Genomic DNA, 117,267 nt, shown 5'->3' with positions numbered 1-117,267 from the left:
GCCCGTAGAAAGAAAATGAAAAGAGGAAAAGTTTTCATTTCCTTGTTTAGAAAGTCAAATGGTAGAATTACCTATATGGAAGTTTGATGCAGAAGATTATGAGACTAATGCGTAGCATACACACTGTTATACCCTGTTTTTGGACCTAAAAATACTGGGCCCCAATTTCATTTCAAACTTTGTCAATTATCAAATTTCAACTGCACAGTTCAAATTGTCTCTGCCTCGCAGTATTTTCAATCACAATTTCATCTATGTTTTTCTTGCATAAAACCTTTTGAAATGTCTTTACTTGTCTTATAAGTCATTCAAAAGTGTCTCTGGATCATTACATTGCTTTTACCACAGTTTATTTCAAATTTGCAAGAAAGTCATACAGAAGGGTATTTTGGTCATTTCCTGCAGTGGGACCCATTTTCATCCTTGTGACTGTCTCTGAGTCTTTTCAGATTGTTTTTTTAACATTTCATCAGTAAACCCTGTTAAATTCATTTCAAGCTTGCGTCTGAGTCAGTGTTAAGTCAATTTCAATCTGTTTAGGTCATTTTTAGCCCTAGGGGCATTTTGGTCATTTCACACAAAATTTTGGCATAGAGAGGTTACTTTGAAGTACCTCATTTAAGCCATTGGTTCGTTTTAGTCCGTTTTGTCAGTTTTATTTTTGTTTCGCTTTACGTTTGGTCAAATTACGTTTTTTACTCAATTTTATTTTTAATTGCATTTTGGTCCCTCAATTGAGGCCCCAAAATTGCATTTTGTCCAAACAATTTTCTATTTCATTTCAGTCCTTTTTTATTATTTTTATTTTTTACATTTCAGTCCTTTTAGGGTTAATTGCAGTTTAGTCCTTAAAGTTTTTGTTTTTGCAGAAAAGCCCAAAGTTCATTTCAGGACCAAGGCCGTGCCACTTTGATACAAGTCCAGATGTCACAATTCCATTGGTTCCAATGCACACATGTCAACTATAAATACAGTGAGTCAGATTCAGAGCCATTAATTACACGCCAACTCATAAACACAAACTCAATTTTCTCTTTCTCAGCAATTGGATCAAAACAGAAAAGTTTCTCAAAATTTCTCAAGAACACCAAGAACACAAAACCCTAACCGTTTTCCAGAAATCAAAATTCATCAGAATCAACAGTTTTTTGGATCAATTCTCAGAGATTCTGTGGAATCTTCATCATTGAATTGATCATTCTCTGCAATTCCAAACGCGAGCTCGCATTGAAGCAAGCTCAAGCGTTGATCACAGAGCGTGAAAAGAAGAAGGAAAGAAGCAGAATCTGCAGAATCTGGACCGGTGAAGCAAGCAGAAGAATCAATAACACAGAAAACACAGAATCAAGTTTTTCCAAAGATTTCCTCCATTAAAGGTTTCAACCAAAACCTTAGGTAAAACTCAAAATCTCTTTCTCAGAAAATAATATCATAGTTTAACCCTGTAAAAAATCACGCAAGCAAGCATATCAAAAAAATTTCCAGAATTCAAAGAAAACCGTAACCGTAAGCACGAAACCTAGATCCATAAGGATCTAAGTTTTGAAAACAAGAACGAATACCAGAAGAGTAATCAAACGACGAAACGATGTAGATCTTTAAAGATCTAAACGTTTTTGTTCAAAAATCAAAAATCATTTCAAAACCGTATAAAGTTTTTCCAAGATCTACGTCGTTTCAAGCTATGTTTGGAAAAATAATTGCTGGATTCGTGTTTAGGGTTAAAGGACGAATCAAAAGATGCAAGAATCTTTGAAATCTGGAAAATTAGGTCACCGGAAACTGCATGAACTCGCCGGAGAAGATGAAGTTTCCGGCGGACCTTCAAGGTCTCCGCCGTAGCTTCATCCTCGCCGGCGGCGAGGTTAGAGAGAGGTGAGAGATGAGAGAAGAGAGAAGAGCTAGAGAGAGAATGAGAGCAGCAAAATGAAATAAACCGGAGCTCCTCCCCTTATATAGCCAGTGAACCGGACCGGTCCAGGACCGGTCCATTCTCCTTTGATTCCTGGCCGTTTGATCTAGGGTTTCAGAATCCTGGATCAATCGTGTGGTCCCTGTACTTTCCTGTGTTTTGGCTTTGGGCTTTGGTTTGGGCCTAGGTCTCTTGTGCGTTTCTGCCTCTTGTCTTGCTATTTGCACTGTTTTTCTTTGCTATTTGAACCAATGTTTTGATTAAAAATCTTGATAAATTTCCTAGAAAATCCATGCTTACTTCTTGATTTTTTTCTTGATGTTTTTATGGTACTTTTGCATATTGGGATTGGCAAAATTCTTGTATGATTAATCCATGGCATTTTAATTCTTTCTTGGATTATTTCTTATGATTTTTTTGCCAATTTTATCATTGATTTGTGAATATGTGATAAAGGCCTTTTGATATGTTAATGTGAGGTGCTCATGCCTACAATCCCATGTTGATTTTGCTGTTTTAGATTGATTCATGAAACCTTGATTTTATGAGCAATGTATGCATACTCTAGAAAATAATAAAATGCTAATTCTATCCCAAAATTGGTATGAAACTAAGCTTGCTTGTTTCTAATGATCCTATGATTATAGCTTGAGATAAAAAAAAAACTATTTCAAACTTGTTATAGCATGAGAATTAGAAGCTACAAATGCCTTAGGTTTCATATCAAAATTTTAGGGTTTATTATCATTTTATTACTATCTTTGTGGCATTTTATGCGTTGTTGCCTCTTGCTACTCTTTATGCTTTATTTCACTAACAAGTTTATTTCCATGTTTCATGCATCTCATTTAGCATTCCCTCCACTTTTTTTTAGCCTAGCATTTATTTTCACAAGTTTTAATTCACTTGGTGATGTAATTTGTTATCATTGGTTTGTAGCTTGGCAAAGGGGCCATAGAATGTATTTAGGCAATTTTTGTAATATGGACTATGGACACTATGGCGCACCGGCACGCACACACTCACCCTAGATGTATGCCTAGGATTGTATGTGTAGATATACGGCTAGGATTGCATGGTTAGACGAATGTTTAGGTTTTAACACTTAGAAAAATCCAACTTTTTCCCAAAATATGCAAATAACCTCATTTGAAAACTTTTTTGCAAAAAATAAAATGGGAGTCAAAACTCCTCATTTCCCTTTATTTTTCTTAAGCAAAATTTCCAATGAATCTTAAATATACATAGACTTTATTTTGAAAAAGACTAATTCCACCTCACATTTTCCAAATCTTATGCCCTTGAGGCCTCTCATCTCTATTCTTCAAAATCTCTTTTCAAACTTAAAATCAACCAACAAAAACAAAAACCGTTTTTTTGAGAACGAACTACGATCGGTTTTGATCCCGTAAAACGGTACGTAGGCAAGGGACTTTAACCCCTCCAAGCCGAAATAAAAATCAAATTCTACTTCTTCTCACCCCCATTCTTCACTAATCATACATTCCTTTTTTACAAATAAGCAATAAAACTAAAGCGTAGAAATAAACTTAGGAGAACGGTTCTTATGGAATACCATAATCGCTCCGGGTGCCTAACACCTTCCCGTAGCGAAAACGACCCCCGAATCTAGAAACTTTTTAAGGGTTTTTCTCCTTTTACCCTTCCCAAGAAAAAAGAGAGATATCAACGGTCGAAAGGTTCAAGTCCAATTAGTGGCTTGGCACCCAAAAACCATGATAACAGAAATGGCGACTTCACTGGGGATTTTTTTTCTTAGAGCGGGTCACACCTAGTTTTCTTTTTGCTTATGTTTTACTTTATTATTTATACATGTGAATATTTTGTTTATTTTCATTTGACGTGTGGGGTGAGAATATCAAAAGTCCTATACCCGGGCTGAGTGAACTTATGTTTAGGTAGAGATATAATCGACAATTCGATCCGGGGGTTGCCTCGTGTATTGGATTATGCGATCAATCTCACATAGCTGAGGCATTTTGAAGGTGATATTGTCGGCGTGTGTTGTCATGCTTAGGCACTTCACTTTCAATTGTTCGACGAAGCTATGAACCGTAGTTACCAAACCCATCCTAGCCTTTTTAGGACGTAGTGCGGTGGCTAAATTGAGTGTTGTCTCAAACTTTAGTCGTCACGCGATACTACACTCAAACTAGACCTTCTCACAAATAATCATGGAACGGGTGTCGTCCTGTACTACCATGATATATGTGAGAGAGGTTGCAGTTTGGGAACTGTGTTAGAACCTTGGTTACTATTATCCAAAGCCTTAGTTCACCGGACGCCGTGTCCATCCGTGGCCCTGTTACTTTGAATCTCAACCCACCTTGTTCTTTGTAACTAAACAACACAATCATGCATACATGCATTCATGCATAATTTTTTTTCATACATTCATCGAAGGATTGGACAAATTAAAAACTTTGTAAACATTACAGGTATGAATTTGCTTGTTTAGATATTGTTTACAAAACTCCTAATTTGTCTAAAAATCCTTCGATGTCCAAAAGCAACTTTTGCATTTGCATTTGTACATATCATGCATCATGTGCATCATTCATCAAGCCACAAGAGGTTTCCAAGTGCTCACTGCCTCCTGGTTCTTCTGCCACAGATTGAAAGGTGGCTCGTGCTCGGAAAGTTTACGAATCAGACAGAATACACCGGACTAGACTCTACAGAAAGAAGAATTCGGCAGCCATGGAAAAGGAAAATGCTCAGCTCCGTACCGAATTAGCTTCTCTGAGGGAAGAATTGGCTAAGGCCAATGATACCATGACTGCTCTGCTAGCCGCCCAGGAACAATCATCCACCGGTTCACCAACAACGACAGCAGCAACAAGCTAGACCTACCTTTCCTCTAATACCAATGCTATATGCTGAGTTGCTCCCGACTCTACTTCTCAGAGGGCACTGCACAATCAGACAGGGGAAGCCTCCACCTGATCCGTTACCTCCCAGGTTCCGGTCTGACCTCAAATGTGATTTCCATCAAGGTGCTCTGGGTCATGATGTCGAAGGATGCTATGCTTTGAAATACATTGCGAAGAAGCTCATTAACCAAGGAAAGTTGACTTTTGAGAACAACGTCCCTCATGTCCTCGACAAACCTCTTCCAAATCACGCTGCTGTGAACATGATTGAGGTATGTGAGGAAGCTCCTAGACTTGATGTCCGTAACGTCGCAACTCCTCTGGTGCCTCTACACATCAAGTTATGCCAAGCCTCTCTGTTTGACCATGATCATGCCAATTGCCAAGAATGATTCTGTAATCCTTTGGGTTGATGCGTTGTTCAAAATGACATCCAGAGCTTGATGAACAACAATCATTTGACTGTCAGCGACGTCTGTGTGATTGTGCCAGTCTTTCATGATCCGCCCGTCAAGAGCGTGCCTTCAAAAGAGAATGTTGAGCCTCTAGTGAAAAGGCTGCCCGGACCAGTACCTTATACTTCTACAAAGGCTATTCCTTACAAGTACAATGCCACATGAATCTTCTACAGTGCTGAGTTTATCAATGCAATTACTGAAGAGGCGACTGGATGTAGTCCTAGGCCTATGTTTGTTATACCAGGAGGCATTGCGAGAAATTGTGATGTCATCAACATTCATTCAATCATGCATGTTTCCGAATAATGTGTCTTGTTGCTTAAGTGTTTTGTTTTTCAAAATAACCATCCTCTCGCTCTGCCCGAAGCGAAAGTGATATTTCTGGAAGGGCGTGTTTGTTTCGGCATCGCCGTTATTAACAAAAATCGTCGTTTCTTTCACGACTTTTATTTTTTAGTGATTTTTTTCTCTTTTTTCTTGGAAATAATGGTAATACCAGAAAAAACCAAAACATCTTTATTTTTCTTATCAATTTCAAAGAACTGCATAAAAGAAAAAAAAAACCATTTTCTAAAATCATTCAACCATTCTATGCAGTTTGAACCATAATAAACCCGTTGAACACAGTAATCCTACGGTTCCTCCAAATTTTGAATTCCCTGTGTATGAAGCCGAAGATGAAGAGGATGATGATATACCATATGAGATCACTCGACTGCTTGAGCAAGAATCAGCCTATTATATGGAACGATGAATGCCAGGAAGCTTTTGATAGCATCAAGAATTACCTGCTGGAACCACCTATCCTTGTCCCTCCCGTGGAAGGAAGGCCTTTGATTTTGTATTTGTCAATGTTTGATGAATCTGTGGGATGCGTGCTTGGTCAACAAGATGAGACTGGAAAGAAAGAACATGCTATCTACTATCTAAGCAAGAAGTTCACCGATTGTGAAACTCGGTATACAATGCTTGAGAAGACTTGTTGTGCTTTGGCTTGGGCCGCTAAACGCCTGCGTCATTATTCGGTGAATCATACAACTTGGTTGATATCCAGAATGGATCCGATAAAGTATATCTTTGAGAAAGCTGCTGTTACTGGGAAGATTGCACGCTGGCAGATGCTTTTGTCTGAATATGATATTGTGTTCAAAACCCAAAAGGCAATCAAAGGTAGCATTCTTGCCGATCATCTTGCTTACCAACCTCTTGATGATTATCAACCAATTGAGTTCGATTTCCCCGATGAAGAGATCATGTATTTGAAATCAAAAGACTGCGAAGAACCGTTGATTGATGAAGGTCCAGATCCCAATAGCAAGTGGGGTTTAGTCTTTGATGGTGCTGTCAATGCTTATGGTAAAGGAATTGGGGCAGTCATTGTATCCCCACAGGGGCATCACATCCCTTTTACCGCCAGAATTCTGTTCGAATGTACAAACAATATGGCTGAGTATGAAGCATGTATCTTTAGGATCGAGGAAGCAATTGACATGAGAATCAAACACCTCGACATCTATGGAGATTCCGCGCTCGTCATCAATCAGATAAAGGGTGAATGGGAGACCCATCATGCTAAGTTGATTCCTTATCGGGATTATGCGAGACGTTTGCTGACATATTTTACAAAGGTTGAGCTGCACCATATTCCTCGTGATGAGAACCAAATGGCTGATGCTCTTGCTACTCTATCTTCCATGTTTCGAGTAAACCATTGGAATGATGTGCCAATAATCAAAGTGCAACGCCTTGAAAGACCTTCACATGTGTTTGCTATTGGGGATGTGATCGATCAGGCTGGTGAAAATGTGGTTGACTATAAACCCTGGTACTACGACATCAAACAGTTCTTGCTGAGCCGTGAGTATCCGCCGGGTGCTTCCAAACAAGATAAGAAGACCCTGAGAAGATTGGCCAGTAGATTCCTGTTAGATGGAGATATTCTGTATAAGAGAAACTATGACATGGTATTGTTAAGATGTGTTGATGAACATGAAGCAGAGCAGTTAATGCATGATGTACATGACGGTACCTTCGGGACCCATGCTACAGGGCATACTATGTCAAGGAAGTTGTTACGAGCAGGTTACTACTGGATGGGCATGGAGCATGATTGCTACCAGCACGCCAGAAAGTGCCACAAATGTCAAATCTATGCTGATAAGATTCATGTGCCTCCGCACGCTCTCAATGTTATTTCATCCCCATGGCCGTTCTCAATGTGGGGCATCGACATGATTGGAAGAATTGAACCGAAGGCTTCAAATGGTCATCGTTTCATCTTAGTGGCAATTGACTACTTCACCAAGTGGGTTGAAGCAGCATCTTATACCAATGTGACCAAGCAAGTGGTAGCTAAGTTCATCAAGAACAGCATCATATGTCGATATGGTGTTCCCAGCAAGATTATTACCGACAATGGTACCAACCTGAATAACAATGTGGTGCAAGTTCTTTGTGAAGAATTCAAAATTGAGCATCATAACTCTTCTCCTTATAGACCTCAGATGAATGGTGCAGTTGAGGCCGCCAACAAGAATATCAAGAGAATTGTCCAGAAGATGGTAACCACTTACAAGGACTGGCATGAGATGTTACCCTATGCTCTACATGGCTACCGTACTACTGTGCGCAGTTCAACCGGGGCAACCCCTTTCTCTCTTGTATATGGTATGGAAGCAGTTCTTCCTTTGGAAGTGGAGATCCCATCTCTCCGTGTGATCATGGAAGCAAAGTTATCCGAGGCTGAATGGTGCCAAAGCCGGTATGATCAGTTGAATTTGATTGAGGAAAAACGTATGGATGCCATGGCTCGTGGACATTCATATCAAGCAAGAATGAAGACTGCCTTTGACAAGAAAGTTCATCCTCGAGAATTCAAGGTAGGGGAACTTGTATTGAAAAGAAGGATAAGCCAGCAACCCGACCCAAGGGGCAAGTGGACGCCTAACTATGAAGGTCCTTATGTTGTCAAGAAGGCCTTCTCTGGTGGTGCTTTAATCCTTACACACATGGACGGTGTAGAACTTCCAAATCCAGTGAATGCCGATATAGTCAAGAAATACTTTGCCTAGAAATATGAAAAGAACAGCGTGGTAGGTCGAAAACCCGAAAGGGCGGCCTAGGCAAAAATGCGCTTCCCGGTGGATCGAAAACCCGAAAGGGCGGTCCAGGCAAAAATAAGGGACAAAAAATATATATATATGAAAAAGCTCGCTGAGATTGCACGCAACTCAGGCAAGAATGAGCGTCTCGATGAATCGAAAACCCGGAAGGGCGGTTCATGCAAAAATGAGATTGAAACAAAAGGCAAGTAACTATATCTGGCCAACCACCGTCCCCCTTGGGGCATCTGCAGCTGTTAATGACCGTCTTCATCAAAAGCTCTTATGCTTGCGAATTCAAAGTTTCTAGGAAATGTCATGATTACTGTGTTCAATGTACCACCAACCAATAAAATTACCATTTTCCAAGCTTTGTAAATCCGTGGAGTCACGCCTTCGGCTGACCACCACTCTTATACATCAATTTGAGCCTGTGCTTTTGTTTGAAACTCTGTTTTCTTTTTACTTTCAAAGCTATGTACAAAAACATTTTCTTTCTATTTTGATAATGACAATGCTTGAAACAAACATTTTGAAAATTGAAAACTTTTTGTCTATTTTGAGAAGCAAACCTGAGCAACAGGGTACATTCAAATGAAACATGCATGAGCGAGAGTATGTTGGTGTCTATTCCAATATATGTTACAAGCAGGTTCTCCTCCAGGATAGTCTGTGGTCAATGGCAAGAATGAAAAAACAGAATAAAAATGCATGAAAATGAATAGGCTCGCTAAGTTGAAAACCCGAAAGGGCGGCTTAGGCAAAAATGAGCACCCCGCTGGATTGACAACCCGAAAGGGCAGTTCAGGCAAAAATGGGGCATTGAAAATAATTTATTTCCCCGGTGGGTCGAAAACCCGAAAGGGCGATCCAGGCAAAAATGGGATGCAAAAAATGATGAATGAAAATTGAGAAAATAACATGCAAAAAAGCATTGACCACATATGCGACGTCCACGATACATCCGGCATTATTCCCAGTAGAGTCTCCCGAGATTCTATCCCCAGCAAGTTGCATAGCTACCTGCCCTCCGCCATGGTTCCGATACGTCTCCCAACGACGTCATCTCCAAAGAGGATTTCCAGGAACGTGTAATATAGCACGAGCCACTATGTGCCCAATACTCTAATGTCTTGTCTTCCCCGTGAAGTCGTGCCTACGAATTGCCAACAGTCATGCATTACAAGCATTCATACATGCATAATCATGCATATTACGTGCCCATGCATTTGATGAAACTGTTATATCATCCATGCATATTTCCAATGTCAAACATCAGTCTCAATTCAACACTCATGTCAGGTTTTCTGCCAAAACCTTGTGAGCCAATAATATCGGTCAATTTCTACCTTTCAAATCAAACCAACGTCAAGTCAATCTCAATCTATATTTTGTCAAAAACTAATCCCCTGTGAATTTGTTTCTGTTCGGTCAAGTGCCCAGCTCAATCCAAGAGCAGCTTGTACCTGTCAATATGTTTCTGTTTGGTCAAGTTACCGGTTCGCATCCAAGAACGACTTGTACCCGTTTACTTTTCAATGCTGTCGGTCGAGTTACCAGTTCGAATCCAAGAACAGCTCGTACCTGTCTATGTGTCTATGATCTTGGTCAAGTGGCTAGTTCAAGTCCAAGAGCAGCTTGTACCCGTCTATCTGTTTCTATTCGCTCAAGTGGCTAGCTCGATCCAAGAGCAGCTTGCACCTGTCTATTTGCCATGTTTTCAGTCGAGTCACCAGTTCGAATCCATAAGAACAACTCGTACTTGCCAATTTTCTCTTTTTCCCAGTCGGGTCACTAGTTCGAATCCATAAGAACAACTCGCACTTTCCAATATCCTCAAGTGAGTTACCAGTTCGAATCCATAAGAACAACTCATGTTTGTCCAGTAACCTCTATCCCCTGTGAAGTGACCAGTTCGAATCCATAAGAACAACTCACAGTTGTCTGTTTGTTTCATTCCCGGTCAAGTGGCTAGTTTGAATCCAAGAGCAGCTTGTACCTGTCCAACTTGTTTCTAGTTTCCCGTTACTCTGCTATTCACTATCTTTGTCAATGTCTACCAATCCCGCAATGGATACGACATATTTTGTTAATTCCAATCCCCATGAGGTCCTGCATTCATAATCCAAATAATGCATGGCATGCATATTATTTGAAAATGGGTAGGCGTATTTTTACGTCCAAACACAGTGCAAATGCTAATATTTAAGTATCTTCGTCCTGTCAAGCCAAAGACTCCGTCTCTTGACTCTCCAGACAAAGAAACTTAAATAGGGGCAGCTGTTATACCCTGTTTTTGGACCTAAAAATACTGGGCCCCAATTTCATTTCAAACTTTGTCAATTATCAAATTTCAACTGCACAGTTCAAATTGTCTCTGCCTCGCAGTATTTTCAATCACAATTTCATCTATGTTTTTCTTGCATAAAACCTTTTGAAATGTCTTTACTTGTCTTATAAGTCATTCAAAAGTGTCTCTGGATCATTACATTGCTTTTACCACAGTTTATTTCAAATTTGCAAGAAAGTCATACAGAAGGGTATTTTGGTCATTTCCTGCAGTGGGACCCATTTTCATCCTTGTGACTGTCTCTGAGTCTTTTCAGATTGTTTTTTTAACATTTCATCAGTAAACCCTGTTAAATTCATTTCAAGCTTGCGTCTGAGTCAGTGTTAAGTCAATTTCAATCTGTTTAGGTCATTTTTAGCCCTAGGGGCATTTTGGTCATTTCACACAAAATTTTGGCATAGAGAGGTTACTTTGAAGTACCTCATTTAAGCCATTGGTTCGTTTTAGTCCGTTTTGTCAGTTTTATTTTTTGTTTCGCTTTACGTTTGGTCAAATTACGTTTTTTACTCAATTTTATTTTTAATTGCATTTTGGTCCCTCAATTGAGGCCCCAAAATTGCATTTTGTCCAAACAATTTTCTATTTCATTTCAGTCCTTTTTTATTATTTTTATTTTTTACATTTCAGTCCTTTTAGGGTTAATTGCAGTTTAGTCCTTAAAGTTTTTGTTTTTGCAGAAAAGCCCAAAGTTCATTTCAGGACCAAGGTCGTGCCACTTTGATACAAGTCCAGATGTCACAATTCCATTGGTTCCAATGCACACATGTCAACTATAAATACAGTGAGTCAGATTCAGAGCCATTAATTACACGCCAACTCATAAACACAAACTCAATTTTCTCTTTCTCAGCAATTGGATCAAAACAGAAAAGTTTCTCAAAATTTCTCAAGAACACCAAGAACACAAAACCCTAACCGTTTTCCAGAAATCAAAATTCATCAGAATCAACAGTTTTTTGGATCAATTCTCAGAGATTCTGTGGAATCTTCATCATTGAATTGATCATTCTCTGCAATTCCAAACGCGAGCTCGCATTGAAGCAAGCTCAAGCGTTGATCACAGAGCGTGAAAAGAAGAAGGAAAGAAGCAGAATCTGCAGAATCTGGACCGGTGAAGCAAGCAGAAGAATCAATAACACAGAAAACACAGAATCAAGTTTTTCCAAAGATTTCCTCCATTAAAGGTTTCAACCAAAACCTTAGGTAAAACTCAAAATCTCTTTCTCAGAAAATAATATCATAGTTTAACCCTGTAAAAAATCACGCAAGCAAGCATATCAAAAAAATTTCCAGAATTCAAAGAAAACCGTAACCGTAAGCACGAAACCTAGATCCATAAGGATCTAAGTTTTGAAAACAAGAACGAATACCAGAAGAGTAATCAAACGACGAAACGATGTAGATCTTTAAAGATCTAAACGTTTTTGTTCAAAAATCAAAAATCATTTCAAAACCGTATAAAGTTTTTCCAAGATCTACGTCGTTTCAAGCTATGTTTGGAAAAATAATTGCTGGATTCGTGTTTAGGGTTAAAGGACGAATCAAAAGATGCAAGAATCTTTGAAATCTGGAAAATTAGGTCACCGGAAACTGCATGAACTCGCCGGAGAAGATGAAGTTTCCGGCGGACCTTCAAGGTCTCCGCCGTAGCTTCATCCTCGCCGGCGGCGAGGTTAGAGAGAGGTGAGAGATGAGAGAAGAGAGAAGAGCTAGAGAGAGAATGAGAGCAGCAAAATGAAATAAACCGGAGCTCCTCCCCTTATATAGCCAGTGAACCGGACCGGTCCAGGACCGGTCCATTCTCCTTTGATTCCTGGCCGTTTGATCTAGGGTTTCAGAATCCTGGATCAATCGTGTGGTCCCTGTACTTTCCTGTGTTTTGGCTTTGGGCTTTGGTTTGGGCCTAGGTCTCTTGTGCGTTTCTGCCTCTTGTCTTGCTATTTGCACTGTTTTTCTTTGCTATTTGAACCAATGTTTTGATTAAAAATCTTGATAAATTTCCTAGAAAATCCATGCTTACTTCTTGATTTTTTTCTTGATGTTTTTATGGTACTTTTGCATATTGGGATTGGCAAAATTCTTGTATGATTAATCCATGGCATTTTAATTCTTTCTTGGATTATTTCTTATGATTTTTTTGCCAATTTTATCATTGATTTGTGAATATGTGATAAAGGCCTTTTGATATGTTAATGTGAGGTGCTCATGCCTACAATCCCATGTTGATTTTGCTGTTTTAGATTGATTCATGAAACCTTGATTTTATGAGCAATGTATGCATACTCTAGAAAATAATAAAATGCTAATTCTATCCCAAAATTGGTATGAAACTAAGCTTGCTTGTTTCTAATGATCCTATGATTATAGCTTGAGATAAAAAAAAAACTATTTCAAACTTGTTATAGCATGAGAATTAGAAGCTACAAATGCCTTAGGTTTCATATCAAAATTTTAGGGTTTATTATCATTTTATTACTATCTTTGTGGCATTTTATGCGTTGTTGCCTCTTGCTACTCTTTATGCTTTATTTCACTAACAAGTTTATTTCCATGTTTCATGCATCTCATTTAGCATTCCCTCCACTTTTTTTTAGCCTAGCATTTATTTTCACAAGTTTTAATTCACTTGGTGATGTAATTTGTTATCATTGGTTTGTAGCTTGGCAAAGGGGCCATAGAATGTATTTAGGCAATTTTTGTAATATGGACTATGGACACTATGGCGCACCGGCACGCACACACTCACCCTAGATGTATGCCTAGGATTGTATGTGTAGATATACGGCTAGGATTGCATGGTTAGACGAATGTTTAGGTTTTAACACTTAGAAAAATCCAACTTTTTCCCAAAATATGCAAATAACCTCATTTGAAAACTTTTTTGCAAAAAATAAAATGGGAGTCAAAACTCCTCATTTCCCTTTATTTTTCTTAAGCAAAATTTCCAATGAATCTTAAATATACATAGACTTTATTTTGAAAAAGACTAATTCCACCTCACATTTTCCAAATCTTATGCCCTTGAGGCCTCTCATCTCTATTCTTCAAAATCTCTTTTCAAACTTAAAATCAACCAACAAAAACAAAAACCGTTTTTTTGAGAACGAACTACGATCGGTTTTGATCCCGTAAAACGGTACGTAGGCAAGGGACTTTAACCCCTCCAAGCCGAAATAAAAATCAAATTCTACTTCTTCTCACCCCCATTCTTCACTAATCATACATTCCTTTTTTACAAATAAGCAATAAAACTAAAGCGTAGAAATAAACTTAGGAGAACGGTTCTTATGGAATACCATAATCGCTCCGGGTGCCTAACACCTTCCCGTAGCGAAAACGACCCCCGAATCTAGAAACTTTTTAAGGGTTTTTCTCCTTTTACCCTTCCCAAGAAAAAAGAGAGATATCAACGGTCGAAAGGTTCAAGTCCAATTAGTGGCTTGGCACCCAAAAACCATGATAACACACACCAACTACCTCGATTGTTTTTTCTGCAAGACAAACAAGACTTTAGTTTTTAGATCCTCGGTGAATAGTTCCTAGGAGATTGTTTGATGATCGGACAAATCTAGTTGGTGGCCTTATCATAAGTTGTTAATTTGATGCCTGATTCACATGCATGTATTTTGATGCATAACATATTGGTTATAAATTGATCTATTTTGGTGAAGGTTGTTTATATATATATATATAGAGAAAGATAATAATAATAATAATAGATAGATGAATTGAATCAATATAATTAATTAGACGGTCAACTCGTGCGACACACGGGTCTTATGTTTTAATATATGTTAAAATAAATAAATATTTCATTAAAAACATACAAACACTAAAAACGGTAAATTAACAATTGAAAGAAAGAAACATTATCCAAAATTCCAAAATAAAAACATTAGCGAAATGTAATATCTAAAATCACTAGTTACTATAAATTCCTAAAAAACAATTATATTTTTGGAGATTCTCTAAAATATTAAAAACAAATCCCTAAAGAAAATTGAAAACGGATTAAGATAAAAAAATATGCTACTCAAAACGATCTTTTTCTTTATATATACCAATAAAAAAATTGTATTTTTTTAAAGAATATATAAGAATTTCTACTGATAATGATACAACAACAACACACCGAACTAACATAATATTTATCTAAATCGGTTGGACCATTAAACACATAAAACTAGGTTATTATAAGTTTAAATTTGTCAGACTTCAACTTTCATAAATGCTAATGAATGTTCTACTTTTTAAGAACGTTAAATAGTAACTTTTCATAAAAATTTATGAATTTAATTAATTAAAAATTAAAGTTTTTAACTTTTAAAACGAATAATTTCTAAATTTAAAATTCTTAAAAAGTGTCTTTAGAACACTCATAAGCAAAATCCTATTTTTATTTATTTTATTTTGGTAGATAGATAATGTCCATTTGGCATATTGAGGGTGACGCTCCTTTGATAGAAAAAGACAAAAAAGAGAGAAGGACGGAAGGATTTGAAAAAGAATAGAGAGAGGCAGGATTGGAACACGTGGCAAGTATCCGTTATTCGACCGTTACAAAAAATGTGTTGGGTGTTAATTAACGAATGAATGAACGAAGGAAGAAGCATTGAAGAAGAAGAAGAGCTGCATTCATCTTCATCGCTTTCTTCTATTTCAATAAAAACCTTCTCTCTCTCTCTCTCTCTCTGAGATCGATATGGCCATCGCAACAGAGACTCAACCTCAGCCTCATCAACAACACCATACGGTAATCAATCATCCATTCATTTATTTCTAGGGTTTTTCCATTTTCCCCTCTTTTATTTTTTATTTTATTTCATCATTCGATTAATTAATTAATCACCGCATTGTATTCTTCAAGCTTCGAATTATTATTATTCTTGATTTCATATGAAACGAATTTTTCCCCTTCACCTTCGTAATTGTATTTAATTTCTCAACAATTAGCTACGAATTTCAAATCTAAGGAGGTTGAAAACCTCACCAGAGACGTTGATGCTTAAAATCGTGTTCATTGTCAACAAGATCTCATCCTATTGTTTAGATTCATAGATATTTTCTGTTCATGTTGATTTTTGGACCTTGTTGCTCCGAACTGTGATTGTTTTCAACAAGATCTGATGGTATGATAATGTTCATTGTTTCGTTGCAGGCTTCTTCGGAGGTATCAGGTTCAGCTAAGGATCAAAGAAGGTGGATTCTAAATGATTTTGATATTGGAAAACCTCTTGGTAGGGGCAAATTCGGCCATGTCTATTTGGCCAGAGAAAAAACTGTGAGCTTCTTTTTTCCTTCTTCCTATTCTTCCATTTATATTATATCTTACATTCAAAATTTCGATGCAAAATTATTCAATTACATGATGTTGAATTTAAGAATCTGAAATGATTGTAATTTCATTTGTTATTATTGTTGGTTGATTTGTGCTGGTTGTTTTGCTGTTTTTCTTTACATTGTTTTTATAATTACGTGTTTATTAAAATGTGAAATGTGATTATATATGATACAGAGTAATCATATCGTTGCGTTGAAAGTACTCTTTAAGAGCCAATTGCAACAATCTCAAGTTGAGCATCAGCTTCGCAGAGAAGTTGAAATACAGAGTCATCTGCGACACCCTCACATCTTGCGCCTTTATGGATACTTTTATGATCAGGTATATACTTCTTACCTGTGCAGCTGATGCATTTAGAGTCTAGCCATGTATTGCTGCTGAAGAAGGTTAAATACACAGACTAATATTTACTTTTTCATTGCAGAAACGAGTTTACTTGATTTTAGAGTATGCACCCAAAGGTGAACTTTACAAGGAATTGCAGAAATGCAAATATTTCAGTGAAAGACGCGCAGCTACTGTAAGTACTAATTTCCCCTCCTCACATGCTTTTGTTTGTGAATCTCTAAAGTATAAGCTGATGTAACTTTTCATTGGTGATTTGTACGTATCCCAAACCTAGTAAATACCGAAATATAACATGATAACACTTCCGACACAAATAACATAGAGTGTGTATCTGATTAGTCATGTGGGTGTTCTTCTGAAACTGACAAGCTTATGGTGTTATTTTGTGGTTGAGGCAGTATGTTGCATCATTGGCTCGAGCCCTTATATATTGCCATGGAAAGCATGTCATACACAGGGACATTAAACCAGAGAACCTTCTTATTGGTGCACAGGTGATCCCCCATACTTAGACTATTGTTTCTTTTATGGTTCTTTTGCTTGTTGTTTTCAATTTGTGCTGATCATGTGAAAATCTTCTTCATTATCAGGGTGAACTTAAGATAGCGGATTTTGGGTGGTCAGTGCACACATTCAATCGCAGGCGGACCATGTGCGGCACACTGGATTACCTTCCACCTGAGATGGGTATGTTCAGTTTTGGCAAGATTTTTACGCACTTTTTATGTTAGTCTATCTATAATATGATGAGCCTAATTTTTTTGAGGTTTCAACAGTGGAGAGTGTAGAACATGATGCGAGTGTGGATATATGGAGCCTTGGTGTCCTTTGCTATGAGTTTCTTTATGGAGTTCCCCCTTTTGAGGCTAAAGAACATTCTGATACTTATAGGAGGTAAGCACCAAGCATTTGAATTATAGCTTATAGATCATCATGTATGAGTTTTTTTTGTTTGTATCAGAATGAACTAATGGAAAGTAAAAGGAAGTAACCATTGAACAAGACTATAAGATGCTATTGACTCTGCCGCGCTTAACATTGCTTCTTTATATTGTAACCAGGATAATTCAAGTGGATCTCAAGTTCCCTCCTAAACCAATCGTTTCTTCTGCTGCCAAAGACCTCATCAGCCAGGTTTTACTCTGTTCCATGCACTATGGATTTTTTTTTTTGTGAACTTCTCTAGAGAATTTTCTTTTCACGGTTTATTTTATTAAAGCATTTTTTCCTGAGTGTTTTTTTCTTCTCATCTTTTAAACTAACAGATGCTGGTCAAGGATTCCTCTGAACGACTACCATTGCACAAACTCCTAGAACACCCTTGGATTGTTCAGAATGCAGAGCCCTCCGGTATATACAGGAGCTAGTGTGCCTTGCCAACTACTTTCTTTTCTTAATGGAAATCACAAGAATAGCAGCTTCTTCAAAATAATTGACTGATGCTGAGATGATGCAAAAATTATTTGAAGATTTGTAAACTTAAAAATTTAAAACCATTTGGTTGACTGATGGTTGCTTGAAGCATCTGATAAAAGAAAAGTATTTGTGTGAGAGGAATCAATTCACCACATCCTTTTTCACATGCGATCTTATCCCCCATAGATGTCTTGTTCAGAAACAGAATAACCAATTTATTATATCCAATTTTTATGTGTATTATTATTATTATTATTATCATCATCATACATTGTAGTGTTTTGGATAATATGTGTCATTGTTCTGTATGTGTATTTACTCAGTAGTTTTTTCTCCAGCAAAACAATAATGTTAGGTTTTGATCTTTCATCACTTGGTGCGCTCTTTCAAATATTAGGTTTTTTCTTTTCTCAGTTCTTCCTATCACTGCTTTCATATATTGCATTAGTTACATTCTTTGTGACGTGTTAGATGGTAACATTTTAACAAACTTGACTAAATCTTGTAAAATATCAATATTTTAGGTGTTTCCTGAAAGAAAAAGCATCAATTGAACGTTTTAGATCATTGATATCACAAAGGATCAGTCAGATGTTTGTGTGTGCGACCGACCTCAATTGCAACTATGTTGAAGTTGCATAAACATAATAAAAGATTGATATATACAGTTAGGTATATTCGTAGTGGGTTTGTAGGAGTTTGGAAAACTAAACCAAAATGATTTTTTTTTGGGATTAAATATGTTATTAGTCCCTGCATTTTGCGTGATTTTGAAGAATAATCCTACATTTTAATAAATGTTTTTAAAATACCTACGTCCTTGCTGTCAAGTTGGGCTGAATGAAATGGGTCAATAAAACCCGACCCATGGATCCAACCCAATTCATGGTGGATTCAAACCCCTAAATTCCCAAATTTCTTTCTCCTCCTCTTCTGCGATCTCTACTTTCCTAACTTTCTTCTTCCTTCCTTCCTTTTCGATTTCTCCCCTCATATAACCTCCCCTTCCTCCTTTTTAGCTGAAGAGCGACATCAGCTATGGAATGATACTTCTGCATCTGAAAGATTTGGATCCAATGGAGTCTACGACGATGGATAGGGGCGAAAACATTGATGTAATCAACGGCGGAGGATAGGTGAGAGAGATAGAGCGTCGACGATTGCGTTGGCAGCGGCGAACTCGCCGTGAAACCAAGCGAGGATTGCGTCTGGCTGAAGAGGTGAGGTTGTGGGACCTACAACGGTAGGTCGATCGGTGGTGGTGTTTGATGTTGGGAAGAACAAAGATCTTAGGTCGAAATCTGGCTTTAGAATTGTCGTTTGTGAAGTAGTAGAAACAAAGATTTGTGTTTGCCCAGAAAAGCTGCTGGTGGAGGTGTTTGTTACGATGAAGGGACTCCATTTTCTCCTTTTTTGGTTTTAATTTTGTCTTTTGTGTTAACTAATTAAATTAACTACACTACCAAAAAATTTAATTAAATTAACTACAAATCAACACTAATAATATTATTAATTTACATTCATTTAATGTGGGACCCATTACTGCCACATATACATTTATGTGTATTTGATTATTTGCGATATCATAAAATAATTGGGACCACCATCTGCCACTTCAGCGTCTGTTAGAAAATTAATGGTAACGACTATTTATGATAATGGAAAAAAAAATATAGGGATTTTAAAAATATTTATTGAAATGTAATGACTATTCTTTAAAATCAGTCATGCAGTATTTAACTTTTTTTTTATAACAAAATTGAAATGCTCATTGTTAGCTCTAACAAATTGAAAAATTATGCATCTTTGTTCTTAATCGGATTTAGTAAATCCAAACAATAAACTTCACGTGGTTGGTTCTGTGTAAGAAATTCACTGCATCTTGTTCTAAACCCACTCCATTTCCATTCGTTTCGTGGCAGCATTCATTTGAAATTAAGTAGCATTATAAGAAGCATCACCTTCCTTCAATCTCAAATTCACAAAACGATAAAAACTAAAATAGCTCATACTCAAATTTTGCCTTGTGCCATACTTAATCAGCTGAGTAAAAGACTACTTGAGTGAAGACTGAGTTTCATGATTAGACATTTTATGAAATGGACAAATAAAAAAAACATATCGGTCATTCCTATGAAACTTCATTATATGAATTCAGTACTTTAATTAGACACACCCCAAATTTTACAAAAATAAGTCTAATCATTTCAGCAAAACTTCATCATATCACTAGAAACTCCACCAAATACAATTTTGGAATACAAGGCCTTATCTAATTTTATTTCTTGATACAACTGTCACTGTCAGCGAGGTTTCTTGATTTTTGATTATCTTTGCTCTTGTCCCCTTCCATCAACTGAGTGGGAATTTGCTCTACTTTCTTCGCTTCCTCACCGCCACCATTGCAATTGCTCCCTTCTAACAACTGAGTTGGGGATTGTCCTGCTTTCATTATTTGATGAACATCTTTGGGTTTCAAAAAGCTTGGCTGGTTTGTTGAAGAAAGCATTCTTGCCCACATTCTGTCAGTAATCACAACGTTGTTCATCTTCTCGGTGATTCTCTGGGTATCAAAATTTGAACACATATTCTCTATTGTCAGAATAATTATTATCTTAGAAAAATAAAAAAACCATAAATAAAAAATTGGATGCAAATAGGTGCCTTAAGCATTTGTTATTGTGCACAGATGTAGTGAAAACATAAAACAAACTTGATTTATACAGTAATTTTATCTTTCCATCTCAACGATAGTAGCATATCTGATATATTTATACTTTATAGACATACATTATTTACAACCACTCGATATATATCAATAACAGAAAGTTAGAGTACCAAAAAGAGAGAATCAGATTATAAAACTGTGCGAGGACATCTAGTAACTTACGTTGAATGGAATATAAGTATGTCTGCCATTCACAAGTCCAGCAGTGAATCCAGTATACCCAGCCATTGCACCATGAACTGCACTCTGAGCAAGAAGTGTGCAGTAGACACTGTCTGATGCATTGCTTGGAATTGCCCGGATCATGTAAGTTGGATCTGGCAGATAACCCAGTTAAGAAATCTAGCCATAGTAGTCTAAGATACAACGAATAGATCAAAATGGAAGAGGATGCTGTTAACAGAACTGACCTATATATTTAAGAACAATGGCCATCTTATTCTCCTTTGCAAAATGATCCTATTTCAGCAAGTTGGATGTTTATTAAAAGGGTGAGCAAGTTGTACAAATTGACTGTTCTTGATACATGGACTTTTATCAACACACAAACTTGCAGTAAATAAATATATAAAAACTGGAAAAACAATGCAACTATGATAATCTACAGGGAAGCCATGTATGTAGTATTTTTTGTGCATTGAGTGGTATGCAGAGGTATTTAGTATCTTCTGAAAGTGGAGAAGGCTTGCAATAACTGAGTTTATTTATTTATTTTTAAACTTAAAAAAAAAAACAGCTTCTTGTATAAGTTGAAATTCAAAATTCCGTTCTACATCTTTATTTTTATTGAGCTCTCCAGTTTAACATATTCATTTACAGTCATAACTTCTATGTAAGTAAAGAGCCATTTACTTATTTTTATTGGGATCCCATCAGCTAAAAAAAACTAATCCAAATAGGGGTATCAATGAATCTTCTCTAGCACTACTTAACTAGTTAACCTGTAGTTGGTGAGAGCTCCTCCTTGAGTTCTTAATTCCTTGGTGTAGCAAACAGCATTATGCTATATAATTTGTTTAGGAAGAGGATCATGTTTTAAGAATCTTCTTATATACAAGTTAATACCTTGATCTTATGAGATATCCATAAACCAACATCTTGAAGTAGCTTGTTTCCAGAAGCATCCTTCTGGTCCATGTCTTGCATGCTTTCTGTAAGCAGATCTTGTCCTGCTCCCTCAGCTATGACTATGACCATATGTCCACTTTCTTTCAGCCTTTTCGTAATAAATTCATAAAGTCCACCCTTCCCTTCAAGGTAGAAGGGTGACTCTGGAATCAAGCAACAGTCCACATCTCTACTAGCAAGTGTAGCATGCATCGCAATAAAACCTGCAGTCATAGTATCCATTATGACACTAAAAACAAAAGTTTGATTTAAGAGAATAGCATACGGTGAAATATTTTAGTCATTCCGTTTGGATGGAGGAAGTACGGTTCAATTAAACTCAGAGGCTTATAAGATATAAGATATCAACATAAATGTAAAGTATACATACCACTATAACGACCCATTAGCTTTACAACACCAATGCCATTCTCAACACTTTCAGCCTCAACATGTGCTGCGTTAATGGCACGTTGAGCCTCCTCAACTGCAGTATCAAAACCAAAGGACCTGTCGATAACCTAATGAAACAGAAGAAAAACGATATGAAGTTTCTACAAACATAGATAACCGACTCATCAGATGCAACCGTAACTCAAATGACAAGGTTAGAGTTCTGGATGAAAAGAGTAAGACATTGAGATTGAGCATACCGGGATGTCATTATCTATGGTTTTTGGAATACCAGCAATTGCTACTTTCAGACCCCGCCGTCTAACTTCCTGTATGATAACCAAAATATGCTCAGAATGCTTATTTCCCACGTTAAAAAGATGCCAAGAACGATAACAAGTCAATCAGGCAGTTAAAAATAGAAAACATATGTACGGTTTGTTTAAGTACAATCATGTGCTCCCAGCTGTTTCTTGAACATAAAGCTTGACCTAATCCCACTGTTCCTTTTCAATATTTGCATTTGCCAAAAAAATTATGTTCCTTGGTTATTTAATTCCTCCGTTCCTTGTCATATTCAAATTTCAATGTAACATTAATTATTGTTTTGTCAATATTATCCTCAGTGATTTATTGCAAAGAGCAATAGATTGAATGAAATCATAAATGATTCGGGGTATTATAAGAAAGAGATAAATAGTTTTATAAAAAGTAACAAAATTTGTTGATCATCTTGGTATATGTAAAAGTTCCTAAAATGACAATTAAAAAGAAACGGAGAGTGGATTGCCAAAAATTCACGATTATGTTCAATAACTTCAGTAGATATATAACAAGGAAACGGAAGGCAATGCAGAAAGTATGCATACTTACATATGAAAAAACCAGTTTCTAGAAGACATTGGTTAACTAACAATTTCCACTACACTATCATCATTTGCACTGTCTGGAAGGAAAGAAGAAAGAAACCAGAGAATGCGGAATGCAGAAATTATGCAAACTTACATATGAAAAAACCAGATTCCAGAAGACATTGGTTAACCAACAACTTTAGCTCAAATTTGGAAAAGGATAAGTCACAAATGTGATGCCTGTCAGTAACTTATTTAAATGTTTTATCATTTGAAACTATTTTATCAGTGCTATCTCTGTGTGTGAGGGCTTGCAATTAAAGTGAACATACGAAAGCAGATAAAATGTTGCTTACCTGAGATACAGAATTCAAAATTAATTTGGAGAACCTAATCACTTGTATTGTGAAGAAAAAGTGTCTACTCAAACACAAACAAGAAATTCAACAAATATGCATACAAATTCTATGCAAACGTGTCAATTTGTAATGAAGAAGACATATTAAAAACATTTTTTCATTGACTGAAATATGCTTATTTTCCTTACTGGAATCCAAATAAAGGAATATTCTATTATGACAACCTCTGAATCACCATACCTCATAAATCACAGCAGCTCCTCGCTGTGTTCCATCTCCTCCAATGATATAAACCTGAACCCATAACCCAAACAGTGAAAATCCATGTCATGACAATAACCTACTCAAGTTAACATTGATATAATTAATAGACTCCAAATTTATGATTCCATCATTCAGTATCATTGGAAACTTTTGTAGAATATGGTTTCACATAGTAAACTGTTAACCTGATTAATTCCCCGATCCTGGATGCTGTCAACTATCTTGCCAGTATCATGCCCCCCTCGGGATGTCCCAAGAATCGTTCCTCCACGCTTATGGATGTCATTGACCACTTTAGGAGTTAAAGTAATGGTGTTCTTCGAATAAAAACCTCTATAACCACCCTGTGTAAAATTAGATATAGCTCGGTGGTGAAACCAATGAATCAAGAAATGCAACTCAAGTAAGAAGACCGACGTGAAAAAAAGTAAAGTGGAGAGAAAAGTGACTTCACGAAAACCAAAAGTTTGTTTAGTTCACTCTTTATCTGTATGTATCTTGAAATATACAATTAAATGAAGAAAGTATAACTTCAATTACTTTTGTCCATTTGGTCACGCCTTTCACAAATGGAAAAGGATATGGTCCAGGTTTCCAAACTTGTGCAAAGAGCACGCTTCCAGTAACCAGAGAACATATAATAATGTGTACTAAGTTGGAATATTATCTGATCAATTACCCCAAGAATAATTTACAATAATGAAATAAGATATCCAGAGACAAAGATGTAAGGGACAAAGATGTACTTCACATCAATATAAGCTTACCTTCCTAGCACATTTCACAAACTGTGCAATCCAGAGCAACAAATAATGTAATGACTAATGGGTATAAATTAAAAGAGAATTTAGCCACTCACATCTATGCCAAGGACTTTGTCGACACCGTACATGTAAGAAAGACCGCACACAATTTCCCTTATGACAGTGTTGAGGCCAGGGCAGAGACCACCACATGTGACAATACAAGCAATGACATCATCTGATCTAAAATATACCTATACAACAATTTACTAGGTTGTCAGTGTATTTAATCAAAACTGAATCATCTACTCCTAATAACACGTGTACAAACAACAAGCGAAATAACCTTTTGTCGAGGTCCTGCACGTCGAAAATGAACACCTCTTGGGCCATCTTTGTGAACAACAACCTATGGAAAGGGACAGTAAAGTTTAGAATAAGAGATAAGTGCAGTGTTTTTATCTTATTTACTTTCCTCTTTCTCTGATTTCAGTAAAAACTCAACCGTAATAATAACAAACATTCAGCTTATTATTTCTATTATCGAGTGTTAATGTAAGTATCAGTTAGTAATCAATCAATCAAGGATTTAATTTATATACACCGTCAGTATAAAGTCTTCTTACACTGTGACTCAATTGTAATTTTGTAATTGTTAGATGATTAACAATATTTGACTTTAATCGTAACTACTTTTAAAGTAACAAACGTGAATGGTTGAGATTTGCTGACAGTGTAAATGTTTTACACCGATAGTGCATAGCAATTAAACTCTATAACGAATTCAAGTGTAAATTAGTTGAAGTTTGATAGATCAGGTAATGCAGAAGAATGCATAGTAAACATGATCGAGATAAAAGCAATGAAGAAAATGAACAAACAGGTCGAGTGCATAAACACAAACAGATATAGAACCTTCTGAGGAACGGTGTCATCCATATGCACGAAATACTGCCTGAAATCACAAAAAGCAGAAAATCAACATTTCAAATAACTAACACATTTGGTTCTGAAAAGTCAAATCACAAATTCAGAAAACTAAACAAAGTGATTAACTTACTTAACAACCGAGTAAGCTGGATTAGATCGAAGTGGATTAGGATATGTCTACAAATCACAAACAAAATCAGCGTAAATGAATGCGATCGCAAATGTAACTGAAAAAATTGGGAGAAAGAGAGAGAAAAATACAGGAAGATTTGGAACGTAGTCGGAGAGATGAGGAACGTCTTCGAGTATGTAACCAGCATCGCCATGGACGACCTTCATCTGTGAATTAGATTCGCTTGACGCCATTTCTTCACTCTAAAGAATCTTCACGATTTTTCTGTTACTATTTTTTCTTTGTTTTTTGGATTTTCGAATTAGCGGTGAAGTAGAAAGAATGAGAGAAAGAGAAGGAAAGAAGAAGAAAGGAAAGAGAGTGGAATGAATGATAATATTTATAGAAGAAAAAAGAAAGAAACATATGCTTATTTTTTCGGCGATCTGCTGACGTGTCAGGGTGGGTTGGACCGTTCGTGTGTGGAGATGGAGGGTGGAGATTAAAAGTTGAAATGTGGAATCTGTATGCATACTTGTTGTTTTACCAGAAGAAAGAAAACTAGTGGCGCGTTCTTACCGGGTACTGTTCTCAAGTGTTATGATGCTGCCCCCTGATTTTCAACAACATATATTTTTGTAATATTTAATTACAAATATCTACCAAACAAAAGTAAATAAAACGCATAGAATAAATTCTCTACTATGTCTCATACTCCTATTTTACTCTATTATGCTTTATTTGAGAGTTTGAAGGGAAGGGGAAGACAAATTCTAGGGTGAGAAATATATAAAAAAAATTGATGACAAAACAAGAATGGATGATTTATTGATGAAAAAATTGTTTACGGATTTATTGTAAAAGACATTGTCTTTTTTTATCCTTAAAAAAAAATTTGTTTTTATTTTTTTCAGTCGCTAAATCGAGTCTCACATAGATCTCACTCATAAATATATTAATGTGCATTATATTTTTTTACTTTGTTTTGTAAAATGACTTTAATTTTTGTACTGAAAAAATAGTTTAATTTTAACACAATGTCATTATAAAAAATTACATTGTCGATAAAATCAAATATTTTAAATGATCTGACGATTATAGATTGATTAATGTGTAAAAATATTTACTAAAAATATGTGTGAATTAAGTTTATGTTTCTAAAGGTTTGAACTTTAATCTTATATATTTGCCTTAATTTATAATATATCATTATTATTTCATATGTTTTGTATATAATTTTATCATTTCCATTCTATGATGTTATTTTTTTAATATATTTATGTTATATTTTGCATCAAACCTATTATTTTACCCATATGTATAATATTAATATTGATAAAAGAAATTACATGTTGCATTTTGGATATCCAAAAATTGATACAAATTAAATTGCATATATTTAGATCGGATCAAACTTTTTTAAAATAGTCATCCAAGCCGAACGAATCACATGCAATTTTTATTTTAAATCGAATGACTTTTTACCTCAAAATTGATAAAAATGCACCGCAAATATCCTATTTACATCTCCGATTTTCATTACACGTGAATACGTCGTGAAAGTCTCACTTGTTCTATTAGTCTCAAACCGCCGTCAGTGTTTTTTTTAAATGCGATTTCGTTTTTTTATTGGTATATGCCAGCGCTGGCTGCTACTTTTGAAGGTATCAAAACAGTACATGGTGCAGTGCAATATTTTAGTGGAAAATATTATTTAAAGAGCAGTGGAGTGGAGCATTAGGTGGAAAATTTTGAAGTATTGCTTTGCTGTTGTTGGTGGAGATTACTCAAATACAAATGCTTGCAACTTTGCTTAATATTTATTTTAGGATTTTATTTTAGAAAGAGAATAAATTTAAAAGAGAACAATAATGAAGGAGAGAGTCTAAGGAAGGAAAGAGACGTTGTATGACTTCTAATTAAATCTAAACTTATTGTGACACTTCATATAAGCTCTGTTAATAAAATGGCCAAATTAATTAAGGTTTTTAGTTTAGAGACTATTTTAACATGTTAATAATGCAAGTGAAGTAATATAATACAGTTAACAATTATCAATATCTTATACAAACCGAGGCAAGCAATAATACAAATACCATTCTCAATATATATCTTATACAAACTCAAGCAAGTGAGTGAAAGCAATGGGAATTCCATCAGAACTGAGGGACATGTGGATTGCCAATAAAAACACAAGTTTGCAGATTGCTTCTCCTGCAGAAGAGCAGAAGATGTTGAGGTCTAGTCAATGTACAGCTGGTAATTACTATTTTTTTCTTATCATATTTTCATTAATTGTGTTTGCCAATGGATCTTACAAGGATCTTAGTCAAACATACTTCAAGCCAGTTTTAATTTTCTTATTCATGAGTATGTTTCAAGCTTATGATTTGCTTCATATACACGATATACTATCAATCATGCATGTTAATCTGTTTTCCAAGATTTTCATCAATCACGTCATATATATAGTGTGGATAAAATTGGTTATTTGTTTTTAGCATAGATTACATAAATTCACTAAATCTTCTGATATGCTTGAATTTTACCATTTGACATTTTCTTAATATGCAGAAGGTGTGCGTGCTGGATTCAAGGCAGCCGGCATCGGATGCGTGACCAGTACCGGGCCTACTGTACGTAATTTTTTAGATGGACAAAACTTAGCTGCATTTTCTTAGGTGTTTTTTCATTTGCTTCTTGACTAAAAATACATTTTTTTTTTTTTGCTTTAACAAACTTCAAAAAAATTATGGATTTGAGAAAATTATGTATAGTTTAGTTAAGAACCATATGAATGTCCTTAGATCCTTAAAGGATTTATGTTCTGTTTTTTTTTCTAACTACACTTATGAACCTTATCTGTTACATATGAGCTATTTTTTAATGTTGAGCTTTACAAAATTCACAGTTGGTTGCAGTTAGGATGATTCCATGGGCAAAGGCAAACCTCAATTATACTGCTCAGGCGCTTATCATATCTGCTGGTGCGATCTCAACTTAAATTTGTGTTACAAGAGCACTTCGATCACTGATCAGTTATATGTTATCAAAGTCAGAGAGAACTTCAATAAAAAAAATGCCACCAAATTTTTAATTAATAGGAGTAAAAGTGTAGCGTTGTTGGTATTAATGTATCTTTTTTTTAGTTAACAATCTCATTCCACTGTGGAAAGGGACTCGACTAATCAAGAGTTTGATTGAAAGTTAAGTAAAATCTAACAGATTCTACTTAAAGATAAAATTCATTAATCACTTGAACCCTATTACTTGGTTTACAAGTTACAACTTATTCTTAATTACTAACTGTATTTAAAATAGAATTGATTGTCACTGTATGTTATATATGAAATTCTAATTTTGATAATATAGTGGTTTTTGGTTGTTTTACATGCAGTATCTGTTGCGTCATTCTTTGTTGCTGCTGACAAAATTATCTTGGCTTGTGCAAGAAAACAATCCCTACTGCTAGAAGAATCTCTGAAACAAGAAAGATGTTATGCAGGCAGTTGAATATCTTGGGTTTCACACCCCATTCCTATAGCACTGATAATCAATCTTAGTTTTTTTTTTCTCTTTTTATTTGGTTTTCTCAACAGAATAATGTGCAATGAGTGATAATCCCAACCTTGGTCATGGTGAGCTAATGAGCTATTACAAAAGCTTTTCTTCTTTCTGAGACAACCTCTATCCTCTCAGTGGGAGGTTTTTCGTTCTTGAATAATAGATTTTGTCTTGTATTCATTTAGTTCATATGATAAAGTGTGAAATTGTCTATCTACCCCTTGATGCTTAGTAGATTTTAAAAATCTTTATAACTTTGTTGATGGGAATAAATTTCTTTATGACAAACATGAAAACATTTATTCCCATCCTCCTTATTCATAGTAACAAGTAAGCGTGCTCGTGTCCTTATAGTATCGTAGAATGCAATTTCCGCTATAGAAACCCGTATGATTCGATTAAGTGTAATTATTTTAATTGTCCAATTATTACCTACATATCATCATATATTTATATGTCAAAATAATATAGTACAAATTAAATTGAACAAAATATTAAACCTTGTATACAAACATTAGCACATAATATAGGGTAGGACTGTCAAATAGGACAAGCAGGATTATGGAAAGATAATTCGAATACAAACATATATAAATTTAAATTTAAATTCAAAGGATAGTAAATAAGCATGCAAGATAGAAATGATTAATCATCTCCATGTCATTTGCATGGAGATGAATAAGACAGAATCCTGTTAATACATCAGCACATAAGCATAGTTATCTCGACACAAAAAAAGGACATCTACGTCGGACACCTTACAAAATACTTCCAGAGTTAATGTTTGTTTGATCTAAGGAGAGAAACAACTATATACAAATCAAAACCATATCAAAATACGACGTTGGAAGAGGTTTTAGATGTCAAAATATAATTTCTCTTTGCACATTTAACCTTTAGAAGATGACCCTACCTCCAAATTCAAACGCTGTTTGCCTTTCTGTTTGTTTAGCTCAAGAATTCTACCTTGAATCTGGTCAAGTAAATCCACATATTCTATATTGTTATCCGAAACGCACCAGACTAGCAATTTCTTGGTCTCTTGCTTTATCCTGAATTCACATTCAACTTATTTATAACTATCGTGCAGGTACATGAAAATGGAATGTATCATAAAATAGAATGGAATTTGAATAAGAAATACGAACCTTGATTTCAATGGAGTTGGTTTTCTTGCAGTTGCTCTCAGAAATCACTTTTGCCCACTGCACAAGTTCCCACAAGAGATCAACGGATGATTGATTCTTGTTGGTAATGTTACAAGCACAAATGAATCTAACAGCTTCAACATGTTGCTGATTATCGATAAGATTCTGAACAAAATCTGCAAGGTGCGAGAAAACTACGCTTCATGAGCTGAATACATCTCAAAATAAGTGGGGGGAAGAAATGAGAACATCTCACCATTTAAAATATCAACCAAAACTATTAACATAATATAAAGGGAATTCAGAAGTAACTACTACCGTGTTATCGATGGCCGAAGGTTTGCCATGGTGGGCATTCCTTTACAAATTTCCTATGGCTGTTTTCAAAAAATCTGCCACTCCATGGCAGAATGCGACCATGGCGCTGCCATCTAACAACACTGACTACTTGTAACTGCCAATTTTAATCGGACTTTTTCCGTTACAAATTTGTCTTTAAACAAAACAACAAATCATTTCCAAATTTAAAGACTAATAAAAGAGATATATATTTGAAGTCTATTTCATTTTCACAGCATTAGATAAAAATACCAATTTTCTCATAACAAAGGAGATATGACCTATTGGGGGAAGCAAAATTAAACTTTTACATCTACTGTATGAAGCCAATCTAATATCAGTTCAATTTCCTACCAGCAAATATTCACACATTTCATTACCACTTGAAGTAACATACACTTCAAAGTGAGATGAAAATAAGTATAATGGCTCAAATGTACAGAAAAACAAGAAAGGAGATACTAGTGTATGATCAAAACATTTTAAGCTAACATACCAGAAATTTTATGTGTCAAACCCATCATTCCAAACAGCTCTACTGCTATTTTGTGCTGAGCAACAAATCCAAAATACTTCAAAATTTCATCTTTATCAAAATAAGGAACCAATCCATAAATTGACAGAAGGAGCAGATAACCAAGAACCACCACGGAATTTTCAGTATTTTCACTAATGTACGCTTTCAAATTGAGGACTAGTTTCAATGCTTCTTCTTGTACATGAGGTTTGATATGTGGTGAGATTCTCATTAGTTGTTCAAGCAGAACAACGTGGCTACCATTAATAGTTACAACATTGTCTCCCTTACAATGTGGAATGATGTGGTTCTGTATTATATCCAGAACATCTTTTGATGGATCTGAGGATGCTAGAAGATTGACTAGAATGTCATTTCCATGTGACTCAAGTTCGTCAGTCTGTTCAACTCGGAGAAACTGCAAGCTTCTTCCATCAATGGCAGGATTTGGATGATCTTCTGTGAAAGATGTACAGAAAATCAACATGCCAATAGGAATTTTAAAAAATATAATATAATATGAAAGAATGTAACCTCTCTCCTAGATTGGAATGCATGGATGATAGATAAATCATTTTATTTTATACTATAAGTAACAACCAATATCATTATATCAGGTTGAAATGAAATTGTCTCATTAAACTAGATGAGGGAAAACATTTACCTGATTCAATTTCCTCTTCAAAAGATTTTATAAATGTTTCATATTGATTGTCTCTTAACTCAAGTTCCTTCAGTTGCCCTTCAAATTGATTCTCTTTTGATTTCAGCTCCTTTAGTTGCAGTTCAAAACGATTTAGTTCAAATTCCTCTTCTTTTGATTCAAACTCCCTTACGCGGCCTTCAAAGTCCTTCTCTTTTGATTTAAACTCTCTCACTTTGCCTTTAAATTCCTCCTCTTCTGATCGAAGCTCCTTCACTCGACTTTCGAAAAACTTCTGTTTTGTACCTAGCTCTTTCACTCGGCTTTCAAAATCATTCATTTTTGTACCGAGCTCCTTCACCCGGTCTTCAAAGTTCACCTCTTTTGATTCAAACTCCTTCACTCGACCTTCAAGTTGATTCTCTTTTGACTTGAGATCCTTCACTTGGCTTTCAAGATGCTTCTTTACTAATTCAAGCTCCTTCAATTTGCCTTTAAATTCGTGCTCTTTCAATTCAATTGCATTTACATGGACTTCAAGTTGTCGCTCTTTTGACGCCATCTCCTTCACCCGTCCTTCAAATTGTTTCTCTTTTGATTTGAGTTCCTTCACTTGGCTTTCAAAATGCTTCTTTTCTGATTCAACCTCCTTTACCCAACTTTTAAGTTGCTTCTCCTTTGAATTTAGCTCATTCACTTGCCTTTCAAGACGCTTCTTTTTCGATTCCAGCTCCTTTACTTGGCCTTGAAATTTCTTCTCTTTAGATTTCAACTCCACCACTCGACCTTCAAATTGCTCCTCCTTTGAAATTAGCTCCTTCTCTTGCCTTTCAAGATCCTTTTTTTCTGATTCGAACTCATTTACTCGCAAATAGCTTCTCTTTTAATCCGAGCTCCTTTAACTGGCTTTCAAAATGCTTCCTTTTTATTTCAAGTACCTTCACTTGGACTTTAAAGTCCTCCTCTTTTGATTCAAACTCCTTCACCCGACCTTCAAATGCCTCCTCTTTTGATGTAATCTCCTTCACTCGACCTTCAAATTTCTCTTGCTTCGACTCCAACTCCTTCGCTCGTACTTTAAAGTGTTTCTCGTTTGAATCAAGCTCCTTTAGCCGCCGGTCACATTGCTTCTCTTTGGAATCAAGCTCCGTAACCCGATCTTCAAATTGCTTCTTCATTGACTCAAAGTCTTTCATTTGATCATGCTGATCAGTACTCCTCTTGTCCCTCTTGTCCATTACTTTTGATAACTTACGCATTTCTACTGTAATTCTTCTATTTTACCACTAACAAATATTTTCAAAGCATCAAACTCTTCCTCTTTGGTCTTAATTTCCTTAGTAGATTTATCAACTTTTTTGCGTAAGAGTCTCGAGCTCCTCTTCCTTCCACCATCTTTATTGTTGTTAGCCTCGATTTTACGAAGTTCTATCTCATTTTTCTTGAGCTCATGCTTGTAATTTTTAATCAACTCCTCAATTAAACACACCGGTGCTTCCTTTTCTTCAAGATCTTTAACACATTTTTCAATTTTACTCTGCATTTTAGTGTAATATTGACTAATTCTTCTGACACAACCAACCTGCTTTTTCTTGTTTAGAAGCTCGTTGGAACGCTCCTTAACATCTCTCTCAAGGGATTGCAATTTTAGCTCCTCCACATTCTTCATTCTTTCGCAGTTCCTGATCAAAATTTCAACCATATCAAATTCTCTCTTTATGTGATTCATCCTCACAGAAAATGGCCTATCGACCAACCTCCTCACATACACCTTTGGCTTCTTAACCGAAGTGCGGAAGGAATTGTTGTTATCAGCAAAAGGCACTCTTAATTGGAAGTGTAGTAAGCCTCTACTGAGCAGAACAATCAGAGTTATTATTACTACATGTTCCCAAATTGAAAGTTGACAATAACTTCTTTCCTCTCACAGGTTCATCATCATAATCAGATTCAGAGTCAGATAAACAGTTTGACATGTTAGAAGCCTTAAATAACCGTTATTGAACTACAACAAAGCCTTGGCGGCAGTGTAAACTACTTCAAATCCTGAGAAGAAAAAAGAAGGTTACAATAAGAAAATCCTAGATAATCATATCATCACTCCAAAAAACAGGCGTTTCAACTTCAATCTAAGAAAAGGGAAAACGAAAACAACGTCATGCATGCAGTAGTAATAAAGAAAATTAAAAATATGTTATATGCATTGCCAAAAATAATATATTTACTAGGCTCCGTTTGGTTTGGTAAAAGAATAGCAGGTCGTTGATAACCTAGCTAACAACGAACAAGGTAGCTAATTGAATTCTTATTGTTTGATAAAATTAACGTTGAACCAGTTTGTAAATATAAAGTAACATAATTAATTAATATGTAAAAAAATCAATTAAGATAAATGAGGTAAAATTGAGAGAGAGAAAAAAACCTTTAAGCTATTTGAAGAAGCTTTTAGAAAAAGCTTATAAGCTAGTAAAAATAAGTTTTAAGCTCGGGAGAAAATGAACGTTACAAAGTCTTTTTTAGTCTTATAAGCTTATAAACTATGAACTACCAAACCTAGATTATTGTGGTTGCTAGTGACTATAGAGATCTTGCTTTCGTGGTTTTCACAAGACATGCAATTATGTTGGGGGAGTGGAATTGTGAATGATGAAAAAAAGACATGCAAAAAGACAAATGAAGACGACATATATGGCATGCATATTAATGTTGTGTGATTACTGAGGTATGTTTAGTTACTTACAGTGCGTGCATGCATGCAGATTATGTTGGGTTCTGTGTTTGTCTACCTTCAGCGTACTTAAAGAGAGAGCTAACCCAGAAGAAAAAATAGGAAGCTTGGAAGGTGAAAAGGTAAAAACTTCTTAGAATTTTCTAGCAAGCAAAAGCAAGTAAGAATGATGAAGAACCCAAACTTGAGGTTCCTATAAATCAAAATAAAACTGGCATGTGTGTCTGGGCTCCACCGAATATCTTGCACTCGAATAATTAATTCCTTAAAAAAAAACTACAAAAAGAAAAAGTTAAAAAGAAAGTGAATTCCTAGCGTTTATGAAGGAAAAAAAATCAGTTCTTTTACCGCTGAACCTAGACTTTATTCTCAACAAGTACCACCGTTTATATTTTTTTTTAAGGGGATTACACCACCGTTTATATATATGTATGACTTTAAAAAATAATTATGTTTAAGTTCAACGACACTTTGAATAAAATATTAATAGGTGGTGAGGTAAAATTGTAGAAACTCGTATAAAGTTCTTCAGAATTATACGAGTGAGTTGCTTCAACATGACATGGCTCATTAGGACCCATAAAATACTTTCGAGTGGAGTTCATCAATGGAGGTGCTCTAAAGCATTCCGTTCTAACTCACTGGGTATTGTTTTAGATTACCCACGATGCAGTAAGTAGATTTTGTACTCTATTTGGGTATGAAATCCACAAACAAAACTATGCACAAACATAGAATAAAATCATGAACATCTTTTACATGAAACTTACTTTAGTTGACGTTTCACAATTAAAATAAAATAAAATTGGACCTTAAAATGTTACTTCCTCCGTCCCAAATTGTACGACGTTTTGGGCATTTCACACATATTAAGAAATGCAATTAATATTGTGTGGAAAAAAAGATATTATGAGTTGTTTTACAAAATTGTCCTTAATAAATAACATGGGAAAGATAAATGAAATAATTGAAAGAAGAGATAGTAATAAATAGTTAAGGTTATAATAGGAAAAGTACCATTAATGTTGCATTGGTATTGTAAAGCGACATATAATTTGGGACAAATTTTTTTCCCTAAAGCGACATACAATTTAGGACGGAGGGAGTAGTACATTATTTTTGAAAGATCTGAAATCAGTTGAAAACAAATTGTCTCCACACAAACTGAAAATTTCAAGGGGGCCTTGTCAGTAAAATTAGTACCGATGCTCTAACTATTTTCTAATTTTCACCTTGAAATACAGAAAACAAAACAGAAGAGGTAGTGATTCTTGAACAAAAAATTTCATATCAGAAGTTCCTACACTTCTATGCACTAAATGTAAAAGTCTGTTCCAAAAAACTTGATCTTGAACTCCTCATTGAGATGGTGGATCATAACTTGTAAACTGGATCAATTCCAAGGAGATAGAAGCAATGTCTCATCACAACAAGTGTTGCTTCACATAACAAGAGTCTACTAGTTTCCTCAGGCGACCCAACAACCTGACAAAGGCATTCAAATTAATACACAGCAAATAGGAATAGTGAGGGCATTCAAATTGATGCAGAAAAAATTATAACTTTCGATACCTGACAACTAGAATAAAATTTCTTTGTGAAGATTTCGGCCAAATTATACAGGTATTCACACAACACGTTTGGTAATAAATTCGAGCATGACTCCACAAAAACCTGAAAGATAAAATATCTCACGTGAGTGCATATATTTTTTGGATTGTAATATATCTATATAGTCACGGACGCGCGAAACTATAGCTGCTTAATCATATAATGCATCAGTCTTTTCTTAAAGAAGATGGACCCAGATTGACAAAGTAAAACACTACAAGTATAACATGCAATGAACAAATCTCATGAAAAAATGTTTCACTTTACCTCAGTAAATTGTAGTAAATGAAGACCCAATGTACGCTCGTCTTCATGCTCCAACACCAAATTACCATTCTGTCACGAGTTGGTAAACAAGATATGAAGCATATAAAATTGTTAGCCAGCATACTATTATATATGTATAAACAAAAATGCATTACTGAATCATATTACAATCATAATAGATGAGAGCTTAATCGACTCATATCAAGTCAACCATGATCTACTCATAAAACCTAGGCACATAATAGATGAGAGCTTAATCGACTCATATCAAGTCAACCATGATCTACTCATAAAACCTAGGCACGGTATACATATATGTTTAACATTATATGAAACAAAAAGCAATTAAATTAACTTTTCCAATAATTCTAATGTCATCACAGAAATTAGAAAAGCTTACCTTTTTTAGTTCTTCTATGTCTTTACCAGATTTCCTGATAATGGAACAGATCCTAGCATGTGCATACAACAAATAAACAGCAGTATTTCCCTGTTGGAAAAAAGCATAGAAAGGTGAGACATCTATGATATTACATTAGTTGGTTTCATGGGGGACGAACAACGGGCTCAACATTTGTTAAAAGATGTTTTTTAGCAGTTCTGACAGCAATTGTAAATTCAAAAGGATCAAAATTTATAGCTTTAGACTTCATAAATATTTTCTGTGAGAGGGGAGCAGGACAGGTCTGGGGGGCATTAATAATGGCTATAAAATCTACAGGCCTTTTTATTGTAAGTTGACAACAACATATGCACCTTATCATTAAGCATCTGATCAAAGTTGAAAGTGTAATTTGTTGTTCTGTTGATCTTCAAGTCAGCATATCTGCAAACAAATCAAAAGCATGAACATGATGGGCAACAAGTTTGCAGCTCATTCAGCATTCCAAGAACAGAGGCATAAGCAGACAACAGAAATGTTGTAAAGTCAAACCAAAACCATATGTTGAGTCATTTGAGACAAAAAGCAATCCCGATAAATGGGGAACATTTAGCATGAGAGGGAAAAAAAACAAGCAACCCGTGCTTTCAATCCCAAATATAAGCTTTCTTTGAAAGAAAAAAGTATCCTTAAATATAATCTCCATTTCAAATTACTAAATACATTTATTATTATTTTTTTGAATGGAATATGTTAGTAGTTAGTTTGTTAGATTAATATCTTCTCCTTCGTCCGAGTTTGAACCCAGAACCTCCAACTCCTTTTCCCTTAGCTCAAACCAATTGAACTAAATACATCTATTATTGTTTTCAAATATATCCGTACCGTAATTAATACTGCAAATTGTCTTAGCAGACAAGAAGTCAGAGTTGAACACACTCATATACAAAGGGTATTTTAGGAACCTCTACACAAAATAGACACATTGGATAGATAGACTGCCTATTTTTTTCAATACATGTGAATTTGGCAAAAGGAGCTTATAATAAGGGAAAGAGGTAGTATCTAATTAAACTAATTGCCGGTTAGAAAATCTTGTTTAACTGTATGATAGTTAGAACACAATTTCTAAACCTCAAAGTAAAGGAAGTATATACCAGCCAGATTCGGAACATTAGAGCAGAATGAAAAGCAACACATAAACTTTTAAAATTCAGTAAACGGGAGCTAGTAAGACAATACATCTGGTTCCAATTTAACTCAATAAAGTATGTCTACAATAAAGCTAATCACATATTGCTGGAAAGCATGTTGGTCACTATGGGAAAGCATTATTGAGATAAAGAACTTACTTAACAGCTCCATATCCAATTGCCTCTGAAGTTTTTTCAATCTCTTCCTCCGTCCAATCTTTAGCATTATCTAGATGAACATAGGATTTAGAAGGTTAACTGTCTAATGCATAATATCAGTTCCATAGATCTTCAACAAACAGAAACTTCATTTCTTTGATTCTGGTTTGCATGAAGGAAGAAATAAAAATTGCAATAAGCAACTGGTACTTTACCACGTTCAAGAAGAGCAACTTTACAGCGCCTTTTAGCTTCATCAAGTAAATCAACTAATCGAACAGTCTCGCTACTGCGACTCCGAAATCGTTTTCCATCATCGCCAAGAACAAGACCAAAACCTATGTGAGTGCATATTGGATATTCATTTGGATCCTTTGGAAGCCACCCTGCACGCCTAAAGGCCTGGTAGAAAAACCAAAAGGGATGTCAGACATTTAAACTCATTGCAGTATCAGTAGCACTAATTGGGACATACCTTAAAAAGCATGTCAAAATGTTGCCACTGACCAACATCTGTAACATATATATTCCAATCAAGCTTTTCGACATTCAGACGATACCTGCAAAGTTCAAATGGTTAAGGTAACCAAAACAGTTTATCTTCCACAGTAGATCTATTTCCTGTTACATACTCAGATAAAAATACAGACAAATAGAGAAACACGTACACCAATTTTTCAACAAAAAACAGTGTATATATAGAAACAATCATAAAAGCCTCTTTCCTACCTGAGGCCAGTTACACGAAGCAAACACGACATCCTATCACAAAACCAATCTGGTAGCAAACCAATTAAATCTAAATGCTTGCTGATAATTAATGATACATATTTCCTTTGTATTTTCCCTCTTAAGTCTAACTATTGGAACACCCTTCGACCTTCACCTAACCTATCACATACTCTTCTTATTAGTACTTCTATATGTTTTCTACTGCAATGCCCAAACCACCAAAGGTCACACCAAGATAAACTAATTTTGACTAATTGATAACAGAATTTGAATATTCATGCGACTCACGTCACAAATTTCAAGAAGATATCCAAAAAAACTAAAACTAAAAACTAACCAAAGTGATGCTAGATCAGTTGAAAAGTAGTTGTAGCCACCATCTCTTTTCACAGCAATTAGTGGTATGTCTACACCCTCAACAAATATCACACGAGCTCCCTCATTGTCTTCGATCAGCCCCAATTTCTCCAGTTTCTCCAAAGTTGGAGGGATTAATCGATTGAAGAAGCTCTCTGGCTGTGGCCAAATATATAACCAATCAATACAAAGTAAAACATGTCACTATTATTCAATAAGATAAAAGGGTTTGTCTAACATGCGCAACATTGCACATGTTAAAACAACTAATAGTAGTAACTTTTTTCTTGGAAAACAACAATTATTTATTCAAAAGTTTTATATTTAATAGTAAATGTACAAGTTTCAATACAAAATTTCTATTTTAAACTTAACATGTGCAAATTTGCACATGATAGAAAAAACCCAAAATAAAAATATGTCACGACTACAACATAAATCAAAGATATTTGATCAATTTATTGCTACACTATATGCATTATCCAATTTAATGCTACACTGACCAAATTTTTTTGTTGCTACACTTGCTATATACAGGCAATCGAGCAAATAGAGAAGACATAATAATTACATCAGTCTACTTAAACTTAGAATAGAATTCAAACAGAAAAAACCAACAAGCTTATATGTGAGATAGATATTGCATAGTTCCCTAATGCAAATTCAAGCAACCAGCCAAACTTATTGTAGTCACAGAACAAGGAAAAAGACACAATATACTAGATAGAATATGTTATAATTGGCTAAAACACGTAATCAAAGCCACAACGCATTCAATAAAAGCCACACTAACAACAGACTGCATTTCAACAAAACAAAACATATATAAGGCACACATAGAATTCTAAGAGACCCAACACTAAGACATTGTTTGTTTCTAGGGAAAGTGAGTGGATAAATAATAGGATGGAAAGTTTATAGAAAAGTGGGCTTCCCTCGTTTGGTTTCTATGTCAGAGAGGAAAGAAACCATGGTTTTGGTGCTCCAACTTGCAAAAACCTTTTCGCACAAATCAGTAAGGAAATCATGGAATAGTAATACAATTTAATAGAAGGACAGACTGGTCCTTTCCTTTTAGCATTTCTTATGCTTCACGGTTACGTCTCTTTTCTAAATTAGCTGCTACTCTCACATGGCATCATGCATGCCTCTCTTATCAATTTTATATTTTAAATTTTTTTTTTCGTTTCATACTGTCATTTTTTCTTTCTTTTTTCTAAAAATGAATATTGTCACTTCTACAACAACAACCAAGTCTTATCTCACCAAGTGGGATCGTCAATATGGTGACTTCTATTTATCATATGATAATATATTGTAAAAATAAAATAACATCTTCTATTTTTATGCAGGGGTATTTATGTCATTTATTAAATGCATGTCTTTTTTTCCTCCCACTTTTCTCGGCTACCACTTATACCAAACAATTAAAAAATCATCTCACTTTGCATTCACTTTCGCTCCTTTTACATTCTTTCCTTTCACTTTCTTTTTCAAACGAAACAAAGCATAAATTAAAAGAAAAGGAAGAGATGAGAAATTCCTCATGGGAGATACAAATAAAACTAGAATCCTTACCATTTCCTCCAAACGAATTCCAAGGCGTTGATAGACCTTGTTAAATTCAGTCCTACTAACATCACAAATTTGTTTCCATGCCGTGCGATACTTGGGATCCCCTCCCTGAAATCAAAATTCAGGCAGACAAAAAATGTAAAACCAATTCCGCATGGGCAATGACCTTGCAAACAGGGGGCAGAAAGAAATAAAAAAGAAACAGAAAAACTTGAAGTAAAATTTACCTGGAGCTTGACCACTGACTGCTGTGCATTTAACTTAAAAGCAGGATCACTATCAAACCTCAATTTTGAGGCCTTATAGAATGCCTAAAAATGCACCCAACTCCAATAATTTCAGAATAAGTAAAATAATTTACCATCAAAGCTAAAAACAATGAAAACATAAAATGCTATCTATAAGACCAATAAACATTGCCACTTCAAGGTTGATTGTTCATTTATACTAATAATAACTAGTATCTATAGTCAAACATAGGCCATAACCTTTATTTCAGAGTTCACACCTTGACATCTTTGTAATTAAAAAAATAGAAACACAGTATAAAAGCAATACCTGTCAACAAAATCAATTACTTATCTTTTCAAGGCTGTTGGCTGTTTCATGGGAAAGTAGTAGCTTATATTATCTATTGAGGTATTGTGGCCTTTGTAACAAACTAATTCCTAGACTAGATATCTAAAAATGCATAGTTACTACTTGCATACAATTCAACGATAACAACCATGCAGCTGGTTAGCTAAACACAACGTCAGACCTGAACCAAAACTACCGACCAAACATATGAATAAACACCTACATATGAAAACTGGTATGAAGTTCATTTCCATATGTTATCTCACCTGTAGATCTCCAATATCAGATTCATTAACATCTTCTGGGTTTGGAAATTTCTCAAAGAGGTATGCAATCAGCATCCCGAACTGCAAAATCAATGCATGGACTTTAAGACATATGCTACAGTGCCAAAATGAGATTCTTCATAATAGAATGAATGCTCTATAACTCAAGAAAATATGTCATCAGTAAACATTGTTATTTTGGTGGCAATTGAAATAGTTCAGTGTGTAAACTATTTTCTTTGTGGGCAGGTACACAGCAGCACGACTTCGTTTAATTTGGATGAATGAGGTTCATGTTCTTAATCGCATAAGCAGTTAAAAAACCAACTTACATCAGCCATTGGTCCCAAATACAACTAGAAATTAAATGATTGTTGCAAAGGAATCGCCCAAAGACATAAGGTTCTGAACAAAGAAAATCATATCCCAAAGAAAAATGGTTACAAATGAAAAAAATAAAAATAAAAATTCCTAGCTTTGACACTGTATAGCAATTTCACCAGTCACAACACAAGAAATAGCACAAAAAATCTAACTCGGTATAAACATAGTATACTTTAGAGATTAAATCAACCTGAGTGCCCCAGTCACCGATATGATTTCTGCGGATCAAACATTCAGGCTGGCAAAATTCAAGCATTCGTGCAAGTGTGTCCCCGATAATGGTTGACCTGAGGTGACCAACATGCATTTCTTTTGCTATATTGGGTGAGGAAAAGTCAACCATAACCCTCTTGATTGGAAGTCGAGGTGCCCATGAATCAATACCATCGGTAAGCATCCTCTGTAAGCTCTGCAGGAGGAATTTTATTCTGTTAATTGCATGATCCAAACAACACACTAGGGAGACACTAGCCTAGAAATAGAAATTGAATGAATGAATGACCTGTGCTATCCAGTTCTTTGATAAGACAATATTGACAAATCCAGGACCCGCAACAGAGCAAGATTGGACCATTTGTGATGGAGGGAGATTTCTCATAATGCCTTCTCCAAGTGAACGTGGATTTATGAACTCCTGTTGCTTCCCTTTAATCTTAGCAAAAAGACTCATTGCATTATTACTGCACCAAGAATGAATGAATGAATTTAAAAAACAAATAAGTGGGTGTTTGGATAAAGAGCTTAATTAAAGAGCTTATTTGTGAATAGCTGCTTTTGAGATATACCATTGATAATCAGCAGGTTTGATACCATTTTTTGCAACACATGCGTCAATTAATGGGACAATAGCATCAGATTGAGTAGGCAGGGTTGCATTGAGAGCTTCCACAAACAATTTGGCCAATTGCTTCCTCACGCTCGCAGGAGCATCTAATTCCTATAACAGACATCGCCATTTCATTAACCGGAAATAATAAAAATAATAAGTTGAATTAATTTAGGAATCAATGATGAATGAGCTTACAATGAACATGGTGGTTATGGATGGATTGCAATCAGCTCAATCAAAACGCTGACTCCCACAATAGAGGATGAAAAAACTCAGAGAGAGGGGGTAACGTGAAAGTTTCAGACAGGGAGATAATAGACTTTTTCAGAAGAAGAAAAAAAATGGAGGGGAGGGGAGGGGAGGCTAGGCTAGGTAGGGGTTTTTCTGTGAGTGAGACTGAGAGAGAGGGGCAGTAGCTCGTTTGGGCTATGTTTGGTAAAAAAAAAAAAAAAAAACAAATAATTGATGAGTTATTATTTTATTTTTTTTACTAAGTTAGTTTATAATGAATGAATTTATAAGTTAACCGATTAAATTTATAGTATTTTGTAAAATCAACATTTTAACTGGTTTATAAACATGAAATGACCTGAAGAGCTAAATTTATTAATGTTTAATTTTTAATGAATATTGCAAGGTAAAATTGAAATAAAAATTGATAAGTTATAAACTTTAAGCTCTAAGAGATTTGAGTCAACTTATAAAAAAACATAATAAAAATAAGTTATAAGTTCATGAAAAACTAACGGTTATCAAACATGTCTTTTTTAGTCATATGAACTTATAAGATATAAGTTAAAGCTAAAAAATATGTTTTGTCAAAGAAACCCTTGAGCTTCAACTTTGTTTTTCAAGCATTGGGCATTCAACTCCATACTCTTTGACAAATATTTTCATAACAACAATTGATTTTAATAAATATTTTAAGAGCGTTCTAACAAGTCATAAATTAAATTGGTGGTTTAGTCAAATGTAATGGTAATCATATATTTGATATCATGGCGAATATGTCAGAATCTAGGTAATCTATTTTGCAAAAGCAATAAAATATAATTTATGAAAAATCACGGTGGGTTGTCGTGATTCAGACACACTCACCATGATACCAGACATATGATTCTTAGGTGCAGTAGTAAAGAGTCGTTTGATCCAAAGACTAAACAAACATATAGTTTGGTTCAATTTAGATTACTTCATCAAAATAATTTGATTCAATTAGATTATTTGTGGTTCATACGAGAATAATTCATTCTTGATGCGATGAAGTTGATTATTTCTCGATGTTGCTAACTCATATTGTGGATCTTTGGAACCTCAAAACTGCTTCAAAATATAATGGGACTCGACGATGACGCGATAAACCCACATCCCATATTCTTAAGATCTTTAACCGCTCTGACTAGCGAGGGAGAAGACACGATATCTAGGGGAGGTACGCACCAAGGACCTTGTCAACGCTCGAGAAGAGGAAACTAAACTCGAACGTGGAATACCACGATCCCACTAGCATGAGAATTAGCATGTGCCACTCGCGAGATTAGTCGAGCAAAGACTCAACATCGTAGGCCGCGTCGTTGGCTAATATGCTTATAATAAACTTTTTTTTATAACCTTTTACTTTCCACCTTTGTCTTTATTTAATGCGTTTATTAGCGTATTTTAAAACACCAAAAAACATTCCTTAAAAAACCCAAAAAACATGATATAAAAAAGCTAAACCATTTAAAAATAACCATATTCAATATGCTCTACTAAACAATTTGTAAAAAAAAATAAAAATGCTCTACTAAACAAGCTAGAGAATTCACAACCGAGGAGGTTCCGTCAATACTTATCACTCGAAATAACTGGAATCACATAAATTCAGCCTATTTGGACTAAATTAAACTTCCATAAATATCAATATTTATTATTATTTTTATCAAATAGTCTAATGATTATAATTCACTTTTTAAGATATAAAAACAGATGCATTCGAAGTTCGAACCTCAACCTCATGTATATGACAATACATTGTTCATACCAACTGAACAATGCTCACGAGACCCAACACATTGTTTTCTATCACAGAATGAAGTGAGATATTATCATTGTTGTTTTCATATATGATACCGTCTATTACATAATAATCAATATTAATAACTAGTATAACTAATAACTAATTTGTCAAAAAAACTATAACTAATAACTTAAAGGTCAAATGCATCTAAAAGTTCTTTAAGTTTTTCGTTTTTCCTAAAGTGGTCCTTTGAGTTTCAAAAGTCTCAAGCAAGTCCTTTTAATTTTTGAATCGTTTCAAACAAGTTCTAATGTAGATAACATAGTTGGTAATTGTTTCCTTGAACTCATCTTTGGTACCAAATCTGCCTCCTAACACCCACTTAAAATTAGTCATCTTTTTAGGCATGACAAATGGTGGATAATGCTCTTTTTTGCTATCATCTGAATTATCATCATCATCCTCTAAAAAGACCTGTTTGAAACGATTCAAAAACTAAAAAGACTTGTTTGAGACTTTTGAAACTTAAAAGACTTGTTTGAGACTTTTGAAACTTAAAGAACCACTTTGAAAAAAACGAAAATTTTAAAGGACCTTAAGATATATTTGACCTAACTAAAAACTAACTTATTACATATATTTATTTATCTCTCAAAATCTGTACATCTAACGTACATTTTTCTAATTCTCTCCATTGATATATATTTTTTAAACTAATCTCTTAACTTAATATTTTTTTTAAAGTTTTAGAAAAGTATTCGCGGGAAGTGATTTGAAAGAAGTTCTAGTTCTAGTTTAAAACAAGACAAAATATTATTGTATTTTTGTTTGTTTTCAATTAAAAAGTAAAAAACAGATACCAAAATAATGTAAGTGTGAGAGAGATAAAAAAAGGAAAAGGAAGAGACAGGTGTGATTGGTTGGAGTGGGATACAAAACAAAACCAGTTTGAGATTCACATTATTGTTCCCAAACGCTCCCTTGACTTTCTCCAAACCCCAATTCCCCAAAAACGCGTTTGGAACAATCAGATTCCAACGTTAATAATTCGAAAATGGTGGTTTCCGACAGCCCTAACGGTGGCTCTACACCCCCGCCGCCACAACAAGAACAAGCTAACAAAGATAGATTCACAAAACCTATCTCAATTGCTGGCCCCACCGAAGCTGATCTCAATCGTAACACCGAATTGGAGAAGGTTAGTTCATTCATTGTTTATTTCCATGCTTTCACATCGTTTCTATGTATAAAAAGTAATAAAAATTCGTTTTTTGTTGTTGTTTCATTCAGTTTTTGGTTGATTCGGGGCTTTATGAGTGCAATGAAGAAGCTGCAAGTAGAGAAGAGGTTCTTCGCCGCCTTGATCAGGTCACTTATTTCTCAGATCTTATGCTTCTTTTCAACAATTAATTAATTACTCACTAATACTAATTCATGTATCATCATCATTATTGTCGTTTTCTTGTTTTGGTAATGTAATGATTTTTCCCCAAGTACTATTAGATTTGTTTTATGTTGTAAGTTGTACACTCCCCCTGTCCCACAATCTGTCTCACAAATTTTTGGGTTTCAAAATTATACTAATTACTTTTACAGCTATAGCATCTATTTAATAATTAATACTATCTGCACCACTCTCGAATTATTATATTCTACCTTGCATAATAATCTTTTTTTAACCCGTTCAATTTTTTCTTTTTTTGCGTGAAATGATCCAATGTGACACATTGTCGGATGGGGTGGGGGTGGGTGTATCGAAGAACAATGTTAGGAATTTCGATAGATTAATGCTTGTTCAGGGTTCATTTTTTTCTTTTGTTGTGTAGTGGACTGAGGTGTTTCAATGCACTCTTCAAAATTTAATTTTTGTAGTAATAAGGTTAACCTGTATGCAGATCGTGAAAAGCTGGGTGAAGCAGCTGACTCGCCAACGAGGCTACACAGATCAGATGGTTGAGGATGCAAATGCCGTCATTTTCACTTTTGGCTCTTACCGACTAGGGGTGAGTCTGTTACCTTTTTCCTCGATCCTTCCAATGCTTGTATATTGTGAAAATTTCTGTGCATGTTGCAGTTGTTAATTTCTCTTGATTATATGGAGTCTGGAGGACTTCAACATGTGTCTGCCTCTGATTTATTGGAGAAATTGACAGTGAAATTGGTTGAATATAATGGTAGGAACTTAAATTAGGAGGATGTTCGAAATATTTGTAGAATTGTTGTTGTGAACGGCTAAGATTTGAGAATATGCTTAAACGTTTATATATGGTTAATAATAATAATACCCACCTCTCACGGGACACCTGATGTATTTTTGGTTTATCCTGGTGAGTTTATTTCCAACAACCTTTATAAACTCTACAGACCTCTCAACATTATTTAATTCACAGGGTCTGTAGAGTTTTGAAGCATGATAATATCAGTTGGTTGTTTGTAACAATAATCATGTTTCAGTCACTGTCAACAAATGACTGGTAGGCGGCGACTTCCAATGAATATTACTTCCAATTTTATCATAAAATGTCTTGAACTTCCGTACTGCATGAAAGTAAACAACTTCCCCCCCCTCCATTCTGGTTTGTGCATTCTTGCAGTAAACGAGTCATAATAATATTCCTGTTCTATGAATTGCATAAAATGTTGTTCTGTTCTAAGAAAATAAAAGTAGACAGTAAATGAGTTATAATATTCCTGTTTTATGAAAATACCATTTTGTTTGTTTTGCAAGTGGTTGTTCTAGAAGCGTTTGGATATTATTGCAATGATTTAAGCATATTTGCAGGTTCATGGACCTGGAGTGGACATAGACACTTTGTGCATCGGTCCTTCCTATGTAAATCGAGAGGTGACATACTGCAGCTGGTTACTTTTCCTCCATTTAGTAAAATCCTCGGCATCAGTTATATTTTAGCTAGTGTATCTCTTTTGTAGCAAGACTTCTTCATCATTTTGCACAACATCCTTGCTGAAATGGAAGAAGTTACTGAACTTCAACCAGTACCTGATGCACATGTCCCAGTAATGAAATTCAAATTCCAGGGAATATCTATAGATTTGCTGTATGCAAGCATATCTATTTTGGTTGTGCCAGAAGTAAGTTTGGTTCTTATTCAGCAGGGCCTTTTACCTTTATATGTTCTGCTAAATTAATTAAAACATGTGTCTCTTGGGCGAAGAATTTGAGGGCTTCTGTAACACGAGTGCTTCTTCCTTTTTAAAGTTGAGTTTTCTTGGGGTGTATGGAATTGAATGTGACCATGTCTTCATTCTGTGTACTGAGTCTTTATATATTTATATTTCTTTCCTGCTTTTGGCATGCTTGAATTGACTGTTGAATCTCTATCCTCTCGACACCCACTATATGTGCTATATAGCATGTCTTCTAGGAATTTTGAAGAATGTAGGAAGGTTTAGTTGTTTTATTGCTTGAGGTAATCATTTATTAGATTAGTGTGCCAACGTTCGCATAATACACATAAGTTTGGTAAATGCATGTTTTGATGTTGATCTTAATTTATTTATGCAGTTTGTTAAGTTTGATGCATTATATTGGAAAAAGTTGTTAACCATGACTATATCTGTTACCGCTATGCTATCCATTTTTGCCTTTTTTTTTTTTTTTCTAGGAGCAAAACACGTTTCTTTGATCTTCACTTTAATATCGTTTTGAAATACACTTATCCGCAGGACTTGGATATCTCAGATGGTTCCGTTCTGTATGATGTTGATGAACAAACTGTTCGAAGTCTTAATGGTTGCCGAGTGGCGGATCAAATTCTTAAACTTGTTCCAAATGTCGAGGTTAATATATGTTTTCATTAATTTGGTTTCATTGATATATTAGATTCAATTCAAAATTTATTAATTTAGTATTCCATTAACCCTTCATAATGATAGCACTTTCGAACTACATTGAGATGTTTAAAGTTTTGGGCTAAAAGACGTGGTGTTTATTCAAATGTAAGAACTATGCCTACAACCTTACTAATTTCTTTAGTAACCAATGGCATGAGCATTTACGTTTCCATCTTTGTTACCTCATTTCGGTGTGTTTAGGTTACTGGATTCCTTGGAGGAGTAAATTGGGCTATTTTAGTTGCTCGAGTTTGCCAGCTTTACCCTAATGCAATCCCTAGCATGTTGGTTTCTAGATTCTTTAGGGTCTATTCACAGTGGCGGTGGCCAAACCCTGTAATGCTATGCCCTATAGAAGAGAATGAACTGCATTTACCTATATGGGATCCTCGCAGAAACCATAGGGACAGGTATCACCTTATGCCAATAATTACTCCTGCATACCCTTGCATGAATTCCAGCTACAATGTCTCGACAAGCACTCTTCGTGTTATGATGGAACAGTTCTGCTATGGCAACAAGATTTGTGACGTAAGCAGATTATTATTCTTAAGTTTTTATTTTTTATAATTTTATGATAGTCTTATTTGATTAATACTTCTACTGTTAGGAAATTGAGCTTAACAAATCACAGTGGAGTGCGCTTTTTCAGCCATATGTCTTTTTTGAGGCTTACAAAAACTATTTACAAGTAGACATCATTGCATTAGATGCTGATGATTTACTTTTGTGGAGAGGTTGGGTAGAATCCCGACTAAGACAGCTAACCTTGAAGGTACAGTCTTGTCAGTCTTGTATGAGTCTTTTATTCATCTGAATTTAGTTCATGTCTCATGTCTGCGTTTATTTGTTGAAGATGTCTGATCTGAACATTTTAACAAATTCATGTTGTTTTTGGCCGTATATTAATACATGCTTTTTACTTATCTTTGAGCAGATAGAGCGAGATACAAGTGGGATGCTGCAGTGTCATCCTTATCCACATGAGTATGCAGACACGTCCAAGCCTTGTGCGCATTCTGCATTTTTCATGGGCTTGCAAAGAAAAGAGGGAGTAAGGGGTCAAGAGGGACAGCAATTTGATATTCGTGGAACAGTTGATGAGTTCAGACGAGAAATTATTATGTATGTATACTGGAAGCCGGGGATGGAAATTTATGTTTCTCATGTTCGTCGAAAGCAGCTCCCTGCATTTGTTTTTCCAGATGGTTACAAACGCACTCGAATGCCTAGGCATATAAACCATGCGGCTGAGAAAATGGGTGATGATACGACAAAGTGCAACTCTGGATCCAGCTCTTCTGAAAGGTCCGTCAAGAGGAAGAAGAACCCTGAAATGATGGATGTTAAGCCAGATAAACCAGAGAAGCGGATATCTGTTAGCCCACAGAGGCTAGAGTGTGTTTCACCTGAAAGTTGTACTAGTAAATTGGGTGGTACTCCTCAAATGAGTATCGAGTGTATTGAAGGGGTTAGGCTAGATGGCTCAACAACAAATGATACCGACAATAATTGTGAAATCAAGTCATCCGATGGACTCTCAGGAAGTGGTACAATTATTGACGTAGGTGACATGCAGATAAATGAAACAAGTTTTGTTGACTCCACACATGATAGGCTGAAATCAAGGGCTTTAGAAGTTCAGAATGAGGTAAGAAGCCTGCTGAATCAGCGCGAGAACCTTCCCTTCGGAAGTTGTTTGGTTCATGTGAAATTCCTTAATTAGAAGTTGGTGTCCATTTCAGAATGGAGTCAATGAGGACAAAGCTCGGGACATGACTTTTGTTTGCTTGGAAAGGGCAGAAACTATATCTACAAAAAGCTTGCCAAATTGGGAAGAGGGTGCTGTTGGAATTGATCAACAACTAGACAAAGCTTGTAATTTCACAAGGGCTGAATGTTCGGATTATGCACCAATTGCCAGCACCCAGAACCTCAATTGCGAGGTGAGTTTCTTTATTTGAGGACTTTTAGATTAGGAACAGTTGTGGATGGAAGTGAAATAAAACCGGGAAGTCTGAGAGATAGTGAGAGTCAGGGAACTTTGCAGAGGGTGATGTTTTGTGGCTGATCCTGATCAGTTCTGAATAGAGAGTATTTCAAAATATGGTGGCTGAAGAAGTTGAAGGTTTTGAATTTTCTAATCTCTCTGTTTTCTCCGTGGTAAAGTTGATCTAATATTATAACAAAACTATTCTCACAAATTTGTTTTATCAACAGTTCACAAGAATACTATATTTCACGGGTTTTCAGAGGAAATAACTGATTTGATTATCCCCTCCCTTGTTATAACTTGTTAACACTTGACATATTATTAAATCAGAATATGGTCCGTTCCTTTTCTCTTCCTATCTTGTTGGGTCATACTATGATATACTGTTCTTAGATTGTATATCTGGCCCTCTTGCTTCAAGATGATTTGGCTATCAATTTCCATGGCAATTGAATTTCATAATAAAGTTTCTGACGGTGAATATGTGGTCGCAGGTCTTGCACCACTATACGTGCTATGTTTCCAGTAACTGTGCTTAACAACCTGACTTGTTTTGTGTATAGAGAGGCTCCGTGACCAGACCTTCCTTTTATTTCATTTTTAAATTTTGTTTGATTACTTTGTCGGATTCCTAACTTTGCTCTTTCTAATTTCCATCTTGTGTATAGACAGATGTCAGACTCGGGAGTGTATAAGTTGAAGATGAGGCTAGGTCAGAATTTTTGCAGAAGCTTGTGAAAGGCATGCTATTCAATTTTTAAATTGTAAATACTGTTTTTCTTTGGTTTTGGCTTTGTAGGAGGATAAGTTTGGAGTGCATCATCTCATGGAAGTTGATGCAAAATCTTATGCTATACTAGGGCTGTTGCTTTGCTGAGGTACTGGGAATGGGCAAAGGCTATATTTAAACAATGAAGAGCTGATACAAACAATGGAGGCTAATAAGATCAAGGTTTTGGAATGGTCATTTGTGTACATTGATGAACAGCATGATGGAGATGCTTTAAAATGCAGTCACACCCTATTGTATATAAAACATGGGCTCATTAAATCTTCAGAGCTGTGAATCGTCTCATAAAACGTAACATATTTGCGTGGGAACTTTGTTGTTTGCTTGCGATGTGGATGTGGACCTGTGATTGATACATGCATCATGCTATGTAAATGTAATCATATAGTCTTCTAAGCTAAGTGGTTAAGAAGAGAAAATGTTATAACAGATATTTTTGGCGGCATTCAATTTGAAAGTTTAGATGGTAGAAAAAATCAATCTGCAGCAATTTCGTTGTTCTTTATTTTTCTTTTTTGAAAATGCAAAACATATTAATAGAATCTAAACCAAATACAAGATGTGCAAAAAATAGAAAAATATATTACATTGCAAAACTACCAATAGTAGGGGTGTGCATGGTTTATGAACTGCACTGAACTGAAATGGTTTGGTTCAGTTCATAAAATCCACTTTGATAAAAGCCGGTTAATTCTTAAAACTAGTTCCAAATTCCAATTCAGTATAGAACCGGTTCATAACCGGTTTACAATTTCAAATCGCTTTGCTTCGTTTTAACCGGTTCAGAACCAATTTTCTAGTTAAACCAGATTATTTTGAGGAGTATGCATAGTTAAGATCAGAATGCATAAACAATGGAATGATGAATGGTGAAGAATTGATAAATGATGAATACCTAATGCCAATATAATGAAGAAGACGATGTAGAGGAGAAAAAAAATTGAAAAAGGCTTCATCTTCATGTACGTGAATTGGGGATAGATTTGGGGCCAGGGTTCATGGTGAATTGATTTTGGGATTTTTTTATTTTTATTTTATTTGAATTGATTTTGAGATCTCTCTAAGTGCTTTTTTTATTTTTTTTATTCATTCATGTTTTTTTATTTATTTTTATTGTAAAAATAAACGTGTTTCTAATGTGTTTCTAGTGAAACAGTTAAAACCGGCTTTTTAATTAAGTTTGGTTATTTGAACTGTTCTATTTTTGTGGTTCAGTTCATGAACCATTTAATATATTTGGTTCTTTTATGGTTCAGTGTGGTTCAATTTAGATAGATGGTTCAGTTAACTATGTTTTTGCACACCCCTAACCAATAGTATAAATCAATAGTTCAATACCATAACAACCAAAAAGCAAAATTACCTATTACCATTTTAAGCAGCGAACATTAAATTTGCAATTTGTCGTAAGCTACCCTGCAAAATTATGCAGGCTAAAAATCCAAACTCAACACCTGGACTGATCTTTTAATTTTTCATCGGTGTTCTTGCATGTTTTTCTTATTTCTACTTACTTATTTGTACTTTATCAATCTGATGCTTTATTTCGTTTCAAGAGATTACGCTGACTTGCTAAATGCTAATTGTGTTGCCTTAATAAAGCTGTAATGCGGAGAACCTAGATTATAAATTTAGTTGTTAATTATATCCAAAACTTGAAGCACGACTTTCCTATTGGATATCTTACCATATTTTGAAGTCTAAGTAGTTCTATCGTATGCATAGAATACTATGTTACACACTATATAAGCAACTTTCTTCGTTTTCACTTCCAGTCCTACTATCCTTATAACTGGAAATGTAAGTTGTATTGCCAAGAAGAGGAGTGATATCAACCTCAATTGACATTCTTTTACGTGTAGAACTTGAAGAACAACACTGACGAAGAACTTGCAAAATCTCCTTTGTGGAAGGTCTAGTGGAGGGTAATGTGCTTGTGCACATGAGGCCTAATTTGAAGACCTTAGTCATCTCTTCTGCATAACGTGTTTCTCTCATAACCTCATCAAATGCATCAGTGACGCATTTCCCTTCATTACAATGCTGCCATGCCCAATCAACCAGACTGCATGCATTCTCACCTCCATAATTAGGCTCTCTTCCTGTCACTAGCTCCAGGAGCACAACTCCAAAGCTGTACACATCAACTTTCTCATCAATCCTGGTTGAATATGCATATTCTGCCATACAAGTGAAGCCTATAATCAGTTAAGTTCAATATGGATGTGAAAAAGTTTTGTAGTTAGCATCACTTACCTGGTGGAATATAGCCGAAAGACCCTGCTAGAACAGATGCGGTGTATGGTTCCCCATTCTTCACCAACAACTTGGCGAGCCCAAAATCTGCTATACACGCCTTGAACTCAGAGTCAAGCAGTATATTGCTAGACTTGACATCTCTGTGAATGATTGGCATTGAACATTCATGGTGCATGTAACACAAGCCTTGTGCAGCACCAATGGCTATGTTCAATCTCGTTGGCCAACTCAACACTAGTTGATTCTCGGTGTGTGAACTCAACCCAGAAACTGACGTTTTCATCTTCTTTTTATGCAGCCACTTATCCAGGCTAAGATTTTCCATGTATTCATAAACAAGAAGTTTGGAGCTTTCACTTGAATAACAACACAAAAGCTTCACTATATTGGAATGCCTAATATTGCCCAAGATTTCAACCTCAGCCATAAATTCTTTATCCAGTTTGTCATCCACATCTTTGACATTCCAAATCTTCTTTACTGCAATGTACTCACCAGGACGAGTTGAAGCTATCCGATAAACTTTCCCAAACCCTCCACTTCCTATGAGGTTATTCTCTGTCAAACTTGAGAATATATTTATTTCTGTGAGATCAAGCCTCTGGAATGAGGTAAGCCTCCATGTTGAAAGCTTACGCCTGACAGGCTTTTTGCCGCAGTGCTTTTTCAAAGTGCAGAAGGCCAAAGAAGCTGCGCCCAACAACGCAATGACTGCAACAGCAAGAATCACAACAAGGACTTTCGTTTTCGAAGATGAATTGCTCCTAGTGCGTGGTGTGGTTTTTGTCAAGCAGCTTGAAAGGTTGTTCTTATGAGCACATAGTTGAGGATTGTTCAAAAAACTATTTTCATATGCAAGGTTGTCAAAATCATCAGGGATGTTCCCTGTTAGCTTGTTGGAGGACAAGTTGAGAAAAATAAACTTCAATTTCACAAGCTGAGCTGGGATTTCACCAGTTATGTTATTCTCAGACAAATCCAAGTAAACTAGGTTAGGAAGAGAAGACATGGCAATGGGTATTTGACCTGAAATTTTGTTTCTGGAGATTGTTAGAGTATTCAACGATTGCCACGATATTATCTCCGATGGAAGTGTTCCGGAGAGTTGATTACCATCAAGCATGAGCGTAGTGAGCTGCAATAAACCCGTTAATTCCCTTGGAAACTCACCAGAGAAGGTGTTGTTTCTTGCATCAAAAACTACCAAATTTAAAGCAGAAGAAACTCCAACAGATATCTGACCTGAAAAGTTGTTGTTTCTAATCTCAAGTCTTGACATGTTCCATGATAATTTACTTGGAAGTTTACCAGAAAACAAGTTATCACTTAACATCAATGTTGATAATTTTGTCAAATTCCACAAACTCAAAGGAACTTCCCCTAAAAAACTGTTCTTGTAAAGTTGAATAGTGGTAACAGAACCACATTTATCAAACGATTTTGGCAAGTTTCCACTGAGATTATTTGAAAAAGCAATCACACCCAACAAAGCACCACCATTACATAAATGTTCTGGCAACCCACCAACTAGTTGATTTTCAGAAACTTCAAAAGCCACAAGCTTTGAATACCTTCCTAATTCTGAAGGCAAGGTTCCATTCAGCTTATTATCAAAAACCCTAAAATTCCTCAAATTTGGAATTAACCCTAAACTTCTAGGAATCTCACCAGATAACTGATTTGAATATAAGTGCAGAAACATCAAATTCTGCAACTTACCAAATTCTTCTGGTATAGCACCAGTTAAATTGTTCATTGCCAAGTCTATATGTGTCAAATTCAAAGCCTGAACCGAATTAGGTATCACACCAAATAACCTATTACGGAAAAGGAACAAGGAATTTAAGTTCTTCAGCGATAACAAGTTTGTAGGTATATTTCCTGTTAAATTGTTCATTGATAAATCCAACTGTTCGAGATTCGTGAGATTCTCGAAACTTTCTGGAATGTTTCCGATCAAGTTACACTGTGAAATCCACATGAATTTCAAGCTCTTCAAATTTCCAAATTCAATCGGAATCTCCATTGGTTTGAGCCTATAGTTATAAGCTAAGCCGAGAATTTCGAGATTGGATAAGTCTCCGATTTCCTTCGGGAATGTTCCGTTGAAATTGTTTTGAAAGAGGTGAAGTGTTTGAAGAATTTGAAGTTTTCCGATCGCCGCCGGGATATCGCCGGTGAAGCTGTTACCGCCGAGGTTGAAGTAAGTGAGTGATTTGAGTTTGCTGATGTCATTAGGGATTTGACCGGCGAAGTAGTTTTGGGAGAGATCAAGATACCGGAGATTGGAGCAGTTTTGCAGCCACGTCGGAAAATCGCCGGCGATGGAGTTATTGGAGAGATCAAGCTTGATGAGGTTTTTGAGGTTGCAGATTATGGAAGGGAGTTTCTGTGTGGTGATGTTTTTGTTTAAGAGGAGAAGCTCCGTCACAGTGCCGCCGGTGCAATTGATCTCCGGCCAATTGCACGGCGAAGATAGCGACGGTTTCCATGATTCAAGCGACGGTGGATTATTAAGTTGACGTTTAAGATTGAGAAGGATTGTTTGTTCGGTGGTTGTGGTTTGTGAAATTACTTTGAAGGGTATTATGAAGGTTAGAAGGAAGAAGATAGAAAATGGGAATTTTGATATGGAAAGGGGTAGTTTGGACATTATGAAGAAACGGTTTCGGTATTTGCCGGGAAATGATGGTTAAAGTTGTTGTTGCGTAAATTCAAACATGGCTGCTGGTTTGGTTTCACTTCTCTAATGTGGGGTAAGACTATATGTGAGTGTGTTTGTTGTTTGTTTTAGTTCTATCTAACACGTTTTGTGAATTCAGTTAGTTTTATATATATTGATATGGAAGAAAATACTATAGCATTAGAAAAAGAAACTAACCATAGACTTTAACTGCACGAGAGTGACACTGTGGAAGCAAGATAACATTAAATTCATTAAACTAAAGAGTTTTGTTCAAACACGAGTTTTATGGCATGATTATTCTGTGATGGCCAATTCGTCATTGGTGGAATGGAAGTTTCCACTTGATTACTTGGGTTGGGTTGGTTAAAATTACACACTATATTTATATGTGTCATCCCATCATTACTTCTCCTTCATTCTTTTAAATTTTTTTTTTGTTGTCAAAGTTAGACTATTTTTTAAATGAACAACTTTAATAATCAAACTTAAGTTCTTTTTAAGAGAGAGTCATGTTTTCAACTCTTCCAACGTCAGTCATGTTGATTCATTCTTGTACTTTTTAGGCTAAAATATGGTTTTGGTCCCTGCAAATATGTCTCGTTTTGGTTTTAGTCCCTGTAAAATTTTTTTGTTGTTTTTGGTCCCTGCAAAATATTTTGCTTTTGGAAATAGTCCCTGCAGGGACTATTTCCAAAAACAAAATATTTTGCAGGGACCTTTTTCAAAATCAAAAGATTTTGCAGGGACTATTTCTCTAATAAATGGTTAAGTCATCATGTGACACGTGTGCAAATTATCACAAAAGTGGAGCCAGGGATCAAAACCAAAATGAGACATATTTGCAGGGACCAAAAACAACAAATTTTTTTTGCAGGGACTAAAACCAAAACGAGGCATATTTGCAGGGACCAAAACCATATTTTAGCCTACTTTTTATAAAAAGAAAAGTTTGTAAGTTATATCTCATAACTCACCTATGCTTAAAACCTATATTACCATCAAATCTTCACTCACCGTGTGATTAAAAAAATTTGATTTTTAAGTCTTGAAAAAGATACATCTTACTATTGGTTTAGCCTATTATGTCAAAAAGGTTTTAACCTACCTTTTTCTAGAAAGGTTGATCAACTTGGACTTTTTTTAGACAGACTAACTTGGAAAAACACCGCTCCAGTCTTAAGCACAGTCTAAAACCTCCCTAAGCTTAGAATGTATAGTCAACATTAGTAACATAATGATGAAGCATGCTATTTTTACGTATAAGAAAATATTTAACCAAACATAATGGGGCTGTTTAGAAACACGAGTTGATGTGTGGTCTCTTAACAGTAGTGTAGTTCAGGAGCTGTGATCAAAACAAATTGCTGCCCAATCTTATGGGCTTCTTATTTTTTAAGGGTTAATAGGTCTTTATCCCCTGTAATATAGAGAATTACTTTTTTGACATAGAAAACTTCATAAAAACATAAGTAAAATACGTTTATGCCCCCACCGTTGGAAGAACCGCCGGCAGTTAACTGCCGCTGGACTCAGCGGTTGTTAACTGCCGTTGCTTTTTCCCCCCAAAACCAGAAAATCCCTACCTCTCCTATTCACTCATCACCTTACCTCACCAATACCATACCCAAAAAAATTCTCATTTCAAATATTTTTTTGTCAAAATCTTAGCTTCCAAATCATTGCTAGGACGTTTCTACACACAATATACATCAAAGAACATATATTACAACGTTAAAATCCATTACATTTGATTGATTTTTCTAGTTTTTTTTTTTTGTTGTACTGTCACGAGTTGTAGCGGCAGTTAACTACCGCTGGGTGTGAGCGGCTATTAACTGCCGCTGGTAACTTAGAAAATTTTCAAATGGCAATAGCTACTGCCCAAATTGTTTTTTTCATTTTTTTTTCCTTTTTTTTTTGTTTATCTTACTATATGGTATTAGATACATGTTTATTAATTAGTTTAGTAATTGTATGTTGTTTATTTATAGATAAGGTTGAGAATGCGGGTGATGATCCGGGTGATCGAAAACCTAGAGTTGTCGATTCTATTAAGGTTGAAGCTCCCGCTAAGGTCGAAGCTTTCGTTAAAGTTGAGGCTTCAAGCGTCAATTTCGATGTGTGGAAACTTCGTGACAACGAAGTGGACACGGCTCATTTATTTTCGACCCGAGACACATGGAAAGATAAAGACGAATTGCTCGGTTGGGTCCGTCGACAAGCAAATAGGGCTGGATTTACGGTTATCATTAGAAGATCTTGTGAAGGTAGAAATGCTATGTTGGAGTTGGTTTGTGAACGGAGCGGCGAGCACAAATTACCAAAGACAAAAGTGAAGCATGAAGCAACGAGATCAAGAAAATGTGGGTGTTTGTTCAAGGTGCGTGGATATGTCGTGAGGGAAAACAATGCTTGGAAATTGGCTATTCTTAACGGCGTTCACAACCATGAGATGGTGCGGTATGTAGCAGGACACCTTCTTGCCGAAAGATTAATGGAGGACGACAAGAAGATTGTACATGACTTGACCGATTCTTCGGTGAAACCAAAAAATATTTTGACTAATTTGAAGAAGAAAAGGAAAGAGACCATCACAAATATCAAGCAACTCTACAATGAACGTCACAAATTCAAAAAGGCAAAAAGGGGTGACTTGACGGAGATGCAATATCGAATCTCAAAGTTGGAAGAGAATGTATATGTTCATTACGTAAGAGAAAAACCGGAAAGTCAAACCGTTCAAGACATATTTTGGACTTATCCAACATCGGTAAAGTTGTTTAACACTTTTTCGACTGTTTTGATAATGGATTCCACGTACAAAACCAACTTGTATAGAATGCCATTGTTTGAAATAGTTGGAGTCACCTCGACCTATTTGACATATTCGGTTGGTTTTGCATTTATGACATCGGAGAAGGAGGATAACTTTACTTAGGCTTTGCAAATGTTGCTTAAACTTCTTGAACCAAATAGTGATATGCCTAAGGTGCTAGTGACCGACAGGGACCCGAGTATGATGAAGGCCGTAACAAATGTTCTCCCCGATAGTAGTGCAATACTTTGTTATTTCCATGTTGGCAAAAATGTTAGATCAAGAATCATCACCGATTACAAAGTTAAACAAAATGTTGTTGTGGTAGATGGGCGAAAGAAGATTGTCGACGAGGAGAGTCATAGTACGTTAGTTGATACCATATTTGATGCATGGGAAAAATTGGTTGAATCTCCTACTCAAGAGTTATATGCGGGTAATCTAGTGGAATTCCAAGATGCTTGTAAGGATCATCCAAAGTTTCTTGAATATGTTGAAACTACCATTTTGAAGCCTTTTAAGGACAAACTAGTGAGGGCATGGACGTACCTTGTGCTACATCTTGGGTGTAGGTTCACAAATGGAGTTGAAGGAGCTCATGGTGTGGTGAAGGAATATTTGTCCACCTCCAAAGGTGATTTGGGTACTTGTTGGCATAAAATAGATGAGATGTTGGCAAACCAATTCGGGGAGATACAATCATCGTTTGGTAGGAGCGTTACGGTCTTGGAACATAGGTACAAAGATGTCACTTTGTACTCCGGGTTGGGGGGTCACATGTCTAGACAAGCAATGAACTTTATTTTTGTGGAAGAAGCGCGTGCTAGGAAAACCTTGTGCATCGAGAAGAAAACTTGCGGCTGTGTTCAAAGGACGTCGTATGGCCTACCTTGTGCATGCTTCATTGCTATGAAAATCTGTCACAACAAGTCCATTCGATTGGATGAGATACACCTGCATTGGCATAAGTTGTATATGGGTGAAGAAGAAAGTAATGAAGATTTCTTTTCGGTCGCGGAGGAGTAGCGTGGTATCCAAGAACGTCTCGAAAGAGTTCCGTTCCAAATTAAACTAGAAATCAAAGAGGGTATGCGGTTGTTAGCATTTCCGGAGACCACAGTGTTGTCACCACCTCCAAAAAAGGTGCCAACCAAAGGAGCTCCAAAAAAAAAAATCAAAACTACCCGTAGGATCCCATCTAAGTGGGAGACTATTGATTCTCAACATTCGAAAAGTCAATCTTCACCATGAATTTTTTTTTCACAACCTAAAAGAAAAGGTGCTCGCATTGGCATTTCTCCGGTTCCGGTTCCTAAGCCTAGCTTGGTTTCACGAAATTATGATCCATCGAATCCTATATATTACATGCCAAAATTCATGAGACTATACATTGAGGGAATTGTGGATATTATTGGTGACAGACATTGTGGGTTTAGGGCTATTGCCGAACACGTGGGTTTGACGGAAGAAAGTCATGTTATGGTGCGGAGAGCACTTATTAAAGAGTTGAAAGAGCATAGGAACAAATACATCGAGGTATATGCGAGTGCGGACCGTTACAAGTACATTTTGGATGGATTGCATCCTCCCAAAAATCCTAGTAGCTTTGCACCTCCTGACAAATGGTTGACATTGCCGGATATGGGACACATCGTTGCATCTTGTTACAATAGGCCAGTGGTGGAGATGACTACCCTTGATGTTGGAGTCTCCGAGACTTTTTTCCCACTTAGAGGTGCGCCTCCGGTTAATCCGAAAAGCAACATGATTTGCCTTGGTTTAATCCCAAATCATTTTGTCATTCTTTCATTGAAAGATGGTTGTCCATTACCTCCATCATCCACGGAGTGGAAGCTACACAGGAGCGAAGAGGCGGCAACATGGTAGGATAAATTCTTGGATCAACACGATCGTTTCCGAACACTCATGGACATTGAGCTAAAAGAGAGACCGGTTCCACAAAAAAAAAACCAACAAATGAAGACAATCCAATTATGTTTGATGACACTCCGGTTAAAGGAAACGAAGAATTTGAAGATGTTCTGGAACATTTAGATGATTTGTTTTTGTTAGATGAAATATGACACTTTTTGGTCGGTGTTAATCCGTTTTTTGGTCGATACGCGCCGACGCATTTTTTGGGATATATAATGCAGTGCCCAATTTTTTGGGTGATATGTAACTAACCTTTAACTATATATATATATTTGAGTTTTGCATTTATTAGTAATTACTCTCTCCGTCCCTGAATAAGTGACCTATTTGATCATTTCACACAGATTAAGAAAAGTGTAAAGATGAAAGAAAGAGAGTGATACTTTTACTGAGTTGCCCTTGTCATTATTTTGAAACTTTTTCACTTTTAAGTAATGATTACTTTTTTTGTTCCACTACAAACTTTAACATGGGGACCACAAAAAGTATTTATAAGGGGTAAATCTGTCAAATTTTGCTTAGAAATCTGAGAAGGTCAAGTATTGTGGGACAAATATTTTTTACAAATAGGTCACTTATTCAGGAACGGAGGGAGTAATGTACATTACGTGTAATGTGTTGCATAATGTGGAAAATTTGACGGATTTCAAACAATTGTGAAACGTTAACGCATTATCGGTTGTGTAATGTTACCGAATAATTGATAAACTATAAAATATTGATGTTTGTGATTGCTTGATGTTGTTGTTTCGGTTTGATTTCCTCCGGAATTGCCGTCTGAAATTATAGGTAAAACAAGACAAATTTCCTGGAAAAAACCAGTGAAGATTGCACTGATTCTGTTAACTGGTGTGAGCGACAATTAATTGCCGCTGGTGTGAGCGACAATTAAATGCCGTTGGTTCCAACGGTTGTTAACTGTCGGCGTATTATTGAACGACGGTTAACTGCTGCTGGGGGCAATTATGTAAATTACTTGTGTCATTGTGAAGTTTTCTATGTCAGAAAAGCAATTTTCTAAAATATATGTTACTTTTGGTTTCTCTTTTGTAATTTTTTTTTGTCAAATTTCGTCCTTGTAAAGTTTGTATGTTTTGGAATACCCCATAGGCCAGCTGACTATGCATTTTCGCTGATGTGGCATGTTGCGTTACCTTTTTCTGATGACGTGGTACGCTGTCTGTTTAATTAATTTTATTTTTTTATTAGGTATACGTGGCATTTGTGTTTTTTTAATAAAAATAATAAAAAAGTTTTTAAAACGAAAAAATACCAAAAAAAATTAAAATTTTTGGAAAAATTAATAAAATAAAAAAATGATTAAGAAAATGAATTTTTTTTAAAAATTAATAAAAATAAAAAAAATCTGGAAATATTTAAAAAAATTGTGGAAAAGATTCATATATATTGAAATTTTCGAATTTTTTTTTTCCTGAATATCATATTTAAAAAATTAATCATTTTTTAAAAAATGAAATTTTTGAAAAAAGATTAATCATATTTACAAAAACTAAATTTACGAAAAAAAATCTGGAAAGGATTAAAATAAAACTTCTTACATTTGAAAAAAAATATATGAATTTTTTCGTTATTGAAAAAATTCTGGAAATATGATTTTTTTTTTTCTAAATATATTAATTTTTAGAAAACTTCAATATATATTAATCTTTTCCAATTTTTTTTAAATATTACTAGATTTTTTAATTTAATTTTTATTAATTTTTCCAGAATTTTTTCATTATTTTTCATATAACCAGATTTTTTTATTTGTATTAATTTTTTCCGCATTTTTTGTCCAGAATTCTTTTCATTTTTAAAGATGTTTTTTCGTTTTTTTAATTTTTTTTTATTTTTATTTAAAAAAATCACAAATGCCACGTGTATACAATAAAAAATAAAATTAATTATACAGTCAACGTGCCACATCATCAGAAAAATGTGACACATCATGCCACGTCAACGAAAATGCACAGTTAGCTAGTCTAGGGTGGTATTCTAAAACAATTTTTTTTTACAACCACGAAATCTGACAAAATATTTTTACAAGGAAAACCAAAAGTGGACTATATCACAGGAGGTAAACGCCTATTAACCCTTTTTTAAATACCCTTTTCTGGAAACTCAATTTTGTAAATTATTTTCATTGTAACTTTTTGAAACATTTGAAATTATGTCACTATTTTTTAGAGCCTGTTCACTAGCTTATCACTTGAAATTCTGTCCACCCAAAACCTTTTCACGAGTTGCCCCGGTAGTCAATTATCACGTAGCACTCATGAACCAACTGACATTAGTGGCAATGTAAATGTCAAAATCTTTATCTATTTATTCCAAGTTTGGCTGTTTTCATGTGTTGTTCGATTAGTCAAAATTTCAAAAGTCTCAATTCATCATTTTAACTATATGTGTCTCTCTTTAGTATTCAATTTTCCACAAACAAACACACTCAGTTTTAAAGCAGTCAAATACTCGTGTTTGTTGTCCTTGCAGCTTGTGCAGACAGTGATACACATTTCTGTACTGTTAGGGAAGCAAACATTTACAGGCTGGGAACAATCTCGACCATTATTTTGAAATTGGATGACTTAAATTTTACAATAACAAAATCACTTCTAAACGACCTCGACGGTTATTTTGAGATCTGACAACCGAGATTGAAAACTGAGTGACACGGTTATTTTTATCATGGCCAAAGAGAAGGAAAAAAAACAGTTAAATTTTGTAACTTAATCTTTTAGCTGCAGCAGAATTATTTTTCCCTTCGTTTATTTCATTCCTAAGCATAGTCTAAAATCTATATCATCAAACTCAGACACAGACAATAACCATACTATGGTTTACAAAGTTGTATGATTATACTATTATATGATCCATAATAATACATACAAAGCAGCACACTCACTATGCCTTATACATAAAAGGTTTATATTTGCCAATAGCTTGACTCAACCCATGAATAGCTCCAATTGCTGCAGCCAATGACACAAGTAAACAGAAAAGGCTCAATGTTTGAAGCCCAAACCAACGAAATGTTCCTTTTCTGATCTTTTGTCTCACAATGTACATCTCCACCGGAAAATACACCACTGAAGGCCAAAACCCAAGGGCACCAAGAAGGGCAATCATGTCATTGAAAAAGGGCATTGCCATGGCTAGAACAGTTACCACCACAACAAATGTAGTCCTCCAAACTAACCTAAAGAGGTTGATGGTGTATTTTATTTGGCCAATCTTCATTGGAATTTCCCTTGTTATGAAACTTGAGTCTGGCCACTTTTGGGCAGCCAACATTTCCACTATACGAAATAAAGGTTGAACTATTACCTGTCCATAAATCATTTAGATAAGAAACAAATACAATAATTAATCAATGGAATATTTTAAAAATGTAGATGTCGAACTAGCGAGACTACCAAATCATGGTTCAATTGGTTTGATTGAACCATGGTTGAACTTTGACTAATAGAAAAATATGTATTAAAAATACATTTTCTTACAAAAAAGAAACAAAATAAAAAAGAATCGGTTGAACCAACCGTGGTTCGATTGATGAGTTCTGATTGATTAAAAAGTGAGCGTGATTGGGGACCAACTGATAAACCGATCAATTTTCATTTCAATCGTAGAACCAACTAGTTTAGACCGTTTCTCATAACTAAAAATGTTATTAGACCGTTTCTCATGCTAATCTTAAAAACATGAAAAAGTGATATATTTGAAAAAATTTAAATAGAATTTGGGCAGACATATATGATGAATTTAAAGACAATTTTATAATGTGTTGATGTTAACCAACTAACCTGAAATGCTCCTAGAAGGTGCACAATTATGAAGACATTGGCCAATTCCAATAGCCAGAAGGGCTTGTGAAAGCCAGAGCTCATGAGTATGTTACCAGGAGTGTTTGAGCCAAATGCAGCATATCCAGCACATGCATTCAACAAGAAGAAAATTGTCATAGTGAATATACCAATCATGTTTGCCCTCTTCATCACTTTATTTTCTGGAGGTGATGATTTCAGACTATCTTGTATATCTACTGCAATTTGAGTGTAGGCACTGGCAAGTGCAATGTCTCCAATTGCAACAAGGATATTCCATGCTATATCTGCTGAACTACGCCCCTTGTTGCTTCCCGAAAATGATGTGCTCTTTACATTCCCTGTTCCAAACCAAATTATAAATCCTCATAATTGTTAGTTAGCTTCATCACAACAAAAGGCTTTGGCCACTAAATGTTATCCTTAGTGGGATTTGAGTTCAGATTTAGAACATTCAACTTTAATAGTTGCGTTATTTTCATTATCAAAATTAGACCATAATTTAGATGATTAACGAATTTCAAATATATGAGAAGGGCTAAAAACACTCACTCTAAAATTCTCTTTCCAACACTCAATTTGTTATTGAGTAATAAAATTCATGTGGACCAACCATTTTTGAAAACAGGACGCATACGTAGTGAAACATACATTAATTTTGTAAAATAAGAGAATGAATATTACAAATATAGTCTTAAAGTGAGTATTGTTAGTACTTACTATTTATACGGTCAATTACTTTCAAATAAATAATTAATGAATATAACGATGTGTCACAATTCATTAATCAATCACAGAACACAATTAATCATGATTTTAAACTCTATTAACCACTACTTTCAGATGTTCAAATATACATGATATTCATTTACTACAATTTGAGTTTAAATATACACTTGAAAATCGTTGTTAATATCGTTCAAAATTGTAGCTAATTGCATTGAATGAAGGGTTAATGAGTTGTGACACCTTATATTCATTAATAATTAATTGTTTACTAAATGTAATTAATTACATATTTGAACTTGAGGAATGCAAGCAACACACCTTCTAACACATATTTTTCAATACACTTTTTTTGATTGGTTAAAATTCAGATGAGTCCCACCAAATCATGTGGGTCCTATATACTTTTGGTGGGTCACATGTGAGTTTTAACCAATCAAAAATAGTGTATTGAAAAATGTATATTAGAAGGTTTGTTGCTAGCATTTCTCATTTGAACTCCGTTGGTCAACTAAATTATTGTCGAATTTTAATATTAAATTTTGTGTTAAAATATCATTTCTCATTCTTTAATACCATGCTAAAATGAATATTCTATATCCTAAACCTCTAGAAAGTAGAAAGTATACTTTAAGGTATTTTTTTTTAAAAAGAATAGGAGTTTGTAGCAATATACGGGTGTGTGTAAAGCATCCTCTAACTACCCCTGGTGATCATTGTGTGGGCAAGAAGCAAATTACTTGCATAGGCCCAACCCATACTATATAAATCAAATGAGAATTTTTTTTTAGCATTACTTTTCCCACCCTATGTCTTTCCTCGCGCCCTATTTTTTTTCCAAAATTACCCTCGGAGCATTCCAGATTTTATAATCCGAAATGGTGTTTTCTTTTGTTAAAGGGTGAAAAAAAATGAGTAACGGATTTTTCTGGATTTTGGAATCCGGAAACTTCAAAAAATAGGGCGCGTTACATGATGTTTCCGAATTACATAATCCGGAAACCCCTTAAACACCGTTTTTCAAGGTAAAACAGTTCGGATTATATAATCTGAATAGTATCAGCACAAATTCTAAACATGTTTGTAACTTGGATAGTCATTTTAGGGACAATATTAATCTTCCTAACTCTCATCCTTCTCCTTTGGGTCATTGTTACACGTTCTTAGTCAAAAATCGGGTTTTCGGATTGCTCCGAAACTTCCCCAAAAAATCCGAAAAAATTCAAGGACCATGACTCCCTTAGAAGGGACTTCTCATGGGATTCTGCCCCTCAAAATCCAAAACTCCATCGTTTAGACCCATTTTTAATTTTTCATATTCATAGAAAATCCAAAAAAAATTTCATTAGTTTTATTTGATTTTTAGAATTTTTTTGTGCTATTTTTATATTTTTATGATTTTATTTGACAGGTTTTTAGCATTTTTTTACTTAGTTTTTTTTTTGTTGTTTTTAAAAGCAAAACTCAAAACTGCTGAAATGTGAGAGAGTCTGATGGCTGATTATACATAAATATTATCTGATGGTAATAGTCAATTTTTTTTTCCTATTTTACTAGTTTCTAGTGCGCTCCATTTTTCTTATATTATCTTAAATATTGTAGAATGTTCGGATTATTTAATATGAATCTCCTAAACATTCAGAAAATACCTTCAAATTACCATGGTTCTTAAAATTCTTGTTTCAAAATAGTTTGAAAAACATAAATCGAAAAAATACTAATACTTCAGATTATTTAATGTAAAATGTGGGGACGTATGAAAAACAAATGCTCTTAGAAATTGATCTGGTGAGGGATTTGACACAATTCATATTATATAATCTAAACTATTAATATTTTGTTGGGTTATGCTTTCTGAACCGTTTTGAGACAATAATTGGAGGAACCAAGATAATTTGAAGTTGTTTTCTAAATTGTTGGGGATTCATATTATATAACCTAAAACATTGTAAATATACATTGCATTATATAATCCGAACGAAATAAGATGAAAAATAAGTGGAGGACGCGTGAGAAGTAAGGAGAGTGACCAAAGAAATTATCAACTCAAATTAACGATAGGCTCTACTAATATAAAGTTGTCTAATATAAAACAGATAGATTTACTAAATATATAAAAAGAAAATATTAAAGTGGATGTTAGTTTAGTGGTATCTGATCAAGTTTACTTAATACATAACTCAAAGATAGATTTATCAATAAAAGAACTAACTGACCTTGGATAACGGTAGTAAGTGAAAGTCCAACACCGATGGATGCGTAGCCGAAAGCCATGGAAGCTGCTATGATTGATAGCACAGATAACTTGTGAAAATTGGGGATTTGAGATAATATTATTTCAATTATTCCAATACCAATCATGTATGGATTATTAGAAAAACGGCATGGAGCTTCAAACCCATTCTTCCGGAAGCAATTGTTTTTAAGTATCGTCCTGAAATATACATGCAATTAACATCATTAATACTATAATTACATGATATAAAATTTAATAATTTATGCTTTCTTCTATTTGCAAAAACAGAAAAACTTACACTATACTTGTAGATGTTGTTATGATGAAGCCAATAGTAAAGCCAGCAAGGTTGCCATATTGGACCAATCCACAAAACACGTGTTGTTTTCCACCTAAGTGAGTTTTGACAGCTTCCATGTAAGTTGTGTTTCTCTTGCCAGTAACAGGATCAGGTGATCTATAACAATCAGCAAGAAGATTTGAAGTGTAGAGTGTAACACCAGCAAAGATGAAAATGCAGGATATTCCAAGACCCCAACCCATTTGGGACATAGCCCATGGTAAGGACAGCACTCCAGTCCCAATAACTGCGTTTATGATATGTGCACTCGCAGTCCATACTGTTCCTGCAATTCTCATTCAAAACCAACCCCATTATATTTGGCAGATCAATTTATATTTGAAAAATGATAAAAGGAACTTATCTAGTTAGAGTTTATGTAACTATTAACAACTTTTATGTTTTGTACAGTTCTCTAAAATAGTGTAACAATTTTTAGTATATGTAATTAAAAGCTTACTAGTAGTATAAGAGACTAAAAAAAAACTTGCTAGTGTTCGTTTGATTTTTTTATTTTTTATTACCATTATATCTACGAAGTTTTTGCCGTTTAACGATGATTAATTTCAATTAATGAAATTTGTAGACAAAGAAGGTAAGTTCTATCCTTCCAACCAAATTTTCTCATACCCAAGAGTTCAAGATCAAACCTTTCACCACTTGTTTAACAAGTCTAAATCTTCTACTATTTAAATCAATCCATTTTTTTTTTTTGAAAGAGATCAATCCATTGTTATTTGTTAATAGCATTTGATTTTATTTTAATTAAAAATTACTTTTTGGGTGAGCGATATCCCAAACTTTATAGGAGGTGGAGTTGCTGTTTCATTTCAGATCTCCCCTACCAATCATCGATCTACTGTGGTACAAGCTCCTCTTTTTCAGATCCGGCTTTGGGTCCGCAAAAGGGTGGTTGACTCGTTTTTGGTTTCCTCTAGTTTTGTTCTTGCAAGAATGGTGGGTGTTCACGCACGTCGATTGACAGTGGTGGTGGTCCGTGGTCGGGAGATGGTTTGTTTCGGGATTGAGTTGTTGTGCTTGGTTGGTGTTAAGCTCCCTCATGTGGTTTTTGTTGCTCGTCGGTTGTGTTTGTTTCTTCAGTTGCTAGTTGTTTGTTGGAGGGCCTTTATGTCTTGTTCGTCGGTAGTTTCTCACCGTTTGGCATACTCATATCCGTTCTTTCAGGTTTGAGTGGGTGTTCTCCGTTGTCGTTCCAGTGCACTTTGTGTGTTTTGTTTTGTTTGATGGTCACCAGATGTTTGTTTGTGTTTGTTTTGTGGGTTTCGGACGACTGTTCTGTTGTTCGAAATGAGATCGGGAGATTTAGACTTACTCATTTTGTAATGGTTGCGCGTTTGTGACTCAAAAATTCGAAAGGGTCTGGTTTTGTTAATCCGAATGGGTCTGGTTTCTAATACTCATCATTCGATCTGAGTTCTTATACGTTAAAATCGGCTGTGTTTGGTGGCATACTTCTTCGACTCTCTGATGTTTCTAAATCTGTTGAGATTTGTAGGTTTCAAGTCCTCTTGTCTGCCTACACGTTGCTTCTCCGTGCTCGAAAGAGCTTTTTGCTTGCTGCTTTGTTCAGGGAGTTTTTGCCACTTGGATCTTGATATCGTACTGGTGTTTGATCCATTCGCCGAAATTAAACCCTAACTGTTCTTCGCAATGTTCACTTTTCATATTTTTGTAACCTGGTTTCGTGCTCGTACGCCGGTTCACTGGGTTACGTCCGTGATTAGTGAATTCTTGTTAAGATAGATTATGGTTGATCACTAGGTCTGATTTATATTGTTGTATTCTTGTTTGGGTTGTATCTAGTGTAATGTCACCCAAATCCATAGTTTTAAAACTCGGCTCGGTCATCGACTCGGCAGGGGTATTGGGTCACTGGGTTAATGGTCGAACCACTGGGTCACTGGTTGAACCGCATGTCTGAATCGGATTAAACCGGATAACTCGGTTAGATGACTCGGTCTTAAGATTAAATTTTTATAACTATTTAACCAGATTAAATCGAATTGAACCGGTGACTCGGTCACCTCAAAACTAAAAATCTAACATATAATATGTATATTTGTATATCTATATTTTTTTTAAAAGTATAACTATATTTTGTTGACAACAAATAGATGCATATCAACTAATATTAATATAATAAATAGATTTTCTACAAAAACATATGACATGTATATTGTTTTTAGGGGAGAGATGATATGTATATTACTAGTATTAGTATTATTGTTATTATATTTAATAATGATGTGTTCTTCTTGAAAGAAAAAAAAAACTATTTGTTCCTTCAATTTTAATAAAAGATGTGTTATACTTAAATATATATAATAAATTACAGTTGTTAACATGATCAATTAGTTGTCGCAGTGGTTAAGTTTCTTATGACCTTCACAATGTCTGCGGTTTGATTCCTGTTCGGCAGTTTTTTCAAATTCAAAATTTTTTCTTAACATTAAAATGTCAAGGCCGTTGAATCATAATCGGAATTAAATAAGTCATTAATTAGCATTAATTAATATTAAAGTATGCATAATGAAGCATTAATCCAAGCATTAAACATAAAATATTTATTAAACCCGATTAACTCAAAAAACCGGCCGAGTCATCAGTTTTTAGCGAGTTTGACCGGTTTTGATCGGTTTAATAACATGGCCGATCCGATATTAGTCTCGAACCGGACTACACACCGGTTCACGGTCGGACCGGTTCGACCGGCCGGTCCGATCCGGTTTTTAAAACTATGCCCAAATCTCTATATCTCTTTCTTTTATTTATTTTAATTTTTCTTTTGACTAAAAAAAATATATATACTTTAACTTTAATTTTTTTTGACAAAATATACTTTTAACTTTACGCACTTCTTTAAAAAAAAAAAAACTTTAATACCACGAAAATAAACCTTGTGGTGATTCACGGATTCTAGTTGACCGAGAATTATATAAAGTAGGCATATAATTAATTATATGAAGCACAACGATTTTATCCAAAAAAAAAAGAATTATTTTTCATAGATCTAATATACATTTATATTTTTCGCAGGTCAAAGATCTTTGATAATTGTTTGACTTTTAAATTATGTGATTCGAACTATAACAAATTGAATTGTTTTATTTACATACTTTATACTTTGAATCAAGTCGAGTTTAAACTTAAAAAAAATGTTGATATCAAGCCACCAATCAAGTCGAGCTGAAACAAGCTCGACACAAATCGACTCATTTGCAATCCCATATAATTCATACATATATACACTTTCTATCAAAAGATTAATAATTGAAATTATTAATAAAATAATAAATAGTTTATAGTTATTTATAAAATATTTTTTTAATCTAAATTGTCATTGTTTTTATGTTAGTTTCAAACGACCAATTATAATTATTTATACAAAAACAAAATACAAACGAACAATAAGATGGCGCTAATCCTTTATGGATGAGAACTAATCTATAAAATAGTTTAGTGATTATGTATCAAAATTTTATTTAAATCACGACAGTTCTGGGCTGGAAAAAGTAGTTGATGATTAAATTATGTAAAAAAACAATAAAAAAAAGTTTAGGATGACCCCTTTCGATTGTCTTTAGATATTACTATCTATTAGTTTAGTGATTGCCCTTTTGAAAGTTAACGTACTAGTGTGTGGAGTAAATGATAGTATAGTTAGTGATCAAAAGGGTAAATTCATGAAGCACAAAAATTAAGATAATGCAAGAAACGTTCGATGAATAATAAGGGCAAATTCAGGAATCGGTGGTTTTTGTTTTATTAATTTTCATTTTTTAACTCAAATTGTCATTGTAATTACATTTCATGTAGTTTTATATACAGAAAGCTTAACCAGGTCTTAAGTTAGAACTTTAAGTCCAAACATAAAGCAACACTAAGGATGTGTTTGGTTTAAAAGAAGGACTAAGGATTGATTGTGAAAGGAGAGAAAGCTCACAAATTAAGATCCTTTCTTTAGTTTGGTTCTCTAAGTGAAAGAACTGATTACTTTTTGCTAGGTCCCACAGGAAAAAACTTTCCTCGCCTTAGTTCGAAAATTTCAATTTAACCAATCCTGAAAAGTTATGCAACTTTTCGTATACCATTCATTTTATACTATTATTGCTATCACCAATGCACAAGAAATGAAATGTGACCCAACTTTTTATTTTTATTTTTTCTATTTCTTTACATGATTTATTTTATGGATGAAATTATAGTGTCTATTTTTTTTTATTCTTTTTATCATATAAAATTTGTGTATAAGGATATTTTTGTCCTTTTAAAAACACATTTATATTATTACTCATTTTTTATGAACCATTAGAATAATCTTTCTTTCCTTCTACTATCTCTCAAATCAAACCGCTAGAACAATCTTTTCACTTTTCATTCTCAATCTTTCCTTTTACAATCTTTCCTCTTACATTCTTTCCTTAAGCTTTAGTTTGCCATCCAAACAAAGCCTAAAACTCAAAAAGAATTTATTGCTTGCTTAGGTCCCACAATATCCGATGAATTAGTTTTCAGAATTACACATGATGAATATTCGATTTGTATATGGATATTTTCTTCTCCATAACCAGCAAAAATTTGTATATAAGAAAAAAAAATATAAGCAAAACTTTATCTGTATCTGGTCAAAAGTGGACCAAATACATACTTTGTTATGGATAGAGTATAGAGACAAAAAAAAAAAAAAAAAGTGCATGATTTACGAGTTGGTAAAAACCAAATAACAAGGAGATTGTAAAAACCAAGCATGAGAAATGCATGGAGAAAATATAGAGAAATTAATAATTAGAGATTTAGAGTTAGAATAGGAAGAGAAATTATACCAGTTCGTTTGGTTCTGCCATCATCATCAAGAAGAGCACTTGGAGTTGTAACACCAGATTCCACTTCCATAATCTCCTTCATTTCTCAGAAACAAAATAAAGTTTTGAAGCCTCTCTGAAATTTTATGAAGAAGAAGATGAATAACAAACAAGGTTTATAAAGGTATAGCAATGTGAATCAATTAATTATTTGTGATGAAGATGAACACAATGCACTGATAGTGTGACATAGAAGTCAAAATAAATGTTACCTTATGGGAAGCGATGACGCGTAGGTCGTTCACTCTCTCGGGAGAATGAGTACAAGAATCATGTTGACGTTGCACACTTCTCTTATTTATTATTCTAGTCTTCCTTTGTTTCATTCAGGTGGGGTTCAATGAAATTAAATTGTATTTTTTGTTTCTAGTAGGAGTTTTTTTAATAGTTTAATACTTTTCAATTTTATATACATTTTATTTATTTATATTCAAAAAAAGTTCCCTTATAACTATTTTATATTAACAATTTCTTTTAAATAAGATATTTATTTTGATTGTTTTAGGAAAGTCAAAATAAATAAATAAAAAATATAAGTAAAGTTGAAAATATTTATGTTATACCATTTAAAATATATGAGCAAAAAGCTAATAATATTTGGTCAAACACCATAAAATTGACTAACAATACAATGCTCCAAGTAAAACTTAATTCAAATTCTTTAAACAAAGTCTTGGATTCAAACCTTGTGGGTAGGGAAAAAAACTTGGTACGGAAGGGTGACCTCACTAGAGATGATATTTTAGAACCTACAAAGAATAATTATCGAAAAAGTTGAAGAATACTTCGCATCAATAACATAATTAAAGAAAACCTCAATATAATTTATATGTGAATTAAATTCAAAGTGTGTTAACCGTTCCATGCAACTTTTTTTTTTTTTTTTTTCTTTTATATATACAAAATTTAGACTACAAGAGTGAGAAATACACTTGTTCTCAATATGTGAAATCTCTCTTTTATTTGTTATGAGTTGGACAAATGGGTCATAGTGATGTTGGTTATGCCACATGTTTTTCACACCTTATGGTATATATTTCTTTTAGGGTGAAAGGTCAAAGGGGAAACGTCTAGCTTTGATTTGACATTCAGTTATTTAAGAGATAGAAAAATGGTAGAATATTTTCAGACTCGATAAGAGTCAATATTAAAAATAGTTTATGATTAAGATAAAGGGTGACCACCGTCTATTTTATAAGTGGTGTATTGATCTTATGAATTGTCTTCCTTTTGATTGTTGGAGGTTACTCTTTTTTTTTTTTGAAAACTCGGTATTCGGATCAAGAACCGACTAATCTGAGGGGACCAATCCCACCGTCCACTTGCGGGGGTCCCATTTAAAGTTAGAGCAAGCTCTGTATGGACTTAGCCCACCGAAATTGGCATTAGAGAGAATCGAACATGAGACCTTTGGAGAAGCAAACTCCAAAATCTCAAACCAACTAATAGGTCAACCCCAAATGGGTTGGAGGTTACTCTTAATCTTTGTTTTATGATCTTGTATATGAATTGAGTATCTTTTGCACTATTTGTTTTGTTTGGAATGTTGATTTAAACAAAAAAGAAAGATTAGGGAAGAACTACCCTCATGTCAAGTTAAAGAGAACCACCAACCTTATTGATAATTTACAATGTAATTTATGAATAACCTATCAATTGGGGAATTTCAAACTCTGATTTTTGGGGTCTACCAACTATTATATAAAGAACGAGTGTTGCTATTTACAGCGAAGCAAACCGTACCGAAATATTTTCAGCCGTTGGATATCCTCTTTAGTTGAAGTAGGCAAGCTGAAAAAAAGGAAATAAGTGATAGCAAGGCCAATTTAACAAGGTCGTGAATATCTCAGGATAAAAAAATTCGGGATACATATCATTACCCATAAAGAACATCATAAACCACACAAATAATACTTGTTTGAATTTAAGAAGAAAGTGACATTCCTTAAAAAAAAAAAAAAAAGAAGAAAGTGACATTGCTAGGTAACCCCCACCCCCACCACCCAGAAAGTTTTTTCTATTATAGTATGCGAAACGTGTGTATGCGCAAATAGTCAATGAGAATGTGTGTGATTATATTGATGATACTTCCATTTATCTGTGTCTGTTTTTCTGTCACAGAAACTAAATTTTTGACCGACGAATATCTTTCTTATCAAATAGAGTTAAATGTTACAATCTTGATAAAAAAAGAGTTAATGTTACAATTAGTTGAGTTTTCATCCTTGTTAATATATTATCGTTTATCACGAAGAACATCACAAATCACATGAATGATACTTGTTTATTTTAATAAGAAATTGATATTGCTAAGTAATTATTTTCTTGGAAATCATGGGTCTTTGTCAATAACATAATATCCTGGCTTTTGTGTGTCGTCTATTTAGTGAGGAAACTGGTCATGATATGAATCATTTTTCTACTATAGTAAGGAAAATGGTTGCGTGCATGCACGGAAAAAAAAAGACATGAGAATGTGTGTGATTGATGACATTTTCATTTATTCATGTGTGTTTTATGTTAAAGATTTTAATCCTTACCGAGTATATTACTCTTTATTATGAAGAACATCGTGAATAACACTTGTTCAATTTTAAGAAGAAAATGGATATTGCTAAGTAATTACTTTTTTCCCTAGAAATCATTGGTCTCTGTCAATGATACGATATCATGACTATTTAGTGTGACGTATATTTCATGAGAAACCGATCATGATAAAAACCATCGTCCTATTATAGTATGGGAAATGCTTGCGTTCATGCGCAGAAAAAATGACATGACAATGTGCGAGATTGGCGACACTTTCATTCATCCACGTGTTTTTTTCCATCAAAGAGACAATGAATAATGTTTGTCCGAAAATATCGTTCCTACTAAATATAGTTAATGTTAGAGTCGAATGAATTTGCATTCTTGTTGAGCACATTACTATTTATCTCGAAGAACATCATTAATTGCATGAATAACAGTTGTTAGATTATAAGAAGAAATGGATATTGCTTAGTAATTGCTTTCTTTTTCCTAGAAATCATGGGTATCTGCCGATGATATAACATCTAGACTATTTTGTGCGAAAATTGTTCATGATATTAATCATTTCCCTATTATTGCAAGCGAAGTGCTTACGTGTGCGAAAAAAGACATGAGAATGTGTGTAATTGGTGACTTTTTCATTTATTCGTTTGTGTTTAATTTTGCGTCAAAAATGAGCCTTTTCCCGACAAATATCCTTCCTACTAAATAGAGTTAACGTTGCAATTGTCATAATGAAGGACCGACTAGGGAAACAAGTGTTGCTACTCTATGGGGAATGGTCAAGAAACAACTTTTGTCACACTTCTGTGGAAGAAAACACAAATGGGATGGATCTACGGATTGCGTATGAATGAACTATATAGTTGAGGATGACTGATAGAAGCAACAATTAAAGCGTGTTCAGACATGATAATAGGAAATTCTAGAATAATTAAAATATTAGGTAACTCAAATACTTCAAAAATAATAAGAATGGAATAGGCTATTAACTCAGAAGGAAATTCTTAGAAACAAGATTACTGCATTAACTCTAGGCTCCATTTTGAAATAGGCTATTGTTTATACATGAAGAGTTTGTATTTTGTGATATTCTTACTAATTCCATGAATGGAACCAACTGCAGCAGCTACTGAAACAAAAAAACAAACAAGACTCAATAGTTGGAGCACACACCACTTCAATGAAAATCTGTTTATATGTTTCTGAGAGATGTGCATTTGTATCGGGAAGAAGACGATGAGTGGCCAAAATCCAAATGCTCCAAGTAATGCAAGAAACTCGTTGAAGAATGGCATTGCCATGGCAATAACTGTGGCCATTATCACAAATATTGTCCTCCAAATTAGTCTAAATAAGTTGATGTTGAATGTTAAAGAACCAATTTTGTTTGGGTATTCCTTATGTATGAAAGATGATTGTGGCCACATCATGTTAGCACCCATTTCAACTATACGAAATATTGGTTGAGCTAAAACCTGCATCATTATAACAACATCTCTAATACGATCTATTTTATCAACTGATTAGATAAAAATAAGGGTATAATTAATTACAATTAACAGACGAGAGAAATTCGATTACCTGATATGCTCCCACCATATGGACTATAATGCATACATTCCCCAAAGCAACCAACAAGAAGGGCTCATAAAATCCAAAACCAGTGAGGATGTTCCCTGGGGTGTGATCACCAAATGCAGCATAGCCAAGTGAACCACATAGGAGGAAAAGTATTGTCATTGTAGTGATCCCCAACATATTTGCCTTCCTCATCTGTGTGCTTTCCGGTGGATTTGACTTTAATGTGTCCTAAATAAAAAAACATAGAGATAAATAATATCAATGGACTAGTGGATGAATCAAATATGCTACTGCAACCAAGTCTACTTTTTTATACTTCTAATTAATAATATAATGTAACTTTACTTAGTAAGTTGTGTGCTTTTACCATTATATCATAGACAACAGTAGCATAAGAGCAAGCAAGTGCAATGTTTCCCAAAGCAGTCAAAACTTTCCAAATTTTGTCATCTTCTGACAATCCTGGTCCTACTTTGGTTCCAAACAAACTGGTTGTTTCTCCTTTCCCTGTTCACAGCCAAAAATGCCTTAGTAATGTTGGTCACATCATTTTTCAGTTTTTTGTAGTCACTGACAAGCTTTTGGTGGAATATACAGTATGTTGTTAATATTTTGTTGGAAAGATATAGATGATGAAGGTTATACCTGACACCACAACTGCTAGAGAGAGTCCACTTCCAATTAATGCATAACCAAAAGAGGTAATAGCAGCAACAGTTGATATCAATGTTAACTTATGGAAATTTGGGATTTGAGACAATAAAATCTGAAAGATCCCAAAACCGAGCATGTAGGGATTATTTGAAAACTTGCAATAAGCTTCATGGCCATTTTTGTGGAAGCAAATCAATTTCTTTATAGCCCTGCCACATTTATACATTAACAATACCATAAATTAGTGAGTATGATTTTGTTTCTTAAATATTAAGATGTTATAACAATAGTTATTGAATGCATCAAAATTACAAAAACATATATAAATAAATACACTTTCTCATTGGTCTCATTGGTATTACTGAATGCTAGTTAGTTTGATCCTCAAATGTGTCTTCTATTAATCAATTTGTTGAGGTGTTTTGTAATTTCAATGCATTCAAGGACCACAATAATACCACCTCACTCACATATTTTAAGACCAAAAATACTATGGTTAATCAATGTGACAACTTACACCATGCTTGTAGAGCAAGTTATAGTGTAGCCCACTGTAATCCCAGCGAGTTTCCCATACTGGATCAATCCACAAAATACGTGCATTATTCCACCTAATGACAAAATGGAAATGTGCAACTAATTAAAACATTTGAAATAGAACATGAATTTAGCGTTGACAAAAATAGTGGACAAAATTTTAACATTATCATATGCGTAGTACAATTTTAGCGTGAATCAGGTATCTTCTACGCACAATTAATCCCTCAAGTCGGATAAAAGTGGGAATTAGATTAAATTTAAATTGATGTATTTATGATATATACCTAGGTAAGCATGAACGGCCTGCATATAAGTGTAGTTTCTCTTGCCATTAACTGAGTCTGGATATCTATAACAATCAGCTATAAGATTGTAAGTGTAAATGGAAATGGATGAAAATGTGATCATAACAAGTATGCCAGCTATCCATCCTAGTTGAGAAATTGCCCATGCTAGAGCCAACACTCCTGCACCCACCACCACTGTTATTATGTGTGTTGTTGCCGTCAACACGTTCCCTGCAACCACAAGCATCCATTCAAATCCAATTATTTCCATTAATTAAATACATCAATTTTAGTCATATACTAATTTTTCAATGATAGCACAAGTTAATATGGACAGGAAGATCAGATTTTCCAAATTCTATCACTCCTTCAACTCACAATCCCCACAGAAATTAATATAAATAGACACCTTTTATTGCAAAAAAAGAAAAGGACCTCATGAAAGAAAATAAGAGGATTATTTTCAAGTTTCAACTTCTTTATTTATTTTGTTTTGAACTTCTAATAATAGTCTTAAAAAGAAATTGACAATTTCAATAGATGGTAGTGTGTATAATAATGTCGCATCTTCCAAAATAAATTATTTTAAAAGAAAACATCTTTCAAAGGAACATTTAATTTTTTTTATATTTTTATCTTTTTTATAACTGTTTGAGTATCAACGACATAAAACACATGAATTATATGAAAAGGACATATGATTCTGAAATGGCAAGAAAAGAAAAAGAGATGCTGAAATGAAATGAAATGCAGTTATTATAACTGGAAATTAGATAGAGAAAACATGCTTACCGGTTCTCTTGATTCTTCCATCATCATCCACTTCCTCATTTGTGTACTGTTTGATAGACACATCCTTTTCAGCCTCCATTTATATACAGATTCAGATTCCCACTCTCAAATTAATTAACTCACAAACCCTGTCAAGAATTAGAGCTTAAGCATCAAAAACAAAATTGAGAAAAAAAAACATCACATATAAATTTATTAACTCTCTAATAAGCACAAGGAATAATATTGATGTTGCATCATTACAATATTTATTCACCATTGGATTAAGGTGCCCTCTAAGGTGCGCAACCTTATCAGATTGCGTAATGAACATGTTTCAAACCAGAAAGCCAAACAGACAAATATTTTGTCTAAGTATTTCTAGTCCAAACAACTCTATGAAAACAAAATGTACCGTAGCAGCAATATCGTACGTCACCCCCTCCTTCTTTGTGAATGTGATTCCCTTGGAGTGTTTTTTTCTTATTTTCTTATCGACTCCTTCATTGTGTTTCTTTTTTTTGTTGAAAAATCCTCTATTGTGGTTTGTTAGGTGCAGAATTTGTTAGACTACATGTGGTGCATACACTCCGTATTATCACGAGGTAAGTACATAGTTTATTTATAATAATATTTAGATAATTTTTGTCATGCTAGCTTATCTCAGTTGGCAGGATATTGCATGATATATATAGGATTCGACCTCAACATCTCACTTATTTATCTTGCAAATGTGAATTTCTAGTGTTTAGATTACTTGACAAAAAAATATATCATAGCATTCCTAAAAGAAATAATTTCCTTTCGAGAAAACCATGAAATTCGATATTATCCTTCAGAAAAAAAAAATATTCTCTAAAATAAATTCGAATGATAGTCGGACCAAAAAAATTTCAACAAGACATAGTAACTCCTAAAGAGACTCATAACAACATTGTATCAAATTGAGTTTCGCGTTTTTTTCGGAACTAAAACGAGTTTTCACTTTTTGATTTATAGGCTGCATTTTTAAAATTAAATTAAATGAGAAGTTATCACAAATTCTTAAATATACAGAACAATATAATAATTTTGAGTCAAAAAAAAAAATAGAACGTATGATAAGAAATAAAATGTTAATAATTTTAAAATATATTAAAAAAATAATAAAAGTAATTACAATATTATTGACATGGGACCAGTGAGGTGAGGGTGATTGCTAAGAAGTTCACCACCACATGACTGTAAAGAAAACACTATTGGCACGATTGGAATTTGGACAGGAAGAGATGACCAGTTTTTTATTGTATTAACCGAAACAGTGTTACGTGTCATTCAGATTTCATCTATTCAGTGCGTGTGAGAAGAACATTAGTATGAAAAAAAATTCATTGATATATATATATATATATATATATATATATATATATATATATATATATATATATGGATGGGATCAAAGAAGGTCGGTCGAGTCCGTAGGGACATTACAATATGAAAGGATTGGTATTCGAACCTCAGAATTTGAAAAATGGGAAAAAGAAGGTCGATTGATTATACCTGCTCTCTGGTGAACTTAGCAATTATTGCTACTCTTGTTTTACTTGGATCTGCTCCGAAATGAATGAATTAGAGTATCACTCTTCACTTCACTTCACTTCTAGCTCTCGTTGAGTCACAAAATGCGCGCTGCTAGCTTAATCCAAAAAACATGACATAATATGTTTGTAGTTATAGGGGAGGTGCATTGCAAGTGACGCTTTGGTGAGGTTATAGGTTACGTTACTCATTTAAAAGCCGGTGGATTGTTTTTTTTTTTTTTTTTTTAAGAAACAATGAAAATAATATATTTTTTTTAATAAGTGGATTTTTTTTAATCCAAAAGAAAAAGATAAATATTCACTTCGAGAGTCTTTTTTTTTTCTTTCTTTTAATTGATAAAAGTAAAACTGACACAAATTTTAAATAATAAAAGTAAAAAAACATTTTCACAGTATATGGATCCTTATTTGCCGTATCAGCAGGCTTTGAGTTTACTAATGCCAACATTTTCATAGTTTTTGGGAGACAGAAAGCATAAGTTGAAAGAACCTTGCAATCAATCAAACAACATTTTAATTCTTGATGCAATGATGACAATGGGAGTATCATTGTTCATTTAGCGCAAAATATATGGTTCTCCTAGTGTCCAAGTAATATACTCATGGTATTGGTGGGGTAAATAATACTCATGTCAATGTCAGTGTTATTGGATTTGAAATTTGGATGAGGTGATTAAAACTAGTTAGTGGGGAGGGGATATAAAAATGATCATGTTTACAGGCAAGTGGTGGTACAAGTAGTAGCGGAAAATAAAGGATGTGGTATTTGTCATTGACTCGTGCAATACGAGGGAATTATTTTCGTCTTTGATTGATTGGAATGAAAGCAACCACCCACAAACTAAAAAAATACTGTCAATAATGAAATCTCAATATTCATGCGTCTCCTTCAACTATTCGTGTGTATGCTTTATATTGTGCTCCTGTATTACCGTGCTCTTGGTTTCACTATCAATTGAAATTTAAATAAGACTTTGACACACTCTTATATCAGGTAAAAAATTGAGTTTTACCAAATTTACGTGAAGTCTACGTAATTTGAACGTCTAGTCCTTTTAGCGGGGCAAACATTGGCCATGAAAGTATTTTTTTTTATTAAAGCACTAAAATATAAAAGACAGGAGAGGCCTGAGCCAATACAACAGAGTTACAATGTGTAAAACCTATGAAAAGTAAATCCGGATCTATCCCAAGAAAGGAGAAGACCTGAGGAAAATGAGTCAAAGACCACCATAGTACAGAGAAACTAACAACTGCTGCAAAACTACACTCTCTATGAAAAAGTGTTGATCTGCGAAGTTATATTGTTGCCTTCAAACCAACTATTTTGCATCTGTCAAGGTAGCTTTGGAGGAGCCCTTTTGGGCACGGGTCCTCATTCCGGCTGAGTTAAAGCTATAAGGCCTCACTTTATGCACCTGCTTCTTCTTCTTTCTCTCAGCCTTATTGCTCTCAGATAGACTTGGATAGTGCTGCTCAAAATCTTCATCATGGTCTTCCACCACTAGTCTTCCGTCATGACTAAGAGTGTCTTCCAGCACCTCTTCTACTTCATCCCCCCAAAATTTGGAAAGAATTTGCACACTCTTAAGGGCTGCGGCAGAATGGAGAGAGGGTTTGGAAACATGAACCAAGATTTGGCTTGAAGGGAGCTTGTCACTTGTCAAACTATCATAGCGGGTAGTTACAGGCTGCGGCATAGAAACAGTTGCAGACGTAGATTGATAAGATGTGTTTTTGTCAAGAGTAAATGGTGCAGGGACACAAACTGGAGCCAACACCTTGACCGAATCCAAAGCCTTAGAGGGAGGCACAGATGTGGATGAAATAGGCAAGCCTGTAGGAGTCAAAATAGGAGTAGCAGCCCACTTGGCTATAAGAGATTGATCCAAAACTCCTTTGGTTGGATCCAAATTGACAGCCTGAGAATGCCTATTTTTCAATTCACAAGGCTTCACAATATTGTTATTAGGAACAAGGCAAACATTCTCCTGTGGAATTGGTTCAACAGACTCCAAGATAGCTTGCAAAAAAATCAAATGAGTTGTGACTTTGTTCCTGATCCACTAGTGGAGTCTCCCCAAAAGGAACTTCATTGTCCTCATGTAACTTGTCAAATGAGTTGTGAAGAGGTAAAGTGGGATTTGAATTCACATCCTTCCTAAGAAATGAAGGATTGAAATTCATATCATTCATGATTACTGTCACAGTCACATCATCTTTAGCTCCTTCCTTCTCTAAAATCTCAGTATTATGTGAAATAGTCAAACTGTCCAAATCCAATTGAGGTTCAGGTTAGTTATTGATATTGTGAATTTCAACTTCAACAGCCTCAGACTGAGTATTCCCAACACAAAGTTTCATGTACATGTCTGTCAACAGTAAGAATAACATTCTCAGCATTTTTCTTGTTATACAAATCAGTTCCAGCTTGTTGCTTATCTAACAACGAAATGGGAGCATTATTAGTACCAGAAGCTTGTTTCTTGCCATGCCAATTAGGTTTAGTTTTAAATTTAGCAGGGGCTTCAGGTTTGTTTGAGCTACTTAGTTTCATACAATTTTGCAGAATATGCCCCAAAACTTTACAATTAGCACAAAAAAGTGGTTGCTTCTCATATTGGACATCAATAAATAAAGCATGGCCTTCTGTTTCCACAACCACATACTCAAATAACTGCTCAGAAAGGTCAACATCCACAAGAATCCTGGCAAAAACCCCCATAACGTCTACTTATAGTAGCTTCATCAATGGAAAGAGGGGTACACAATCCAGAGGAAATCTCAAACAAAGTTGTTTTTCTCCAATATTCTTGAGGTAAATGCATGAGCCTAACCCAAATTTGGGCATGAGTTTGCACTTGAGCTTGAGGCTTGAAACCCCTAGTCCAACAGGAGAAACGAAGAAACCACAGCTTCAGGTTCACCACACCCAAAGCCCAGATTTTATGCATATCTTCAATGGTACTTAATTGAAATTCAGAGAAACTTTTTCCAAGAGGTGTAATGTTCCAATTGCACAAATTAGGCCATAAAATAGATAGCTTTTGTTTCAGAGCTAATGTTGTTAATGGCGGATCACCTTTGTGCAGAGAAATTCTGCCATGGAGGTTATACTGACAATCAGCTAATCCAGATTCATACTCAGTTAGGAGGCAATTGAATCAATTGGGGCTCACTGGATGAAGATAGAGCTTGTGCAAAAGATTTCCCCGATGCCGGTGGCTTCGCCACCGTAGCCGCTGTCGGCTCCATGGCAGTTAAGCAAGGCCAAGGACCAAAGGACGACATCAAACGAGAACCAGATCTGCTCACGCTGATGAAGTCGAAGAGAAAAAAAAAAAGCAAAAAAAGACAGAGCACCGTCGAAGACAGTCACCAAAAAGTCACACAATGAAACTCTATTGGATCTAATGATAAATTATCTACCAAAATTTTGTCAAAAAAAAATCTCTACCAAAATATTTCTCTCTTCTTCCTCTCTGTTATCAAACTTCACTATCTTAAACCACAAGGCAATGATTCTCAACAGATAGTGGAGCGACGTCGAAATCGTTGCATTTGATTCTAGAGAAGGTTTGGGTTTTCAAAAATTGATTCCATGAGAAGCAAGGAGAAAGGATGTGTGCATGACAACAAAAATTGCAGATGACATCGCAAACCATGCAGCGAGAATCAATTACATAAATCATGGACTTTCAAAATAAATAAATAAACAAGGAAAATTCAAAGAATCGGAAAAGTGAGAGTTTCTATTGAAAATGAAAAGTTACTTTTACTCAATTATGACTCTGATGTATATTAGAGTCAATAATAGCCATAACTATAACAGTTAACTGTCTAACTAGTACTCCCTTCGTTTCTAAATATAAATATAAATTGAATGAATCTAAAAAGTCAAATTTAAATGAACCTAAAAAGGATAAAGATGCTAGCTTATTCCTTAGCATAATTAATTGAATGAACCTAAAAAGTCAAATATACTTATATTAAACGGAGGGAGTATAGTTTAACCATCCAGTTGTAATTATGAATGGAAAAGAAAATAAGTGAGCCTGATGTTTAACTGTCCTATGTAGGTAGTGAGCCTGTTGTAATTATAGTTTGTTCCTCATTAATTATCATATCTTATCTTTAAATTGTGATCTACATGAGCGGAAGAGAAAATGGGGGGAAAGATGGAAATAATTTGATGTTGACAATTCATTAATTAGAATTTCAATAAAGATATCAATGTTGGAAATTTTGGTCCGCTGTGGACCAATACTTCCATGGATGCATGCTAAAGGGACCTTGCATATCTGTAGATAGATCATAAATACAAAATAAAAATAAACTAGTACTGAAAAAAGGATAAAGATGCTAGCTTATTCCCTAGCATATCTCTAGAATCCACTTAACAATATGAAGAAATTTATTCGAGTTCCCCCTTCTTTACCGTGCAAATTGATATTAAAAGAATAAAGATGCTAAGCTTATTCCCTATCATATCTCTCGAATCCACTTAACAATATAAAGAAATTTATTTGAGTAAGATAAAATGTCCGATCAAAAAAGGCCTACCATTAGCATCAATGCAGTCCTCTGTCTTTCTCTCATAAACAGAGTTATGCATTGCAGAAAATCCCAACTTAAGATGACTAGGTTGTGTCTCCATCAAATACAATGGTGAAATCTTTATCAATTTGGTTTCAATATTACAGTGCAAATAAATAATGAAGAAGACCGAAAACAAGTAAAGTAAAACTAAAAGAATGCAACAGCGGTAGTCATTGAGTGAACCAAAAAAAAAAAAAAAAACGAGCTTATTGCATCAGGAATACACAACCTTTAGGCTTTGCGTCAAATAATATTTCCACTTCCAGCGGTGAACTATACATGCCCATGATTACTCCAAAATGAGGCTGATGATGAATCATATAAAAATTAGCTTTAATTAAGTGGTCATCTCACCAATCTTATAGCTTATATGTTTAGCATCATCCATCATTGTCTCCTCGAAAATCCCATTGCTTGGTAAACATTATGAAGAGTAGCATCCGCTATATCTGCTGCATTTTTAGCACCTTCTCCTAATACTTTATCTAAATAACCTGAATCTGACATGAGTTCCTCATAGCGAACCTGTTAAAAAGAAGAAAAAAAAACTTTGAGTGATAATGCAAGACCCTAAGCTCACAAAGAAAATATGTGAGGGGCAAATAGTTATACAAGTGAAACAAAAAAAAAACTATGTCTACTAACCAGTTGAAGAGACTACATAGGGGTAGAAGGAAACAAAAAAAACTATATCCGCTAACAAAGACTACTTCTCGGAAACATGAATATAATGCATGACCAACTCTAGGTACAAAATATTATTACAAATGCTAATTTATATTAATACCAGTATTTTTATAATAAAATAACTGCATAATAATAACACTTTTTTTTTTAAGTAATATAAAAGCCTTATTGTAATTTTGCGATTTCTCCCCTAGTTTTAGTTGAGCGATTTTGGCACCCCACCCACCCACACACAAACACACATACCCCCTTATTGATTATTATAAAAAAGAAGTATTAACAAAACAACAACAAATGTTCAACATTTTACCAAGCTGGTGAAGGCGCATATTTAAAAAGAATTCAGGAATTTGTAATCGTTAGCTGCAATGTGCGCGCCACTATAATCCTTCAAGTTGAACATCAATTTGCATTGCTCCTAGATTCATCTTGTAGGTCATAGCATAAAACATGTGCTTCCACAGTTCCTTTGCATTCTTTGTAGCTGAGTTAACACAACAGATGCAGCAACTTCTCTGACAACGACACAAAGTGGTAAAGATTAGGATCTTCAACTTCAGCAGGAGTAGGTTTCCCCTTCATCCGGATGAGCAATCCGCTCTTCCATAAGCCTATTGATAGACAATGCAAGTGCTTTGGAATGGACTTGAGAAAGCACCCTGCTTCTTTGCCTCAGCTACAAACTCGAGAAAGCACCCTGCTTCTTTGCCTTTGTTAACGGTTCATTCACAGCAAAAATTGTATCCTTCAACTGTTGAGTCTTGAGCTGGTTATATTAAAGGACTCCTTTCTAATGTTGAACATGTTTCATTATTAATACTTTTTCATAATATTTTTTTAAATATCCAGCCAATAGGAGAGGACGGAAACCTCACCGACTCCCACTATCGTTGTCCTTTTCCTCTTACAAAACCCAATTCATTCACACAACAGAAGCGATTGACTCTAGAAGAAAGAAACCTTTGAGAGACATGGAACCGCCGCATTTCATTCAAGAAAAGATAAAAGATTACAACATGCTTCGCCAAGAACTTGCATCGCTTCAAAATTCGATTCATAGATTATCTAGAGAAAAGCAAAGCAACAACGACTACAATCCGTTCAAGGCCAAGGATATTAAAGAGAAAAGGCCAAGGATATTGAAAATCAAACGACGGATATCAAGTCCATCAAGAATAATTATCAAATACGTGTGAACGTGCTTGAGATAAAAGAACTAAGGTACAAACTGCTCAAGATGAAAGAGAAAACGTTTGAAGAAAGAGAGAAGCAATTTGTAGAACAAGGTGCATGAAGGACAGGTGAAGTACCTTGAGTCGAAAGAGGAGCAGTTTGTAGAGCGAGAGCAAGAGCTTGAATCAATATTTAAAATCCAACATAAGGAACTTGAAGAAAGAAAGAAGGTGTGTCATTCTAACGAAAACTTTGATTAAAAGTTGAAGGTGTTTGTTTCAATGGAGGAGCAACTTGAAGAAAAGAGAGAAGGTGCTTGTTTCAAAGGAAGAGGAGTTTAAACTACAGGTAATGTATCTTGAGACGAAACAAAATCAGTTTGAAGATCAGGAGCTCTTCACTATTGTGAAACAACATGAGTTCATACGTAGTCAAGTATCTGCTGCTCTTTAAATATTGTTTCACAGGATTGAAGAGCTCCTGGTCTTCAAACTGATTTTGTTTCGCTAAGATGCATTACTTGCAGTTTGAACTTCTCCTTTGAAACAAGCACCTTTTCTCTTTCTTCAAGTTGCTCCTCCAATGAATCAAGCACATTCAACTTTTCAACACGGTCCTCGTTCGAATGAAACATCTTCTTTCTTTCTCCGAGTTCCTTCTGTTGGATTTCAAATCTTGATTCAAGCTCTTGCTCTCGCTCAACAAACTGTTCCTCTTTCAAATCAAGGTACTTCACTTGTCATTCACGCACCTTATTCTACAAACTGCTTCTCTCTTTCTTCAAACGCTTTCTGTTTTGTCTTGAGCAGTTTGTTCCGTTGTTCTTTAATCTCAAGCACGTTCACATGTAATTGATAATTATTCTTGATGGACTCGAGATCCTTCACTTGATCTTCAATATCCTTGGCCTTTTCTCCGAGCCTTTCTCTTTTTCATACACCGACATTGTTAGATAATCAAATTCTCTCTTCCTATCATTGATGTCTAGGCGACATGAGTTCAGCTGGCGTTGAATGGATTGCCATCGTTGTTGCTCTGCACGCCTTTGGATGCGGAATTCGCAATTGCTTGTGTTGTGTGAATCAGTTTGAATTTTGTAAGACGGACAGGACAATGTTAGTGAGAGTTGGTGGGGTTTATTTCTTTTCCTATTTGCTGCATATTTTAAAAAAATATTATGAAAAAAAAAAGTATTAATATTAAATACCCTCACATGACTTATTTTTTACAAAAAATGAAACACGTTCAACATTAGAAAGGAGTCCTTCAATAACTAGCTCAAGATTCAGAAGTTGAACGATACAAAGGCAATGAAGCAGGGTGCTTTCTCAAATTTGATTGCCACCAAGTCCATTCCTAAGAGCTTGCATCGTCTATCAATGAGGCTGATGGAAAGAGCGGATTGCTCATTCGGAGAAGTATATAGATGAGGGGAAGCCCACTCCTTATGAAGTTGAAGATCCTAATCTTTACCACTATGTGTTGTTGTCAAACAAGTAGTTTCATTTGTTGTGTTAACTCGGCAACGAAGAATGCAAAGGAATTGTGGAAGCACATGTTTCATGTTGTGACTGACAAGATGAATGCAAAGTGATGTTCAAGTTGAAGGTATGGCACACACATTGAGGTTAAGGCAGTTAAGGATTACAAATTCCTAAATTCTTCTTATGTATGTGCCTTCACCTTCTTGGAAAAAATGTTGAACGTTTTTCATTTTTTGTTGTTTTGTAGATACTTCCTTTTTATAATATTTTTTAAAAAATCCACTCCAACCAACAGGACGGAACATGTTGCATTAAAATGACACATCAGCTAATTAACGTCAAAAGTTGAATGAGGGATTAAAAAATCAGAAAGGGGGTAAATGTAGGTGGCCAAAATTGCTCAACTGAAGCTAGAGGGGCCAAAATCGCACAATTGAAAGAGAAAAAAAAAAACAATTAAACACTACTAGGTCGTATAAAACTATCCAGACAAAACTTATTCTCATGGAAACAATACCAAAAATAAACTAATATTTTTAAAATTGAACTTGATGAAAGCAATTAAACACTACTTGCTCGTATAAAAGTAAAATATTCCACATCAGTCTAAAACTTTCCCTTCAGAATGGGTCATTAAACACTAAAGTTATCCAAATAAACTTGTAAATATGTGAAAGTTTAATATTTAATAGTTGGAACCTGAATGGGATGCAAATGATCAATCAAGGCATCTGTTAAAAGAGGTTTGAATGTGCCCCAGTTCATGTCTTGGCATTCATGCGCAACTTCCTGCACACAAAAATGGTTATCAAATAAAATATCTCGGTAAATGTTTTAAAGTCAAGAATCACCACATGATTGGAAAATGCTTTGAGGAAATATAACAATAAAGACTGATGAACAGGAACTTTCTGTGTATGTTCAATATCCAATCTCAGGCCTTTTGATTGGCCATAGTAGAAAGAACTACTTCACAAATTAATGCTCGGTAATTCTCCTCAACATTGGCAGTAATATATTGAGGAAGTTAAAAATAATTAATTGGAATTGCATAATTTGAGAAAGACTAACTCATGATCATGGATTAAAAAACAGACAACATTTTCTTGAACCACGTATCTGTTACGATAATAAAGGGGTGTAAAGGAGTAAGGATTGGTTGTACCAAAAAAAAAAAAGTAGTTAGAATTAGTTGATAAGTTAGAAGGGTAATAGGATAAATAAAAGTACGCATATATGTATTTTGTATATTTGATACTCCCTCCGGTCCTATTTATAAGAAACATTTGACTTTTTTGGTTCATTGCATAAATGATGTATTTGGTCTATATTCTATGCCAAGTACATTAATTACTCCATAATCTAAAAAGTCAACTTTTTCTTATAAATAGGACCGGAGGGAGTAGTTTGTAAGTGAAGGAAAGATCCCTTGGACTTGTCGTGGAAGGAAATCCTTAGGGAGAGTTCTTTTCTTTCAATAACACATTCTTTTGTTTGTTTCTATCTTTCTTTCATTCCAATTTTTCTGAACTCCTGACAAGTTGATCGGACCAGCCGGATCAATTTCCAGGGAAGAGACCAGATGGGGGTCAATGGGCTTTAAGACATTTAGTGTATAAAATCTTACAATGAGCAATCCCCAATCAACCATCCTAATAGCCATTATGACATTTAGTGGATAAAATCTTACAGTTACACCAAAATTAACATGAGGTGATTCTCATAACATCCCACACGTCGCTTGCATTCTTTTGTAACATCTACAAATTACTACCAGTATACATGAAGATATCAGCGCAGTTCACATATATATTTAAATTTAAATGGAAAGGAAAGGAAAAATAACAGGGCATGTGTAATTTATTAACTTCATGTCCTTTTAGGTATGTAATCTTATTTTTTACCTCAATACCAAAAGCACACACTTTGCAGGCACAAAAGTAAAACCATAGAGTAAAATCTTGACATTGAAAGCATCAAACACGCTTGGTTGAACAAGGAAGATTCCAAAACCACTAAGATGTTGGTGACTTAAACAACTATAAATGAAAAGGAAATATAATTCATTGCTAACCTCTTTTGTTTTTCCAGAAGCGAGCTGGTATATAGAGAGAAGATTATTACATTCAGGCCTTTCAGGATTGTCGATTTCCAAGCTGTTAGATTCATCACAGTGCATAATTAAAGTACTTCAAAACCACCAAATTATAAAATATTTATAGACAACAAGTAAATGAAGAGAAAAGGTGAGCATTTAAAGACAAAGGCATGCCTCCAAGAACCGTGAGCATTATATAATTATAAAATATCATTAAAAAGGGATAATAACAATACTAACCTTGGAAACGAATCAGTTTTGCAACGTTTGATCTTGTTTGCTATAAGCTAAAAAACAGAATAAATAAACTCTGAGCAAGAGAAAGGAAAATTAACATCTACAGGGCAAATAGCAAACTTAGCAATATATCAATATGCAACTTGCAAAACAATGCTTCATTCAATATGGGTAACAGAATCATCATTTAGTTTAAATCCACATAATCTTTATATAATATGTAAACCACCACATGCTAAAATCCAGGGAATCAACCATGGAATGCCTGACCACAAGTAAATTTTAACCCAAGTGTCCAATAATAAAATTAATGTAACCCAATAAGTAACTGAGAATGGGATCAAAATTTTGGAGGTTTGTTCATTGCTTGCAGCGCAGCTTTGGGTCGAAGGTTCTTTGTTGTCGATTCTGTTTTTTTTTTGTGTGTTGTGGCCATCTGGTTTTTAGCTCTGTTTTTGGGTCTGTTTCTGCTCAACTTTCTGATCTGTACGCATCGTTTGGGTCCAATCTGGCTTGCTAATGCACAATCCTTTCTAGTTTGGTTTTGTACAAGTTGTAGTTTGTTTCTGACTCATTGCAAACCAAACGATGCCGCCAGTTCAAAGTTGTTTGTGAGTATTTTTTGCCATGTCACTCTTATCCCACTGCGCTTTCTACCTTGTTGATTTAGTCTATTGCAGACTCTCTAGCCATTGATCTTAGCACACTACAGCAGTCTATCGTAGTCCCTTCGTCAAACCAAAATAATGGTTGAGTAGTTGGCACCAGCCACATATGACCTTCCCACTTAAGTTGGTTGTTTTGGTAGTCCCATTGTCCAACCATAGTCCAGACTCAGCCATCGGTGCCAATAACAGAATTTTTTTTGACTTTGATCACACTTAAGTTGGTTGTTTCAGGCAAAGGACAACTTCTAGCCCAATAACATTTTGGTTTGTCTGCAATTCATAAAAGTTGATTGCAATATTTTCTCTTTCAAATGATAACTTAAATCTTAGTAAACTTGAGCATAAGGTAGACGATTTAAATCTAAATTCCTTTTAATGGTTGACTTATAGTTTTCCTTAGTTTACCTCTCTACCTTTAACTATGAAGGTATCCTCCATCTAAGTCTACCCTACTTCTTGGTCTTCTCATACATGTGACGAACTCTCCCATCTTTATACCAGCAAATTTACCTTGACTGACTATCTAATTATTTCATTCATAATTCTTTACTTTCTTGTGTGGCAACTCCTACATCGTAAAATTCTTATCTTTGTAACACTAAGCTTACTTTCTGGTTCGCTCTGTACTTCCCAGCATTCAATGCCATACAACCAAGATGAGGATTCATAATAAGAACTGACAAACCATCCATCGACTTTCAACCAAATTCACACATTCATTTCGAAATAAACATCAAAGTTGTAAGTTTATACAATTATACTAATGTAAATTCAATACTTTTTCACAGTTGAATGCTACAGAGTACAGACTGCAAAACAAAGCTTATGATCAGATACCACACTTGCTCAGATATGCCATATGCAGTACAAATCACAATCAATGTCTTTAACATTAACCGATTACAAGCAACAAAAAATTCTAACATAGATCAAATGCAAACAGTTCAGAAAAAAAAAAAAAAAAAAAAAACATATACACCATGCAACAAGAGCTACAAAAATAAATAAACATAAGCAAATTGTTTTAGTGAATATAATTACTTACATCTTTAGGATCAAGAATATTGATTCTGGATTGATCAGAAGGTGCAGACTTTGACATCTATAAAATTGAACCCGCAACACTGTCAGAATAAATTTATAAGTTCAAATAAAAACAATAATGTTCTTCAGTTCAATTCCCAAGCAAATGCCATCCATAGCATGCAATGTTACTATCATATGATACTACGTGTGTCCCTTATTGTAAGCTCCTTTTGTCATTTTCACATATATTAAAGAGTACTCCCTCCTTTCCCTATTATAAGCAAAAAAGACATCAACTTTTTTTCTCTCTAATATACACAATTTTTTGTTATTATTCCAATAATACCCTTCATTAAATTAGAGTTTGATTTTCCAATACCACCTTTAGTTGTAATAATTCCCCATGCCACAGCACTGGTTAGCTGTAGGCAGCAATGGAATAAAAAGAGAGATAAAAAGATCATTTCAAGTTCAATATAAAAGACTTCTAGCACGGACAAATCAAAATTTTCAATAAAAAATTGGCCATAAATAATTAAGTAGAAAGAAAAAGAATAGTGGGCGATTTCGGTTTTTGAGGAGTGAACATGTAAAGGCGAGAACAATAAAAGGAGGTGCACACAAGATGCTTTTTTTTTTTTATATATATTTATTCATGAAAGGTTATTTTTGAAAATGTCTATGTTTTTGATTAAATCAATAATATTAATTGACTTTAACTGATTTCCTTAATACGTGTGAAGTTAGTTAAATTTTCTTAATAGAGAACGGAGGGAGTAGGTAGTTTATTTAATGTATCTATTTTATGTATGGATATATTCCTGAAATATCTTTTGTATATACATGTGCTGAACTATGACTTCTCATCTCTCAAGAAACTTACTAGTACTAATTGGAGATATATTTGAAATAAAATATTAAATGTGTCTAGTAATTTGAAATGTGACTAATGTTTAGCGAGGGAAAAATCAAATGGGGCTTATATTTAGGGACGAGGCAGCATATTCTGAATATCTTTATTACAGCTGATAAAAAAAATGGCATTGCGGCTTAATTTTGAAGAGTTAATATACAGAAGTGTGGGTGTGTGAGAGTGTGTGTGTGTGTGTGTGTGAGCGCGCGCGTGCACATAAGCGGGGGGGAAAGAGGAAATATTTAAAAAACCTTCGACAGGCCATCGGTTAGGGACATAATCCGAGCTCCGGTTGGAGGTATAAGGGGCTCTGGAACCTATATCCCATAAAACTCTGTTAGAAAAAACACATTTCAGATACTTTTTAATTAATCAGCTCATTCTGGTGGGATGAAATATAACTTGCCTTAAATATAGTACCTCCTCGCCTGTCATAAATGAACAAAATAAAGAATGGTCAAGCCTAACATAAATCTAAAAATGAAGCTGAATAGTGAATGGCTATTATGTCCAATATAAATCCTCACCCGCCTAATTTCTTCCACTTTCTTCCTCCGTATAAATTATTAACCCGTTCAGCTAAGTCACGGGTCAACTCCAAATGCTGCTTTTGATCTTCACCAACAGGAACAAAATCAGACTGCAGACGCATGCTGCATTTTTGTAAGAATTATACTAACTCAAGGTAAATATAATATAAGAATGCATTTACAGAGGTTTCAAAAAGGTTACAATCAAATTAAGTAACATTAGCATATTTCCTGGATTTTTCAACTTTCACTATTAGTCTATTACATAATAAATCAGGGGGAATATGAGATAGAACATAAACTGTTAATTATGAATTTCCATGAGGTATAGTGTCAAAACCCACCTGATATAGAAGTATATCAGAAGCCATCAGAACAGGATAAGTCAAAAGAGCAACCCCAACTTCATCATCCCCCTAAAATCCAATTCCAAAAGAACAAGTTATTTGGATGAATAAATAATACAGGCCAATATGACAAGATAAGAAAAGAAAAAAAAGGCCTGGACTAATAATTTATAAAAGTCTTCACCAGCCATCAAGGCCTAAACATCTGAAAATAAGTTTTTGCCTTACTTTAGCTGAAGAGCAATAGCTATGAAGTGCGGATACGGATACGGACACGAACATCAGACACGACACAGACACTAACACACCGATAATTTGATAAAATCACATAATTCAATGGAATCATATGTGTCGTGTCGGTGTCGAACACCGATGCGTGTCTGACACCAGGACACGCCTAACCTAAGGAGTGTCCGCGCTTCATAATAATGAAAAAGGTCAATAAGTATCAGTATTGAGAGCTGAAGCATAGGCAAAGCTCAAAAAGAATGTGGTATGCACACAAGTTCTTTCCATTCAAAATGAAATCTTCTTTATATTAAATTATGAATTATGAATAACTGGTTTAATTCCCTACTTGAATATATGCGCGTGTCATAATTATTTTATTTTATGATTGTTCATAAAATTATGTGCAGGAGTAAGTATTGATACACGATACGCATCCACAACCATCACAGAACTTACAACATAAAAAAATAAAGTCAGTCTGAAGTAAATATCTTATTTAAATCCTATTCCTAAAAAATGTATATAATTAAATAATCAAAATAGGTAAGTAAAGTCAGTCTTAAGTATATATTTTAATTAAAACCATCTTACTTTTAGAGATCACTGTCAAGAAGGAAATTTATTGTTTCTAGGAAGAAAGAAAGAACAAAAACAAAATTTAAGCAAAGCAGACTAAATACAAAATAGATAAAAAGCTAAATTAATTAAAAATGGAAATCAGAAATGCATACAGCTATAAACGCACCGCCTTGCGAGATTTCTCTTTAAACTGTATCATTCTGTTTAGCCAGCCGATTGGTGTTATAGAACTTAGCAGCCACATCAATTCTACATGTGCACGGACATGAGACTGGACAAAAACTGAAGCCTGTTTGCAGAAATAAATATCATTTATCCGCAATGGACAATGGTTCTGACATTTCCACTATAAATATTATATCTTTAAAAAAACTGAGCAAAAGTTGCAAAGAACCTTTGAAGGATCCACCCCACATGCCAGGTAAATGGCTGCGGTTGACTTTGTATCCTTAGATAATTGCTGTGAGTCATGAGGTAATGTAATCTGTGCAAGAAAATCTGAAGTGGTGAGAAATGGGCCATTATCAGGAAAGTTGGCTTTAATCAGCAAGTAAAGTGAAGAGCAAAAAGTTAGTCCTTAAATTCCTCTCCAGAAACTAATAGAATTAACCAGATTGTGTTTTAAGCTGTAACCAGATGTATGAACCCTTAAAAAAATCTATAGTTTGTGTCCATTGATTTCCAGTTACCACGTTTGATACAAAGTCGGGCTACTATTTATATTATAAACAAAATTCATTTGCGAGAACTCTGGTTAAAATTTAAACTTGAAGCATAAGTGTAGATTGAAATTGACACAAATGTGGCTTAAACTATTCTGGATCAATATCCTCGGTAATAAACAAATGTGTGAATTCAATTGGCCTGCTCAGCCTCATTGACAAGAAACCTCAAATTAATTGACCTAGTTATGAAGCCCGTCTACATTAATCCAATAAATAGTGAACGGTCCAATATCAAGTTCACACTTGCCAAATAGCATAAGCAGCACAAATAGAAGGAAAATTATGAAATTGAAGAAGATCCTTTAACTTTTCACATTCTAATGCAAACCAAAAGATCTAGTTATATGAGTCCAGGCCTGTAGCTCAAACAACAAAAAGAGATCGAGAAAAACACCAACAGGAATTTAATGGACATACCGCATGCAGATCCACAATGAAGAAAAGTGTATCGTACACATGCTGCAAAATGAAATCAATGTCAATTATTATAATCACACAAGTTTGTGAATAAAGATGATTTGGGCTGGAAAAGACTCAACTGAATGAACTCGGATATATAATATAAGCAAACCATACTCATTTGTCTGAGTCACAATATCCCACTACACTAATAATGGAAAGAAGGCCATGTTTGGATAAACAGCTTAACTAAGCACTTGTAGCAGAAACACTAATCATATAAGTATTGTATAAGGTATTTCTATGGCAAAAGAAAAAGTAAAGTAAAATTATTTTGATATAAACTATAAGTTGTTTTCATAAGTTATCGTGGAGAGCTTATGGAAATAAGCTATAACAATTTATAAGAAATATGAAATAAAACAAGCATAACCTGAAGGGCAACCCAATTCTTGATGGCACCGAAGTAGTTTCCAAGGTGAATTGAACCGGTAGGTTGAACTCCGGAGACAACTCGTTTCCTGTGAAGAAAGAATGCGTTAGTTAGTTAGTTAGTTCAGTTAGTTGAATAAACAAACGATGAGGTTATGAAATTGAAATGCTAATGCTGCGAATTACTTGATAGAGGTTGGGGATGGAGTAGGAGTCCGTGGAGAGGTATTGGATAGAGTGGTGCAGCATCGGATGGTGGGTCTGAAGCGAGAACGAAAGAGAGTTGAAGCTGCACACGACCTGTTTGTTGTTATAACTAACTTGTAATGAAAATCAGAATAAGAGATAGCAATAATAAAGATAAGAGTAAGCGAGTGAGTGAGTACAGCGATGGGACGAAGCATGACGGAACCGCGTAATGACAAACCCCCATCTTACTTTACTTACTTACTACTCTTCACGCCTATCGACGCCTCGTGGTGTAAGGAGAAGTCTAAACCTTCTATTGTTTTTGTGCTCCCTTTGGATATACCAGTACCTGTTGTTAACGATATAGAGTGAAACGGCTAGGGTTTTATCATAGCGACAAAAAATTAGTATACTGATATTGGTTAAATTACATTTTTGTCCTCCAACTATTTAATTGGTATTGGATTAGTCTCTAACTAAAAATTGATTTATTTCGGTCATCTAAGTTTCTCACTGTTACTACATTTAGTCTTTTCTGTTAGTTTTATTCAAATAAATGTTAGGGTTTGTATTATGTGGGTCCTCTAACTTTATTTATTAGTATCATTTTGGTCATATTCCTTGTTAAGGTATTATGATTAAATAGTGACTGATATTATTGGTAACTGTTATGGTTCATATGTACGTGTGAAATAGGAGGTCAGATACCCACATAACACAAATCCTAACGTTTATTTGAATAAAACTAACATAAAGGACTAAATGTAGGAACGGTGAGAAACTTAGAGGATCGAAATAAATCAATTTTTAGTTAGAGGACCAATCCGATACCAACTAAATAGTTAGAGGACCAAAAAGGTAATTAAGCCTATATTATTTTGAGACTATATAAATAGATTAAATTGTTTTTAGCCCAATTATAAAAATTTAAGATAATTTCTTTTTCATGCGTCTTATTTTACTAGTTTTACTCCGTTTGAATTTTATAATCTCAATCGTACTTGACGATTTTCAGATTGTAACATCCAAATTCTATTTTATCTAGTTTTTTTTTTTTTTTTGCATATTTGGTTCAATTTATAAATTCAATATAACTTATTAAAGTGAAATAGTTTAGAATGAAATAATTAAAAATTGACGGCAAGATTTATTAATTCAACACAGTTTAATAATACATTTGCACAAACATCATCATTTAATTAAATAAATATACATATATATACATAGAAGAAATCCTAAAATATAATTACTACATATACCTACTACAAACTTATTTAACAACTAAGAAAACAAATGAGAATGGAAAAAGCCTTATATATGAATTTATCAAGAATTATGGAATACAAAATGAAACTCTAGAACAACGCTCGAGAACCATGCTCTCAAAATTTGGACAACATAATTCAAATGGACCAATGAATGAGGTGTACAAAGAGGATCATTGAGCATGTTGTTTGATAAAAATTTGTGAAGGAAAAATATGAAACCATCGATTGATAGAGGTAGGTGTTCGTCATTATCCATAGTGTGTGTATGTTATTATACAAAATATAGTTTGCATTTTAGGTTCAGGATTTTCCCCAAACGTAATGTTGGTGTTTGTTAGATTGCGCATACCACACATCAACATCTAGGCATTCAATGAATTCAATGAACCCATGACCATACAATGATATCATGTTTTGAAGCTGTCCATAGACCATATGAGTATTGTTTGGATGAATATTTTAATTTATATTTTATAGTACAAGTGTCGATCATGAAAAAAAAAAAAAAAAAAAGTGTATTATTATTGGTGTGCGACTTGAAAAGGTAACAATTATTATTGCAAAGCGGTTAATATATGCTTAACACGATTATAGGTTTTTGTTGGACGACAATATAAAACTATTTTACATTGTTAGTGTACCTCCATTTAACTCGTTTTTACGCTCATTTAACATTTAACTCATTTTTACGCTCATTTAACATTTAACTCATTTAAATATGTTTTTAGTCCTTACATTTTACGCTCTTTTGATAAATAGTTCCTACATTTAAGTAAATGTTTTTAAAGTCCTTACATTTTACTCCCGTTACCAAATTTAGTCCCTGACGTTAATTTCCAAACGGAATGCTGACGTGGCATCACGTGGGCCCCAATTATTTTGTGATCTGGCCAAAAAAACAGAGACACGTGGATGTTTATGCGGCAACAATGGTCCCACATATTAAATGAATGTAAATTAAACCATTTTAGTGTTAAATTGTAGTTAATTAATGAAATAAATGGATTAACAACAAAATATAAATAAAATAAGAAATAAGAATCTGAATGGACCGTATAAATAAGAAACTAAAGAAATAGAAACCCTAAAAGTTTCACAAAGTCCATCGAAGAACACGGCTAGCGGCGCTATTCACTGAGTTCCAGTTCAATTCTGATTTCAAGATTGTTGTTCCCTGAGTTCGAGTTCGAGTTCGATTTCGTATTCACCGTTCAAGTTTGATTTTCGAGTTTGCTTCTTGTTCACCGTGTTGTGGTCCATGTATGTTCGCTTTTAGGGTTTCAATTGTTTAATGTTTGTTTGTTTCTTTCGATGTTGATGGTTTGGTTATTGTTGTTTACTGTTGTGCTAAAAAAACTATTGGCTTGATTTTTGTCCTTTGTTTTCAAGTTGGTTGTTGTTTTCGATTTGTATATTTGCGGGAAAAGGGGTTTTTTGTGCTTTCTTGTTGTATTGAATACGTGTGGGGTAGAGCAGTGATGGCTTTCATTTTTGCAAAGCTTTTATGTCTTATTGTTGAGAATCAAAAGATGCCTTCAATTGTGTTTTCTTTTTTACCCTAAAATCATATTGTGTGTGTGAACTTACCATTTTGCCCTTTGTTTTGGCAGGTATGGCTTTTACAGCTGTATTTTTTGTGAAGGGCTTTTTTGTAAGTGAAAATGGAATGAAGTATGAGGGTGGTGTTACTCGTGTAATGGAGGGTCTGGATGATGATAGGTGGTCTTTTTTTTGAGATTGAAGGTATTATGAAGGAGTTAGACAAAGATCATGGAAGCTCTAGAATGTGGTGGAAGCCTGCAACAATTTCATTAGATGCTGGATTGATCAAGATTGGTGATGATGAAGATGCTGGCATCATTGCTAAGTATGCTGTTGAACACAATGCTAGAGTTGAGATATATGTGGAGTATATAACTGAAGTTAATGCTACTGCATATTATCATGTTTGTATGGACCATGAAAAGTCTGTGAAAGATAAAAAAGGCAAGGGTGTGGCAATTCCAACATATGAATCTGGTTCTGATGCTGATATGAAGCTGGTTGTGATTCTGATGATAGTGAGTATTCAAGATTGGATGGTAGTGAAGAGGAGAAGGTCTTGGGGTTGGATGATGGGTTTGAAGAAGAGCTAGTTGAATTTGCTGGTGAAGGAACTTCTAGAGCTAGAAAGCCGGATGTGCATACTAGTAATGGTGCTGATGATGGTAATGCTTATGAAGATAATAATTCAGATGAAAATGATTATGTGTTAGAAGAGCTTGATAGTGCATCTGATTCTGGGGGTGATGGATCTGTTGAGGTTAGGTCAAGATATCCAAAGTTTAGTAGTACTTTTTTGATGCTTGACGCCTATTTATGTTGAACTAGGTGTATGTAATCAAGCATTTGACATGTAATGCTTCATTTTTTTTGTTAAATATGTGATGAAGCTTAACTTAGGTCTAACTACTATAACTTCTAGCCTTTTTTATTTTGTTTTTGGTTGGTTAAACATTCCAACATAGACAATTGGAGTACCAATTGTAGGTTCACTATGATGTACAATTGGAATGGCAATTGCATAAAATTTTATGCAATTGCATTTTATGCAATACTAATGGATGTGTTTATTTTGCTAATGTCAATTTTATGTATCAATATGTTTTACTTTTCTTATTTTGAACGGAAAATGTATATATATAAGACTTTAAAAACATTTACTTAAATGTAGGGACTATTTATCAAAAGAGCGTAAAATGTAGGGATTAAAAATATATTTAACCTTTTTTTTTTATGGTGGCCGAGATTCGAATCCCAAACCTTGCATATTTTATGCATTGTCCATATCAACTGAGCTAAACTCATAAGGACAAACATTTACCTCATCTTAAATGCATTAGCGCAGAGCCTTGAACTAATAACTTTTGAATCCAACATACATATGTCGTTTCAATTAGTATACTTTGTCAGCGAAATAATTGTTTAATGACGGAGTATACTAATTAATCTAATAAAAAAAATAAAGTAAAATATTTTCTCAAATTGTGTTAGATTAAGCTAATTTCATTACCAAAAAAAGATTAAGCTAATTGAATCATGACCATAGTGCCCTTACTGAGCGAGCATTGGGGATTTTGGGCCGCCGAGTCCAAAACCTGACACTCATCATCACACTAAAATCCTACGTATCGACGACTTCATTCTCACAAGGTTGAAACTGAGTATCGTCGAATATCGCAGAAAAAAATGGATGAGATTGAGATTGAGATTGAGGAGGGACTGGAGGGTGCCCCCGAAATAGAGGGATTTCAGATCGATCAGTTCCTCTACGAAGTCGAAGGAGAAGAAGAAGAAGAAGAATTCGATCACCCGTTTTTTCACTCTCCATCTACTTCTCCCACTTCTCAAGATCCACCGTACGTAATTCATTCCTTCACTCACCTTTCTACTCTTAATTATTCAAATACCCTGCAACTAATAAATTACAAACAATTTTATTATGCAGTAATAATGGTATTGGCATTGGCTCATCCGATGAATTCACTTTCAATACAAGTATCGCCTCTTTGCATACATATCTTGGTGGTACGCAATTAATAATAATTCTATGGATTCCTTGTTTTGCGATTGTGTTCTTTGGTTCACTAAGCTCAATCAATCAATGCAGATGTTGAAGACACGCGCCATAGAACTGCTTTCTTGGATGCTGGTGCTACATTCAACCTTCCACTCTTTTCTCTCCAAGGTACCAAATACTACTTTTTCTATCTATTTTCGCTTTCTTCTATCATGCTTCCACATTGGTTCTTCTTCTTCTTCTGTTTTTTTTTTTTAGACAAGACACACATGTTGTTGTTCTGTTTTGTTTAGACAAGACACACAAAATGATATCTAGATACTCATGCATGCTCTTATAGGAAGGAAACTGTGTAGACAATCAGATATTGTACTTTCAGGGTTCATAATCATACTTGCACTCTTAGACTTCATCCATCATTTGAATCATAGGCTTTTTCTTTTGTCAATATTATTTATGTTTGGATTGCGCGTTTTGGAGGATTAAGTCTATATTTTGGTATTTATTTGAGATTTATTTTTTAAAAAATTGATAGAACAGCATGATATACGACCGAATAACATCTTAATCACACTTAAATTTATTTTTAGAAACATTTTATAGCTTCCTTAATTTAGAAAAGAAAATAAACCTTCTCCTCCAAAATTCTCATCCAAACATACCCTAACATATTTCATTTTCATGTTAGTCATTGTCATTTCCAAGTTTCTTTTACATTTATTTATATTTGGTCAGATTTGAGGTTCCTGGATCCTTTATTTATTTAGCTTCTCTGTCATGAGGTGCTTTTGCAATGTCATTTGAATCTTTGATTCTATTAAGTTGTTGTAAGATATTTTCTGCAAAAGTAGTGTAATTTTTCCTTCAAGCATAAAAAGTGCAAAAAGGATGTATTCATGCCTGACTTATCTTCTCATCCTTATCATATCCTTTTATAATTTTTATCTTATTGCATGAATTACTTTGACTATTCCATGCAATATTCAGGAGTTGTACTCTTTCCTGGGGCCACTCTTCCCCTTAGGGTTACTGTTCCCCGTTTTGTGGCTGCTATTGAGAGAGCTTTGAGTCAAGTTGACGTTCCTTACACCATTGGTGTGGTAGGTTAACTTAACTCCTTATGATGATTGCCTGTGTTTTACCTATGACTGAGATTTTGTTTTAGTTTTTTTCATAAAAAACCATCATGGTGTCATGGATGTGCATTTTCATTTCAGGTTCGGGTTCACAGAGATACCGAAAGTTTTACGATGCAGGCGGCAAGCACTGGGACAACTGCTGTGGTATTCTATCTCATTGGGACAACTTATAGCATCTATCACACTCAATAATCTACATTAATAAATGTTGAATCCACATATAATTTTTAAATAAAAAACGAGTGGTCCAATAGTTAGAGGCAAATGGAGACTGAGAAAATTCTCCGGCCAAACCATTAAGACATATTTAGAGATAATGTTATGTTTTTGAACTTGATACATGATTGGGAATTATGAAGCCATTATATCTATGCAGTCAACCGCGTCTAGTGGGATAAAGTTTGATTGTTGTTGATGTGGACTTGGGACCAACAGAGCTAAATTAATTTCTTATGAACATAACATTCTATTAGTTAATACGATGCTTGCTTTTGCAATACAGCAATGAATAAACCAGTTCCCTGTATTTTCAAGTTGTAGTATTCTTAGTCCTTTTCTAGTTTGGTATCAGTGTCGATATATCTTTTAGCTTATTTTACTCTCTAATATCATATCTACAGATTCGACAGTATGGGCGCCTAGAGGATGGTTCACTAAATGTGGTTACCCGTGGACAACAACGATTTCATCTAAGGCGGTCTTGGAACGACGTTGACGGAGTGGTTAGAAAAATATTACTACATTTTCTCCCTTTTTATTATTATCCACATGTGCTTTAGCTGTGTAGCTAAAGATTGATGACTTCCTTTTCTTTGTTTGGTTGTGGTCGTTCTTCTTAGCCTTACGGAGAGATCCAAATTATTGAGGAAGATCTACCATTGAGAACTCCAAGGGGCATTTTTGGCAAATCAGCATCATCAAGTAATATGCCTTGCAGCCATGTTAAGATGCATGGCTTAAAAAATGGACAAAACAATTCAGATGCAAATCCAGATGAGGATTTTGAGAGTGAGCTTTCACCAACGGAAAGGAAGGCCCATCTATCAGCCATTGGTTCCAGTTCTGCGTCGGGTATGGCGGATGTATCAGCGAACAGCAGCGGTGTTAACTTCATGCATAACTCAGATCAGGAAATAAGATCCAATTTGGATTTGAGCATTGAAAAATGTTCCACTTCTGGAAAGCAGTCATCCAAAGAAGAGCTTAATAGATGCTACAAGAATATACAATCGTATAAGATTTCAAAAGCATTCTGGCCCCACTGGGTTTATCGTATGTACGACTCCTATTGGCTTGCACAAAGGGCAGCAGGTAGTTTTACTTTTGTTCTTCTAACTCTATTAGATATATTTTTTATGCCTTTTCCCCCTTCTTTGTTATGACATCACTGTTATGGGCTGATGACGTTGTGCTTTTCTTTTGGGTGTTTGTCTTTTATTATTGATTTTAAAATTCAAACAAAAATCTTAATGGAAAATTTATGCTCAATTATTACTTGTATTTCGGAAATGGTTATGTAGAGTATACTATATAATCTATGCCACTGTTCATTTAATATTTATTAAATATTGTTGATCTTAATGAAATTTCAGATAATACAATTCCTCATACGTTCTTGTTTTCTGGTACAATCCTCCGTTTTTATAAACAATTTAAATATTATATTTATCTCTAAATATCGGCTTGTTATTGAGAAATGAATGTTATTCTCAGTATAAAAACTAATTGTTATGTTTGATAATCTGTAGATATGTGGAAGCAAATAGTTGGGGTACCTAGTATGGATAGTCTCGTCAAGAAGCCTGATGTTTTATCATTTCATATCGCCAGTAAAATACCTGTTTCTGAATCTACAAGGCAGGACCTTTTGGATATCGATGGCATCACATATAGGTTGCGCAGGGAAATTGAACTACTAGATAGCATTGATCTTGTCCGATGTAGAATATGCCAGGTAATCATTTTCTCACCAAAGCCCCCACAATTTTGCACATCATATTGCTTATATTCAAAATTTACACGACTTTGTATATGTTGTAGACTATAATTGCAAAACGAAGTGATATGTTGGTGATGTCAAATGAGGGTCCTCTTGGTGCCTATGTGAATCCTGGTGGTTATGTCCACGAGATAATGACTCTTTACAAGGCCAATGGCTTATCTCTCGTTGGGCACGCAGTTACAGAATACAGCTGGTTTCCTGGGTGAGTTTTAGTCCATTTTTATGCCCCTGCGATTTTATGGAAGTAACAAGCTGTTTACTATGTATCATGGATGAAACTATTGCATTCCATGAAGCTTTGTGAGAATTAGCTCAGAATGCTACATAATTTGGGAGTGGGTATTTTCTTGAGTTGTTTAATGTGCAATCTGATAAGCTTATTTGTCAAAATGCTACTTTTGGCAGATATGCATGGACAATCGCTAAATGTGCTACATGTAGAACCCAAATGGGATGGCTTTTTACAACCACCAACAAAAAACTGAGGCCTGATTCATTTTGGGGTATTCGGAGCTGTCAAGTTGCAGAAGAAATACGCAGAAACCTTTAGTTTTACTATGTAATTAATAGTGGCCTTATAGTTACGAGGTTCATATGAATGCGTTAATCTAGCTTAGTGTGGAAACCTGTGTTCATAAAGCACTATATGGTGCTGTTATGTACGTAATATATAGTGCAATGCTCATGTAGCAAAGTGCATGGTTATATTATGTTAATAGTTTAACAAGTTAATGAAAAATTATTATTGTGCAAACTAAAATAGGTTGGTGAAATAAAAAAATTATTTCAGGAATTTTTATGTTAATAGTTTCAGGAAACTATTATTGTGCAAACTATTATGTTAATAGTTTCAGGAATTTTTATTTTTTTAAAATAAAAAATTATTGTGCAAACTAAAATAGGTTGGTGAAATAACTGTATATTTATGAATCTGTCAAATTTACTTTGCAACCTTTAAGATAAACAGAGAACTAGTTTGTTTGTGTGAACCGACAGAATTTCTTCTCATCTGATTTCTGTCACTTTTCATTGGATTTCTCCCTTCAGCAGCAAATGATTAGATATTTGTCTTTGTTTGAGAGTCAACAGAGAATAAAAAATAAAGAGAATAAATAGAATTGTGATGTTTGGTTTAATTAAAATGAGGTAAAAAAAACATTGTACAAACAAAAAATGGAGTAAAAAACAGTATTTTATTTTTATCTGATTGGATGAAAAATAAGAACAAATAAAATGCGTTATGAACAAATGCATACGGCCCCAAACAACTAGCTCATGCTAATGTTAAAAGCATGTTCAACATATATCGAAAATGTAATGTGAATATTATTGAGGCTAAAATATGGTTCTAGTCCCTGCAAATATGCCTCGTTTTGGTTTTAGTCCCTGCAAAAAAAAAATTGTTTTTGGTCCCTGCAAAATTTTTTGTTTTTTAAAATAGTCCCTGACCCCATTTTTGTGATGATTTGCATACGTGACACATGATGACTGGACCCATTTTGTAGGTTTTGGTCCCTGCAAAATATTTTGTTTTTGCAGGGACCAAAAACATTTTTTTTTTTTTATAGAGACTAAAACCAAAACGAGGCATATTTACAGAGACTAGAACCATATTTTAGCCTATTATTGATAATGAGTATGATTTCCCTTCTTCCTACAAGTCAATATTTTGAAGATTGGTAATACTCAAAGTCGAATGTGGAACAGGTTGAAGAATTTAAGTTCAAATGGCAATGCCTTATATACCACACTTCTAGTAAGCAATAAAATAAATAAGATCAGTTCGCTTCCTAAAACACTGCAGATTGAGAATGTAGTCCACATAATACATGATTTGATCAAAATCTCAACGGTAGCTTCGATAGCCTGGGCTGTACATGCAACTTTCTGCGTATTTGACAAGATCCTTTGGTCGAGGTAAATGAGAAGCCAGACCTGTACACCAATCAGAGAAGACAAAATTAAGGGCAACAAAAAACAAGACAGTTATGTTTGAATTGAACACATTTCACATGGAAACTGACCAAGTTCGTATGTCTTAGCTGCAACACTAGCAGCAATGTTGGCTGATATCTTTCTGATATTTGTGAATGGAGGGTATATCAGTCCCTTATCATAGTTCTCCTGTGATACTTGTGCAGCCAAAGCTTCAGCTGTTTTAAATAAAATAAATTGGTTAGCATTCAAGTCGAAACTACTATGTCTGATTAATTAGAATTCTTTAGGGGTTGTTTGCAGCCCTTTGCTTTTATGGCAGGCTCCTCTTTGTTTTTGTTGATAAAGGATAGCCTTAGGCTTCCTTTCTTTCTTTTGTGTAAACAGATTCAGGCCTTAATCCTGGTTTGCATTTTATTTTCATTGCCTTGATAAAAAAAAAAAAAGTCGAAACCATGTCTTAACAACACACAACGGCTATCGATCAATTACCATCGTCATATCATTAAAAATGTTTGACTTTAATCATTATGACGTTTAAAATCCTTGATACAAAATTAAACTCTAATTCGACATCATGTTCTAATGATATAATCTCTCAAGGTTGCATGTACTTACAGGCTGCCAAGAGCATCTCATCACGCACGCGGATTGCACCAGAGATGATCAAACCCAAACCAAATCCGGGAAAAATGTAAGCATTGTTGGACTAAATTGCATTGCAGCAAAACAAAATATTAAAGTCAGTCACTAATTTTGGTAATGTATGTCTGTTGAAAAAGAAAATGCTTTGTTAAGTATTGAATTAAAACCTGTCCAGGAACAAAAACTTTTCCTTCATATTCAACAGGATCAAATGGGCTTCCACTAGCAAAAATTGCTTTACCCTGCAAATAAAAGAGACGAAATAGCAATACTGTCAGTTAAGAGTTTTAATTGTTTATAATTTATATGCTTTAACAATAACTCACAAAATGACAATTCTTAAGCTAAGCAAATAAGAAATAACGTATAACTTTTTTTACCTTGCTCCATGTATAAGCTTCTTCAGCTGTGCACTCAGATTGTGATGTTGGGTTGGAAAGTGCAAGAATGAGTGGTTTCTAGATTACATGGCAAGAAATGTCACAAACATTAGAGATATAATCTTCTTATAGTGTAGTAAAAATTATTTGAGAAAACATGAATGTACCTCATTCAAGGATGCCATGGCTTCAACAACTTCCTTGGTAAATGTCTTTCCTACTCCAGAGGATCCAATCAAAACGGTTGGCTTGATTGCCTGATGGAATGAATTGTGAAATATGGTGTTTTGTTATATGAACTAAGGGTAACAAATATATTTTTGAATTAAATCAAAAAGAATTGAGACACTTTACTCACCTTGACAGCATTTAGAAGCTCCTTCACAGGTTCATGCTCATGGGCCCAAGGCTTTTTGAAGTGTTGAAGGGATTGCAGACGAGAGCTAACAATAAGACCCTGCAATAGAGAAAATATTTTATGAGATTATGAAAAAAAGAAAATCTAGGAACCAAAGAAAATCGTGCCCTTCGTCTTTGATAGGAATTACATTTACAGGTATAATAGTTAGTTGCAAATTAATTACCCTCGTTAGAAGTTAGTTGTTCTCATTAGCATATATAAGTCTGTATGATCAACATTCTCACTAGCTATTTTATTTTATTTTTTACATTTTTCTTGTATCCACGACTTCTATCTAGAATTGTAATACTAGACATTTCAAGCATTTTTACCTTGGAGTCAACAAGCCAGATCTTTTTGCGAGTCTCTTCAACTGGAGCTTTTGTCTAGCCAAAAAGATAGTATTTAATTTAAGTACTTGAGATAAACAATAACTTTAGAAAGAAAAAATTACAAATATCAAATTATACCTGTTTTGAAATCTCAAGAGCTATCAGTTCTGCTATACCAGTTCCAGCCTTCAATAGCCAAAAGATAGTAGTAAGAAATTTACTTCCAGAGAGAGTTCTAAACCATGTAAGATCAACACTTCACATTGAATGTGTATGCAGTGTCCAACATATGTAGTTACATTCAATTATTCTATTTTATCAAATTATTACTAGTGTGGACGTGTCAGTATCAGTATGGTGCCCGGTGGTGTATGTGTCTGCGTTTCACAGTTTCGAAAGCATAAATGCAAAAGGTGAGGACTTCATAATAAATGTAAATAACTAAATTAGTCTTCCTCAGGAAATTACCTCTCCAGCTCCTAAGAATAAGAACGTGTGGTCAGCTAAAGTTCCTCCAACTAATTTAAGGGAAGCAAGCAATCCTGCTAACACCACAGATGCTGTACCCTGAATTAAACCAAAGAATCAGAGTCAATAACATGAGTTATAATAAGAATTTGTGCATAAGTCAAAAAATTTCAAGTATGCTACCTTACCTGTATATCATCATTGAAAACAAGATGAGATGAGCTGTATTTATCCAGAAGATCGAAAGCATTATGATTGGCAAAATCTTCAAACTGAAAAAAGGAATTATAAAATCAGGAAAACAATTGATTCAATCAAACCAAAGACACTCAAGATGTTGAATCAGATATATAACCTGTACAAGAACTTTCTCCCCATAGTTCTGCTTAACTGCATGCATAAACTCTTCTAGAAGCTCCGCATATTCCTAAACCACAATAAACAAACACTATGTTAGCAATAACCACAATAAACAAACACCATGTACAGAATAAGGAATTGTGCATTAATTTGCGTGTCAGTGAGTGTGAGGGATGATTCATACCTTCCCAGTTGCTCGCTTCTGTCTAAGGCCAATGTAGAATTCATCATTCAACAACTTCTCATTGTTTGTGCCAACATCAATGGTTATAGGCAAACACTGAAAGCAAGGATCCAAATAGTAATTCATTAATTAATTGATCAGATATGTGGAAGGGGAAGGGAAATGGAAAAAGTAAAAAACAAGCATTTAGTAGTTCTTACTGAAGAAGGGCGAACACCTCCTAATGCAGTATAGAGAGAAAGTTTCCCAACAGGAATTCCCATTCCCTAACAAAATTATTGAAGAGAATCATGTTATTATATAGGATTAGCTGGATTTCGCCATATTTTTTTGAATATAAAGGTTCACAGCGTAACTGCTTCTGCAGTTTAAAACCATGATATGGTGATTTAAGTACCTGGCAACCAAGATCGCCTAGTCCTAATATTCGCTCACCATCAGTCACAACAATAACTTGAATAGTCTTTTCTGGCCAGTTTTTAAGTACCTCAAGGATTTTGCCTCTGAAAAAATTCAAGTGCTTAGAATTTTCTCATCTAAAATGCTAAGCTAACAAACAAAATAAGGCTGACAAGAAAAAAAATACGTACTTCTCCTTCAAACTTATATATAGACCCTGAGGACGTCTATAAATGCTTCCATATTTCTGGCAGGCTTCTCCAACTGTTGGAGTGTAAACAACAGGTAGCAATTCTTCGACATTATCGATCATAAGCTTGTAAAACAGCCTTTCATTCCTCTCCTATCAATAAAAAATGTCAAAGACAGTGAGAAAAGGAAACTTAAATGAAACAACAGTTAATATGAGACAGAAGAAACAGATTAAGTACATGCCTGAAGATCCATCAAGGCTATGTACTTGTGAAGAGGAACATCATACTGGCGAAGATTGTGCATCAACCTCTTTTCCTAAAAAATACAAAATAACAACAAAGTTAGCCAAGAGTGTCAATAAGTAATTTAATACATGAAATGTTATTATTATGTTACATTATGAAATAATCTTAGTATAATCAAATTCAAATAACCTGCAGCTCTTGAGTGAAGACAGCTGGTGGCAAAAGGCCACGAACATAATGAGCATCTCTTTCTTTCTCAGTGAAGGCAAGTCCTTTGTTGTAGCGTGGATCTCTCAGCAAAGTGCATCCACTGTAACACAATCATTATTAGTTATAAACTCGATGCAATAATAATTAACGACTTGAGAAAGAAGCAAGCCATAATGATGCACGAAAATCATGAATTTTCTTCTGAGACCATTAGCCAAAATTAATGCTTTAATTAAATTATACATAATTTGGTTCAGATTTCAAAATCAGACCAGATAATATTCGACATCATTATCGGGATTCGGCCCTCTTTTGTAAAAAAAAAAAATGCTATTCAACATCATTAAACTTATACATAAACAAACACATTAAATCTGCAAATGCCATGAAACAGATGAATTGTTCAAATAATAATAATGAAGTCAGATAGATCGAAAACAATATCGTCAAAACAAACAAACAGGGCATAGATCCAAATTGCACATTGTACAGAGAAACTATACATAAAAAAAATGTTTATGCTAGCTAGTTACCATAATTAGTTCGTAAGTTGTTGCATATTTTTTCAGATGTATTGTGACGTAATTAGGATGAGATATGGACGTACCTAGCAACAGAGAAATTCCATGGTGTGATAAGTTGATCCTCTGTAGCACTATCCTCACCATAGAGGTCCTTAACACCACCACCGACACCGTTCACAAAATCCTCAGTTGCCATGTCTAAGCTAATTAACACCGTTAATTAGTATTAGTAATATTCTAGTCTCTCTTAAGTCCTAAGCCAAGTAATAATAATAAACCAAACACAAGCTTTGAAAATATGCAGACAGAATGAGAGGAAAACAAAATGTGAGGTTGGTATATATAACCTTGTGTTATGTCTGTGTATAAATAACCTATTTAAATAATGTTTGGTTTGGTTACATATGTGATGGGAAAACATAGAGTTAGATTTCATAATTTTCATTATTTCAATGGTGACAGGCACGTGTAGTAATGACCAAATTAAAGAAAATACTTCATGTCCTTTTCCGACTAGTTATGTGCTGTCTTTGTTTGTTGGACCAGTAGAGAGACATCATCATTCTAGAAAGATAAGATACTACAAAACAGTAATGGTATTTATTTCGTTGCCCTTTTATTTCACGTAGTAATAAAAGGAAAAATGAATAAAGATGGAAATCACCTTAATTAATTTGTAAATGTTGAGAGAAGAAGATTCGTAGATTTTCCGCGTTTTATTAAAGTCAAGTCAATATAATAGTGGCAACAGCCAAACAGTAAAGAAACATTGGAGAGTAGTCAAACACTCATATTCAACTGATTAATTCATAAACTTTTTTGAAACCGCAGTATTAATTGATTAAAAATGAGTTTAATAGTTATGCATTATCAATTTTTTTTAGGCTTAATTGCACTTTTGGCCCTTTATCTTTTTAAAAGTTGCGATTTTTGCCCCTAACTAATTAAAATACAAAACATTCCCCTATGTATTGGATCTTTGGCAGTTTTGGCCCCCAAATCCACTTTTGACTTAACATTCGCTGACGTGGCATCCACAATGGTCGACACATGGCACCTCACTTAAGGGATGTGGGTGCCACGTCAGCGAATGCTAAGTCAAAAGTGAACTTGGGGGCTAAAACTGCCAAAGATCCAATACGTAGGGGGTTGTTTTGTATTTTAATTAATCAGGGGACCAAAATCACAACTTTTGAAAAGATAAGGGTTAAAAGTACAATTAAGCCATTTTTTATGACTTATTCTAGTTACACCCTATTGCTTTTCAATTCATTATAAAAAGTTCGTCAAAGAAAATTCATTTAGAAGATTTACTTATTCAAGGAATAATTGAAATTTCTTAAGTAAAAAAGTCCTATTCTCTTGTCGTTATTTTCATTTCTACTCAAGCTGGTCGGAATGGGTGGGATGGTTCACATATGATACATACTTTTCAAACATCGTTTGGTTTTTAAGTTTTAAGTTTCAACGTTGTCGTAGGCAGTAGCCGTCTCACAAATACAAGGCCACGTTCAAGAATCCGTCACTGATTTCACATTGAATCACATTTTGGCTATTCAATTTCGTGCTTTTCATAATTAATTACAGTTTAACAATTTTTATTGATAAAAAAAATGTGCTTCTAAAACCGGATTACACCGGCCAGTTAATTTAGATCCCGTCCCGTTCCGTGCGATCATCAAAATTGTTAGCATTAAACAACCGCTAAAGAATCGCTTAAACCGGAAAGAACTAGAAATTGAGGTCGGTTTTAGAAAATCGAACGATCCAACAAAACCGCATTCAAAATTTTCCTCGCTTCCCATTCTAATTTCATCATATTTGAAAATCTCATATAGACTTTACTTATGGGTTGTTTGGCAAGACCAATAAGTTAACTTATAATTTATAAACTCGCACCACTAAAAAGACTTGTTTGAAAACTAATCTAGAGCTTATTTTTCAAACAATATTTCAATCAATGTTTTATTTTTGAAAATTCACACGGACAAATGTATCTTCCTGCCCATCCTTTTTTTTTTTGAGTCAAGTAGTATAGTGGTTAGAATTCACTTTTTTCGAGGTGATTAAGTGGGGCGTTCGGGGTTCGAACCCCGACCCTTGCATAAAACAATGCATGTCCCTGCCCAACTGAGCTATGTTCCTACCCATCTTTTTACCTACTTGTTAGGAATATTTTTGTGGGTTCACAATCAATACGGTATCAGTCTAATTACCTTCCCTAACCACGTTGAATGTTGGGCATTATCAGTTTATTCAGGACTATTACTTTTCCCACCCTATGTCTTACTAGCGCCCTATTACTTTTTCCGAATTCATGTTTCACTAATTCGGATTTTATAATCCGAACTATGCTTATGTATAATCATCAATCAGGATCTCTCACATTTTAGCAGTTTTGAATTTTGCTTTTAAAAACAACAACAAAATTAAGTAAAAAAATGCTAAAAATACCCTGACAAAATAAAAATCATCAAAATACCACAAAAAAAATCTAAAAATCAAATAAAACCAACACAAATTTTTTTGGATTTTTGTGAGTATATGAAAAATTAAAAATAGGTCTAAACGATGAAATTTTATATTTTGTGGGATGGAGTCCCTTAAGAAGTTCTTTCTACGGAAGTCTTGATCCTTGATTTTTTCTCTCTCTAATTTTCTGGGGAAGTTTCGGAGCAATCTGATCAAGTAGGCCAAAAACCCAATTTTTTTACTAAGAACAGCTAACAATGACCAAAAACATAAGGATGAGAGTTAGGAAGATTAATATTGTCCATAAAATAACTATTCATATTACAAACATGATTAGAATTTGTGCTAGTACAGTTCGGATTATAAAATCCGAACTGTTTCTCCGTTGGAAAAAGGGTGTTTAAAAATCAAGTAAAGCACCATATTTTTTGAAGTTTTCGGATTATAAAATCCGAATTGAGGAAGAACTAATTTTTTTCCCCCTATAACGCAGGGAAAACATGAATTCGGATTTTAAAATCCGAATTTTTCAAAGGCATTTTTGAAAGATTTACAAAGCGTATTAGTATGACATATGATGGAAAAAGTAACAGTCTCTATTCAGACACCCACATTTCTATTTGGGTCGTGTGATTTTAACCCAATCAGCCTCTAGTTTGTCAACATTGCCCAACCCAACTTCATCATGCAACCCAGCCAACATTTACCATTCTCAAACTTCTAAGATACTAGATACGACACTTCTTACTTGTGGTAGAACATCAAGTGGCATTTAGGGTGGGATGGAGAAAGATTTTCCCACCATGGGAAAGTTGATTTCTAATCCTTGGATCAAATGAAGAGCATAGTTTTATCATAGTCTCTCACCACTAGATTTTTTCACACTATCTCCCACACCCTTTTCTCTCCTCCATCCCCACTCACCCACCACGAGCAAACCACCACCAAGTCCATGTGTCCAAATTCCCAACTCTTTCAATCTCTCATCAACTTCATTTTTTATGAGATAAGTTATGGAGCATCAAAATACGGGAATTGAAACAATGCCATGATAGTTGTATTCAAACTATGGAGCTCAAAGGTAGCAAAAAATAAAAGAAAAATTGTGGAGCTTAAAGAAAGAAAGAAAGAAAATGAATGATGCAGTTTCAGATGATATGGGAATTTAAATTTAATTCATTGAGATAATTTCAAAATTTAAACAATTCCATGGTTGTTGTATCCAAGCTGTGGAGCTTAAATTTTTTCTTTAGAAAAGTATGGTGGGACGGTGCTTACAGTTAGCTGTGAATTTAAAATATTCAATGTTTGTAGTTAAATATACGTGTAGCCGATAATGTATAAAGGGCTCATTTGATGTGAAAAATACACAACTAGGTGTTGGGACGATGGGGATCAACATGGAGTACCAATTTTTCAGATCTGGTGATGGAAGAAGATGATAGAAAAAAATCTGGTATAAAGAGACTATGATAAAAGTGTGTTCTTTATTTAATCCAATGGCTAAAATCAACTTGTCCATGGTGGAAAAATCTTTCCCCTTCCCACCCTAAATACCACCAGAACATCAAACGAAATTTCGTACTCAAGTTCATCACAGATTAAAACAGGGATAACAGTATACTGCATCACATAGCTGGGATGACTACTGATAGAAATTCACCGCACCACCCTATGTTTTTAAAGCTCTTCATTCAACTTGATGCATCAAAAAACTAAATATGTTTCAATGGTAATTATTTTAACAACACACACACACACATTATTTTGTACAGAAATTGAATAACTACTATATACTTCTTCCTTCTAATGATGGATCCAAAAAAATTGGTTAGTGAGGGCGATATCATATTCTATACAACATTATTTATTTCTTTTTTGTGGAGCATCACTTAATTTTTAGTAAGAAAAAAGATAAAATATTTAAAAAAACACAACAAAATATATAAATAGTGGGGCAGCTATCCCCAATGATCAATGTAGATCTGTCCCCGCTTTTGCCCTTTATTATAAGACTCATTTTAACTTTTTTTATGTCCATTAATTAGTACTTTGTAAATTTTTAGATACATTTATTAGTCTAATTTTTTAAATACATCTTTTATTAATTTATCATTGTGCAATGAAATATGAAAAGTTATACTGAGTGCATCTATACATAGTCAGTAATTTGGTAATATCCATCCATACTAAAGTTTATCACATTGATAATACCACGGACTTTTTTGTACTATACGTGAAAATAAGGGTTTTATAAATAAGATCGGAGAAATAACATTGATTTTAATATATTGTTTCACTTTTTATTAAATGTAAAAGTACTCGTACTCAATGCATGAAGGTACTTTTTAATTGGTCAAATATGCGATTTTTTAAGTTAGATGTTTTTAACAAGGTAATTATTTAAATTTTTTGTAACGAGTTGGTTCTTTTATGTTATAAAATATTTTTACCATTACCCTATGTTCATCAAACTCAATTAAAAAGTGATTGTATGTACTTTTAATCCTACATTGATGAGTCTAAATTCATTTCTACGATCCGTAAGTGTATTATCCCGTCTTAGTTTGAAACAAAATCAATTAATTATTTGATTTATAATATTATTCGTGAAACATTTCTCTGTAAAATTAGGTTTGCATTCAAAAACAAGGAGAAAATGTGACTAGGTAATCATGTTTGGTGTCTTACACACTTTTTAGATGTGTCACCTCAATATTAAATGGTACTCCTTCTATTCCATAATAACCGAACATTTTGTTCATTTCACATATATTAAAAAAATGTATAAAGAGAAATAAAAATGGTTTTGAGTGTCTTGTCATGTATTGGTGCATTCTATATTAACATTGCATTGAAAAGTAAAATGAGTTAATTATTTTGAGACATTTGTTTTGCAAATGACTCAATTATTTTGAGACGAATATAATACTTCCTCCGTCCCAAATTATATCATTCTAACAAGGGAAGTGTTAACATGTTTCGTAGCGCATTTGTTAAGGAATTATAAAAGAAAATATTCTCTTGAAAATTTTGTATTATACCTTTTGAAAGTTAAAAAAGTGTTCTTCTTAAAGTAGAACTTGATTTTTCTTACAGTTTGTTGACTTGTGTTGACTTGTGCCCTGGGGACTGGGGCACCGGTTAACAAGATCATTCTAACAAAATTTGTTTGTCCCAAGTTATATTTCATTTTACGATATCAATTAATCATTAATGTTTATTTTCTCGTTATTCTATTTACTAATTCTTTTAATTTACTTCTTTCTATAAAACATTAACTACATGCCTAATTTATAAATAAAATAAAATAAAATCTTTAAAAAAATTAGAGGAAATTGCACTCACCTCCCCTAAGGTTTATTAA

The 117,267-nt window shown here is 34.4% G+C and overlaps 13 protein-coding genes across 23 annotated transcripts; 5 read left to right on the top strand and 8 right to left on the bottom strand.

Annotated features, from left to right (window-relative positions):
- The first annotated feature begins 15,299 nt into the window (after positions 1-15,299).
- LOC25490153 (serine/threonine-protein kinase Aurora-2) lies at positions 15,300-18,163 on the top strand. 2 transcript variants are annotated; one of them, XM_039832143.1, is made up of 9 exons: positions 15,300-15,466; positions 15,866-15,996; positions 16,231-16,377; positions 16,481-16,576; positions 16,803-16,898; positions 16,995-17,091; positions 17,181-17,298; positions 17,466-17,538; positions 17,670-18,163. In XM_039832143.1, exons 1-9 carry the CDS (start codon positions 15,418-15,420, stop codon positions 17,769-17,771), a joined length of 909 nt encoding a protein of 302 aa, XP_039688077.1. In that variant the 5' UTR covers positions 15,300-15,417; the 3' UTR covers positions 17,772-18,163. The 2 variants fall into 2 exon arrangements, with proteins under 2 accessions (XP_039688077.1, XP_013462066.1); XM_013606612.3 differs by having other exon boundaries at positions 15,301-15,468; positions 15,874-15,996.
- A 1,850-nt stretch (positions 18,164-20,013) lies between these two features.
- Positions 20,014-25,688, bottom strand: LOC25490151 (ATP-dependent 6-phosphofructokinase 6). The gene is made up of 13 exons (XM_013606610.3): positions 25,457-25,688; positions 25,326-25,372; positions 25,181-25,220; positions 24,612-24,674; positions 24,382-24,519; positions 23,708-23,866; positions 23,499-23,552; positions 22,309-22,377; positions 22,047-22,176; positions 21,614-21,879; positions 20,959-21,007; positions 20,711-20,865; positions 20,014-20,383 (listed from the first exon to the last, which is right to left on the bottom strand). Exons 1-13 carry the CDS (start codon positions 25,559-25,561, stop codon positions 20,099-20,101), a joined length of 1,560 nt encoding a protein of 519 aa, XP_013462064.1. The 5' UTR covers positions 25,562-25,688; the 3' UTR covers positions 20,014-20,098.
- Positions 25,689-27,145: 1,457 nt separating this feature from the next.
- On the top strand, positions 27,146-29,222 carry LOC25490150 (early nodulin-93). 2 transcript variants are annotated; one of them, XM_013606609.3, is made up of 4 exons: positions 27,146-27,566; positions 27,885-27,943; positions 28,219-28,294; positions 28,705-29,222. In XM_013606609.3, exons 1-4 carry the CDS (start codon positions 27,452-27,454, stop codon positions 28,818-28,820), a joined length of 366 nt encoding a protein of 121 aa, XP_013462063.1. In that variant the 5' UTR covers positions 27,146-27,451; the 3' UTR covers positions 28,821-29,222. The 2 variants fall into 2 exon arrangements, with proteins under 2 accessions (XP_013462063.1, XP_013462062.1); XM_013606608.3 differs by having other exon boundaries at positions 27,187-27,566; positions 27,882-27,943.
- Positions 29,223-29,418: 196 nt separating this feature from the next.
- On the bottom strand, positions 29,419-32,777 carry LOC25490149 (golgin subfamily A member 6-like protein 22). Its single transcript, XM_039832119.1, has 5 exons — positions 32,457-32,777; positions 31,540-32,356; positions 30,855-31,334; positions 30,020-30,195; positions 29,419-29,923 (listed from the first exon to the last, which is right to left on the bottom strand). The coding sequence occupies exons 1-5, from the start codon at positions 32,775-32,777 to the stop codon at positions 29,876-29,878; spliced, it is 1,842 nt and encodes a 613-aa protein (XP_039688053.1). The 3' UTR covers positions 29,419-29,875.
- Positions 32,778-35,336: 2,559 nt separating this feature from the next.
- LOC25490148 (arginine--tRNA ligase, chloroplastic/mitochondrial) lies at positions 35,337-42,982 on the bottom strand. Its single transcript, XM_013606606.3, has 16 exons — positions 42,776-42,982; positions 42,537-42,688; positions 42,254-42,431; positions 41,942-42,160; positions 41,368-41,448; positions 40,750-40,833; positions 40,526-40,630; positions 38,928-39,106; positions 38,334-38,418; positions 38,074-38,260; positions 37,859-37,928; positions 36,881-36,950; positions 36,525-36,614; positions 36,125-36,193; positions 35,819-35,920; positions 35,337-35,731 (listed from the first exon to the last, which is right to left on the bottom strand). The coding sequence occupies exons 1-16, from the start codon at positions 42,782-42,784 to the stop codon at positions 35,621-35,623; spliced, it is 1,791 nt and encodes a 596-aa protein (XP_013462060.1). The 5' UTR covers positions 42,785-42,982; the 3' UTR covers positions 35,337-35,620.
- Positions 42,983-45,474: 2,492 nt separating this feature from the next.
- LOC25490147 (nuclear poly(A) polymerase 4) lies at positions 45,475-51,707 on the top strand. Of its 5 annotated transcripts, none has more exons than XR_005645360.1 (13): positions 45,476-45,777; positions 45,870-45,947; positions 46,475-46,582; positions 47,362-47,424; positions 47,511-47,672; positions 48,267-48,380; positions 48,477-48,539; positions 48,636-48,965; positions 49,045-49,209; positions 49,372-50,085; positions 50,180-50,562; positions 51,100-51,139; positions 51,227-51,707. XR_005645360.1 is itself a non-coding variant. In XM_024778531.2 (13 exons), the coding sequence occupies exons 1-13, from the start codon at positions 45,634-45,636 to the stop codon at positions 51,232-51,234; spliced, it is 2,190 nt and encodes a 729-aa protein (XP_024634299.1). In that variant the 5' UTR covers positions 45,476-45,633; the 3' UTR covers positions 51,235-51,707. The 5 variants fall into 5 exon arrangements, 3 of the variants coding, with proteins under 3 accessions (XP_024634298.1, XP_024634299.1, XP_024634300.1); XR_005645359.1 differs by having other exon boundaries at positions 51,096-51,139; XM_024778531.2 differs by having other exon boundaries at positions 50,180-50,380.
- Positions 51,708-52,624: 917 nt separating this feature from the next.
- Positions 52,625-56,299, bottom strand: LOC11428869 (receptor-like protein kinase 5). Its single transcript, XM_003603596.4, has 2 exons — positions 53,474-56,299; positions 52,625-53,397 (listed from the first exon to the last, which is right to left on the bottom strand). Exons 1-2 carry the CDS (start codon positions 56,127-56,129, stop codon positions 52,952-52,954), a joined length of 3,102 nt encoding a protein of 1,033 aa, XP_003603644.1. The 5' UTR covers positions 56,130-56,299; the 3' UTR covers positions 52,625-52,951.
- A 4,055-nt stretch (positions 56,300-60,354) lies between these two features.
- Positions 60,355-60,864, top strand: LOC112420292 (uncharacterized). Its single transcript, XM_024779081.1, has one exon. The coding sequence runs from the start codon at positions 60,355-60,357 to the stop codon at positions 60,862-60,864; it is 510 nt and encodes a 169-aa protein (XP_024634849.1).
- A 2,787-nt stretch (positions 60,865-63,651) lies between these two features.
- LOC11442296 (amino acid permease 1) lies at positions 63,652-73,248 on the bottom strand. Of its 2 annotated transcripts, XM_024778533.2 has the most exons (6): positions 73,131-73,248; positions 72,880-72,994; positions 67,994-68,321; positions 67,676-67,893; positions 64,713-65,074; positions 63,652-64,236 (listed from the first exon to the last, which is right to left on the bottom strand). In XM_024778533.2, the coding sequence occupies exons 2-6, from the start codon at positions 72,959-72,961 to the stop codon at positions 63,814-63,816; spliced, it is 1,413 nt and encodes a 470-aa protein (XP_024634301.1). In that variant the 5' UTR covers positions 72,962-72,994; positions 73,131-73,248; the 3' UTR covers positions 63,652-63,813. The 2 variants fall into 2 exon arrangements, with proteins under 2 accessions (XP_024634301.1, XP_039688076.1); XM_039832142.1 differs by lacking the exon at positions 73,131-73,248 and having other exon boundaries at positions 72,880-73,059.
- A 3,207-nt stretch (positions 73,249-76,455) lies between these two features.
- LOC11432022 (amino acid permease 8) lies at positions 76,456-80,970 on the bottom strand. Of its 4 annotated transcripts, none has more exons than XM_024779765.2 (8): positions 80,826-80,970; positions 79,308-79,435; positions 78,513-78,746; positions 78,206-78,299; positions 77,680-77,897; positions 77,402-77,541; positions 77,035-77,262; positions 76,456-76,928 (listed from the first exon to the last, which is right to left on the bottom strand). In XM_024779765.2, exons 2-8 carry the CDS (start codon positions 79,384-79,386, stop codon positions 76,506-76,508), a joined length of 1,416 nt encoding a protein of 471 aa, XP_024635533.1. In that variant the 5' UTR covers positions 79,387-79,435; positions 80,826-80,970; the 3' UTR covers positions 76,456-76,505. The 4 variants fall into 4 exon arrangements, with proteins under 4 accessions (XP_024635533.1, XP_024635532.1, XP_003603642.2 ...); XM_024779764.2 differs by lacking the exon at positions 80,826-80,970 and adding an exon at positions 79,702-79,891; XM_003603594.4 differs by lacking the exon at positions 80,826-80,970 and adding an exon at positions 79,564-79,706.
- Positions 80,971-85,409: 4,439 nt separating this feature from the next.
- Positions 85,410-97,554, bottom strand: LOC25490146 (tryptophan--tRNA ligase, chloroplastic/mitochondrial). Its single transcript, XM_013606600.3, has 15 exons — positions 97,381-97,554; positions 97,181-97,294; positions 96,996-97,083; positions 96,581-96,622; positions 95,833-95,922; positions 95,605-95,727; positions 94,626-94,697; positions 94,279-94,391; positions 94,158-94,179; positions 94,003-94,068; positions 92,858-92,914; positions 91,148-91,194; positions 90,884-90,965; positions 89,509-89,598; positions 85,410-85,990 (listed from the first exon to the last, which is right to left on the bottom strand). Exons 1-15 carry the CDS (start codon positions 97,425-97,427, stop codon positions 85,853-85,855), a joined length of 1,191 nt encoding a protein of 396 aa, XP_013462054.1. The 5' UTR covers positions 97,428-97,554; the 3' UTR covers positions 85,410-85,852.
- A 3,994-nt stretch (positions 97,555-101,548) lies between these two features.
- Positions 101,549-105,911, top strand: LOC25490144 (protein cereblon). The gene is made up of 10 exons (XM_013606597.3): positions 101,549-101,849; positions 101,939-102,018; positions 102,101-102,178; positions 102,998-103,110; positions 103,228-103,293; positions 103,770-103,871; positions 103,989-104,460; positions 104,898-105,103; positions 105,190-105,353; positions 105,557-105,911. The coding sequence occupies exons 1-10, from the start codon at positions 101,680-101,682 to the stop codon at positions 105,699-105,701; spliced, it is 1,596 nt and encodes a 531-aa protein (XP_013462051.1). The 5' UTR covers positions 101,549-101,679; the 3' UTR covers positions 105,702-105,911.
- An 891-nt stretch (positions 105,912-106,802) lies between these two features.
- LOC25490143 (NADP-dependent malic enzyme) lies at positions 106,803-111,792 on the bottom strand. Its single transcript, XM_013606596.3, has 19 exons — positions 111,512-111,792; positions 110,884-111,004; positions 110,690-110,764; positions 110,446-110,597; positions 110,253-110,358; positions 110,056-110,121; positions 109,856-109,951; positions 109,667-109,738; positions 109,500-109,583; positions 109,312-109,410; positions 108,982-109,029; positions 108,844-108,897; positions 108,470-108,568; positions 108,279-108,368; positions 108,112-108,189; positions 107,899-107,973; positions 107,705-107,795; positions 107,176-107,304; positions 106,803-107,086 (listed from the first exon to the last, which is right to left on the bottom strand). Exons 1-19 carry the CDS (start codon positions 111,622-111,624, stop codon positions 106,998-107,000), a joined length of 1,737 nt encoding a protein of 578 aa, XP_013462050.1. The 5' UTR covers positions 111,625-111,792; the 3' UTR covers positions 106,803-106,997.
- Positions 111,793-117,267: the final 5,475 nt, after the last annotated feature.

The sequence above is a fragment of the Medicago truncatula genome, chromosome 3 (assembly GCF_003473485.1).
Source record: "Medicago truncatula cultivar Jemalong A17 chromosome 3, MtrunA17r5.0-ANR, whole genome shotgun sequence".
Taxonomy (NCBI): domain Eukaryota; kingdom Viridiplantae; phylum Streptophyta; class Magnoliopsida; order Fabales; family Fabaceae; genus Medicago; species Medicago truncatula.
This window is presented reverse-complemented; position numbering and strand designations above follow the sequence as displayed.

Bases quoted from the DNA above. Each gene is read 5' to 3' on its own strand.
- LOC11428869 (XM_003603596.4), bottom strand. From the start codon at position 56,129: ATGTCCAAACTACCCCTTTCCATATCAAAATTCCCATTTTCTATCTTC. The intron at 53,398-53,473 runs GTAAGTGATGCT...CTTGTATGGCAG, and splicing joins TTTCGGCTATATTCCACCAG to AATATGCATATTCAACCAGG.
- LOC25490153 (XM_039832143.1), top strand. From the start codon at position 15,418: ATGGCCATCGCAACAGAGACTCAACCTCAGCCTCATCAACAACACCAT. The intron at 15,997-16,230 runs GTGAGCTTCTTT...TATATGATACAG, and splicing joins ATTTGGCCAGAGAAAAAACT to AGTAATCATATCGTTGCGTT. The intron at 17,539-17,669 runs GTTTTACTCTGT...TTAAACTAACAG, and splicing joins CCAAAGACCTCATCAGCCAG to ATGCTGGTCAAGGATTCCTC.
- LOC11442296 (XM_024778533.2), bottom strand. From the start codon at position 72,961: ATGAAGGAGATTATGGAAGTGGAATCTGGTGTTACAACTCCAAGTGCT. The intron at 67,894-67,993 runs GTAAGTTTTTCT...TGTATATTTCAG, and splicing joins ACAACATCTACAAGTATAGT to GACGATACTTAAAAACAATT. The intron at 65,075-67,675 runs GTCAGTTAGTTC...GGTTTGGAACAG, and splicing joins ACTTACTACCGTTATCCAAG to GGAATGTAAAGAGCACATCA.
- LOC11432022 (XM_024779765.2), bottom strand. From the start codon at position 79,386: ATGGAGGCTGAAAAGGATGTGTCTATCAAACAGTACACAAATGAGGAA. The intron at 78,747-79,307 runs GTAAGCATGTTT...TTGTGGTTGCAG, and splicing joins TGGAAGAATCAAGAGAACCG to GGAACGTGTTGACGGCAACA. The intron at 77,898-78,205 runs GTAAGTTGTCAC...TAAATGTGGCAG, and splicing joins ACTTGCTCTACAAGCATGGT to GGCTATAAAGAAATTGATTT.
- LOC25490144 (XM_013606597.3), top strand. From the start codon at position 101,680: ATGGATGAGATTGAGATTGAGATTGAGGAGGGACTGGAGGGTGCCCCC. The intron at 101,850-101,938 runs GTACGTAATTCA...TTTATTATGCAG, and splicing joins CCCACTTCTCAAGATCCACC to TAATAATGGTATTGGCATTG. The intron at 102,019-102,100 runs GTACGCAATTAA...CAATCAATGCAG, and splicing joins TTTGCATACATATCTTGGTG to ATGTTGAAGACACGCGCCAT.
- LOC25490146 (XM_013606600.3), bottom strand. From the start codon at position 97,427: ATGGGGGTTTGTCATTACGCGGTTCCGTCATGCTTCGTCCCATCGCT. The intron at 94,180-94,278 runs GTGAGGATTTAT...CATTTATGACAG, and splicing joins AAGTGGAAGAAATTAGGCGG to GCGAGGAGGTACTATATTTA. The intron at 89,599-90,883 runs GTTAGCAATGAA...TTTTGTGTGCAG, and splicing joins CTTCTGGAAAAACAAAAGAG to GAAGTTGCGCATGAATGCCA.
- LOC112420292 (XM_024779081.1), top strand. From the start codon at position 60,355: ATGAGACTATACATTGAGGGAATTGTGGATATTATTGGTGACAGACAT.
- LOC25490148 (XM_013606606.3), bottom strand. The intron at 38,261-38,333 runs GTATGTCCCAAT...TTTTTCTACCAG, and splicing joins ATTTTGACATGCTTTTTAAG to GCCTTTAGGCGTGCAGGGTG. The intron at 36,194-36,524 runs GTAAGCTTTTCT...AACTCGTGACAG, and splicing joins ACATAGAAGAACTAAAAAAG to AATGGTAATTTGGTGTTGGA.
- LOC25490150 (XM_013606608.3), top strand. From the start codon at position 27,452: ATGGGAATTCCATCAGAACTGAGGGACATGTGGATTGCCAATAAAAAC. The intron at 27,567-27,881 runs GTAATTACTATT...CTTAATATGCAG, and splicing joins GTCTAGTCAATGTACAGCTG to AAGGTGTGCGTGCTGGATTC. The intron at 28,295-28,704 runs GTGCGATCTCAA...TTTTACATGCAG, and splicing joins GGCGCTTATCATATCTGCTG to TATCTGTTGCGTCATTCTTT.
- LOC25490149 (XM_039832119.1), bottom strand. From the start codon at position 32,777: ATGCGTAAGTTATCAAAAGTAATGGACAAGAGGGACAAGAGGAGTACT. The intron at 31,335-31,539 runs GTAAATGTTTTC...CATCTTTCACAG, and splicing joins TGAAGAGGAAATTGAATCAG to AAGATCATCCAAATCCTGCC. The intron at 30,196-30,854 runs GTATGTTAGCTT...CGCACCTTGCAG, and splicing joins TTTGACACATAAAATTTCTG to ATTTTGTTCAGAATCTTATC.
- LOC25490147 (XM_024778530.2), top strand. From the start codon at position 45,634: ATGGTGGTTTCCGACAGCCCTAACGGTGGCTCTACACCCCCGCCGCCA. The intron at 47,425-47,510 runs GTGACATACTGC...TCTCTTTTGTAG, and splicing joins CTTCCTATGTAAATCGAGAG to CAAGACTTCTTCATCATTTT. The intron at 49,210-49,371 runs GTACAGTCTTGT...ATCTTTGAGCAG, and splicing joins TAAGACAGCTAACCTTGAAG to ATAGAGCGAGATACAAGTGG.
- LOC25490143 (XM_013606596.3), bottom strand. From the start codon at position 111,624: ATGGCAACTGAGGATTTTGTGAACGGTGTCGGTGGTGGTGTTAAGGAC. The intron at 110,765-110,883 runs GTTATTTGAATT...TGTATTTTTTAG, and splicing joins TCTTCACTCAAGAGCTGCAG to GAAAAGAGGTTGATGCACAA. The intron at 107,796-107,898 runs GTTTTAATTCAA...AATGCAATTTAG, and splicing joins AAGTTTTTGTTCCTGGACAG to TCCAACAATGCTTACATTTT.
- LOC25490151 (XM_013606610.3), bottom strand. From the start codon at position 25,561: ATGGCGTCAAGCGAATCTAATTCACAGATGAAGGTCGTCCATGGCGAT. The intron at 25,221-25,325 runs GTAAGTTAATCA...TTGTGATTTCAG, and splicing joins CCAGCTTACTCGGTTGTTAA to GCAGTATTTCGTGCATATGG. The intron at 20,384-20,710 runs GTAAGTTACTAG...TTTGATACCCAG, and splicing joins ATACTTATATTCCATTCAAC to AGAATCACCGAGAAGATGAA.